The sequence below is a fragment of the Paralichthys olivaceus genome, chromosome 7, assembly GCF_024713975.1.
Source record: "Paralichthys olivaceus isolate ysfri-2021 chromosome 7, ASM2471397v2, whole genome shotgun sequence".
Taxonomy (NCBI): Eukaryota; Metazoa; Chordata; class Actinopteri; order Pleuronectiformes; family Paralichthyidae; genus Paralichthys; species Paralichthys olivaceus.
This window is the reverse complement of record NC_091099.1, coordinates 24,248,301-24,392,479: the sequence shown is the minus strand read 5'-3', so window position 1 is coordinate 24,392,479 and position 144,179 is coordinate 24,248,301. Positions and strand designations below refer to the sequence as shown.

Genomic DNA, 144,179 nt, shown 5'->3' with positions numbered 1-144,179 from the left:
CTGGAAAACCCCTGACTTTCTTTCATTCTCTCTGACTGTGTGGTTGGTCCGTGTTGTTTTGCTTCTTCTCCTTCTTTAGAGAGCAATTCTCAGGATTTATTTCCCCCTCAAAGCCTCAATTTCTTGAAAGATTCATCCTTTTCTCTTTCGGATCCTCATTTACATCACATTTGCATTATAATCGGTTCACATTTCCACAGCGACTGACTTAACGCTGGAAGATGAGTGAGTATAATGAGCTTCAATGAGCAGATGACTGAACGCAGGGAGTTTAAAGGTCACAGACTCTTCTTCTCTATTACCTCTAACTGTAAGCAGCGTCCAAATTTTAAATAGAAATCAGTGTCATTCGCATAGACACAGACGAAGATGTCAAGAGTGCTTGTGGTGATAAGAGCCGACGACGATGTCATGGTGCTGTAAACACGATCACCTGATCTCGGTAACAGAAATAATACACCTCCTGCATCTGTCTGCTGCACGTGGCGGCTCCTCTTGCCTGAATAATGTGGAGGATTTGTTGCTGTTGTGAACATGTGTGAAAAGCAGACTGTGGGTAAACTGGGTAGCCAACTTTCTGGATTTTACCCGGACATGTCTGAAAGCGGCTTTAAAGTCGATGAAGCTTCATTCTTTCTACCTCCATATTTTCCCGTTTGCCCCCCACCCTTCCCTGCCAACCCCACCCGTTCTCCTCATTCAGCAGCTAATCTTGTCCTGCTCCTTGTGTCTTTGCCACCAGCTGCTCGTCTCAGAGAGGGAAATCCTTTGTCCTCAAACAAAGACTCACCACATGCACTAATCAGGTTTGGAGCTAGACCTGTCTGTGCGTGTGTGTGTGTGATACTGAGGAAGTGAGTATGGGTTATCATGGAATTTATTGTGTGAGAACGACAGAGACAGACAGAGGCAGACAATGACAGAGTGTCTGTTGCGAAATATTAAAGTTAGTATGTGCTTGTGCTTGGGAGAGGAACATGGTGTTCATGATGAGCATTGCAAACAATAATAACACACACAAAAAGAAAAGTTAAAGAAAATGATATAATCTTAAAGCTTGGATTTCAATTTTAGGATACAATCCAAAACTCAGAGAATAACAACAAGCATTTAACCGAGAGGTTCTTTTGTGTCCCATTCACACCTGGTATCAAGGTGCAACCAGTAGCGTGTGATATTTATGAGGAAAACCCGGTAGATAGAGAATCTGGCATGAATTCAGATTTTAAAATTGGGTGTAAATTAGATCAATGTGTGCCACACTCCACACAGATCACAAGATGAGACAAAGTTACATGTAAAGCTCCTCTTCCACCAACATCTGGCTTTTGTCTGCAGTTGGAATGGATACAATCAGCATTCACTCCAGGGTCAAATGATTCTGCTGTAGACACAGGCTGTTATCGACTCCAGCTCCAATCAGCAGTGATGGAAACATGACACTTGGGTGAACACACTGATTTCTTCTTCTTCTTTATTTTGGCAGTCTAGACGCTGATGCTGCATCATTTCCAGTGCAACGTTATGACGCACATTGAACTTATAGATGTTGGCAAGTAAACAGCCATGAATGTTTGTGTGCTTATTGTTTTTTGCATCTTTGGGCATCATGCTGCAATGATTTCTCTCTTCAGATCATGCAAGATGCAACTCTGGCCGGACAGCGAGAAGAGTGAGCATCTCAGTTTAAATTGAGAGGAGCAGAGACGTCTCAGGTAGAGCTGCTCAGGCTCCTGCTCACAGATAACGAGCGCATGCTTCCTTCTCTTATCACACTGATCGTATCTGCACAGGGGATGAATGCTCACCAGAGCAACACACACACAAACACAAACTAACGGCTGAACAGCACGCGATGACTAAACCGGATTAAGGCTGCTTTTTTACTGGCTTTTTTTTCATGTCATGGCCCCAGATGTATGTCTTTTCATTCAAATCGGATTTAATTGTCACAACAATCATAATGAGACCTTTATATAGACATTCATAAAGTAGTATAGATTTATAAATCAACATGTAAACTATTCATATTTTTAAAAATTTTTGTGTTACATTTCCATCAGTGTTGAGATGGAAACAAAACAACCCTACTCTACCCAGACTTGTTGGATTAGTTACCTCCACCATGGAGGTAATGTCTTCACTCCTGTCTGTTGTTTATTTTTTTAAAGCAGGATAACACAAAAACAACTTGACAGGTTACCATGAATTTTGGTGAAAGAATTTGGTGCAGGTACAAACATGTTGGTGTGGATCCAGGAGCTTTAACATTGTGATTATTGGCCTTTTTTTAAGAGACTTTAGTCTGCGGCGGTAGACTCTCTGCTGTCCTGATGTCAATGGGGAGCTCGTTCCACCATTCGGGAGCCAGGACAGCAAACAGTCTTGATTTTGTTTCTGACATTCTAGTTCCAAACTTTGCTGCTACCGACGAGGAAAAGGAGAGCAGCTGAAAATACTACAGAAACATGTATCAGTGCAAGCACACAGTGAAAGTTTAAGGGAGCAGCTTTTTGTACCCATCATCATTCAGGCCTTTTCAGCCCTCAGTGAGGTTCTGTCTCTGCTGCTCAGTCAGTTGCCGTCTCCGCCACCCATTCACACACCATTCACATTCAAATCAGCCAGGGTCACAGATACACCTCCACCACCTGGGGGGCTGAGGAGAACTCAGGGGGACACATGCATAAAGACACACATGCAGAGATGCAGCCATAGGTGCTCATGTTTCCTGTCTAGTCCTTGCAATATTTTCCACTTGCTGTGATAAATATGAATATGTCATAATGAAAAATGTATAATACAACATCAGATCCCTTGTTTTGATGTTGGTAATTGTTATAGACGTATGTAAATCTGTTTTATATATATATACACTGCATAAAGAAACTAAGAAGCACACACATGCATACAGACACACACCCACACACACGCATACAGACAAACATACACACAGTTAGAACTCCTCCAGCTGTTTGGTAACAGCTCCAGACACACACACAGACACACACACCCTGGTCTGAGCTCCGTGAAGACAATGGTGGCTCCAGTGTTATCAACAGCTCCATCACTCTGTCTCTGCTCTGCCTCGCCTCACTGCTGTCCTGCCTCAGTGTTTGTGTGTGTGTCTGCGTGTGTGGGACCCATAGAGAGGATTTCCCCTGCACTGAGTGTCCACTTCTTTCTACCTTTGGCCCATTTAGCGTGCAAAACAGGCAGGCTGCCGCTGCTCTCTCTCACTTTGAGACTATATGGTATCTACATGCCAGCTCAGATTAGAGACATGTTTGCTGAAGTTGTGTCTATGAGGAAGTGACAGTGGGCCTATCATCACAGTAATCGGGGTTTAGCAGATGTATACATTTCGTACAGGATGTTGGTTTGTATTATCTTCTTTGAGCCAGAAGCGTTCACTTTCTCAGCAACTTCCGCCTTCGACCAAGTTCACCAGCTTCTAGTGCCAGAAATTACTAACTGGAATGGTAAAAAAAAAAAATAGGAATAGACCCATGAAATAAAAAGAACCAAACCATCTGCATTTCTAATTTTTACTGGAAACACAAGTCATATAAATATCTGCAATAAATGTCTCAATATAGATTCAACATAATAGCTACAGTCAAGTGTGCTAAAAGCAGTTAGAATGTGGTTTTGTGTGTTGAACTTAACAATGAACAACAGAGAATTCATTCTGGAGGATGTCCAAACAACTGGGTCCAGCCTTTCGCCAATGAACAAAGCAGCGGGAGATTCTTCACTCACACGCGTTCACAAAGCACAGAAATCTCAGCAGTGTTTAGGTGGTTCAGCAGGCAGAGGCAGGATGTAACGTATTAATTCTGCTGCGGAGATCACATGTTTTTGTTTACAGAACATCCACGTGTCCACCACGTGTGAAAACACCCCCACTCGTTTAGCAGTGAATCCATTTGTTTTTCGAGTGGTCTGGCAGGAGAAGCTCTGCAGAATGTTTGCGATATAGACCCCGTACACACCTCGTATTAACGTGGTTTTTGTGATCTCAACACGAGAGCTCTAAGTACAGTTGTGAGTGCACTCAGGCCCCGTACACACCTGGTACACAAATCCGTCCTGGGCTTCATATGCAGGACCACCTACTCACATCTCTTTGATTTGTTTGTAACCACAATATCAACACTGACCACCACACAATGATCAATACTTTCCTTAAATTGGTAAGAATCTTTCTTTGCAGCACAGCTGCATGAGATTCATTCAAACTGTCCTGACTCGTCTCTCTACCTCTCTTTCGCTCACACATACAGACACACTGTGACATCCGACACACTTGTGTCCTCAGACTGGGTAAAACAACATAACTTGGTGTTGCATTCGACAATGGCACCAGGGTCTCCCCACAGCAACCAGAGACAAACCATTTGCTTTTCATTTTATTTTTTCATTCTACACTAAACTAAAGGTGTCCAGCAGTAGCCTCCTCAGTGGCAGCTCTGCTGCTGCCTTTTAAACCTGAGGAGTAATGAGCTAACAGCCCTCAGCTGCAGTGATTACTCCTCTGGTACAGGTGGAGGTGCTCTCGGAGCCACTCATGCCCACTCTTGGTCTTTGTGAGCACAAATGACATACGTGTTTGTTTGTACTGAGAGGGGAGGTGAGATCCAATCTGGGATCCGATCACGAGAAGCATGTGGGGCCAAATTTAATGGCAGGTGTGAATACAGGCATTCAAATCACAAAAACAACAAGGTACGACCAGTTGTGTACAGGGCCTTACAACCCCTCAGGACATTAAAATAAAGCAGACACAAAATAAAGCAGATTGTTCTTTAGCCTCAAGGAGATGTAGCATGCAACACATGCAATTGTTGGCTACATCTTCCATTAATCATCTATTAGAGGTGAGATAGAGAGATGTCTTGTCTGAGTTGTGGTATTTTTGGAGAAACATAGGATCATTTTAATCTGCATTCTACTGCGTTTATCACATAATGTCAGACATGTGCTGCGTTAATGTCAGTTTCACCCCACAACATTGGCTGTTGTCCAAAAGTAAACAACAACTGGCACTGAGATCCAGCTTATTTTGGTAACACAAGCGGATCTACTGCTGCGGTCAGTGGGATTCATAGTTAAATAGCAAAGGGAAAAGGATGTTTATGATGAGAATAATGATCTTTGTGATTTATTTAACATCATAAGTATGTTTGAGGAGTGTAGTCTCACATTGTTAAGTGACATTGTATCAATCAGATACAATGTCTGGATTGTGCCTATATCATTTTTAGGGTTTTATAACCAAAATCAATTAACCTTGCCTTGGAGAGGTGAATTTGCATCTGTTGGGATGTTGGGATATACATTACAGCCAACACAGAATGTGTGTATTTTGTAGTAAAATCTTGACAGTTTCAAGCCACGGTGTCTTTCTGCTTTGGGGGGGGGGGGGGGGTTCTAGTTAAGTGGACAGAAAGTGCTGTTTGCCTGCACTTTTGACTCCTGCGGTCCAGTGAAAACAGGAAGTGTCAAGACTGAATGGTGTCCTTCGAGAGCGAGTCCGCAAACAAACAGTGTCGCTGGAAACGGACGAGTGCAAGCATGAGGAAAACAGGAAACAGAGATGGGGGGGAGAGTGCATTTCACTTCTATTATATGTCTATGGTTGTGTGTGTGTGTGTGAATTTGGTGGTATTTCCATTCACTGGTGAAGAAACAAACGGAGCTGGAGGGGAAACAGAGAGCGACACTGCGGGACAATGAGAGACACAGAATGGGAGAGAAACTCTTGAATTGAGTTAGTTTGTCCAAAAAAGGTCATTTCTCCCGCATGAATCCACGCTGTTTTTCTTAGCAAAACATTGCTGACATTCCATGCCGGGCCACTGGAAAAGATGGGCGTGCTTCAACTTCCAAACAGCTGTGCAGACACATGTAAATGTCAGCCAGTGGTCTCAATGAACAGGCATCTGTCAAAACAGCATGTACTGGACATGTACACACAGGCTCTCTCAGGTCACCTATTGGGAGGCTTCTAATGTGAAAGATACACAGGAAGTGACTGAATCCAGTGAGAGTATAATCAACCAAATGTGTTTGATGTGTTTGTGTTTGTTCAGCCACTGTTATTTTGAATTTAGTTTATGACAAAGGCATTTAGCATGAAGAATGGAAATGTTTGCTATTTTGCTTCTGCTAGTGGTTCTCTAAAACTGCATCGGGGACTTTTCACAAATGGATCCCTCCTCACGTAATCAAGACGTATCAGGTTAAACAACGACAACAGCAGATTCTGTTGAATTTCAGCCACACAACATGGGTGTGTCTACTCCCTGTCCACTGCAAACACAACAGGTCATTGTGTCACTTGCATTCGAACAGTAGCATAAACAAGGAAGATTGAGAAACTCATACAACCTAAACCTCCATGTGATGTTTTTCTCATCCCTTCCTGAAAAACATCCAGGAAGAATTATACACAGGAACATAGCAGTGAAATGACATGCTGCCCCAGTCCCACAGAAATCCCCAACATGTTTTCCTGAATTGTTGCACATCATTGTACTCTTTATTTTTATTACTTCCTGTTTGTGTATTAGAAGCGAGCCAAATTAGTTGAAAACAAAAGCTGGTTGTCCTATTACTCCTGTGTAGTGTGTGGTCGCATTTTTTTACCTCAATATTTTGCCAATATTGAAATGATGAGGATTCAAAATGTTACCATCCAGTACAGCAGTGGTAAGCAAATTAGTTTTTGGGGTTTAACATTTTTTCAAGACATTTTTTACCCTTTGCAGAAACACAGATGAACTGTGACAAAATAATGTATTAAAGAGTGAAAACTCGTGGAAAAGAAGCTAATCTGAGAATGTCTGTTAAATGTCTTTATTATTTCTACACCAGCAGCTTAGGCACACCCCTACTCACCTCTCGCTTAAACTGATGATCTATAAGTAATTAACTACTTGGAAAAATAGACCACAAACTATGTGTGATTACAGCAGAAGGAGACTGAGCCTGTTCATTTCTGGCGCCGCGTGGTGCATCCCAGTCTTCTCCCCCCAAAAAACAGAAACCACACATCAGGAAATGAGTCAAGACCTACAAGTCCAGGCAAGACCCCTTGCTCCTCAACAGCTGCTTTAGTCACCCACACACACACACACACACACAGGTATACTTGCAAGGTCTGGCGCAACCAATACAAGTAAGGCTCGAGAATGCGATAAACACTGGGAAAGGAAGGAGGCCCTGAAGCGGAGTGGGTAATGACCCCCCAGAGCCGGGGTTGTTGGGATGGCGAGCAGGATGAGGGCCATTATGTGGTTGTTTGTTGCTGATTTGCTGGATGTTGTGTGACCTTAAGTGAAGAGGCCCCTTTAATTAGGTCGCCGTTGCAGTTATTGTTATGAGTGTCTGGTTGATGGGACAAACCAGACGAGGGAAAACTGCACAAGCACTGACTGATGTTGGGAGTGGATATGTGCATATGTGAAACTAGAAAGAAAGACAGAGTCCTCCAGTTGCATTATGCTGTGCCAAAATATAAACCTTTTTCTTTTCCCTGACACTGATTTTTCCACCAATACATCAAGAACCAGTTCCACATGTTTTCATCAAAAAATCTAGTGTCAGCTCAGCTACACAGAATTGCTGCACAACAAAGTTGGAACCACTTACATCAGCCGCTATGGGAAGGAGTAAAGGTACTTCTCATAATTCTTTAGAAAGATACATTCCGATGTATGTAATGTTCTGATGTTAGCCTTGGAAAGCACCTCAACTTCTACACCATTACATTCTTCCTATCAAACACGAACTGGTGCAGTACTGCCACTAGCTGGTATGGTATGCAAACGTCGTAATGTTTTATACTCAGACTTGTTGAAATAATGCTGGATCACAAAAGGAACAAAGTGTGTTCAAAATGCTTGCTCGGTTTGTTAAGTCAAACTTTACAAATACAACACACATCATCCAGATTGCCCATATTTCTAACTAAGAGAGATATTATTGCTACACCCGGCAATGTTATTATAATGGTGCATCCAACTCTGCCCATAATGGTCCATAAAGAAACGGTTAACTGAGCTTGGAGTGGAGCTCTGTTAAAGGTGCCAATCCAACCCAACTGCAACCCAAGTTTGTGTCTAACTTGTGCCACAGCTCACAACAGATCCATGGATTCACCTATTGGCTGCTATAGGGTCTGACCAGAGATAAGACGAGATCATTCACAGAAGGTCTAAGATCCGGTATCTGTGATGCGTTAATATGGAATTTCCACTCCATACCATTTTCACTACTGTGGTGATAAATCTGAGAAATGTGAGATGTTGACGTAAATACATTTATTGATTGTACAATGTACAAATGGTAACATGCTGTTGTACACCACTCAGCATTGGTAAGGAAGACCTTTAGTGTTGGACTTCACTATGCTCTTGTAGCTGTAACTGACTTTTGCAACATTTCCTTCCCATATTAAACAGACCTGATTAAGAACAGTAGCTCTTTCAAAGATGGGATTTTGCAAACATTTTCACATGATAAAAGTTGTGTTGATTGTTTTTTCACTAATCGACTTGTGTGCCTGCCAGCCGCAGGTGTGTGACATCAAATCAACACACAGAATAGTTTGTTGCAGAATGTCTTGTGCGGGTAATAGCTACCATACAGTATGTATAGCCTTGGGATTCAAAATCAAATGGTTAAAAAGAAAAATTGTGTTGCGTATATGTGTAAATAATATAGAACATGTTCTAACTCTACATTTACTGCTCATGTTGCTCATATTAAATTGATTGGATAGTAAACTCAAATGTATTGTTCTAGCAGATTTATAGTCAGTTAAGTTATAATAAGTTTTCTGTATGTGGTAGCATGGTTGCAGATTTTGTCCCAAAAAAATAAATGAAGACCTGTTTCTCTCTAGCCTCTTTATCCCAGATACTGTATTTAAAGATAGACGATCTATACCGTCTTTCTATGAACAGTCTAATCATAAATCATAAATGATACTCCGGGTGCAGAGATGTGTGATAGACAAGGGTCACGAGTTCGGTAATATTGACAGTCAGGGAATAAGTGGACCTGCACCCTCTAGTGTGTGTGTGTGTGTGTGTGTGTGTGTGTGTGTGTGTGTGTGTGTGTGTGTGTGGGTGTACAGTGAAAGAGAGGGTGCAATGCTTCTGCGAGTTATTTACATTTGCAGTTGCATAACCCAAGTCTTGTGGGTTTTGCATTGCTTCACAATGACTTCTGTTTTGGATCTTCCTTCCAGTGATTTCTCCAACAAAATAAATTATTTCAGCACTTGAATAGTTCAACATTAAATCTGTATAAAACTAATAAATTGTGATATGAATGTGGTTAAAGCAGTGGAGCCACTTTGATTTCTAAAGAAATACATAATATCTGCTTAACAGCTGCTTTGTACTGTAAGACTTCTTTAAATCTATGCAGTCATATAAAGGCAGCAGGATGCATGTTTATTAACCTGCAGTCTCCAATTCAGCTTCGCGTCAATCCTGAGGAGCTGCAACAATTTAACACATGTGCTGGATCAGGATTAAGATTGAAAAAGTATGAGATTAACGTGATCATACAGATGGCTTCATCGAAGTAGTGTGTTCACAATAATGCATGTTATCTTCACGTGCGACCTCCAGGTAGGGAAGTTACAGAAATCAAAACTGAAAAACATACCTTTAACTTTAAACCACGAGGCTTGAGTCATCACAGAGACCGATGAATTTAGACTTCAAGAGAATCTCTGTATCTACATGACTGTATCTGTGTATTTGGCTAACTTTCAGTTCCTCTCTCTACTCCGAGCCATTTCTTTCACATCACATGTTCGGCAAACTCCACAGCGCACTAACCCTCCATTGTGCCCTTGACACGGCTCTCTGGAGAGTTGTGGTTGTAGGGCAAATGTTAGAAAAAAGTAGGGGGTCTGGTCTTTGCAACAAAACAAAAACTGACTCTGCTTGACTTGACCCCACTACACAGTGTAGCTGTGGACCACCCAGCCTGTCACTCACTCACTCGCTCACACACAGACACACACACACACACTCACACACACACACACACACACACACTGAATTGTTCAGATGTCTGGAGTTGGTTCAGGAGAACAGGCCTCGCTCCACTCCATCACCGTTGGAACAATTAGCACAAGGGATGACCTTTGACCGAGTGAGCAGCGGGGAAGAAATGAGCTTTGAGGAACTCTGCAGAGCACAAAGCCAGGAGTCTTACACTCTTCTGAAGATAAATAGCTGGGGTTTTGAAGAGAGTGGTTAATTTGCTTCAACTAAGAGCATGTGGTCTCTGTTGAACTGCTCCAGAGTCGCGATCAAAGACACAAGGTAATCCAACATGCAGTCGGAGTCGCTGAACTTTGAGGAAGTCTCTTTGAAGACTTTTTTCTAAACACTCATTGTGTTTAATGATTTGTTAATTATCTTAAACTTTTTACGGTCCTAATGTTAATACTAGTGGAACAAGCAACATTCATTTTAACCAAACTTCAGTTGACATTGTTTGACCTGTTGTTTTTGAAAATTCCATGTAATGAAGCACATTTCAACTGACTTTATTTATAATCTTGATTAAACACACTTGTTAAAACATCATAAGGATTATTTTATATTGAATTTGTGCCAATAGATCCCTTTCATATAAATCTTACACACTGAACCTTTAAAACAGTATTCTGTGATTATATTAGCAGGGAGTACAAACACAGTGTAGTGCCTAGAGGATGTGTGGATCAGATTTGAGTATTGATGTGGTTGGTAACAAAGATGCTTGGTGTCCAAATCTTCCCCAAACATAGTTGGAACTGTAAAGAATTTGTGTTCTTCCTTATAACATTTACCATTCACTTTACTTAACTACACATTGACTTAAAGGTCCAGTGTGTAAGATTTGGGTGAAAGGGAACTATTTTCAGATATTTAATGTAGAATAATCCTCATGATGTTTTCATTAGTTTGTTTCATCTAAATTGTATGAATTGTAGTTTTCTTTACCCCAGAAAAGACTCTTTATATTTAAATACTTTATATTTACATGGAGGGGACCCTCTCTACGGAGGCCACCATGTTTTTTACATTAGTCCAGACTGGACAAACTAAACACCTTTTGAGTTTTTATGACAACTGAAGCTACCACAGGTTCTTTTTCATGTTTAGAAGAAGAGGGTGAGGTGAGGGGTGTTCACCTGCAACATGCAACTTCAACACTAGATATCACTAAATTCTGCACACTGAACCTTTAAGTGTGTCTCAATTTGTCTATAAATATATTTTTTGAATTCCTTCAGTATACTCTAAACTAACAAAAATTTATGTACAGTCTCATGTCACCTGACCCACACATAACCCTGCTTAGTCACACTGTTATCACTGGAGGCCTACTTTACATATTACCTAGTGAATATGCAGCGAGTTTAAATCCACCAGCAGCAGATTTCAGAGCTTCAGCTGTGACAGTGACACACGCTATTGAGCAGACGACCGCTCTACGCTAAGAGTTGCCAGCCGTTAGCCAAATGTCTGAGATGCAGCGATTACCACTGTCACCACTTTACGACCTGGACCACCAACTGTCACCACACTGAGCCACATCCGATGGGCTGGCACATGAATATGTGAACGCATACAAAATAAAACACAAACACATATATTGAGCTCACTGTGTGCTCAAGCATTCCTTCCACTCCATAAACACTCATACATCATTTTCATCAATCTGAGGGCACACGTGCAATCACCTCCCTTCACACATCTTCTGACACACATATTTTGGTGTTCCCACTGCGGTTCTAATCCTTGGTAGTAGTGCACTATGTCCACCCCCTCCCCTGCCCTGGTGATATCTGGGATTTGAACCACGCAACCATAACTTGCCAGCCGTCCTACTCGTCCACTTCCTCACGTCACTGTCCTCTACCCAAATCCCCGTCCGACCTCACACCCGGCATAGCCAGCACTCGCCAGCTCATACAATCCCATCAGCCCTGCGTAGGGCCAGCTGCCCACAGGTCTCGTGCATGTCTGTGGCGTCTTAAAGGATCTCCCATCCACTAATGCCACTTAAGATCAAAGCACTTCAGCCGAGGAAGGCTCAGTGCTGACGGTGCCTCCCTGAAAATCAATTCAACTCAATCTTATTTATAGCGCCAAATCATAATATATATCATCTAACAGCATTTTGCATAGAAGGTCAAGACTGTAAAACTCATCTTCCTCGACCGGTTGGGGTGAGCAGAGAGAAATGGAGAAGAGAGGGGAGATGGGTGGAAAAGAGGGGAGAGAAGAGAGAGGGAGTGGGAGACCAAGAACATCTATGGATGTAAAGATGTTATTAATAATAGCAGCAACAGTTAATATAATAATAACAATAACAGCAATAGTAATATTTATTACTTACTACTACTACTAATAATTGTTGTTGTATGAATCCTGCAGCTTTTGAGTCAGAGATGCCTGCAAAAAGAGAGAGAGAGAAAGAAAAGACTATGGGATGGAAAAAAATAAAGTTAGTGACATGTATTAAAATAAATCTATGTGAAAACAGAGAAGTAGAGAAGTGCTCAGTGCATGATGGGAGTTCCCCCAGCAGTCTAGACCTATAGCAGCATAACTAAGGGATGGTTCAGGACTCACCTGATCCAGAACTAACTATAGGCTTTATCAAAAAGGAACGTTTTAAGTTTAACTTTAAATGCTGAGATGAGAGTCTGTGTTTTGGGAACAAAGTGATCTATTTGGATAATATGGAGTTATGAGCTCTCTGATATATTTGCACCAACTGGAGGCTTCTTACAGTCTTACTGTGACATCCTGATAATAAAGAGTTACAGTCATCTATCTAGAGCTAACAAATGCCTGAACTAGTTTCTCAGCATCCTTCTGAGACAGGATGTTTCTAATGTTCTTAATATTGCACTGGTAGAAGAAAACTGTCCTAAGTCTTGTTTTATGTGTTGGTCAAATGACATGTCCTGGTCCAACATAACTCCAAGGTTCCTCACAGTGGAGCTGGAGGCCAAACTGACACCATCCAAGGTCACAGTGTTTCTCTGAGAGAATTACAACAACCTCAGAATTTAGGGTCATCCAGGCCTTGTTGTTCTTAGGTAACAATGGAAGTGTACATGGTACTTTCTAATGATGTTGACTATAGGGAGCACATATAAGGGGAAGATTATCTGTCCAAGGACAGAACCGTGTGGAACTGTTTATGGAGGAGTCATTGTTAACATTAACAAATTGAAATCTATCTGTTAAATATGATTAAAACCAGTCTAGTGTTGTTCCTTTAATCCCTACATGTTGTTCCAGTCCCTGTAACAGAATCTTATGATCTATGGTGTCAAATGCTGCACTAAGATCCAGCAGGACGAGTATAGAGACAAGTCTATTATCTGATGCCATGAAAAGGTAAAAAGTGCTCGCTGCCTTTACCTGCTTGGCATACTACAGTAAGCTGCCTGGACAGGAGGGGTGAGGGTTACTGTACCGCAGCCAGAGACAACAGTGTGGGGCGGAGGCTGCCAAGAGACAGCACAGCAGAAGATTGATGGGATGTGATGTAGAGGAGATCAGAAGTTCAGCTGCCGGTGTTCTCATCTACCATTTGATTCTCGACTACTGTGTATAAACTTCTGAGTCAATGGGTTACACATTCAACTTTATCGCTCTGAAGGGAAAAGGAGGGCCTACAAAGGATTTCCTTTTTCATTTATACATTTGTGCAAACAAAGACACTGTCAGAAAATAGCAGAGAACATTTTTTCCTTTTGACTACAAAAGGAGAACAGATGATTGTCAGGGGGTGACAGGGCAAAGCCTGATCCATGCTGCTGGGGATTACCAGGGTCTCCACAACACCCTTCAAGTAAATACACAATCAAAGTTGTGTATGAAAGTCTCCTTAAGACTGATGGAAACAATGGAGGTGTCCCCTTTAGATAGCTTAGAGTTGATCAAAATCAAAAACTGTATTGTAAAAGTATTTGGAAGATGGCTGAGGTAATACAATTGTGATAATGTGTTCTCTTCCCTTAGATCCAGTTAAATTCCAACCGGTTGCAAAATATTAACTCTATAATATGTGTGTGTGGGTGGGTGGGTGTGTGTGAGAAGTTAAAGATAATGTTTTGAGTACGGCTGGGTACTCACAGTACCTCCTGCCCATCCAAGCTGTGGTGTGGTCACTCCAACACTCTTATCATTATTATTTAGTCTGTTTATGTTCTTCAAGTGTACAAGCAGTTCTGCAACTTTCTTCAAAAGTGCAGAATCTTCGGTGTTTATGGGAAAAATTCACTTCCTGCCTTCCTGGCGCCTGATCATGACTTAGCCACAACACAGGCCTCTTTCCCGTTTCCCCCGGCTGTTCAGGAAGAGCGGCTGTTGGGTCATGAAGTCACAGGCTGTTTAGCGGGGGACAGTCCATGGTGAGACATAGCCAGGCACTGCTGGCATCTCAAGCCTGGAGGCTCCTGATGGAACAAGACATATAGTTCATAACTTTGTCTGCAGATAAAACACAGAGAGGAAACTGGGTCTCAATACTTAGTTAACATTTTACCTTGAGACACAACCACAAGCTATTCAAGTAAATTGTATAATATGGCATAGCATGAATTGGTGTCAATTGAAAATTGATTGTGTATGGAGAAATACTGAACATACAACATGGAGAAACGTGTTGGTATTATGCAATTGGTTCTCAAAGACAAAGTCTGCTTCTAGAAAACCAGAATAATCTGGAAACTACAGCTGTCATGGTGCTTGCTTTTTACGGCTACACTGTCTTCAGGCACACACACATTACGTAACTTGCCACTGGCTAAACCGTTTACCCTTTCGGATGATTTTCCTTGTAAAATGTCCAGTGTATTGTGTAACATGTGTTTATTACCCGGTGGGAACATTTCCACACCCTGCCATCCCCACTGGAAAAATCGGATTGAGATGAATAAGACAGCCAGAAGAAAACAAGATATTCCTGGAAATAATATCTCCATGTGGATGACCTGTGGAAGTAAAGGGACAATACGATTGCCTTGGGAATCCCAGAGGAAGAGACCCGATCAAATCAATCAATTCACCGGAGAGGGATTCTCCCTCTTTAGTCACGGTATTGATGGCTTTCCAAATGGGTGAAATCCGCTTTGCGGTATCAGTCGTTGATTGATCTCTGGCCTGGTGGGACCTCTTTGAAGTAAGGAACAAAGAGTTCCTATTGGGTTACACAGGTCAGAATTGATGATGCGTGAAATCAAGGACTCAGAGGGGGAAAACAGTGGAAGATACTTATCTTCCCATGGGAAGATCACTATTTCTCCAAAACATGCCTTTATGTTAAAGTTCTTTGCAAAACTGCAAAGTCTTGCAAACCATCAGATGAATATACATAAGCTTCAGCCTCTGTTTTCTGCTGTCGGTGAAACATGGACCACAGTGACCGGGTATGTTCTTACTTGACAATAAGAATTCCTGTTTATCTATGCAGTAAGCAGATAGGAGCCATTTTTGACAGCTCAGGCTGTCTCATCTGAGGCCATTGGCTGTTCACTTTCTCTTGTCTCTCATCTCCTTCCTCTCTTCCCTCCCCTCTTTCTCCAGTCTGGGGGACAGACACGTTGACAGACGGAGGGTGGAGGGAGCATTGTGAGGCTGGAGGACCTAGAGGGCAGGAAGCCAGAAGACAGGGAACAACAACAGTGGTTGCCAGATACAAAGTGTTTGTCCTTGCAAGCAAAGAAGAGATGTCAGACCCCAGGAACGGAGGATTGATTAAGGGGTAGAAGAAGTGGCCGGAGGGGGGTGGTGCAGGGTTTAGATGGTAGTGGGGGTAGGCCTGAGTTGGCCAACACCTGGTGGGGATTAGGGAGGAGGATAGGTGGTAGTTGAGTAACTCTTTTATTCTGGAGGAAATCTTTTTTTTCTCTCTCTCTGTGTCATGTTGTTATTATAGGCTTGACGTGGATAATGAGGTAGTATAGATTTTACAAAACAGTAATGGTGAAACATTATTGTTTGAGGGATTTAATGTAAATTGTCACTAAAGGATAAAGGTCCAATTTTACCTAAGGAGGTTGTGTTTTTGCTCCTCTCCTTTGGTCGTTTGTTTTCAGCAAGATTGAACAAAACTGTGTATTAGAATTTGATGAAACTTGGTGGAAGATTGGGACATAGGCCAGGAAAGAGATCTTTAAAAAATGTGTTGTTTTTTTTTACATTTTCTGGAGAGTAATAAATGGATCCTGAAGACAAAAACTGAGAGTGCAAATTAAGAGGACTGATATCCAAGAGTGTTGGATATTTGGTGCAGCTTGACTAAATTTAAGTTGGGCCTTGGTGGAGGAGGTATCATTCAACACATTAGAGCAAATGATAAAATATTGTAACAATTCTGTTGGAATACTGAAAATGTCCCTAATAAGAAATGACTTTTCATAACCTTGAACATGGAGGGTATGATTACTTGAATATATAAGTTGATGAATTAAGGTGGCTGTGGCTTTTTTTAAGCGTGTATTCATTTTGTTTGTTTAATTCCTGCATGAGCCTAGTTCTACTGACCACCCAATGGTTTTGTGTCTAACTTTAGCAAAAGCATGGACAGGAGCTTGACGTGGGGAGAAGATGAGGAGGTTGTACAGGTTACAACTGACAGGGATGGGGGGGGGGGGTCAACTCTGCTGTCCTGACATTCAGTGGAAAGGTCAACAAACCGTTGGGGAGATGCGAAGAGGCAAGTTGTGACACCAAAGACTTGCTTACTAAAGCGGACCAATTATGATTTTCATTATTTTCTGTCATGTCTGTATGTAACATACGCTCAGGTGGGAGACTGCTCTGAATTCCATGGTGCAGTGATTCCTCCAATAACAAATTGTCGGTTCAAAGTTGATTTCTACCTTATTTCATCTTGTTTATGTACAGTACCACATCACAGTATAATGGGAGTGAGTAGAGGTGAGAGAAAGGTATATTGAAGGACAATAGTGAAAGTAGTTTATAAACAGCAGAGTGAAGGGGGGGGGGTATCTTGTAAATCCAATTAGTGAAGGTAAAGACGATAGAAGGATAAGAGGGAGTGAAAGAAACAAGGGATCAGGGCACTCTACCGTCACATACTGGAAAGTGGGCTACACCAAGGGTGCATTGTGGGAACTGACCCAGAAGTCCAACAGTGCTGAACAGAAGACTGAGTGTGGTGCTCGAATTAGAAAGGTGAACTACAACATCCATTCACAACTTTAATAAGCTGCAGTGACAACAATACTCGTCTATATATTAAGTATACAAGTGTTATCAGTACTTGATTTTATGTGTACATATAGTAATATTAATATTAATGTCTAAAAGGATTTAATTGAGGATTTGAAATGTTTTTCCCTACTTTAGTCACTTTGTATTTAAAGTACAGAGAAGGTAATTATTGAAGTTAGAATACTTTTTGAAACATGAAATTTGAATTATTAAGATATACATTTGCCATTATTTTTTCATGCTCTATGTGAGGTCATTTCTTCTTATGAACTGGAGCCCCCTTGGTGTTCCCCACAGTCCCTGCAGCTTCACTGTTAAATCCCGTCCGTCATGCTCTGTGTATGAATGAAAGGACAGATGCAAACACATAATTTTCTGCACGTGACTCACACTGACTGGCCGCAGGGATTCTGATTCCTCATCATGGGTAAAGCAGAGGAGTGTGTGCAGACAAACTTAACCTGCTGTGACCAGGATGTACATGATCCCCTGCCTTCGTCACCTCTGAGCACAACCACTTAAGGGCAGGCTGTGACAGCAGGCTTAGAGTAAAAACTATTAACCAGGATCCTCGAGTCAGGAAGCAAACACCTGACTGAGCCGACACATGGAAGCCTGGTGAGAGGGAGGGAGAAAGTCACGGGAGAAAGCAGAGATAAGAGACAGAGGGACGGAGATGATCCTAGTGACACAGTAACTCACATGAGCAGAGAGAGTATCACACTTTCAGGATGCGTCAGTCCGTCTGTCACTCTGAGACTGAGGGCTGTTATTCCAGTTCCAGTAACGAGCACAGACAAACAGCATCAGACTTGTTCATCATCATAAACCACATAAGAAATGTTAGTTTGTCAATGCTACCAGTTGAAATGTTTTTGGAGTTTCATTCTTTCACCAAATCCGTTTTGAAAATTGAATTTGACTTAAACTCTTGTTAATATTTATTAAATGTGATGCTTGGTCTCCATTTAAATGAGAACAAATGTAGATTATTGATTACGATAACATATTTAGCCAAGAAATGCAGCCTTTACTTTTACTTTAAGCTGTTTTTGGATCAAATATCAGAATTTTTCTGGAGAAATACAACTGTAGATATATCTTTCAAGAATTACTGTCCACTTTTCCCCACATGGGCTAAACAATTCAGCAGTGTTAATTGTTTAACTACATATATTAAAGTAATAATTTTTTTAAGGAAGAAGAAGATCAATTGAGTAATTTATGTCAATACAAACAGAAATTGTAATACTTATTGTAACTATTGCAATATTGAATAAAGGACTTTGTCTGGCCAGTAGTTCATTAAAGCTGGTACGTGGAAATCTGCATCCTCCACAGAGCCTGGCATGGTGCCTTCATGCGCCAGCAGGCTGTGTTTTTAAGTTCATTAATGACAAGCTGGTGAGCACGTTAAGCTTCTTATCACATCTGCTAAATGACCTACAGTGAGCCTGGAATTCTTTGAATCACTAGTTCAGAGCTGAGCCTGGTGATTAGTTTCTTTATCATTGAATTCAGGGTAACAGATTAATCAATCAGGTTCATGGAGAAAAATGCCCATCGCAGTGTTCTAGAAATCAAAACAGATGCCATGTTTTGTCTTTAAAGGTATTCAGAGAGTGTCTTCACATAACGAACAGGGATGGGGGACATTTTGCTGGATAAATGATTAATCAATTAGTAAAAATGTTGTTGGTTGATTAATAAATTAATTAAAAAAAAAATTAGTTGCACTTATATGGCACTTACAAGCAAATTGTACTGATACGATTCTTATTGTTTCGGGTTTATACCCACATGGTTGATGCACTTATTGAAAGTTTGGATAAATGTGACAGCTGAATGAAATGTGTAGGTAATGTAAATAAAATAGAAAATAATCTGCTAATGGTAAAAGACAACAGAAAATTATGTGATGTGCTTTATTTGTTTTATTTTCACAAAAGAGGCATTTAAGAATAATCAGCTCTCAGTTTGAGTTAAAAGGTGACGGCCTGGAGAGTGTGTCAGGGGCCTTTAAGAAACTGTAACTTCCTGCATGACCCACTTGTCCAAAGCACAGCACGGAGGTTGAACATGTCGGATAAAGGCAGGTCTAAAACAAAGCCACTCAAGTGAACCAGCTGGTACAGAAAACATTGGCAGATATTACAGACATGCCCTCTCAATGAAAACATAAAATACGAAAATTGTGTTGAGTTATTGTAAAATAAATATGAATACACACCTTGATTTGTATCAGATTTTGGTGCAGTTGAAGTTGAATATTAAACAGTAATTGTACAAACTATAAAATAAAGGACGCCATAGTGGATCATGTGATCAGAAAAGTTCATGTGTGATGAATGCTATGGTGATTGTGCATGTAAATATGCCTGAGCAGTCACCCACAACCAATTACCCGTAATTTGTCTCTCTCTCTCTCGCTCACACGAACAGACACAAACACACACACACACACACACACACACACACACACACACACACACACACACAGTTTACATAATGGTTGACGTGACTTAATGTGTCATACAAAAATGTTTATTTTTCATTTCAGACAGTTTTTAATCTTCGAATGGGAATACAGTATGAATGGAATGAATAAGGCTGTTGATTATAATCAGCTTCCTCTCTCTTGCCATGAAGTGAACATTGGAGGCAGAGAGGAGGAGTCTCACTCAGCAAACAGGTTGTGGTGGGACAGGCAGGAAGGATGTGTGATCCACTGAAGGGACCTTTGACCCATATGGCCCCTGACCAATAACATCCCAGGATGCCAGGACGTCCTCTGCTTCCTTATCAGAGGAGCGGAGGTAGCCTGTTCCCACGTTTTGTTCCTTACTACAGAGAGAAGGGAACCAGATAAAATAACTGAAAACTGGGCCAATGTCAGAAGCCCGGCAGCATTTACAGGAAGGGAGTTGGTTTTTTTTGTTTTCTGGAAAGAAGTCAAAATGTTATGAGACTCAGCTCTGCAGGTCTTTTTAGGCAAGATGCACGTTAACCTGCCTTGAAGGTCTCTGAATGCTGATATAATTCTGATACAGAGCAGCACTGATTTGCAGGTCAGAAGACATCTCGTTTTTAATCCAGGCTAATCTTGAAAGTGAACTCAACAGATTCAATGTTGTCCGATGCTAATCAAGCATTCTCAGGTAGCTTAGATACTTCTGAGCTTCATGTAGCAGCAGTTTCATGGTCAGCAGACATGTTATGCAAACATATTAACCAAAAGTATGCAAGTAGGAAAAGGCATCCGGTGCTTAACACAGTTAATTAGTTTTTCCTAGAAAATGACCACAGCAGCAGGGATCTAATAAAAAGCACTGCATTGTCACCTTGTGTGGCTTATTGGCCTTTAAGACACTTAAGAACATGAGCTGGTTACATGTCAGGGAAGTGAAACTGTTTAGGATTCAGCACACTGTGGGTCCAGGATACAGGAAGTCAGAAGAGAAACAAATAACATTTTATTGTCACACAAAGGAAGGGAGAATGGCGAGCGTGTTGTCAGAGGCCTTGTGTACATGCATCCCTGTTTCCTGCGAGTGAAAGAGAGGAACAGGAAGGCCGAAAGAGCGAGCGAGCGAGCGAGAGATAGAAAATCAACTGGGGGATCAAATGACAACAAACAGATCACACAGGAGCAGAGGTCCCTTTGAACCTTCCCTGTGCGGAAGTCAGCTTTTTTTTCCTGCGCTCGCTCTTTCTTTTCCCTCACTTTTTTTTTAATCCACCGCTCCCCCCCGCCCCCTTCCACCGGAGATAAGCTTTCAACACGCTAAGCCCTGTAAAAACAGGCCACGAGTGTTCAAGCCGACACCAGTCTGCAAAGATGTCCCAGCATGCTGCGGTGCACCGGAGCGCTGCTGCTCAGGACCGCGTGTCCACTAAAAGTTGTTGCCTCTCTTAGCTTGTCCACCTTTAGTCCGCACTGTTTGTTGCTGTTGCATCGATTACAGTGGGACAGTGCACTGATTAAGAGCCTGACATGTTCAGAGGATGTAACTGTGATAAGTTCAGGCTGCATCCTTTGAGTTAATAAAATGTTTTAGAACAATTGGGGTTAGGAGGCATTTCATTATTTGCCAGAGGTAACACATATCTTTAATCAACTTCAAGGGGAACCCTTATTTTGGAAAAACACAGATCAGTTTAATAATTTTCTGTTTTTTTCACTGTATGACTGAATGAGCTTCTTCCACACATGTCAGAGTGAGATGCTCTGGACTCTCTGCAGAGTTTCTCCAGCCAGACCTGTAAAAACTCTACAGAAAGTCCCAATGAGCTCATGTGAGGACACAGCAGCAGATCCACCGCAGGAATCGCTGCGAGCGATTGGGTGTGTTGATGACGTTTCTAACATGAGACGCAAAATTGGAAAAACAAACAAACAAATATCTCAGGATGGAAACACACATAGAAGACATCGACACAGATGTTAAGGGAGCATTGGGTGATAAGAATCGACACCAGTGTCAATGTGCTGGGAAAAAACATTCTGCAGCAGAAGAATTGACATGATATGTCCTGCTCCGTCTACTGCTCCACCCCTCACCTGAACGCTCCAGAGAGAATCTCCTGTTACAGCAAACACCTTCACTTCAACAATTCAATATGAGGCCACGATCAAATATTGATGCCAAATGAACCTGTTGTCTCTGCTATGCCAGATGGTTTAGAGATTAATAGGAACACCAGTGTCTATATTTTTCCTTGTCAAATGTGCATAATTGTTTAAATTATTAAACTCACACATATGCCACGTGTATGATCTGAAAGATTAGTACAGCTGATCTTTTAAATATTTAAATCCTGCATTGTTGTTATTATCATGAAGTCTTCCTTCCCTCACAAGACTTTGTTTTCGCCAGGAGTGGTGGTCGTATGATAAACTGTTGCCGGAGCAATTTGAGGCTGTAATTTCTCTTTTTAGGTGCAATCTTTCCCACAACCCCATACATAGTTCCTACATATCCCAGGATGTTATTCCTCTAGCTTGAATTGACCTATAGTCAATGAATCTGAGCCTTAAAGTACACGTAAATCAACGACAGCAGGAGAAGTTACCAGGATGCATTTAACCAGGAAATGTGAAGGCAAAATCTGAATGATTCGTGGCAAGTGCTTGGATGCTGCACACAGGCCACAGTGAGAAATATCAATCATGCATTTGTTCACTGTTTCTCTTCGCACAGTGAGTCAGTTCTGGGCTCAAGTCAGTATATACTGATTTCCTGTGCATATTTGTCTCCTGGTGGAAAAAGGGATTTTAACCAGATCAGCAGTGACAGGTTTAACTGCCAATCATGTAAAAATGAAGCGTGTTTTTTTTTCACACTTATTTTTTTTATGAGCTCTGGAACGGAAGCAGGTTGTTAAACCCCTCTGGCAAACAGGCAGCATTCTTCCTGACGAGGACAAGTCAAACAGAAACATAGAAAGCAAACAGGGGAGCCACTGGTGGAACAGTGTGCAGGTTTCACTATTTACCTGTTCCCTTCTGCACCTATTTGAACAGGTGTCACGCTTGTATGTGTCTGTGAATGGGCGTGCACATTAGATAAACCACAATCAATTATTGTTAGGGCCAGCGTGAGACTCACTGAAACTCAATAGGCGTGGGCACAGCATCCTCCTCTCCCCCGCCTGTCGTCCTTCCTTCTCTTCTTCTTTCTCTTTCACTCTCTCCTCCTTTTGTCCCTGGAGTCCATTTACCGCCTCATCCCCTGGAGCCTTTGAGGGGAATTTCCGACAAGATAATCCTCTTGTTTTTGAGGGATCGGCAAGAAATAGCAGAAAAAATAAGAGGAGGAAGAGAAGGAGAAGAAGGGGTCTTTCTACTCAGTTGAGGGCAAAAGATAATGTTGACCTTCAATCTAATACCAGCTATGACTTTACTTTATCATGTGAGTAACATTACAGCATCAATAGAGGTGACTTATCTGACAGATTCAACTGGACAGGACAACTTTTAAACCTGCCCTAAGTATTGCTCAGCAGTTAAAGGGTCATTTCATAGTTTTTACTGTAGTGGATGGGCCCATTTAATTTTCTTAGGAAGACTGCAGCTCCACTCAAACCTGGTGACAGTGTAATATGGAGTATATCCAGAGTTATAGGTACATCTGTCCTCATTCACCAACCATTTTTAAGAAGAGATATTTTCTTATAACTCACTTATACTTTTAACGAAGATTCTTACATTCACCAATTCACGAGGATTTGTCCTTCGATAAGAACAAAATCTACGCACACTGAAGAGAACTCTTACACACACTTGACTGCTGAGATGCTTGTGCAATTCGACAGTTGTATCATAGAATGATAATTATAAATTAACATAATAAGTTATCATTCTTAATATTTTGCTTGTATGTAGTTCTTAATAGTTTAAAGTTCATCTCAAGAAAGAAACACATCACTGAAAAAAGAACACGTTTCATTGCATATTTTAAATTTTAAACACTTAATCAGAAAAATAGTTACTAATCTTTAGGGTTGTATACACTGGTGTTCACATATGAAATGTGATTAAATGTTCCCTGGTTTTACAGCTGCAGCTTTTAATTAAAATGTGTCATCCAATTTAGCCTATTACTTCTGAAAAACAAGTTTATTTCTGATTCTGAGATGAGCGATGGAGATGCAACCAGACCAAGTGTTGTGGTTGCAAGGCTTATATCTCAAATTGTGGACAAACAAAACCAAAAGGAGCTTCAGCCAAACAAATCTGAAAGAGATATAAAGACTTTTCCTGCTCATCTTTTGTTTGTTTTACTTTTTCCCCTCTTGAACGTACAGTACATCATGTCAGCAGCAAAGAGCAGCAGATACCTGATAAAAGTTCAATATCAGCTTGAGAAATCAATACACAGCTGTCTAACACGTTGAGACATCAGGACAACGCTTACACAGCCAATCAACCCGAGGACAAGCATATAAATCCACACTCACACAATTCATCAGTAAACTATGACCAACAACCCTGGCTGTGAGAGATCCTTCCTTCATTTCAACAGGAAACCCCTCCTCCAGGACGCTATGAACAGGTTATAGGATCATGTTCACTACACACACACACACACAGTCAGGGGTTTACACCACGCTCACTGTAAAACAAGTCCTGTGTGCACTTAATGAGAGAGAATTGGAAGTGAAGGTGGAAATTGGTCATTTACCCGTTGCACCTGACTCCCTCTCCTGCTTTTGTTCTGAAAAAGCGGCGCTTGACCGTTGCCAAAACAATGTCAGTAAGTGAACGTTGAGTCAGTTCCAAGTTAATTTCCAAAATGTATCATGTGATGAAGACTTTTCACGTTGACCCGATTTACTTTTTTGTGACTTTTGTGAGTGAACATTTAACACAAAAGAAAAATAAAGAAATGACAGATAAATCACTAAAAGCTGTTGAGTTTTTAAAACGTACATTCAGAAAGCCCCTTTTATTAATGACACTGATGGCCATTAAGTGAACTGCATGCTCATAGGTATGAGCCACCAACACTTAGGTTTTTATACACTGTTATTACACCATTACTACATTACAGTAAAGTGTGGTGGGTGTGGTTATTTGAGTTTGGCGAACATAGGTTCTGGTCACAGGGGTGGTTAAGTGTAATATTATCAGCCTGCGAGCTTAAACAACACAGTGACATTGAACTATTCCATTCTCTTTGCATGGTTGTTGAATTGACTACATTTATATGATATATTCGTGTTAGCTCGGTTAAGTCTTTTTCAGACATGACCTGCAGAGTCTGGACTTTCGCCAGAGTTTGTCATCCACAGGCAGGATGCAACTTATCGACACCGGCGTCTGCTCTTATCAACAACAGCTCCTGCATGTTGTCGTCAATTCAAGTTGACATGTTCGTCTTCTACACGTATCGTTCCTGTTTCATCCTCAGATTTTTGTGTGCTTTATGTTTTTCCTGTTTTGCGTCTGTGTAGAAATGTCATCAACTTGCCCACTCTGTCCTGAAGATGACCTCCTGGTGTTTTCTCACTTCATGGGCTCACTCCGTCCTTATCTGGACATTTAACCTTGAGGACTAGCGGAAGAAACTCTAGAGAACGTCTGCAAAAAAACTGCCTAAGACATTTGCGTTCTCGCATACAGCCCCTCTGGAGAATGTCAGGAGATTGTCTGAAGCTCAGTGCATCAGTGCAAGCAGCTTAAGTCTGCTTTAGCAATGGAAGTTTCACCAAGAGGCTCATCTATGTAAGCATAGCTACATTTGCTGGATGTAATTCTAACATTTAGAACACTCTAATTCAGATGAGTTGCCAAACTCAATTATTGACATCACAGCTTCCAATCACAATTTTCATTTCACTAAATTGACACAATGTTTCAGCCTGATAGAATAGGCTGACAGAAAGACCTACTGTTCCAAGAGTATGGGAAACTGGTGTAAGGCAGTCATCAGCATAAATGTCATACTTTGATGATTTTCAAAGAAATTTCATCTTGACTCTGCCTGTTGTCTGTTGTAGGCAACTGTCTCTTTTTTAAGTGATGTTCACACATTAGCAACAAAATGACATGAATATTGATCTTTTTCAAATATTACATTTAACCTGCCCTCCAACTATAGTTCCAACCTGCACATTTTAAACCGTCAATCAGGAGGTTTATGTTCATAATTACAGATTTCAAATGATTCACCAAATAATGGAAATTGAGACATAATTCTGGTCAAGAGGAACTTCTCATTCAAAGGGCAGCTCAATGTGAGGAAGTCAATCAAAAAAGAAAACTCTAAGTGTGCTGTGTAAATTGTTTTCTATCTCTACTTGATGTTTTTTTCTTACTTCACGCCAGGTCTTCCACGAGTCTGACACTGTTCTCATTGCTTGGGATGAACTGGATTTGGTCTCCTCTACTTGGCAGGCCAAACCGCTTCATGTAACTGGAAGAGAGAAAAGATGCAGGAGGAAGAAAACCAGTAAAACCAGAGAGGAAGTGAAGGATGTGGTGGGAAGAGAAAACAGCAGCCAGCGGAGAGCTGGCCCTTTGTGTGGCTTTTTTACTGCTTCCTCCCAACCCAGCAGCATCGCTCACCACATCTTCACCGCTGGGAAAACATAAGCAGCCAAAGTCTCCACGTCGGGTGAGACGCAGCCAAAACATTACAGAGTCACTGGTGGAGACAAAAGTATCATATGAACAAGCTACACCTGATAACATGAGGGTCATGACCGTGGGAAAGGTAACCTGCCAGCAGCTAAATAAAAACAACAGATAAAAAGTGAGGCATGACAGAAATTAAATACTAATGATAATTTCAAATGTAAAGATACTACGGAATATGATAGTCGATCTTATTGATACTGTGTTGTTGAGATTATACTTATTAGGACAGTATCATGTATGATAGTATAGAACATTCTTATAATTCATAACATGTATTACATATTTAATAAAAAGTGCCAGTTTTTATGTTAATCCTTCCCAACTTTTCACAATAGTTTTTTTCTGGCATATTCATTATTAGTCCAAGTGAATCTTTTTGACTGGTATAACCCAACATCATGATAGAGGTCTGAAGTCTGGACAGAAATACAGACGATACTAACAACATCAGTGCAATGCAGTATAACATTTATTCATATAAATTATGTTTGTATGCGGAAGTGTAATTGAGACAGTGTGTAGCACAATGTAGCTTTAAAATCTCATGGCATAATGCAGAGATACAGAGTACAATGAAAAATGTTACAGCAGAAGCAACTGACGGCTAAAATATGCACAAAAACACACACACACACACACACGGAGGTCACACAGCAGACATGCACCGTCTGTTTTCATAGCTGCAGCTGTCCGGTCTGGATGTACCATCCATATCAACACCCACACACACACACACACACACACACACACACACACACACACACCCACGCTCACGCTCGCTCACACACACACACACACACACACACACTAATGGAATGTCTGCTTGGTTGTACAGCTGTATATTCTTCAGAGGCAAAGAAAGACAGAGAAAATATGTTCTTATTCAAGCTAATGTATCAAAAACAAATATGGTTAGTCTGAATGTTGTCCCCAAAGGTGGCCAGAGACACACACAAACACACCGCACTTCCAGTCTTGGTCAAGCAGTGATCAGTCCGTGTTTGTGCTGCAGTCTGAGAGGGGGCGAGGTCATCCTCAAGTGAAATGGACGGATGATCCATCTGTCTCCCTGCTGTCCGTCCTCCGCCTCTCTCCTGATGATCGCACATCCTTGAAAATCTTGGATTGGTGGAGGAGACACTCCTTCAGCTTGTCCTCTGTCAGGGTGAGACGCTCCTCCAGCACTGAAACAGTCTGTTTGAAGTGAGGATGTATATAATTATTATACCACATGTTGATAGATTAATTATAGAATTTGAGAATCAAAGTCTGAGTGAGCGGCAGATGAGGCTTTTGAGTTTTTGTGTCATGGCACAGTGTGTTTTCAGGACAGCAGAGAACAGCAAGTTACGTGACACTGGGATTCAACCCTGCAGTAGAGAGATGATCAACCTTTCCCCATTTGTATGATTTGTATCATGAGATGATTTGGACTTTCACTAATAACTGACCTGTGTGAGTATATCCAACTGTTGAACAATGTGCCTCAGGGTAGAGTCCAGACTTGATTGATGGACTTCCGGTGGCTTAATCTCCTCTCTCTCCTCCTCTTCCTCTCTCCTTCCTCTTCCTCCTCCACCAGCCCCAATCTGGCTTTCCAAAGTTGAACCTGCCCTACGGGTACTTTCCTCCCCCTTCCATCCTTCCTCTCTTAAATTGGCAACACGGAACGCCGGCAACCTGTTGGAGTGGTGTCTGCTGGGGGCGGTCTGCGTGGGCATCAAGCGTGTCTGCCCGTTTAAGAGCTGGAGATGAAAGTGAAAGAGAAAAAGAAACTGGACTTCAGCAGATTGATATTTGTGCGGGTGGTCAAGATCTGCCTTGAGTTTGTATTGCATACCAGATGAAGCCCACATGAAATCTAATCACCTTTGAGATACCCAACAGTTAGTTGAGGACATACCAATGAAACATGCTAATAAAAATAATAATTATCAAATAAATCATAAACCAAACTTCTAAGACAATATATATTCCTGCCAATCCATGTCCCATCCACTAACATGGAGGGGGTGGGGTTTATGAGCTTTAATGCAAAAAAAAATCTACACAGAGCGAGGGGCAAACATTTTCTGAGCGTGTGCACTAAAACTGCAGCTCAAACATTAGACAGAATTTAAAGATTGGGTTGATAAATTGTTTCTGAAAAACCTGTAGCGTAATAAACAGGACCAATCATTTCATTTGGACCAACTGTTATTATAACTGTGATTGGCTGGCCTACCTCACTGTCACTAAAGCTGCTTTCAGAATTGCACTGAACTCCACATCTTCTGTACTTTCGGAAAAGCAGAAATAGAAAAAGCTAGCAGTTGTCAACTAGCAGTTGTCATTCAGTTCATGTTCATGTGTTTTATGGGCGTAGTTTTGACAGGAGGGATGTTGGGAGGCGGTGGGATGTATCAGTTGCAAATGCAGCCTAGCTGTTCCAGCCTTACCAACTCTAAATGTATTAAAAAATTGTAAACAGAGCTCAGAACTGTGGTCGGCCTAATCTGCCTGTTTGAAATGTGCAGGCATCAAAGTGGGAGAGAGTGAAACACATTCATTAGACTAAACTAATAAGCAACAGTGATACTTAATGCTAGGCAGGGTTAGCCAACATCCTTCCTGTCTCTTTGTTGTGTCAGAGTGGGCCTTGAGTGTGTTGTTACTTTGCAGACTGAGGAAGGATGACTCACAGGGCAGACTTTGAAACTGACTTGCTGGCTAAAGATAAGTTCACAAGGTCAGTTGCACTCTGAGACAGTGATAGCTAAAACCGAGGGCCAACACACAGAGAATTTACTTCATTTTGATTTGACCTTTACCTTTGATGGTGTAAGAGTAAAAAAATACAAATTGAGGGAAATTGAAAAATAAGAGCGAGAGCATTATGTTCAGTTTAACCAGGGACGCATTTCCTTTGTTCCTCATCTATCCGGGCCGACACGACACAGCAAGACTTCCTATCTAAATAGTTTCATACCAGCAGCTTTACAATACAGGGTCAGTGTTGGAGTGGTGGCTGCTGAGAAGCTCTTCTAAAGCACCAGGTGTTGAGCAGCAGTTCTCCAGGGCACCTACAGCGCCATTTATTTTGAGTTTGGTTTTCAAACTGGCAACTTTCTTTTCACAAAACTTACAATTCAATGAGCATTCAAAATTAATATGACAAGCAAGGCAAGTCAAAACAAAGTCATCAAACTTGTCTTAAATTTGCATTAAAGTATTGATCTATTGATGAAGTCAGGTCAGAGTCAGCTATCAAAGAGCACATTTTTATACTTGAAGGATCCATTTAGGCTCTTCAGTTAACTCCCTTTTGTCCTTTCACTCTGAATTTAGTAAAACATACTATTGTAGTAAAGCAATGAAACCCTCAAGTGCATTGGCCAAGATGCCTTACACAAGAGTATTAACGGAAAACACAAATGCAAAAGCCACAACAAAAAGAAACACAACAACAACAATGGAAGTGAGCCACTAATGTTAACAATGAAAGGAGCAGAGTTGGTTACTGCAGTCAAGGAAGCTGTCGTTTGTGAAAATTTGGCATTTTTGCGTAATAAAATAAATGATCATATAATCAACTAATCATTTCATCATAATCTGAGCTACCTTCCTTTGCAATAAGTCTGATACACTAATTTACAAACACACGCAATCACACTTTGAGCAACTGCACTCAGATCAGTGTCAAGACTAATAATCTGCAGCAAATCTTTGGGGCAAAATAACAGCAACGTCTTGTTTGAAAGGTGGAAGTGCATGAAGCGAAACAGAGGGGGGAAATAAATGAGTGATGTCTCAAGAGGATGGAGGAAGGAAAAGAAGGGTGAAGAGGAGGAGGGTGTCACACATTCCCAGCCTAATGCATGGAGCAATTGATTCCAGCTCGCTTCCTGAGCGCTGTCCTCACTTCAAAGGCAGCGTGGAGGGAGGTAAGAGAGGAAGGAGGGATGCAGGGAGGAGAGGAGGAGAGTGTGAAGGAAGGAGGACAGAGGGCAGCTCCAGAGTGGAGGTGAACAAAGCTGTCAGTGTGTGGATGGTGTCTCTCTCTCGATATCTATGCTATGATATCACTCTTTGTTTCCTCACTCTTTATCCTTCAGCCCCCTCCTCTGTGGCCACATCTGGCCAACATCTGCTCGGATCCTTTACACTCAGCAGATCCAGACCTCCAATCCATCTGCACCCCCGCAACCCCCCTCCGACAGGAAGTTTGGGTGCAATCAAACGTTTAACACACACACACACACACACACACACACACACACACACACACACACACACACACACACACACACACACACACACACACACACACACATTCAACTAAACTAACAACCCTTGCTGCAGAGCACAGGGCAAATTAAGAGGTGTAACATTGGAAGTGCAACATGATTACATCAAAATATTGAACAGATTCATTACAATAAAACATCTTACAAGATATTCACAAGTTTGGAGCCTGCAGAAGTGGTTGGTATATACAAGAATGTACAGAATCATGATATCATGCAGATCTACCATAATGGAGCCCCATTACATCTGGCAAATTAAACAGACACTGCAAACTACTCAAAAATAAGTGCATATGGAGCTAAACTGCAACACTTTAAACACAGTGCTAAAGCATAACATCCACAATAGGAACCACATAATTATAAGGGTCATTTCTGAGACAAAATCATCCCCGCTCAGGGGTCACAGCTCGCTGTAGCTGCGGTCAACAGTGGCAGGAATGTGGTGATGGCTTGCTGCCAGCCAGGGTTTTCTGTCCGATGGGAGATGAGTGGGTGGTTAGGGCCGGGGTGGCAGAGCATTGCACAAACTAGCTGCTGAGATGCAAGGTGGCCAGAGGGAGTTACATGACAGAGCCCCGGTGCTGGTGCTTCATGGGGACAATGTTCATGTTGTCTCTGCGTGGAAGACTATTGGAGTGCTGTCTTGCAGCATTATGTCCTGTGAGACACGCAGGCTCAGCCCACGATGCTCGTGAAAGGTTACCAGGTCATTAGGGTTGTTGGTGGAATAAAAAGGGAGGGGATGCAATATTCTGGATTCATTATAATGGGAATGTTTTGTGTTGTAAGCCAAGTAAATGTTTCACAGCGTGCACTACAGGATTACAAATTATTTCCAGAGTTTTCCTTTGTTTTGATGGGTTATATCACAGCTGATAATCAGATGTAAAGTAACAGATTTGTTAAACTGACAGTTATGAAGAATTACTCACTGCTATAATTGCTGAGAGCAGTTTCACATGACTGCAGGAGATTCACTTAACATAGCAATGTTGTCGATCAGAATAGCAGCCAATGTTAAAATGTTAACAGCATCTGTGATGTTTACGATCAAACGCATCCTCAAGGGAAAGATCAAAAATAGTCTCCCCTCCATTCCTAAATCAAATCACAGATGTCTGATCAAAACCATGATTAGCATCAGCACCAGAATTAGCTATGCTCTGTCTTTTGGCAGGAGACTTCAGACACTGTGACCCTTACATAAAAAAAAACTGTTTGATCTTAATTGAAGAGCTCCTCTGATGTTGCGCCTCCCTGCACCACCTCCCCGCTCTACCTTTCCTCTTTGAATAACCTGCCTGATGTTTGTTACTGAGCATGAAAATCCTCCTCATGATGTGAGCCGAGGTCCTCCAAAACAGTAGCCTTCACTTATTCTGTCTGATGCTGTTTAAAAATGACAACAGAACAGTGACAACTGTGTATATTCTATATTTTCACAGGAGACTGAGTGCAAACAATGTTTTTATGAAAGTAACTGAATGTCCACAATGCAAATTGTAAATCAGCAGGGAGACCATGTCTCATGAGGTGGTGTGTCACGACGTTCACTAGAGGACACAGATGGGCTCTCAAGCCTTGTGATGTTTATTATTCACACTGAGCTGCCTGCCCTCATCATGCCAAGCACTGGCTGTGTTTACATGGAGACCATAGTTCAACAGATATTTTATAAGTGCTACTTAAGATGAGAGCGTGACCACACAAATTCAATGAAATGACACTTCATCTTAATATATGCGATATCAGGTCTTTTAATATATAATTTTTATTTCAAGGGATATTTTCCAGGGAATTCGGAAAAACAATGTCTGGCTGAACAGTGAAAGAGGAATCATCTTCACTATGATAAATTACAGAAATATAGACTGACTATACAGATGTCACTTACTAAAACTTTAAACAATGAATTTACCTTTTGGCACTTCATCACAATCATGAAAAGTGGCAAAAAGCATACCTTTTTATTTTTTGGAAACTCATTTAAACATTCAAATTAATCAAATTCAAGTATAAAATTAGTTGATTTCAATAATTCCGCACCAAGTTGGTTCTGTTTAAATTTCTGTTTCTGTCATGTTTTCTTACAAAACATAAAGTATTCTGGTCTTTTATAGATTACATAGTATCTATGCTATACAATCTCACAAAGGTAGAAATACACAAGCATCCATCTCTGTTCTGTTCTTTCACAGATAATTAGTATTTGTGAGTCCTTTCAGGTTCAGTATGGCATAAATGCTCCAAACAATGAAATGGTCCTGCAGGTGGTTCATCTAACCTGCTTTCAAACATGCACTGGACTCCGCAGTTCCTCCATATTTTCTACATAGGAGGTGCATGTGTGAACGCAAATGTCCGAGTGAGACGCTCTGCAGTTTCTACAGACTTTATCCTCCTGACCTCCCACTAAAAGGTCTGTAGAAATCCAGGAGAAGCCAATTCTCTGGATTTTACCTGTAGGTCATGTCTGAATACAGCTTTAGTCGCACACAGGAAACAGATTGGACAACTGTCGAGTACTATCTGTAAACCACTGCTTTATTTCTTACCGTCACTTTTTATCCTGTGTGTCATGACTACATGGTTGCGTGGCTTTGCTCTATCTGGGAGGCGATGAGGGGACAGAGCTGAAATTATCTTGAATGTGAGTGAATCGAAAACGAATTCTAAAAAGGCGCCAAAGAAATGCATGTTGTATTTACATGCAACATGATTCATTTTGAAATGATTGTTATGCAACAATTCCAGTGACCTAAGTGTGTTCCCGTCACATCTCCTCTCCCCTTCTTTCCTGTATCAGATGTTCGGTGTGGTGCTGAAATTGAAAAGGAGCGCCTCCTGGTCACAGGATGCCATGTAATGCCATTAATAAAGCAGACTCCATGGAGAGAGGAAATGCTTGTTAAAAATCAAAGCAGGCATTAGCTGGCCCTGACCCTCGGCCCTGGTTTCACTTTCCTAATTTAACAGAGCAACACACACACAAGCAGATTGTTGCCCTCTGGACACGGACACACATGCATGTCGAGCCAACATAAATGGTGTCTTGTACACAGTTGGTTGCCATCTGTACCAAAAGAAGGACACACACACAGACACACACACACACACTTAAATAATTACTCACTCAACAACTGCCATCAGAAACACTCAAACAGCTGGAGTCACTCTCCCGAATTCTTCTCTTGATTAACAGCAGTCAAGGCCGTGCTCTGGTCTCAGCAAACAGTCACACAGAGGAGCCTTCTTGAACTCAGTGAACCTCTACAGCTATGTCCACATTACATGCTGAATGGGCCCAAAGGGATTTTTTTTTTTGCCTCCAAGTGCCTCGCAGAAGTGTTAACAAACCAGATCTGTATTTTATATAGCATCTGCATCACTTGCACACGTGTTTCTAGATCAAATTCATCAAATCAAATTCATATTGTCGTCTCATGTCTCTGTACATGCCCATATTGCATCTCCCAATTATTTTGTAGTGTTGGCACCTAACAGTTAAGTAAAAATAAACAGGGAGGAAAGCAGCCCTGTTTTGTCTTATGTCACAATTAATCCTGCACATGTGCATTTGCACAGCCATGTCATCCGTGTTTACGATTGGACTGTTGCACAAATGCCATTGATGTTACTCTTGTATATATGAACGTCACATTTCAGTTGAAGGCTACTTGGCTACTTTACATTGGTGTGGTTGTTAAGCAATACATCCACCACAAACATGGCGACAGTGGAGGAGGTTGCGATAATGTACCTCTGAAGACAGAGGGAAATGCAACTGTTTATTGCTGCGACCGGGTGAAGTAAGACCATACAGAAAGTTCCCCCAGTGTTGAAATGTCTTCCTCCTGTCTTATGGTCATCTAGTTTGAGCTATTGGCTAAACTGCCCCCTACTATTTCCAGTGGTACTGCTCCATTTTGTCTGTTTGATCGGTACATGCAAACTTTCAAAAGACATGTAGGGATACTCTGCAATACATGCAGAGTATGGTAAGCAGGCTGAGTCCTTTCTGTGTATGTTGAGAATTTCTCTGTCTTTTCCAGGCTGACCAGTGGCCAGTTTGATGACCTGCCTCGACCTCAGTCAGTGCCAGGTCCTGCATCTGATGAGTTTCATTCTCAGCACTGATTGTCTTTCACAACAAGCAAATGTTTCACTCAAGTTCAAATATTTCAACCCAAGAACATGAATTTTGCGTCAAGTGACTGAATGTAATCTTATTGCATGAAAAACGTTCTTCTTATTTGGTGTGAATGCACTGTAACGCCTGTGAGAGAAAACAAAAGAACCCCCCAAAAATACAGCCTCCACATTTATTTGTAAATAACAAATGTCGTGGTGGTGGTGAGACAAAAAAAGTTGAGTTTGTCTCAGCTTTTTCTGTAATGCAACTGTAACTCAGAATGTGCTGTCCAAGAAAATATGTGCAAGCAGATATTTTTGGTAACTTTGTGGCATGAAAGCTTAATGAGAGTGATTAATGAAAGAATAGATGAAATGATTGTTGTATTGATAATTTTAAAGAGTTGTAAACTTCTGTCGGAATCAAATTTGATTTCCTGGACTTCAGTGTCCAACCTAAGGTGACACAATCTCAACACGTCGGGCCCCTGCTTGTTCAAGGTTGTTTTCGTCTGAATGGCCACTTAATAATAGCAACAGTAGTAGCACCACTATTATTAGTAATAGTAGTAGCCGCAACATTAGTATCCAATGTCAAGTCAAATATATCTGTCTTCAAAAAGTAACCTGCTTCCTGTGTGGAAACATACACAATATCGTGTTTCCCTGCGCCACCGACCTTTAACCTTTAACACACAGTCAGCTGGCATCTAAAACTGGCCAGTGATCTGAGTCCACTGCATTGTGTTGGTACTGCCAAGACATCACATCAGAGGATTCATCTGCCATTCATCTCGGTCACACCTAATTGTCAGGTACCCAGGTGCAGTATTCACACCCACACTTCACTATTGTATCTCCTCAAACAAAACACACACTGTAAAGGATGTTCACACCCACACAAACTGACACACCAAAACACATGCACACTAGTAAGACAGGCAAGCACACAGTCACATGAACACACACACACACACAGATAATACAAACAGGTACAAGTCGTGTAACTGTAATTTAGCTGGAACCACTGATCTGATCTGACAGGATCTTTGTCAGAGGTGCAGCAATGTTGTTTATATTTTTACATTTTTTTGGAAAAGGTGGAGCTGAACGCTGAGCTGGAAGAGGTGGATTTTTGTGGCTTTGAGGAAGTGGATACATCCTCTTTACTTCTCAGTCTTCCTCCTCTCTCTTCTATCTGTCTGTCTCTGACATCCGCACAGCAGCCACCCACACACTCAGACGAAAATATCCTGCTTGGCCGCGGATTGCCATTAAATACAGTGTGTTTTCCGGCCGCATCACACACACACACACACACACACACACACACACACACACACACACACACACACACACACACACACACACACACACACACACACACACACACTTGAGTTGGGACAGTAAACAACTTGACCACGGCCAATAAAAAAAAAGAAACAGTACTGTCCTGTCTTGATTCAATGGCAGCTGAATCTGATATTATAGCTCAGTGTACAAAAGCACAAACATACACAAACAATAATCCAAGAATACTGTGCAGTGCTGCAGCCATTCACATGATCCTCACTGAGACTTGATGGAACTAGGGTCCTAGCCGACTTTCCTATGGCACTGAACTGTCTGTGGATTCTATCTCAATGGCAAGATATATTCCTTTGAATGTGTGAATATCCGCAGAGTCAGAGAGACAAAGTGAGATTGAGGTAGGTATAGAAGGTAGTTGAATAGACGGAAACATATGTATAACCCCTATACCCAAGCAAAAGTATGAATACTATTGATGTAGATTAAAAACATGATTTAGATTCTTGGTTTTTCTAACTGCACACCCTGAACACCCTGTACAATACCATGGCAATCAATCTGTCTACATGCACACTGGGACACTTTTACTATGACTAAGAGTGTACTGCAGTAACTAATATTTGACTAATACAAATATGAATAAGGAAAAAGTTATCTTTAATCAATGGGATGATATGGAATAATAATCATCATTTTACTTATATGCATATTGGTGTACTTAAAGTTGTTAATTAACTCTTAACCCAAATTGTAGCTGAGGCTGATTAGAACATCATTTGGTAATTTAACAAAATCTCTGGACAAATTTATACTATTAATGGAGCTAGATGAAAACTTAAGGAACCAAAACCCCCATAAAAAGGTTAATTCAACCAAATCACATGTTTGAGCTTGTCACTCTAATTCTTAGGTTGAGTCCAGACACCCCACAGAGCAAACTCATCTCAGCCACAATCCACAATCCATTATTAATGATCTCATTCTTTTGGCCATCACTCAGTGATCATGAACATAGATGAGGGTCAAAAAGTATACTGACTAAGTCGGAAGCTTTGCCCTTTGGTTCAGCTGCCTCTTCACCGCAACAGTCTAGTACAACGATCCACCTTGTAGCCTGCCGTTATCACATCAATCAAACCACCCCAGTGTGCACCTAATGTCATGATCTGGTGAAACCAACAGAACCACATCATCTGGGACTGTCCTCACTCCAGCTGCGGCTTGAAATGCCGTTGATGAGTAGAACACAGATCTGGGGCAACGGGCCACGTTTTCACAGTCCAACACCCACTGTAAACATGTTCGATTTTGTGCCATGGATATGGAAACAACTTTCACTTTGTGGAGCCACATGTGTCCACTCATTGTGGCTCCTTCAAAAACATTGGAGTCGGGTGTAAATGATACTGTGTCCAGGGAGTGAGAGATGCATATTGAGAAAGAAATTAGCAGGTTGGAGGAATAAGGCAACTCAAAGAGGAAGAGGAGGAACACTTTATATTGGTGTGAAGATGAACTCGGCACTCTGACCCACTTCCGCAGTATGAATGCATGAGCATCTGTCACCCCCCCAGTCCTACCAAAAACGAAGATGACTCATCGCCTGGCGCTGCTTAGCTCACAGAAAGAGTTAGAGAGAGGTAATATAGAGACAGAGAGTCTCATCATCAGTCTTATTGCTCATAACCAAGAGCAAAATATGTATAGAGGAAAGGATGACAAAAAAATCAGAAAATCTAAATCAGAAAATAATGCTCCTAATAATAAGAAAGTGATATGATGTAACTGAAACTGCCGCTCTATCTCAATAACACACAGTTGGCATATGATAAATAAATATGATGTTGCTGCAAAAGTGTGCTCTTTGCCAAAACAATCACTATGTGTACTTAAAACGTTATATTTTAGACATTTTTATTTTATAAAAGCCTAAACAGCCTAAAAACTAATCAATATTTTTAAAACAGGCCAGTATAAAAAAAAAAAGAGATTCTTGTCATGGTGTTAGCATACACTAGCCACCTGCCAACCGCTACAAAGCAAAACAGCAGTAGAGATTATGCAAAGAGTGTTATAGTGACTTTTCACCTTTCCACCGTCAACATTGTATGGATACAATACTATGGCTAATAATCAAAATCTCTATCGAGAAAATGAACATGATTTCTCCTTGTGGAACCACACTGCTGAGCTTTATAAACGGATACGTAAAGGCCAGTGGATCCCAGTGTTTCTACTAATAAACAAAGATCATTCAAAGACAAAACTCTTTGCTTGCATACAATGTTTCATAGCCAGTAGACTGATACAAATACTAAATAATTAAATTGCAAATGTTGCAAATTCCAAATCTGTTAAGCTGTAGACAATGCTTCAGAATTAAACTATGTAGGCGCTTTTAGTCCTGTGTTGCACAGTTGGTAAAACACTTACATTGTGCTAACAAAGGACATAGTAGTAAGAAAATGGGGCTTTGAAAGCATCCTGTAGAAAAGGTTGCCTGATCTTCATCACATATGGAAAAACACTAGCAGAGTTCATCTCATACCCCATAGAATGAGTCACACAAGTTGTGATCTGCACCAGTGCCAGCTGAAGTCCCTGATAATCACCAGTTTGCTTAGAAACAACAGACAACTGTTGATTTGGTCAATTCATGACACAAACTAAAGGGAAGCTTTGTGTTGGCACTTCAAATGACAAAACAACTTGAGGAGACTTATTCATTTGTGTTTCAGTGGCAGTGGCTGGATATCATTATTTGGTAAGATAGGATTCAAATAATGTACTCAAGGGAGTCAAAGGCATGATGTAAACCAGAGACCACACCAGACACCTGCCAACATGTTGACGTTCTAACCCATGAGAACGTGAGTAGACATTACAAAATGATTATATATGGTGCTCAGGGCTCATGAGTTGGACCACACCCATCTTCCAACCCATCTATTGTGACTCAACAACACAAATGTAATGATTTGTGACTGTCTTGCAGGCTCGTGACGCTATTGTGGTGACAATATCTGTCCACACAGACAGACAGACATATTAACACCTGTTAAAGTTCTCAAAACACTTTCTTAGCTCCAGCCACAACAGGTGTTTTAAAGACTACATTTTGCCATGATGACACACACCGACTAAAAAAGTAAAAACAATATTTGTAATGCCGTAAAAAGAACGACAGTTAATAACACACTTGTGATTTGTCTGGAATCATTAATATCATTTTTGATTTCTAAAGGGCATTTGTCACCAGACCATCAATCTATTAGACCATCAGAACATGTGACACAGCCATAAAAATGCTTAAGTTACACTTCCATTGGCCACCAGTCTGTCGGTTAACATATCAAACTAGTTTCAGAACGGATTGAAATCAGTCTGAGTGGAAGGGGGGGCCACATCCATCTGCAAGAGCGACGATACATGAGCTGTGTTTCCAGGCTAATCAGAAGTGACCGAATGTATGAGCAGGTGGTTTTGTGAATCTGTTATCAGATCTCAGTTACTCTCACCCAGGTGAAAATGCATTAGTCCAGCTCACTTGTCTTCATAAAAACGTGTTGGCCCATGATCTGCTGTTTTAAGAGGACACTAAGTCATTGGGATGTGACAGCAGGTTAATCTTCCTGCAGCTCTAATGAAAATTCTCTGTGATGTCATGCTAGGGATGTAACTGAACTAGTATATACTATATACTACGCTATAAACTATACTATACCATCAACTATTACAATGGCATTAGACTATTTAATGGTCAGCAACACAGAGGAACTCTATAGGATACCTTAAACAATTGAAATACTAAAGACAGGCTTTAAACAAATTAACAGTTCATTCATTTACCAAAGGGGAAGAAAATAATTCCTTTTAACAAGCAGTTGAGCAGTTTAGTGTAATTGTGACACTGATTACAACAGAGTCAGATTTCAGCACTGAGAATAAGTCGTCCATGTAACAATGCGGTTAGGCAGGCCGGCTGTGGCGGAAATAAACAAGCATGTGTGGCAGTGTGGCTATAATGCATGAGAGCAGGAAGCTATTAACATGGCATTACCAGACCAACAAGGGGCAGGAAATTAAATTTGTCTGCCTCTGAGAAGGTTATATCCCAACCCTCCCTCATGGGGGATAATTGATTATTATGGCTTTCCACAGCTCTCGTGTACACACACACACACAAATAAAATTATATTGATTACTAAATGTTATGTAGTTCCTGCAAAGGCCCGGCAGTTTTTATCAGCAAGCATGAGTATGGTTGAGGTGGCAGGAGCATGTTTCCCTGACTAGGCTGCCATCCACTCTGCAAACACACACGTAGCAAATACACTCAGTCTTCAGAGAACATGTGCTTTAGAGGCCTTATCCCCATTGGGCTAATACATACAAAATAACTCACAGTCGCACCTGGGACATCGGTATACACACTCAGACATGATCACACCCATGCAAACACACCCACACACACTCCCTTGTCCTGATGTCGTTTATTGTGTTTACCATGAGGTGAACTGTTAACAAAGCCAGTTTATTCACCTTCCCCTCACCTGTTATACTTGGAGCGTATGGAGTTAGTGCCTGGAAGTCTAGATGCTCCATCAGTTTGTTGGCAGAAAATCTAGTAGCAGAGAGCAACATTTACCCTAAATTATAACCCATGTCCTCTTGTGTCAGGGCCCTCACATACCAAGGCCATAAAAACTGATCAATCCAACATTTTTTGTTACTTCTCCTCTTTATCTAAAAGAACCTGGCAGCATCCAGCTGACAAGTATACAATGGATGTCATGTACCTGAATGACATGAGATACTGAGTGTGTTCACAGTCTGAAGGTCCACGTCTCTCACAATAACAAATCTACAATTGTATTGTATTGTGCATGCATGAAAGGCAACCTCGGCAGAAAGCGCGAACCCCAGTTTCTGTACTGTCACGGCTCTTCTTGAGAACTGCTCCCCAGAGAGATCGGCGTTCAGGGTCAGCAGCACAGCAGTACCCGTAGAATAATCTTGAGTTTTTCTCAAGAAAACGTCTGCAGGATGTTTACTGCCACAGGGACTTGAACATGAAACATGTCTCTCCAAGTTCACTTGTGAGTGGACAGATTTATTCCGCGCTGCACATATGGATAAGATTTTAGCGAGTCCTTCCTGCCAAAACGAACCTTACAGAGAGGAGGCACATGCACACATATAATGAAACTTAATGATGACCAACACTTTAGGTAATCCATCCTAACTCTTAGTTCCTTTGTTTCCTTGGCTCTTTTGCAACCTATGAGTCAGTCAGCAACTCTGGTTCCTCCTAATTTCATCACTACCTCATTTTTTTCTCCCTCTCTCCTCAACAATACTTCCTCTTTGTCTTTGGGTATGTCCTACAATAACCCTTGGTTAATTATTCATGTACCGACAACTCTGATTAAATAACTCTGTCACCACTACATATTTAAACAATATTTAGAAAGTTGCACAATCTCTGTGTTGTTATTCATTACATTATACTTCAAGATAAGCAAGTGTCTCAAGCTTTCAAAGGCACCACAAACTGTCAGGTTTTTCATGAAAAAGGAAAACAAAGTGTCTTGTGAAAAGAAACCAGGATTACTCTAATGCTACATGAGGCATTAGCTGAAAAGTAGAGAACAAATATAGGAAAACCACTTTACATTAAAATGATTTGAACAATTTCAATGTTGTTGATTTGTGCATTTTGCTTTGCAGCATTCTTTTAAATGAGCTTTGAAAGGATTGACATCAAACAGCTGAGGTTCCTAAGAAAAGTCTGTTGCAAGAGAGGAAATCAGACCTTTGCTGAGATTTCAGCAACTCATATATGGCCACCAGATTTTTCTCTGGTTTCTTTCCCACCAAAGTCTCAAGCAGAGGTGAATCTTTTCACAGTGAGGAAGTGAATGAGCGTCATTGTGGCTTTGCATGGGATTAGCCCATTTTAAAGCCCCTTAGTAAGATTTACCCACATTATTCACATTTTAACGGACATTCCCACCCACACATACACATGCAGACTACAATCAAAATCTGTGGAAATGAAACAAGGCAGCATGAGGCTTAATAAAAGGAAAATATGTCAAGGTTCATTGACCACAAGTTTAGGTATTGTAGGGATAGAATGAGAGTACACAAATAGGCATTATACCTATTTAGGTGACACATGAACACATGGAAAGTATATAACACATATATTTAACCCCTTAATACAAACATAATTTATGGGACCAGAATCAAAGAGTAAAACTGCAAAAAAATGGAGGTAAGAGTGAGCTAGGTGCACTAGCAGAGCTTTGCATGGTAATGAATGCTAGTATTTAACATTAGGTCCTTGAGATATAATATCTGGTTGGAATATGCAGCAAAATGTGATCCAAGGTTTGATATTAAAGTACAAACAGGAATATACCAAAATACAGAAAATACACTTGACATGCAGAGATTGGGATATAAACCATTGTTGCAAATGATGGCCCTTAAAAGCAATGCCTTTGCAGCTCATATGGGTATGAAAGCAAAAGGCAGTTTTATACATTTACCTATCAGAGAATTGACTCTGATGATCTAGTGTAGAGCAATATCACAGCAAACCAGAAATGTACTGCTGTAGTTTACCCAGTTAAGTCCATTAAGCCATTTTATATGAGTTACATTGATGTGTACTAAAACTTGCACCAGATACAAACCACCAAGCAGCATGATAGACTGCATTTGTTTTGTTGTGTTTTTTAAGAGATGCAGATGCAGTAATATAAATTATATAACCATAGTCCAACACTGACAAAAGGTGCTCCTGGCAACTCTTCTGTTTACCTTTAATTATAACACCCAGCCTTCTAACACAGATGTTCTCCATTAAAGTGCGGGCCATTCTCCTTATGAGTATGGAAACAAGTCTTAGTAAATATAGAATCTGAAATGCTGCTGAAACAAGGGGTAAATACAGCCTAGACTTTAAAACACTTTTACCTGAGTCAGCCTAGTTGACAACATATTAGCAGATGGGGACAGAGACAGCAGGAAATAAATCTTTTCAAAAGATGGTTCTGTTACCTAAGGTAGTGCATAACACTGATGCACTTTATGTTCAAGGCTTTTTCCAGTTAACTTAGATTTTCATGAAGTATTTGATACTGGTACTAGCAATTGGTCGGACAAATATTCTGCCAGGACTTCGACGTAGCATCTCACTCCATGATCACATCTACGCAGATGGTTCACAGGTCACAGTGGGAGAGGCCAAGACTTGGAATTTCTCCGTAGTAAAAGGTTTACATTTAGTGTTATGAAGAAACTTACAGTAGTATTGTGAACAGACAATATCCAGTCCACCTATCAATCATATGAAACTGTTGACCAGTTACAGATGACAAAGCAATGACCATCAATGAATTTATATGCTCTGCAATGATTTGACAAATTAGGTTTGCTCCACTGCTCACACAAGCATTTTTATCAATACTGTGCTGAGAAAGTATCCTGATTTCATTGGTAATCTGTTCTACTTCTACTTCTACTTCTAACACTCTCCAGCCTCCTCAGAAATGCCAATGCTGATTCCGGGCTGCAAGAAAACAAAGAAAGGGTAGCTGATTGGGCTACAGGGGCCCTCAAAGAGGATGCAGCTAGCAGTGTCACCATTGAGCAGCATCACAGCAAGAGAGCATCAGAGAAGCTGGGGGTTGCTGAGCTGCTTGATTGGCAGCTGGTGCCGTGGGGGGTTAGAGGTCATGCTGTGCCTCTGCCCTTCACAGTACAGGCAGCAGAGAGCAGAGACAGCTTCCCCAAGCCCTGGCAACCACAGGTGGGCTATGTGGTCTGTCATCATGGATCCTGTGGCACCAAAATACCCCCTCAGTCCCCGATCAAAGACACAAACAACTAGCAGGCTTTCTAGTCTGCATGTGTGTTCATATATTTCCACGTGTAGGCCTGCAAGTGGCTGTGTGCTTCTTCTCAGCTGTGCTCCTGTGGCTTTTTGTTTTCATTATTAGAAGTTTTTAGAAACTCAAAATGACGATTTAGGCATGTGGATATCCAGAAAATATGTATGTGTGGCAAATATCTGTGTGGCCCTTCACTCTCCTATGTGACTTCAGGCATTCAGCAATTGCTTATTGGCTTTTACATTGGGTTCAAGTTCCATGATGACCAGGAATGTAGCTGTTATGTTCACTCTTTTTTTTTTTTTTACATCTGATTTATAAGCTTAGGTCGCACAGGAACTTGGCCAGGAAGTTGTTTACTGCAATTTGCCGCTTAGTTGTCATGTTATCTCATCTTTGGTGTGTGAACAGTTCTCTAATTTCACTATATTGTGTAGGCTCTTTCATGCAGCCAATTAGAATGTTGTAGGACTCATGATCCCTGTTAATTAGAAAATGGAGGAGAATCTTGCTCTAGTTGAGAAGCGTATTCTGGCCGTACGTCTATTCTGAGCTGCACGACAGGGTTAGGTATCTCACATCTCACATCAAAGAAATTGCCATTTGATGGAGCAGAACGACAGGACACTGTGGGCGCTGTTTGTGGTTGCACATTGTAAGCTTGTTGTTTTCTGTTGTTTAAATGTTTAAAGTGATCACTGCCATGATCACTTCAGTAATCATGTGAATGCCGTTCCTTACAATTTCATTTGAAACAGAGGACATGTCACCCAGACATAAATATGTTCTAGGCAGATTGCCAGAGCAACCCTGGTAATGTAACTTGTTGCTTCTGTTTCAAACCGCCATTTACATTTACATTTACAATTACTGTAGCGGAAATACAATTTTGACATTTAGCTTGTTCTAGTTTTGAGCCTCATCCACTTGAACATCCTTCTCTGATGGCAGCACTGAGGGCTCAGATTAGACACCAGCTGGAGTAGCTAAATTAGGCTGACATCCGCTACTAAGACCTTGCACATCAAACGATGGGAGGTATGAGGACAATGATAGATAGAGAACAGGAGGTTGCACATGGTGTGTGTGTGTGTGTGTACTTGTCTTCTTTAGAGTTGTGAGGGCCATTTTGGTTCAAAACCATCATTTTGAAGACATTTTGATGTTGTGAGGACATATTGGCTGGTCATCACAACTTAAAAGGGCTATCTGAGGGTGTGTATTTTTGTTGTTGTTGTATAGTTGATGCAAATTGCACTTCATTTATGACAAATCAGATACAATGTGAACCATAATTAATTGCTGCAAAACTTTCAGCCCCAACTCTGTTTGAATAAAGCTGGAGGAGTAGTGCAGTGTGAACCAGACTCTGGTTCAAATCATTTTAAGTGGCAATCTTTATGACTTTCATTCTTAAAAATATTTGTTAGGTCATTGTGCTGCTGAATGAGGTTATACAAAGATTATTGAGCTGATGGCCCACAAAAAGTATTGCAATGTTTATATTCATGCAAACCCAGTGTCTGTGGTGACATTCGGTGGGAAAGAAAATGCTGTTTTAAGTTACTGCTAATCTGTTTAAACAGATATCGCCTACGAATGCAAAATGCTAAATCATCATCAGCTGTTAACTGATGGGTTCCAAAGTTGCTGCTAATGCAAACTGAACATTTCTTACTGTTAATGGAGCAATCAGGAGCATCCACAGTGAGCTACTAGATGAAGAGCTGCAGGCGACAGCCTGCACGCCACCAATCTGTCAGGGAGGCAATCAACTCTTTTTACTTTACCTTGCTGTTTGCAGAATCATGTCATGCAGTGTAAAATCAGAAGGGTCAGGTTATTGCTTGACAAATGACAAATAGTTTGTTTTGCCTCCCCCAGAATACTATGACTAATACCAATATTAGGGAGTAAAAATTTCCTATACTGGTCAACATTTATTCTGTAAAATAAAAGTTTTTATATCGGTGCATATCAGCAAATAATATGCTAGTCCTCAACTTCACACACTTTGTGCTCAGTTGAAACTGCAAGACTGTGACATTATAAAGTTACAACTAAGTCCTTTTCTTCTAAAATAGCTTTAGGATTAAATTAGCTGCACTATCAGCAAGTCTGCGGCTCTGGACTGCCGTTTTTTCATGATGTGGCCAAGTTTACCACGCACAAATGCATGTGAACTGTCAGTGGGTGTGAGACTAGAGTAGATTCATTCATTTGCACATATTTACACACCCTCAAATGTTTAAGGACCCTAGTTCTGCATGACCTAGTCCCTCAAGAAAGTGAGAAGACATAAGAAGACAGTGTGCACCCGAATGCAGTTTGAAAACCAATATTGCCAATACTGAGTAGTCTGTGATATATTGTATTCATGTATTATTTCAAGAGGGGAGAAAGAGTACGATAGCTCTATAGAGGACTTTGCAGAGGTAGGACAGGCCCTACTGGACGACTTCTTGAGACCCAATGGAAACATTAGCGAAACCATGAAAACATTTCAAACTGTGGAGCCATTCTTATCATTTTCATTGCACCACCTCCACAAGGGCCAGGGGTTAACGTCAAACAAGCCAAACCTTCAAGCCCACTCTGTCCTGAAGCGGGTGGGTCAACAGACTGTGCAAGTGTTTCCTCCTGGGCACTGCAATGTCTGATGCTATTGTGCTCTACATTGAGTGGCAGGAACCAAAGAAATGTGGTCTATTATCAAGGATGAAAAGTTCCACGGAAGACACGGAACAAATAATATAAACTGTGTGTAGTGTAGGGGTGGCAGTCATGCGATTGCTGGGAAGCAATACTGTAACCAGGGCACTTGTTGTTCAATGTGGTTCTGTCAAAGTTAATTTAAGTAAAATATTCAAATCTTTACCTGCTAATTTTCTGGATGCATTTTTTGGAAAGAGGCAATCAACACTCAAGAAAAGTGTGTGGAAATCAGCATTTGTTTCCGACCCAACCCAGTGAATATTAGCCTCCCTTTAAATTTGACTGGAAGGTTATGTTAGTGTGAGAGTGAGAATAGAAGAAAACAGATGAAGAGAGCAGAATCATGTTTATATACATGATGAAAAGGCACAGAACTTTGTCATTAGCTTGCATGTTTTTCTCGGGTTGAACTTTTTTTTGTTAATTACACAGGGACATATGCACTGCCTAGAAAAAACTCACAACTATTTCAACTGCAACATTAGAATCAGCATGTTTGTTCAGTCATAAAGGTCCAGTGTGTAAGATTTACGCTAAGGGATCTTTTGGCAGAAATTAAATATAAAATAATCCTCATGATGTTTAATGTATTTCATCTAAATTGAACAAATTGTAGTTTTCTTTCCTCTAGATCAGGCCCTTTATATTTAAATACTTTATATTCACATTGAGGGGGTCCTCTCTACAGAGACCGCCATCTTTTTGAACTGGACAAACCAAAACATCTTTTGAGTTTTTATGACAACTGATGGCTTCAACAGGTTCTCTTTATGTTTGGAAGAGGAGGGTGAGATGAGGGGTATTCAGCTTCAACATGCAACTTCACCACTAGATGTCACTAAATTCTACCCACTGAGCCTTTAAGTTGATACAAATGAATACCTTGTTGCAAATGATTTAGCAGTGCAGAATGTTAAGAAAGTGTAAAACTGCCACTATCACCATCTGCTAAACTCTTCACTGAGCAGGAACTACATTCCAACCCAAAGCTGCTCTTCACAGAAAACATACTGAAAGTTTTGTTAAGAACATACATACACTGATCAGCCACTACATTAACACAAGCCACAACATACAATATGGCAATTTAAAGTAATTGGATTCCAGACACTTAATTGAACCAATCCATGTCAAATTAGACATCACTGGGTCACTTGTTACCATACTTCATGTCAATGGCCTTCACATGAGCCATTCTAAACACAGTCCTGTTGTGTGTCACAAGATTACTGTTTATTTCTTAAGAAGGGCCATGGCTGTAAGTTCAAACTGACAACTTTGAAGTGTTGCAACTGATTCATTAGAACAGCAAGGGGACTTTTTAAGAAGAACTAACTGTAGAGAGGGGAATAAATGGGTGACTTCCTTTCATTATACCCACTTAAGTGCTCAAATATAGCTGGTCACAAGGGGGCTTGTGGAAGAGATGGCACGTGGACATATTCTCAAAGAGAAATGTAGTAGGGCAGAGTGAGGCATGTTGATGACATGTTGATGTCTATACGTATTATAAGCTCTTTTAAATACAGCATTCTGTCAGGTTATTCATTGTGCAATGTTAAGATGAACTAAAGGAATCAAGGGTTGGCCGTTTGTTTGTGAAACATGATGGGTACATCTGATTAAAAAAAATAAGAAAGCCACTGTCTGTGGCCCTTACAGAACTGTAAAAAACACAAACACAAACCAAATGAAATGACTGGCTGGCGTACCTGGCTGTCACAAACGGACCCGCCTACCGTCTTCAATATTTAACCAGTAATAACTGAAATCTGTCTCTCTATCCTCCCAATAAGGCCCCTCAATTTCTGGTGAATTAAATACCACAAAAATGGAAAACAACAAAAGTTTAATCAAATTGCAATATCTTCCTACCGCAACTTTCATTAATTTATCCCACTCTTCCCAACAACAATGCATTCATGTGCAAACTGTCGAGCAATGCTGTAGCAACAAGCAGCCAACTGTAACACTGGAAATTTACACCATGTACTGTTTTTCTGAATGACAGTTATATAATCCAGTGCAGCTAGACTGAGAGTTAATACATCAAATACCTGGTGATGTGTAGAATGCCACAAAGAACATGAACATCAAATTAGATTTTTACAAACCGTGGTATTTTTTATGCATCTTTGAAACTCATATTTGTTTGCCTTGAATGCTGTAATCTACTTGCTTGATTATATTGGCGAAAGAAAGAAATGTGGTGACATATGAGGGGTTGAGATGTATGTAGGACAGCAAGAGGTTAGTCTTCCCATGTAATCCTGACACATATCCAAGCATAAGCCTGACTCGTATCCGTTTACCTCAGAGAAAGTCAACATGGAGACAACTGAACAGGCAGAAACTTGAGTGACAGATGTTAGACTGCAGACATTGTGACCAAAAGTGTCACAGAAAAGTTGAAGTTCATTTGCTCCAAATAACCACATGACAGCTAAACTGTAAATGTACAAAAAGTAGAGCAGAAAAAAAACCGATGAAAGCCAACAAAATAAATATTAAATCTACCATTTCAAAGGTCGTGGCTCTCACAGGAAACTGCAAAAACAGGCAGGTGTCCATAAGAGAGATCGGATTGAGCAGCATTGCCACACAAATGCCTGCTAATCAGCTTTAGCACTTAAGCTAATACCAGAAGGACTGCAAAGCACCTGTGGGAAACTCATTTGCCATTCACAATATCCCCACTGCTAATTGTCTTGTTGGAAGAGAATGCAAACAGGCCAACACTGATCCCCCCTCAGACTGTTGGTGACAAAACCTTTCCTAAATTCCCACACGTGCTGGGCTCACAGTCAGCGCAAAACACTAATGCGTCTTTGACCAAGACTCTTAAATCTGAACCTTGACAAACGATCTAAAAAACAACAACAATATTAATGCAACAAAAATATTTAGTACTCAGGATCTAACAATATGAAACTTGTTTTGTATCGAGACCATAATTCCATTTTTGGCATAAAGACTGCAGATTAAGACAAGACCCAGTAAAAGATCAAAAAAGTAAATCACCCAAGTCTGGAAAAAAAAGGCAAACAAATCTGTGTGCACAGTGGCTACTGTGTTCCAATCCTCAACAATTTCATGACGTTAAAAAGGAGACGGAGTGTCCAGCAGCAAAATAAACATGTTTATGCAGAAGAAATGAGGATTTTGCATGTTTGTTAGTTACAGGATACTTTGGGGGGACTGGAGTTCTTATTGTTCTCTCTGCCAAAGATTGTTTTCATTGCTGGGTGTCTGTCTGTTACCAGGATTACACAAAGACTGCTGAGACAATTTTCTTTCACTTTCTTTTACAATGCCATACTTTACTAGTATCTAGTATCTATGAACAGGTAAGATTGTAAGCAGTTTGTAGTGTATATGGTATATGTATTATAATCTAGTACATGTATAAGCAATGTATAATACCGTGCTCAGAGTGCCCTTCTACTTTCACTATGCAACAGAAGACTGTTCCTTTAAATAGTATCTTAAAATCAAATAGTCTCACAGGGACACACCACATATACGACTGGATAGCAGTTGGAAAAATGGAAATCGATGTTTGGAGAGGACTGACTGGCAATCCTGAAACCAAAAACCGAGGGCCAGTAACTGCTGAATCAGAAGTGTCATTATAATACTATATTTGTGAAATGGACATGGCACATCGACACTAAAAATGGAGTAAAAAAGGTATATCCTGAGCAGATAGAGTAGGGATATGAAGAGAGAAGATTTGATTTGGAAAAGTCAGAGGAAGAGAGTGGATACATCAAACAATAAAAGACCATTATAACCATCCATCAGTGGGGCTGTGGTCAGAGGCTGGGGAATCCAGTTATCTCTCTCCTGGGAGCAGAGAGATGAATGACTTCCGAACAGGTGGACTATGAGCTTAACAGGAGGGGGTAGCAGCAAGGGGAGGTGAGCTTTAACCTGGAACCAAGGCAGTATTAGGTTACAGCTGCAGCTCCGGAAAGAAACCGTGACCCTGTGGCTGTCTCAGCTCGAGGAAATGGATTTGTTTTCTTCGCTCTTTCCAAGTAATCCCTGCTTTACAGTTATTCTCTATGTCTGTGTGTGTAGCCACAAGTATAAGCCATTGACATATACATGCAGATACACACACACATCTGCACAAAGATGACACATAAAATATACATATACACAGAAACGGATGTGCTCAAACACATGGTTCCAGAGAGAAAAAAGAAATATAGATAGATAGACTAAGTGTATATAGCCAGAGCAGTAGAATCTACATAAGAACTGTTCCACAAACAGCATGAATACTGATTAAGAAAAAAATTATTCAGTGATAAACTGCCAAAGAAAATGAATATGTTCCACCCACCACCCAGCTAAAAATAGCATACAAAAGTCCATTCCTAAAATTACAGAAAGTACAGTCCAGTCTTAACTAACCTTGCCCCAATCACTTTAGGTCAGCAGGTACTGTACATGCTGCTCAGTGGGAGGTAAAAAAGAAAGCATAATTTTTTCTTTTGAAAAATCAATAATTTGTTTTTCTTCACCTATGAGCTGTACAGAAATAAGCTGGGCCTGCAGCAGAGCCATGAGGCGCCTGATCTTCCTACGCGGTTCATCAGGCACATCCTCTCTGCCTCCGCTCAGGAAGAAAATAGCATCAGATATTAAGGTAGCATGATATTTCCACACATAGCGTCTCCATTAGACTGGTTAGCTGTAGTTGTCCACCACCTTTAGACAAAAATTAAATACACTAGACTTATTTTGCCTGTCCACCTTTAAAACAAACAACAGTTCACTTGTAGACTCTCTATCTATGAATGTCTATTACTTATAATATAACTATTTTAAACAGAACCTGCAGCTTTTAAAATTGGTCTTTTGCCAAAAAGAATAGAACAATAAAAATTACATAATGACATCTTTGACAGACTTTTTGTTTAATTTTGAAGTTCTGGCAAATAAAGCTGAGCCAGCATGAAGGGTCTTTCTTATTTAAAGATTTAATATTTTGAATCATGTTCTCATTTTGAGTTTGAATCATGTTTATTTTAGCAGGAAATGAATATTACAATGAAAACAACATTGTTTTCATTTAACATACATTTTGAATTATTTAGTTTCTCAGTTTCCTTCACTGGATTGTTTTGGGATAAAAATCTCCAAACTCAAAGACCAATCACTCCATGAGATCATAGATTCAACACAACCTAGAAATTACTGGAAAACATGACATGATCACAAGGCAGGGCATCACAAATTGTCTTTTTCTCTAGCCTCACTTGGAAGGAACTAACAAAAAAACAAAAAAACAAAAAAACAAATTAATGTCTGCTCGTCTTTATCTCATCTGAGTTCTGTTTTCATCTTGCATCCCAGTTACCCTCCTTTTCTCCAGGCAGGGATAATGGCAAGCAGGGTGGAAAACACAACACATTTGCCTTTCAGGTGCCCGCAGTACCTGTAATAGACCTGCATGGCTATTTTTAGTCTCCTGCATAGACCGAATGTCAGCAGGAGTAGAAACACCTGCGGATGCATTATGTACCCTTGAGATGGCATATTCAGAACTGAGGGTAGATCAGACGTGGATGGATAGTCTTCCTGAGGGAAACCCTTAGAGTGACAGGAAGGGAAACAAACTGCTCAGAAATAAAATCATATGTTAGGGAAAGGAGGACTGAAGAAAATTGAAATTATGTGATGGTGGGAATCACATATGATCCCATTAATGGATCGGTTCAATTAAGTGTCTGGAATCCGGCACAGGGTAATAGATACTTTCAGATACTGACATTACTTGACCTAAATTTGTTCACTACTTTATTTTCAAAATGTGCCTAAAAGATGGCAAAACAGTCATGTCATGTTTCTAACCTTTACTCTTTATATTTATTCAGAAGAGCAGAGAAGCACAAAGTGTGACGGCATGAGCCTCAGGTAAGCACCTGCTTCCTGTGAGTGAGTGTTGCGTAAGGTTGAGATAAAGAGCCACCAATTAGACGAGGAGAGAAAGGAGAGAGACAGGAAGGGTGAAGAGGGGCAGCCGGGAATCCGAAGAGAGAATCCTCCTGAATTAGTAATAAGGCTTGCCCTCCTCTTCTATTTTTGATGAGGAAGATCAAGTTTTTGGACACTTGCAAGTGCCAAGGAGACCAAAGCTGCTGAGGGGGGGGGGGGATCTCGCAGCACAACGTAACAGAACATGTGTGGTGTCTGGAGACTGGTTTCAGCTTTGACTCTGCTGTCACTGGAGCCATCGGATGGTCAGGAGGCATCGGGGAATCAGAAACTTTCAAGTGCATTTAGCGCTTTTTTCACATTAGAAGGAGAAAGTCACAAGCCCAATTTACTTCATGCTTTTTACCCTGGTTTCCTAACTACAGATGATTTACAGGCAATAAGATTCATTGCAACTTTTTTTGACAGCTCAACATTTGCCACAATTGTCAGATTAGGCCTGTGGGAGAATTTGTGAGTGACTAAAGTGACAGTCAGTGTTGTAGAATATAGTATGAATGAATGTGCCTGATTGTGCATCGGACTGAGTGTGCATGAGTGTGTTTGCCTCACTGTACCAGAGTGTGGTGTTTGCGTTTGGGCATGGATGTGAGTGTGAGGGTGTTATGCAGCCTCTGGGTGCCCATGTCCTAATGGAAAGTGAACCCTCCCCACCCCCCCGGAGCTGTTACTATCTTTAGCTCATTTCCGTCCCGTCTTGTCACTCATGTTCTCCTCTGCAGCACTTAAATCTGGTATCTAAACCTCCAGGCCATCCAATATCCTGTACTTCCCCTGCACAGGAAGCTCCAGAGGGGTGGTGGCGGGGCCATCTGTGTAAATGTAGAACGTACACACAGTGCAATACCACAAACATGTGTGGCCTTAACATATTCAGTTGATGGGTGCACATGAACAGAAGCATTAGAAATTATGGCAAGTCCGACTCAAATATGACCAGGATTATACAATCATTCATAGAGGATGGAAGGACATACACCTACAAAAGGAACACACACACACACACATACACACACACAAGGACACAAGCACACACACAGGCTTGGTAGTAGAGGACACCTTGTCTGGTCAAACTGGCGTCACACCTAACGTCTGCAGGGACACGAGATATGGCGCAAGTAACCAAATCTAACCTTCTGCGATCTAATCACCTCTCAAACACACACACAGAATTATTATTAAACACTTCTTTAACCTTTACCCTTCACACTTAATAGCTAACCTTAACCTTATCCTAACTTTGAATCAAAACTTGTGTTTAACTAAAACTGATGAACAGCAAACCTAAGTTCAAAACAACCTTTGGAGGATTTTTATGAATACACGTGGACACTTTGGTCCTAATAAAGACAGTTACACCACACACACACACCCACACACACACACACACACACACCCACATTAGAACTCTCTGCTTTCTTCATTGGCCTCATTTCACGCTTGCCACTATTCATGTGTTTCACAGCTGACTTGATATCTGTTCAGTGCAATGGACTTGACACCGTCTGTGTTGTTGCATACCCTCTGCTGCCATTCATCTAAAGGAGCAACTGACAACAGACCATACAACGATTTGAGAGACAACCATGCACATAACTCACACAGCTATCGTCAAATAAATGCATTTATCTTTTACTTGTAAAAGAAGGATACATTTTCACTTTCACTACATTTCAATTCATCCTAAACAGTGAATTGAGATAAATGTGTGTTTAGGAAAAATGAAGTGACTATGAGACAAACTGGAATGTCACTAATGAGTAGTGTTCATACCTTCACCAAAGCCAAACAGTCCCCGAATGGAACCACATTTAATTTCACTAGATCCGGATTTGTTAAATAAAATATGAGAAATTAATATTAGTTTAATCACATTTTATGTTGCTCACTCCCATCAAACTTTGTGAACCCCCATAAATGTAATTACATTTAGATGAAAAAGTATCCAACCGCAGGAAACTATTCAGGTGGCAGTTGGAGCCTGTGGAGCCTTGTGATTAGAAAAAAAAACCTCATTTTGCTCCAGTGCAATTTGGATCAATGACCTCTCGGGCTCTGTAAAACCACATTTTGGGCCAATATCATGAAGATCAGAATGTGTCACAATGCAAGCATTAAAACACACATATATATATATAAATATTTATTTAGATATTTTTTTGTTTATATGTGCTCAAAGACTGATCTGTTATGCAGAGTGGATTCCAAGGACAGACGATGAAAGGTTTCAGGGCTCGAGGGACACTGGAATAAATGCGATATGTCATTTAATGGCGACTGGTGTGTCTATCACAGCTCTGTATTGTCAATGGGGAGGAAGGGCACCACCCTGAGCCTCTGTCTGCTCTAGAGTGACGTAGCGTTTGCTGATAACCCGCAATTCAGAAATTCTGAGTCCTGCTGGTGCTGCTAGCTCTCTGCAGAGATTAATGGCTGATACAAAAAGAAAGACAGAAAGGGGAAAAACAAACTTCCTGAACACCTGATGTGTTGTATTTGCTTTTGACAGTGTTTTCCCCAAGTGTGCAATAAAGCATTTTAGTTGGTTGTTTGTATAAAAGTTATATTATTATGAGCTGATTTCTTTCCTTAACATTATTAAAATACAACATTGTAAATTGATAAGTTTAATACAGCTGAAATAACAAAGTGGAGTAGAAAAAAAGTAATTTCATAAGATTAAGGACACAAAGGTGCAGCAGGACCTCGAGTGCAGGGGCCTCCCCATCATACCACCCACGTATCCACCTAAGGTCATTTGCATCTCCCCTAACATCTCTCAGTTTGTCTGTTAGGCTCTCCCACTCCTTCTCTCTCTGTTTCCGCCCACGCTTGGACCCATTAGGGCGATGAAGGGGAAACACAGGCGCAGGGCGGAAGGGAAAGCACTCTGAGGACATCAGCAACAGTGGAAGGAGGAGAAAATGGCCGGAAGGGAAGACGAGAGGATGAGAAGAGGAGGAGGAGGAGAGGAGAGGTTCCCTGTGATGGAAATCAGGTGATGAAAACTGACAGGATGAGTAGCACTGGGGGCTCCCTGCTTTGAACCAATCTAAACAGGAATGACCCTCACACACACACCACACACACATAGAACGTAAACGCACACGGACTAATAGATTTGACTTTGTAAATTCACATAACTGCTGACACATGCACAACTCACTCACTCATTCACTGTCTATAGAAAGTAAATATACATGGGAGAAGACAGTTTTTTTTAATCTTGTATGGTCAGCTTCCTTGAAGACACAGGACCGCACAACGTGCTTTTGAGATTTAGAAGGTGTGCGCATCAGCTCCTCTGCAACCTACGGTTACTCATAACACCCTTTTCTGCATAGGCCTGCGGAGATGATTACGTACATCTTCAGAGGAGGCATAAGTATAGTTAACCACGCACACACACACACACACACACACACACACACACACACACACACATGGACACACAAGCTTACAGAAGGCAAGGAGAAGGGCTAGGTGTGCATGAATGAGTCTGTGTGTGCATGCTTTACATTTTAACACCAACACACTGATATTATCATATTAGCCAATGCACACATCAGTGAGTAAGCATGTACAGGAACCAGTGTTTGTCTTTCTATTTGTGGAGAGGATGAAACGGATGGACATGTATTAACTGTGTGTGACTCCAGAGTGCAGCGAGTTAGTCAGGCAGGCAGAACTCCAGCAAGTCTATTATTAGAGCTGCGGCTACGGCTGCTGCTGTGGCTGCTGCTCCCTGGTTGGGGCCCCCCAGGGGGCCTGGGTATTGGCACGTGGATTCCTGCTATCTCCCGCATCTCTCTGATCTCTATTCCTCCCCAGCTTTATCTCTCACTCTCTCTCACGGGCCTTTCCATTCAGTCACACTTGGGCAATTCATACAGGGAGCAGTGAGAAGCTCCTTTAGCAACACCACGAAGGAAGGAGAACAAGGAGGAAAAGGTGGAAGAAATAGAAAGAACAAGGAAGAGATGGAGCAAAATCTGAGTGAGAGCATGCTTTTGACTACACAGTGATCTTAAGTCAAAAAATATGTTTTTCATATGGTAAAGAAAGAGGGGTTTCACACACAATACACATGGGTTAAGCAGGTTTCAACAAGACTTTTATGAACATAATGATTCAAATTTTAGACCTTTGTCAAGTATGAAAGGAATGAAGGAATATCAGAGGATAACTCATTGAGAAAAATAAATTAAATCAGTTATCAGTTGGTCGTGTTTGTGATATTGCAGCATTCTAATATCGCTATCATTAAGAAAGAACTGAAACATTACATGCAATTCACACCACCAAAATATTTCTCTAAGTGCAACAGCGTTAGGATAATGACAACCTACCTAAATATGTTTAAGACCCAGTATGTTATATTTCAACATATGAGGGCCTTTAATAACAGATTATGTTATTTTAGTACTTTTTTGATTTTTTTAAGACCCTGTGGAAAACATCCAGGAAGTTTGTGCAACAACACACAAACTCTTTGTGGTCGTCGGCAAATGTCTCTGTTGCTAATTTGCCTCCATCGTTTCTGTTTACTTCATGTTCCTTCACTGTCACTGCCTGATATCACGAGCCATCAAAGGATTTACTGTTAAGGAAGCTTTGGTTTTCTGTGGGTGGCGCTACGTTCAAAATCTATTGAGCCATGGTGCATCATTGCTCATGACAAGCAACTACTTCTTCTCCTTTAAATTGAAACTGCTAGACATGTAATATATGTCACTTCCTGTATGTCAGCTCTTCCTGTTTGATATCTAATCTCAAATTCAAAAGTTAAAGCTTTACTTATTCGTATACATATGTTGAATTACTGTGTTACACTTATTTTGTAGATGTTAACTTTAAAATGTCCTTTTTATGACTTTCTAAAATTGTACAATTTACCAGACATTATCTGTTACATTAAACCCTTCCATCTGATAGGCTACTGCAGGAAGGTTAAAATTAGTTCCCTACATTCATCCACACACTTCCATGTTAACATTGGAACAATTCAAGTCATGAACAGCTGTTCTGCAGTCATGGGTTTACTGGACTCTTGAATCCAAACCACTTATCTGACTTGGCCATCCTCACTCTAAATGACTTCTGCTTGGTTGGCTCCATTCATGGCTTTTCTCCCACACAGCAGCCAGCCGCAGGAATGGAGACACTAAGAGAAGCAGGTTGCCACGCTCGAAAGAAATGAGAGGAGGAATAAAATGTTCCTACATTTTTCTTGCAATTAAAAAGCAATAAGGAGACCATTAAAACAAACGCTTTTTGTTGATCAATCTAAGTCTGAAGCTGCTTTTTTAAAGATCATAACCATGATCCTACTCTAGAAAAAGAAAAATGACAATATGTCCAAGAGAAAATGTGCCCAAACTCACAGTCAAGAATTGCGTGCATACTGAGGGCTTGGGTAGAAAATATAAATATCACTATGAATCATTAAATACTACTTTCAACACTCAATGTAAGGTATGGTTTTGATTGTCCATATGAGTAAACAGATGTCTTTTGCTTCTTACAAAGTACAATTTAACAATACTTCACTATGTTTAACACAACACACCATGTAGCTCAAACGCTGAGGGTTGTGGGTATGAGGCATTTGTAACTATGTGTTTAGCCTTGCATTAATCCACTGACTACAAAGCGCACTGATCAACCTGCCCACGTCTGACTAAATGATCCTTTCCATTTCACTATAGAAATCAAATCCACACCGGAAGAGAAAAATGTGCCCAAATCCACATTCACCTGCTTATGAATTTACACAAACACGAGCACACACACCCATGTGCGTACTGAGAGTGTTGACCTAAAATACAAACATTACCATTAATCATTAAGGGCTACCCTCAGTATTTTGGTGAAAGGGTTCTATTGGCAGATATTTAATATAAAATAATCCTAATGATTTTTTCACTAGTGTGTTTCACCTTAATTGTATGAATTGTTGTTTCTTTACCCAAGAATTGGCCCTTTATATTTAAAAACTTTATATTTACATCTGGAGGGGGTCCTCTCCACGGAGGCCGCCATGTTTTTTTTTTATAGTCATCCAAACTGGACAAATTAAACACCTTTTGAGTTTTCATGAAAATTGAAGGCTACCACAGGTATTTTTCATTTTAGGTAGGGGATGGTGAGGTAAGGGGTTTTCAGCTGCAACATTCAAATTCACCACTAAATTCTACACACTGAACCTTTAACATTTAATGCCCTGGTGTTCTTGTTTGCAACAGTAGAGGGCGGTAATTAATTATAACGTCTGTGGGGACAGGCTTCTGATTCCACTCCAACTACTCATGGACCACACCAGGGAACAGCTGCATGTGATGTGACATTTCAAGGATGCCAGACAAGAAATTCAATTTCATGCCAATGATATTCCATAGTAGAAATACACAACAAGTTCTGGTGTAGTTTACAGCAACCATGCGCAAATGAATGAGCTACAATCTTGAGTCTTTCATATATGGCTGTGGTTAAGTTATTACACCACACAAAACCACTCCCCCTCACATAGGACCCCCTTGAAATAAGATGAACATCTCTCAGTAAGTCCATGAACTTCTGTGAGAACATGTTTTTTTTCCCCAATCCTAATTGCATCTGTACAATAAGACCCACCTAAATCAATCGTATGTTTCGACCTGGCTATCCAAAATCTGCATTTGTGAAGTAAGCGGATAGCACTAATTCACACCCAGGATTTTTCTTTGCAACATAATGCAAACTCACTAATCAAGTTCAAGACCTGGTCACGGCCCAGAGCTACAATGAAAGACCCCAGAGAGGAATGATCTGGAAAACACAGAGTGGCATTACAAGTTTGCTGGGTCAAGACAATTACAAGATGGCTTAAAAGAAAGAGAACAATAAAACCTTCTCTGCTGATAAACCAGGTAGGATAAACTTTTCTAACTTCGCTGCGCAACCATTGACTGTTTATAAAAAGGTCTGTACACAACGTCCAGCACACAAACAATTAAAGTGACAGTACTGTTTGAGAATGACAAACTAATGACAAGGAATAATTCTGAAGGGCAATAACACAGGACAAGAGAACAGTACATTGCCAACGGGCACGATTAGAACGGCAGTGTGCTAGTCATGTGAGTTTGTTGTTCCTTGAGGCAGCTTTCAGAGCTGCAGCAAGATGGCGTGACTTAAGACTGACTGGTCTGCACTGCCACCTGGTGGTCATATGAGCCTTTCACCAAATAACCAACGTTTGTGTCCATTAGGTACAAAATAGTAATTTTTGCAGAAAGGCTTTTCATTTCATTTCACTTACAACCATTAGTTGATAATATTGCTTTTCACAATCAGTTGTTTAGTTCAAGCAAATACCTAGGTTATATGTTATAAACTTATTAATTATATCAATGGCCTCCCATTCCATTCCAGAGCTATGGAAGACACAGAAATAAAAGTCCTATCAGCCCATCAGGAGTTGTGTTATTTACAGAACTGTAGACTCTGTGGGCAGAAACATGAACTCTAGAAAATCTCCACAGAATAACCTCCAGACTTTCTCCGAAGGTCGCCTGTCACACATGAACAGCAGAGCAGGAGATTCTCCGCTCAGACTAACGCAATAACACAGAAATCAGAAAGTGTTTAGGTGAGAGGTGGTGCAGCAGGCAGAGGCACATATCACCAAAAGCTCTCTTGACATCTTAGTCGTTGTGTTTTTTTAGTTTTTTTTTAAATTTAAATTTAAATTTTTGCGTCCGTCATGTGTTAGAAATGTCATCGACACACCCACTTGCTCACAGTGAATGCTCCAGGGGAACTCCTGCTGTATTCTCTGGAGTTTTTACAAGGTGACTATTAAGAGTGACTCCACAGAAAGTGAGGAGGCTCTGAGTGCATGTCTGGAAGCAGCTGAAGGTAGGAGTTGAAAATGATGTTTCAGTGGCACTTTCATTTGATGTGGATTTCCACTAAGTCTTTTTGTTTGTCTAAGGAGCTTAACTGTTCTATGTTACATTACATTATAATATAGTGTAACTGCTTTGAGATCTCCAAGTCATTTGTCCTCTTGACATGTTTTTACCGTCAAGAAACAACATTTCTTTTGCCATCCATTGATAATAGATTATGAATAAATATCCATAGTTTGATAAGGAACTTGGCTTGCCTTCTTAAGACTGTGTGTGAGTGTAGATTTAGTAATGCCATCTTACCATGGTGCTGTGAACAGCTTGGCCCAACTCTACGACACGCGGGTCAGCTGACTGTGTGTCTGCCACTGTTTGACTGATCTGTGGAGATAAAGAAATGTCACAGCTACTCCACTGTTAACTGTCAAAGAGCAGCTCTTTCTTTCTCTTCAGCCTAATACTCTGAAGACATGAGAGGAATGTCAAATGAATACGAGATTCTTGTTATCTGTACAGTAGAAGGATGAATAGGTGAAGGGTTTTAAAGGAGACATATGATGCTTTTTTAAGTTTTTCTTCACTCCAGTGTTTTATATAGGGTCAGTTAAAAAGCACAAAGTAAAAGTAAAGAGTGCTCCTCTCTACCACAGCAAACACTGTAACTGCTATAAACCTAACAGTAGTCCAGCTGATATATCTGCATCATCATGATGTCATGTGACATCGCAATGTCCTTCATTTGCATAATGTACACCTAGTGGCTAGTCTGGCCGGCTCCTTAACAAACCCAGGTAAAGTGACAGCAGAGGCTGACAGTTCCTACTTGAGCTGAAAGTAGTTGGCCAATAACAACAGTGTGATTGTGGGCATGATGGCCAACTCATACCTAATCCTTCCCCCCAGGTTCATGGTAATTTGTCCAGTAGCTTTTGGGTAATCTTGCTTAAAATCACACAAATCAACCAACCAACAAACGGACAAGACACTATGAATATGACTTGAATGTGATGTAAAGTCAGGTTGAACTGACCCGAATGGCTGTGGACTGTGGGCGATGAAGGTGGGGTACTTTGGGGTGGATGTCGGACAGGTGGGGTGTGGGATCAGGGGTGGACCTCCGACTGTGTTGTTGCAGGACCTCCTGGTAGGATTTGGTGTCAAAGTTTGTCTTCCACAACAGCACCTGGGAAACCAAGGGAGCAGCATAACTAACATGACCCAGGCTCTCCAAATCTTCCAATTCAGAAAATAAAAGGATGACACAGACTAAGTTTACATGGACACCAGTTTCTGCTATTAACCTGATTAAGTCAGTAGTCTGAATAAGACACTGCCATGTAAACCCTCACCTGAATAATATCATACTCTCTACAATAGATAATATTCAAAGTAAGACGTGGAGTATTCTGATCTTAGTCAGACTATGTTGACATGTAAACAACTTAATTGTATTATAACGTCTTATTGGAGTTTTCACAGCATTTTGTGACATCGACATACAGCAACTACCAGCAAAATGGAAAAATGAATAGGAGATGTAGCTTTAGCAAAAATAAAAAATAAAACACCTATACCAAGGGCTATATACAGTATCGTACATTAAACTATTTTACATTGGGGATTTAAAACAGGGGGAATAACATTGAATGCAATGACATACTCATCATATTGATGTGGAATATTCACTTTGCAACACATATAAACACCATTATCAAAATAATTTCTTATTTAGGTCTAAAGTCTGAATATTGGTGTCCATTTAACGTAGTAAATAAATGTATTTATATTTATAAAGCATTTTTCTAATCTTGCTGACCAGTCAAAATGCTTTACAGTCGCCTTTGCCATTCACACATTCATCTTGGGTTCAGTAGCTTGCCCAAGGGCACTTCGGCATGCAGAAAGGGAAAACTGGGATAGAACCGCCAACATTGGTTAGAGGACAACTGCTCCACCCCCTCAGCCACAGCCACCATAGTCACTGAAGTTAGAAGCTATTGAGGGTATAGAGAACACAGGGTCTTTACTGAGTCATGAAACACCAACCTGACCATCAGCTCCCCCTGACGCAAACTGATCTCCAGTCCTGGAAAAGGCTACTGTGATTACAGCACCCTGCAAAACACAATGTTGGTGATTAACAGAACTTACTAAGGCAAAGAGCATCAAGGACTATGGAAAATATTGGAACAGCTGCTCAGACTGCCTGTAGAGTCTGATAATGTCTGATCGGTGTCTGTGAGTGAACTGAGCTGTGCTGCAGCATCACCTTGTGTCCATGCAGGGTGTAGATGAGGCGTCCCTCCAGCAGGTCCAGAATCTTGACCATGCCATCAGTGGAACCGCTTATCAGGTAGTTGTTGGATGGGTGGAAGGAAAAACTGTTGATTCCTGCACTGTGGACTGATCCCAATGGCAAAATAAAATGTTTTTAGCCACACACACAAACAAGCAAGCAAAACACATTAGTAATATAATAAGTAATTCACCCTTAAAGAAGATATAGTAGAAATACTGTGTCTGAATGCTCTACAGGATAATAGATTAAAATTCCTCCTGGAGAAATTTTGAATGGGTGCCTTGTTCTTGAGAGAGACATTTCATTTAAGAGGAAAGATAGAGACCCTGAGAGAGAGTGAGACAGTGAGAGAGAAAGAAGGTGGAGACGACTACTTATTTTGAAAATCTAGGCTCTTGACAGGTTTCCTGATAACATCCTGTTACTATGGGGGGGGGGGGTGAGAATCCCAAGACTTTGCCGAACGTACAGATATTTTTTTTATTGGTTTGAGTTAAGAAATGTGACCATGGGAGGGAGTTATAAAATGCTGACTGTTCCCTCAGACCTTTTCTTTTCAAAATTAACATGGCATCCAATGGAGAGGTGAAACCGGAAAACTTTTGTCAAAATAATTCTACAAACAAAAGCATTGGTCTGAGAGAGGTCATAGTGACATGTCTGCAAAGCAAACAACCGTATTTTATTTTGATGTAAAAATCATGTCTGACAACCTTCATTTGTGGCTTTGAGAGCAGTTTTAGCACCAAAAGTCACTGAAAAACAGCCGTTTTTTTAACACTCGCTCTAACTGGGCGAAAGACCCTGACTCCCATGCATTTGGGTTTCTGTATTCTTGCGATTTGCGAATGAACCGCTTGACGAATGTGCGCGGTTTGATGCTCTTTGTGTGAATGTACATCAAACATTGTGGGAGGAAAATTTACAGAAGCGATGCATTGCATTGCAGGGGCTTCGCCTAGTGGTGCACTTCCCATAATAATTCCTCAGCTGACAAACAATCAGTCAGGATCTTCTACATTTTACAACTATTTGAAAGAACATTTTAGATAATGACTCAATTTTCCAATCTTGATATATCACCAGTATTCTACTGTAGCTCTGACATTTTGACACACCCTGATAATGCTGAATCAGCTTGTTGGTCCGTAGATCCCAGATTTTTAGTGAACTGTCAGCTCCCGATGATGCAATGCAGGTGCCGCTGGAGTTGAACTCAACAAACGTTGTTGACCTGTGATAATAAAAACAGAGTCAGTGACCTGTAGCAGCTACCAGGAGGTAAATAATACACAGCAGTGCCATCTATGGGAGAAACCGAGCAATGACTAGACCAAATCAGTTACAGTGGTTTTTACATTCTTTTTGTATTTTCTATCATTTGATAGGGACAGTGCTCATCAATCAAAATACATAATACAATTAATGAGAGTTAGCTTTTTAACATCATTTTCATATATTGTCCTTAACCAGTTTTTACAAGGAAAAATAAAATGAACTACCTTCCATAATTGTAAATATCTATGGATAATTTGTGTTCAATTACCATAACTAACTGTGCAGGCGATATACAAAAACCCATCATTCAAAATTTAATGTTTAAATTCTGTTCAGTGATGCTTTAGTCTACAAATCAAAATTCAAATTATGAAACTGAACAATTCTACTGTTTAGAAACAAAAAATATATAATTAAATGAGACTTTGCTAATGATTTTGTGCAATTACACAAACATATTTCATCAAATTCACCCCACAAAAATAGCTGCCACAAAATAAAATAAAATAGCTGAGAAGAATGAAAAGATGCCCATGGAGGTTATTTCTGGGAACTTACCCTCCGTAGTCAGTGAAACAGTTGATGCATTGTTTGCTGGATGTGTCCCAAAGTCGGACTGAGCGGTCGTCCCCACAGGAAGCTATGAGCCGCCCATCTGGAGAGAACCTGCAGCAAGGAAAAGACAAAAACAGTGTAAACACACAATAAATATACTATAGCCACGCCTGACAAATAAGTAGCTTAGGCCTACTTATCATAGATGTTTCATAAGCCGTTTTCAGACATGACTTGTGGAGGAACTCTGGAGAATTGGTCCAGACTTTCTCTGCGGTTGCCTGTCAAATATTCACAACGCAGCAGGAAATTCTCTGTTCAGATACATAAAGTAATAATTATCTAAATTCTTCATCAATTCTTTTTGTTCACATCACATTGTCACCGATGGAGGTTCTCCTGCTGTGTTCTCACATCGTCTCCTCTATACTTTCTGCAAACTTTAGGGAGCCAGGCGTAGAAATTCCAGAGAAACTCAGGAGATTCTACTCCAACATTTGCGTTCACATATAAACCTCTTCTCAGCCAAGCTTAGTGCATGTCTGAAAGTAGCTATAAAGATTCTGCACAGGTAACAATCACAGAAAACAAACTCTGCCACATGTGAAATCAGCTTTAAGACTTTATATAGACAGTTATGTGTCTTTCCTAATAATGTCTCAAATGACTGATTAGGGAAAAATTTGGCTGCAACATTATCCAGTGTGAAAAATTGAAGAGGACTTAATACTTTCTGAATGCATTGCAACATGTTTATGTTTAATATCCATGCACATTCTAATGCTATACTGGGTGCTGACAATCATGCTGTACCTGGCACAGCGCACCCAGTTCGTGTGCTGGTTGAGGGAGTAGATGAAGCACTGTCTATGAACGCTCCACACTTTGACTGACTTGTCATCAGACGCTGTTACCAGTCTCTGGCCATCGTGGGAGAATGCAACACTGCGCACCGAAGCAGTGTGAGCTTTAAACTCTGTTGATTCTCCTTTCCTGTGATACAACACACAAAGAATACACTTACTTTAGTCTGCACCAGATCATTCATTCTATATGACTGTCCATTTATTGTACTTGGTGAATAAAAAAGTCATGGTTAAAGCAGTAACAGTGACTTTGAAAACCTACATGGAAGGCGTCCACAGTCTGACTGTTCGGTCCTTGGACGACGTTGCCACCAGGTTACCTGATGGGGAGAACTGCACCCCAGTGATGACATCTTGGTGGCCGACAAATCGAAAGGCCCTCGTCTTAAGAGCCAGATTCCAGATCATCAGGCTCTTGTCCACTGACCCTGAGGCTGGAGGAAGACAAAAGAAAGACGATTCACTAAATAAACTGCTCAGTAGAATCCGTACAGCTCCCCTGCAGGAGATCAGTCATTGATTTAAATACACATGCTAAATTTAAAAATTTAAAAATGAATTATCTTCTATTCTAAAGTTTATAAAAAAAAAGGGTTTAACCCTCAGGACTCCTTAAAAAATATTTCCTCTCACCTACTTCTCATGTACTTTGGGACAAAAAAGTCCTGCTCTCTATCCATCTATCTATCTATCCATCTATCTATCTATCTATCTATCTACCTATCCATCTATCTATCTATCTATCTATCTATCTATCTATCCATCTATCTATCTATCTATCTATCTACCTATCCATCTATCTATTTATCTATCTATCTATGATTCTCCTTTGTGCTTTGCCCAGCTGTGCCTTTATGTAAAGTGTGCTGTGCATGATGATGGCACAACATTTAAGTCTGGATATTCCCATTTCTACATATACAGTATACACATGTTGTACATGTAGCTCTTGTAAACAGCTGCATGATTATTTCCAAAGATTTTTGTTGTTTTACTACTAAATGTTACAGATTCTGATTCTCTACATTCTTCGATATTTGTAAACATATTATGTGTATCATTGTGTAAAAAGTGTTTTTAAGTTAAAATGAGATTTTTTTGAGAACCAAAAGCATGACATATGATTACAACCAACTATCTTCTGTACATTTCTGAGGCTCAAAGCAGCAGCAGCATGTTTTACCCAGTTGTTTGTTGTTTGGACTGAAGTCTGCACATGTGACAGCATCTTTATGACCCTTGAAGTGTCTCTCCAGGGTGGGATCATCCTGCAGTGACAATTCTCACAATCAGTCAGCAAAACTTGACATTTCCTCTGCAGATTAATGAAAATGTTGTCTGACAAGAAGGTTGAAAGAGTTGTGCTCCGTGGTTAATGTGTTTAAATACTTGTTCAAACACATGGTTTTTTATATTCACTTAACTGTCCGTGGAGTAGCAAAGAATCTCGAACACTCATCGATTTATTGATTATCATATTGTTGTTACATTTGTTTTTATTGCCCAGCCATAGATAGCACAGTAATGAACACACACAGTGTGTACACCAAGGTTATTATAGTTTAGACATTTTCATTAGTTTTTACTTTTATTTAGTTTTTCAGTTTGCTTTTTTATTTCAGTTTAGTTTTAGTTAGTTCAACAAGTGATTTTGTAGTTTTAATTTAGTTTTTATTTTGAGGAATCGACTAGTTTCAGTTTAGTTTTTATTTAGTTTTAGTTTTTCCAGGTATTAAGAGAAAGCCTTGACTTGTAGAAGCTGAAAAAGGATGAAACAATGTGTGACACAAAATATGGTTTATCAAGTCCTTTAATTTTATTCTTTAACCATCACCTGCAGGACAGGCAGTGATCCAGGGTGAAAACTAAACGACAACGAAAACAAAGCTGAATTTATCTGCAATTCAGTTTAGTTTTAGTTAGTTCTGTATTGTTCATTGTAGTTTTTATTTAGTTTTCATTTTTTGTAATTATTTCAGTTAACTAAATTATTTTTTCATTGCTAGTTTTACTCTTAGTTTCCGTTAACTATAATAACCCTGGTGTACACACGCTCATGCACGCCGATACTCATTGACATAATGCATTCCCTAGCCCCTTACCACAACCTTAACCATCACAACTGAATGCAAAACCAAACCTTAACCCTCAAAATGACTATTTTACTTGTGAGGACAAGTCATAATGTCCAGAAACATCCGAATGTCCTCACAATGATGGTTTGGAACCAAAATTGGCACTCATAACTAAAGATAGTTACACACACACACACACACACACACACACGAGGGTGTATATACATTCTCCAGACTTGACTCTGCTGTGTGAGGACACACTGTTGCTATGGTGCAGGGCACTTCCTGTGGGACGCTGCCTTCCTGATCAAGCGCGTTCGAGTTTACAAATATCATTAAAGAGACATTTCCCCGGGACATCGCTTAACCCGGCATCAGCAAAAAGTCTACCACACCGCCAGAGACCCAGCACAGAGGAACCAGGCTGTTCTTCACAGCAGCAAATCCTCTTAGCGCAGACGCAGCTAGCAAACTCGCCGACTCAGCTCCCATTAGCACAAGAGTACGTTATCAGAGTAAAGGCACACTTTTCCTCGTCCGCTTCTCTCCCCGTGATAATGACCCAATGCACTCACCAGGACAGACGCCATTGTGGGCTTCGGCTGTCTTCACGGAGCCGATGGTGTCAGAGGGAAACTTGTTCTTCTTCCATGACTGTCAAACTGTGCGCCTTCAGCAACAGTCCCAGACCTGACCTGTCGAGCCCAGATCCCCCCGCTGTGCCCTGTCCAGCGGTCTCCCGGTGAGATTTACTCTTTCCTCATTGACTATCAATGAAAACTGACTTTTGTTTTTTGCGATAGCGGCAAAATTCGCCGACTGTGTCCTCACCGAGGATCTGTCCACCTGTGGCTCGATGATGCTGCAGCGCAGGGAGTGCTGCTGCATTCAGGAACCTGGCATGGAAAATCAATTACAAATAGATCCGTTGTGAAAGTTGTCAAAGGGAATGCTGACCTACAAAGTTGAACAGCAGCAATATTCAACTCAAATGAAAACATTGAATGTTGTCAGAGTGTTCAATACAAGGAGCTTTTCTAAGGGCTGCCAAAGAGCCAGGAACTCCAGCATTGTAATGATCTAGAGTAGATATGAGGACGCACACAGATTTAGATTTTCTGATAAAAGAGCTGATTTCATGAGGCAATCACTTCATCAATAGATGCAAACATTTAAAAATGAGGCCCTATATCAACAGAAGGAACGAAAAGCATTTATAAAACCTCTTAGATGCATGACGGACAGAAATGCCCTGACACTCTTTTCTTTACTGGATTTGTTTATTGTGCTTGAGTAAGACCCTCCTTTATGCTTCTGCTGTGTTATTGTGTCTACTGTATCAACTCCAGTACTCGCTTGAAAAGTTTCAAAACGCCTTCAATGTTTGGAATCGTTGCCTCTAAAAATCCGAGAATAATTCCGGTTATTACTATTGGACGTGAATGCACCATGTCGTGAAGGTGGAGCGTCCCTCGCTGCCTAGCAACCGGCCGCTGGTATCAAATGAGAGCGTTCTGCGGAGCGAGTATCGGCTGCTCTGATTGGTCCGAGGTGGCGCACCGACGAATCATCAGCGACGTTGTTAAACCGGTAACGGTAATGTTTGGCAGTTCAGTTTGAAAGGATGTCGCTCAAGCAGGGCATCGGCAGTGTGCAGGTAATGTCGGAGAAATAACGCGGCAGAGTGTTTTATCTCCCCGCTGGCTGTCAGAGCTGAATGAGTTGCATGCACCGTGAGCAAAGCGAAGGCTAACTCAGTCAAATGTAGCTGTCCTAGCTAGCTAGCTAGCTAGTTAGTTAGCGGTCCTCGGTACACCTGTAAGAATGTGCACCTTGCTGTGGTCAGTTGCGTTCTTCCGCGCAGATGTTAACAATGTTGTTTGGTTTATAAAGAAACTACTTGTGTGCACGCAGCTGTGGTGAATATCCTCATTGTGCTTTTCTTTCTAGTACATGAAAACAAGAATACCGAGTAACGCTAAGTACCAACACGTCAAGAGCCGCTTGGATACAGGTACAGGTTTCAATGATTTACGTGTCATGCTCACAGGGTTTCTCTGTTCTCATGGGTTTCATTTAAAACATCCCACATCCGGCTCTGGCAGTCAGGACCCCTCAGCTCTGGAACTCACTGCCCAGGATCTGAGACTTCAGTGACCTCCCTGTGAATCACCTCTTACAACATATCTTTGTAATGTGATGAATTCTAGCTCAATGTTTGATCTCCACCATCTGAGTTATTGTTATTCATATTTGTGTTGTTGGTGGTGTTCTTCCCTTTATTCATTATATTCCTCTTTGTTTCTTATCTCTTGTTTTAGTTTTTTTTACAGTTGGGTGGTTTATTTTCTATTTTAATTATCTTTTATTTGCCTTAGTCCAGAAATGAAATCCTTGTTTATTCATGTGAAGCACTTTGTAACTTTGTTTTAAAACTAGCTGCATAGATTAAGTTTATTATTAATTATCACTTTATTTCAAAATGAATAGTCATTGTAAAGCAAAGCAGGTTATAATAATCAAATGAAAACGGAATGATATAGATATAGGGTATTCTACTAAAATGTCCTCATAGACAGGAAAACAGAACCAGATATGAATCTCACTCTCAATTACTCTTAGTTAACACAATCAGCAGAGTATGTCTTCTTCTGGAGCAGCATTGGGATGTTATCTCTGAACTAAATTATACTTCACACAAGGTTAAATATTGTAAACAATAATCATGTATCAAAAACACATTTTTCGCTGTACATGAGGAAAAGAGGCTCAGACTTCGTGGCCTAGGAGTCAGTTAGCAGGTTGAGGAACTTGTGTGCAGTGTTTTCACTTGTCATCTTCCTGCCTGGTACAGTCACTCGCTGCAGAGCTTTCCAGGGATGTCTTAATGACAAGCAAAGTAGTCAGCAAACCCCGAAAGCCCTTGACCCAACTCTTTACTGAAAGGACGAGGAAGAAATTGAGGGAAACTATCTTGGCATATAGCACCCATCCTCTCTTCTGCCAGTTTGAGCTTTTGAGCTCCGGGTGCTACAGACTTCCTCCAGCAACTACAAATATTTCTAAAAAGTCGTTGTTTAAGATTTCTTAATTCCAAAAAGTGGCATCTAATCCACAGAAAGGCTATTACTTATTGCCCATTCTTGTTTTATGTTTGTTTGTTTATTAATCTAATTTTATTCTATTCCATTTGATTCTGCTCTGTTATATTACAAGTAAGCTTTTCTAGAAAAATTCATGACATATCACTCAAATAGAATAAGTATTTCAAGTCATGTATAAGCCAGTGACATCTGAAACAACTCAGCTTTAAATCTTCTACTGCCTCTTCATCACATTGTTGTCATGTTTGGTTTTGCAGGATGCAGCCTTACGAAGTACATGGAAAGACTGGAGGACATTAAAAAAAGTAAGTAACTTGTTTGTAGAGGAGAGGAGATCAGAAAATAAAAAAAGTGTTGACCTGACCTTCAATTTCTTAGGGATAAGACTGGGGTAAGTAGTGTGTAGTATGGATTCATTCATTGCCTGAAGTAGTCGTTACAGCTTGTTAGACCAGTGGTCAGACCTTTTGACTCAGTCCAAAGTCATCATCTTCAGCCATCATGGTCATTCTAAATAAGGTATTTTAAGACTGAGTGTCATCGGGGCTGTGAGGCAACATTTACCTTTCTTATTTTAGTCTTTTATTTCCTTTGTTTTTTTTATTCTCCATTTCCTCAGATTACAGATACCGTGCAGATGAAATATTTAAGCGGTTAAAGGTGACGACATTTGCACAATTGGTAAGAACCTGTTTTTATTTCTTTGCAATACGGCAACGTCCTGCTGGATTTACTATCAAGTGCTTATCTACTTATTTGTTGCCTATATTGTGGAGATGAATAATGTGGTCGTAAAACCTGATCTGTTTACTGTTCTTAATAATTGATAGACTACTTGTGTAAATAGTTCTGCACAGACAGCTCTAACAAACCATTCAGCTCAGTTTGTGACTTCTATTTATGGACTCCAGGATATCATAGTCTTTGCACTTTTACTTCCTAATTGTTTTAGCTGGTTTTCTTGCTGGTATAAGCATTGGTGGTTTCAAACTTGTTCTTCTCACCAGATACTTCAGGTAGCCTCTGTGTCAGACCTGAATGAATGTGAGAATGATGGGGACTCACACTGCCCAGACGGTAAACGTTATTCTTTTGTAGCTTCATACTAATAGGCTGATAAAAATGTTCAAACATATTGAATTAGGGTTCTCGTCCTGGATATACTGTGATGGATTTAAGTCTCTGACAGTGGGTGACAATCTGTTGATTTCACACTCATTTGCAGACGCCCTGTCTGAGATGTCCGATGCAGACCTGGAGAGTTTCAACGAACACACCAACGGCGCCCAACGCACGTCACCACTTTCAGATCCCCATGATGCAGGTGACAAGACGGAGATCTGCTGCTCTGCCAGGTCAACGCTGTTAGGGTAAGAACGGCCTTGCTGAATATCTCACATCCCATATTACTCACTGTTAGGAGGACAACCTTCATCCAACATGCTGTGGAGAACGAGGGCAAGTATTTTTAGCAAGTGTTGCACTTAAAGGCATAGTTCACTCAAAAATGAAACTTCACCACTTCCCCTCACCACTATGCTAATGGGAAAAAAACAAGGTCATTTACATTTTATTTTTAAGCTTAAAAAAGCCCTTGTGGACACTTGGATGACACCACACAAGCAGAATGGAGGCATGTTATGTTTTTATTGTGGTTTTATTACGTCTTGGTCACCAGTTTTGTGGACTCAAACACTTACCCACACCTCCATCGGCATAGTGGTGAGTAGATAACTGGTGAAGTTTCATTTTTGAGTGAACTATCCCTTTAAGGGTTTAAGCTGCAGAGTAGTATATACTGGCTGTAGTGTAGAGTATAAAGCTGTTTTCAGACATGAACTACGGAGAATGTCTGCACAATGGGGTCCAGAGTTTGTCTTTCAAGCATGAACAAAGAATCAGGAGATTCTCTGCTAAGATGTGTTCACAAAAACAAGAACATTTCCCAAGCACTCAGGTGAGGGTTACATCCTGCTGTGGAGATCACATGATTTTGTTCACAGCACATCCACACCAGCATTAGCCTTTATCACCAAAAGCTCTCTTGACACGTTTGTCGGTATCTTCTACATGTTTGACTCCACTTTTGCATCCTGACATATTTGTTTTCGTCATCAACACACCAACTCACTCAGGGTAGATCTCCGGCTGGTTGGAGAAACTCCAGACAAAGTCCAAAACCACTTACTCAGACATTTGCGTCCACAAAAACAGCCCCTCCGGAGAATGTCCGGACTGGTATTCAGTGCATGTCTTAAAGCAGTGTTACATAAACTCCAATACACACAGACTCACCCTCAGTCACACTCATTATCCAACAATCACGGTCCCTAATCGCAAGAAGCCCTGTAATCCTACACCCACCATATCTGTGTCACCGAACGCACTGTCCCTTAAGAGATTCCACCTGTCCTCCAAATCCACCTCCTGTATTATGCACAGTCACCTCCCTCCATCTGTCATCAGCGTCCCCTCTTCTCACCTGCGTCTTTGCACCTTCCAACTGCAACAGAAACCCCAGGAGTGTAACTCAATCTGCAACCTCTCCCGGGGCTGCAGACTGTTTGTAAGGGTAAAGCCGTTGGCTCACATTCACGGTGCAGGAAGGACAGATGGAGAGGAATAGCACTGGGGTAAAACTCACCTTCACATGGGGACATTGTTGTGTGTTTGACTGACTTCCACTGTCAGTTTCAAATCAACTGGTGTGAAAGCTGTCTGATTTGAAGACCTCCCTGCTTTATGAAACACACAACATCAAAATCATGTACTGTAGTGTGTCCTCTCTGATGGTCAGAGGGATTAGCAGATGATGTAGACGTTGTGCTTCCACCATCTTCTGGTTGGTTAGTCAGTTTTTAAGCTTGGATCAGTGCTGCAACTGAAAAAGTCTGATGCAAGAAAAGTAACTGGCAACTATTTTCATAATCATTTCATCATTTCAGTCTTTTTTCTAGTAAACAAACCAATCAAATATCGCAGTAGACTGAATATCTTTGTGGATTTGTCTGTTAATTTGATAAAATAAGACATTTGAAGAAATCTCCATGGAAACTGTTTTTTGAAAGCCATGACAGGCATTTTTGTTAATTTTGCAAATCTCCTAACCTTGTGCCTCTCACAGCGTTGTCAGTGGTGTGGGAGAGCTGAGCCTCGACACGAAGAGTCAGAAGATGGAGCATGATGCTGACAGGCCCTACCCTGACTGCCCCTACCTGCTGCTGGATGTGCGTGACCGCGACCAATACAACTGCTGTCACATCATCAGCGGTAGGTGGCAGGAAAATGATCATCAAGCTCTTTCTGCCAAATAGAATAATGTCAACAACCATATCATTTGTTTATCTTAAAGCTCACAGTTTCCCGATCACCTTGCTGTCTCGAACAATGAACCCCTTCACCAAAGAAGTGCTGGAATATGTATCCTTCAACCCGAACTGGCATTAAAGACTTTTTAGATATGTTTCCATGTCAACAACAACATCAGGGCTTTTTGATTATTGTCTTTACTGAACTTAACCCACACTCTGCTTAGAAAAACGCAACAGGGAAGATCATCATTGTGTATGATGAGGATGAGAGAATAGCCAGCCAGGCAGCCAGCACCATGTGTCAGCGAGGAGTCGAGAATCTGTTTATGTTGTCTGGAGGTAAGTTAGCATTCCACTTAAAGGTTCAGTGTGTAAGATTTAGGTGAAAGGGAACTATTGGCAGAAATTTAATGTAGAATAATCCTCATGATGTTTTCACTAGTTCGTTTCATCTAAATTGAATGAATTGTAGTTTTCTTTACCCCAGAAAAGACCCTTTATATTTAAATACTTTATATTTACATGGAGGGGGTCCTCTCTACGGAGGCCGCCATGTTTTTTACATTAGTCGAGACTGAAACTAAACACCTTTTGAGTTTTAATGACAATTAAAGGTTACCACAGGTTCTTTATCATGTTTGGAAGGAGAGGGAGAGGTGAGGGGTGTTCAGCTGCAACATGCAACTTTAACACTAGATATCACAAAATTCTACACACTGTACCTTTAAGTTGTTCACACTTTCTCTAAATCATAGGGAATATCTTTTACCATTCTGTGGTTGCAGTCTTGAGTGGTGCTGGAGCTTACATTTCTGCGTTTCAATAACTCAGAACATGTATGTAAGGGAATATAAAGAGGTACTACACACTTAAATGTGTAAACTAAATTATATGAGTGCTCATGACTGTAATGAAATACATGAATACTGGTTTTAATATCACTTTAACATCTACGTTTATGAGTTTAACGTGACTCATAACACCACTTCATGTATAAAACCATCTTGGACCTTGCAGGGACAATGCTAACGTAGAGTCAACCGTTTGGGACGTCTCTATGTAATTTATATATATCTGAAAACTCTAACAGGCTCGGGACCACAGCGCTTCTCAGACAGTTTAGCACCAGCCGTCTCAGCCCTCTGAAAAAAGGCATTTTTATTTTTATATTTTATATTAGTCAACCCATGCAACATATGTTTTTTTTTTTTACAAAATTTAAAAAAAAGATGCTTTCCTCTTCCAGGTCTCAAGGTAGTTGCTCAGAAATTTCCAGAGGGGTTGACGACAGGCTCCATCCCGACCGCTTGCCTGTCGTCTCCCACATCGTCAAAGAAGAGTTTTGTGCAGCAGCAGATGCAGGCGGCTGAGATGAGGTGGCGCTTTACATCAGACGAGCTGACCAAGATCCAGGAGCAGCTGGAGGAGATACTCATCCCAAGTTCCAGTAAGACCACACTGTCAGAAACTCAGAACCCCATTTTCCAATTGAAAATGAGATTTTACAGTAGGGTAAGGTACTGTTTTAGGTGTTCCTAATTTTATATTAATTGGCAATTTCTGAGAAGGTTTTGCTGAAAAAAAAAAAGGTAGTTTGGTTCTGAAATAAAATAAAAGTTGGGATATAGTTAAGTGAGTTTTTGTTTGTTTGTATTGTGTGTGTGTGTGTTTGTATTGGTCTGTGGTCTCTCTTTCTCTCGCTCTTTGAATCAAGCTACACAGCAGCAGGCTGCAACTGTAGGGGAGGCCCCCCCTGCCCTTTTTGTTTGCCCATTGTTTTGCCGTTGTCTTTTCTCAGTTAGTTTGTTATTCTATTTTTGAGTTGGAGATGTCCAGTAGTCTAGTTTCCCTGTTTTGGTTTTGATTTAGATTGAGTTCAATAATTGAGGGGGAAGTGCTGGGTATGATGGAATGTATGTTTTGGCAATTTCTTATTTCAGCTATTACAGGGGCTGTGATAGTTCAGAGGGGTTCATCCCTCCTGACTCAGACCTAGAATTTTGCTCAATGATTATGGCTATTATCAGGCAAATTAAACATGATTCAAAACCAAATTTCCATTTGGTAGAAGTAACACTGACAAATGTTTTTAATTCATTTGATTTCATATTCCTCATCAGTGTCTGTGTGTGCATTCTCAGAGAGCTGCATATCCAGCCGCATGTCGACCCTCAGCTCCTACTCCAACACATCCAGCAGCAGGAGGAGTCGACTGAGTTCCTTTGCATCTGGAAGGAATAGCGCCAGGATTCAAAGCAGTCGACCCTGGAAATAACGTTCAACCACACATACACAGAAACAAACATACCTCCGACCAACCAAATCAGCAGCAAATAACTTACAAAAAAAAAAAAGAAACTCACTCTTCATCTTCACTTATCCCCATCACTATGACATTCCTAAAAGAGTTACAGTTTGATTTCTGCAGCGTCAAACATTAAATGTTAACATGAAATGAAGGATGTGCTTGGAATGTCTTTATTGCACCAGTTTGAATGTATGTTGAGATAATGGAAGAGAGAGTGATCCAGGTTTTGCTGTACTTTTGTAATGAGCCTCATGAGGTCTTATTTGAATTTCTTAACTGACGAAGCACAAACAGCCTATATGTGTAACTTCTGCATCCACTTACACACTAATGATACTTTGACTTTCTGTTGCATGTCTGTGTTTATGCGTGCACAGCACATTGTGAACAGATTTAAGTGGAGCCTTCGCACAGATCAACGTGCACATCACAAGTTCCCAGTACAAGAACCAGACTGTACAGGCAGCACTTTGTTTCTTGGCCATGCTTTTGAAAAACAGTATTGATTGGTGGCCTTTGGTTTTGCTGGTGATTTGCTCCGTTGTTTCTTGGCTCCTTACTACACTAATGAAGTGAACTTAATAAAAAATATGGACTTCTCCATTTTTGTGATCATTTTGTGTTTTCAAAATCAAGCCTAACTGGCTCTAACCAGCTGATCCCATCACATGATTTTGTTGATTAATTAATGTGCATGATTAAAGTGTACGATTGTTTGCTGTTAATAGTAATTGTGAAATTGTCATGATTAAAATGAATTCCACTTGGATCACCTCCATTCATTGTTTGTGATCTATGTCCCCACCGCTCCCTTCCTGCTCAGCACATCTGTCTTCAGGTAAAAATAAGAAAATTTGAATTTTAAAATGATTAACACCAACTTATGAGAGAGACCAACCTGGATACTTTAAAGGTTTCTATAATGACACTTTCAGGTGTGCAGCTTCTATGTTCCTTTCCCCAATATGAAATATATTTAGGATTAAAATGGGAGTGATGTGAATAGTGTTTAAAGTATCTCAGAAAGAAGCTGTGGACTGGCTGATAATGCAGTGGTGGTGTAATGCAGATGGGTGAAAAATGCTAAAAAAAAAAGAAAGTGTGCAATGTAATGAATTTGAAATCTTTCCGATCATAGAGACATAAAAGCTGCAGTTTTCCAGAGGTGCTTGTTTATTTATCTGTGGAAATCATCTGGACAGAGTAGGAAGATAATGATGGTGATATTAGTCTTGAAGGTTGCATCTGCCAACAGTGACCACACAGGTTTTTTAGTATGGGTTCTTGAGGGTGTGATCCATGATGGCCATCAGAGCCAGCCAAGTCTCCTGGGCGGTGGGGATGATCTGATTGGCTGGCAGGATGAAACCGTAACGACCTGTGTCCCTCAGCTCAAAGGTGAAGGAGTACTTGATGCCCTGGTTGTAGGTCCAGTCGATGGTGCCTCCACTGGCTTGGTCTGCAGCAGAAACGGGTATCGTTCAGAGGATGATACTTCAGGTGTAAAACTAATTTTGAGGCAGGAATCGTCGCAATGGAAGTCCTGTGCTTTGATTCTAAATATCTTAGGCGGCGTTTTGCAGTTAAAGCAATCTGATGCTCTGCCACGGGGAAAAGAATGAAAAGAGATAGTGTGCAACAACAATGCCTAATTAGCCTAATCACAGTAGTTTGGTCAATTTAAGAATCCAGCGTTTTGCTGAAACTCCTTCAGCTCAAGAGTTAAAGAAGGTTGTCCTCTAACCAACCCCCAAATTGCTCCTGAAATATATATAGTTATATATGTGAGTCATATGTGTGACAGAAATGCTGTATGACTGTGTGTAAGTATTAAACAGTCTGTTATTCTAGCCTCGATGAAAGTATCTCCATTTTTTTTATGCTAAAACACATCTCCAAATTAAAGCCGACTGAATTTGGAGGTGCAAATTTGGTTACAGTATTTTGGTGACTTTATTTTGAAGTTTGTATATTGTCACTGTCTTGCTTGAGGGCACTTCAACACTGATTATGTCCCTGAACACACTAAACGTTTGTTCTGTTTTCTGTGATTTCTAGAATCATATTTTATTAGAGATAAAAAGTTGATCAATTTAAAGTTAAATAATAATGATCACAACAACAACAATAATAATAATAATAATAATAATAATAACACTTGGATATAGGAAAGTGTTGAAACTTACAGATGGTGTTGATGATGCTGCCATATCTGTATCTAGTACCATACAGGGAAGCCAGGTCTGTGATAGCCTTTTTAGCCAGAGCGTGCTGTAGGAAGACATTATCATAATATTATGTGAATATAAAAGTATATATATAAAATTCATTGTTTCTTATACACTATAACATTCAACATCACGGGCAAATCTTTTTTTAAGGACCCAGAGAGGATATCTAAATAAAGAGGTTAAAATAAACAGTCAGTGAGTTTTTTACCAGCTCGTTTTGGTCCTGGACTGGAGTCCTGGTGTAGCCGTAAGGATACAGAAGCATCTGGGAGTAGGCGTGGATGGAGACGAACGCCTTAATGTTTCCATGTTGCTTCACAAAGTCCACAATGGACTTGACCTCGGACTCAGAGTGAGCCCTGGGGCCACGGAAGGTCTCGGAGCAGGGGCTGTTGCTGGCACCAGGTCCTACACATGATGACATCAGACTTAGAGGAAGTGCAAGGAAATATCAGTGTCTATAAACAGCCTCTGAACTGAAATGACTGTGATCACTTAGTGCATTTCAACTGGCCCAGCTCACTTACCATATTTGCTCATGGTACAAAAGTCTCCACAAAGTGCCAAGCACTAAAATATGTGAGTGATTTATTGTGTCTTCTGCTTCCTGGTACGCATTTTGTGGCAAGTCTGAGTAATTGCGGGAGTTTTGGGCCAATACGTTCTCGATGGAAAAACCATAAAAGAAAAACTCAAGCCCCAGGGATGATCCTGTTTAAAATCACTCTATGAAGACTTTGAATATCTGCTACATTGATGCCACCTGGAGGTAGCATTGAGGATGACACTTGCAGATACAAGTATAAATACACCAAACTGCAAAGGTTTATGAGGTGATTATTCAAATAAAGTATAAACATAACCGATTATTATTTGACAGTAGGTTTGTGTTGCTTTAATTTAAAGAATTTTACACAAGGGGAAGACGTTACCTCCAAAACCAGCGTCCCAGTTCCTGTTTGGATCGACACCAACGCAGCTAGAGCCAGGGTTGGGCTTCCTGGTCTTACGCCACATACGGTTCTACAAAGGAAGTCCCCACAGTTTGTGTTTTGTTAATGATCATGAATCGTATTTTATCTTTGTATGTGAGTTCCATTTTCCCATGTGTGCTTATTGTTGACAATCATTATTCATATCTATATAACTGATATTACACTATTATTTGTATGTGTTAAATCTAATCAATCATAAAGACTGAACAGTTTTATTATGAAAAGCTGAATGTGATAGGAATTCATTGGTGGATCAGAAACGTACGCTGTTGTGGGTGTAATAGAAGCCATCAGGGTTTGTCACAATCTCCAGGAAGATGTCCATTTTGTCGAGGATGGCGGTCAGAGCAGGATCACGTCCGTAGGAGGACACAATCTGAGGATGACACGATAGTCAGCGCAGCAGGTCAAAGGTCAGAAGCTGCTGTGACAGAAGAAAAAAGACTGATAATTATCAGAGCACCTTCTTGGCAAACCAGGTGCCGCTGGCCTGAGTGACCCACTCTCTGGAGTGGATTCCAGTGTCGATCCAGATCGCGGGACGGTTGGATCCACCAGTGCTAAACTGCGACAGAAGGACGGAGCAGCAAAAATAAATCAGTAAATATATCTGTATAGAAAATAAATGCTGCAATGTTTTTCTGCTGTCGTAACAAGTGAATTTCTTTGGCTTGGGATGGATATCTTATCTTATCTCTTACCTTATACCTCATATAATGTGTTTTTATCAAATACAACATGGGAAATGGGAAAAAACACTGTATCTGAATTTTTTTTTTTATTCTGAGTCAGATTGTTTACATGTATAATTAGAGTGGGTGTCATAGTTTTTGTATTAATCTTAACTCTCTCACCTTGAGCACATTCAGGGGACGGCCCTGGTAGCTGCTGCCGATCACGATCTTGCTGACCATGCCGGGATTCTCAGCCACCAGCATGTCCTGGAAGCTGTAGATCTTAAAACAGAGACACAGATATCGAGGTCTGAACACAGGACCATCACTTCAAGCTGCAGCACCAATATCTAATCAGAAGAAAAGCACTGGTGATGACTTATATGGTACTTTCCTTTTATCATTCAATCATTCAAAATTAAACTTAATTAATAAGCAACCACTGTAATGGTTTAAATCAGACGTGGAACACATGTTTAGATTTTGTTTCCACTTGAACCTTGATGAAACTGAATGATGTTAGGTAACAGAGTGGGTGCATGTACGCACCTCTTCGATGGTGTGGTATCTGGAGTAGTCAAAGTTGTCAGTGTTTCTGGGCGCAGCCACACGAGCTGCAGAGTCCATCTCCTCCTGCTCCTCATCCAGAATCACCTGAACACCCGTCATATCAAAGTCAGACTGAATGTCGTCTGAGCGACTTTAATCAATCACCGCTGCTCTGTTCGTACCTGCAGGTCTTCAATCATGACGGAGTAATCGATGCCCTGAGACTCCAGGTACATTCTGGTGGACTGCAGGCCATGGGAGGGAACTCTAATGTGCACAGGAGTGTCCACATCAGTCACATCCTTCCAGAAATCCAGCTGAAAAAAAACACATTCTAATGTATCCCTCATGTCCATGGAGCAAAGAAGTTGGTTCTTACTTATATTACTTTCCATTTTTATCTCATTATTGATAATGGCTGATAGATCACCTCCAACTCTATCATGTCCTCCAGATCCTTTATAAGTGAGAGCTGGACCTCATCCTTCGGAACAATGCGAAGCACCTGATCTCTGCAAGAAGAGAACCACAATGTTTTACAACTTTTTACTCCACACAAGTAGAAGGAAGTTGGCTCACATGTGTTGAAGTACGATTTCTCAAGGCTGACTGGTTCTGCTTGTGCAGAATGTGTGCAGTGTTTTGAGGCCAAATTTGCCAACAGTAAAATATGAATTGGTTATAGGAGCCTAAGGTGTTTATTTTAAATGCATGTGTATAAACACACTTTTTACAAACAGCAGCAATAAAACTGTAATAGCCATTTTTCTTCTAACCACCACACTACTACTCGTCTGTATTTTGTATCCACACGTGTCTTTACCAAGATCAGTGTTCTACCACGAACTTCCTAAACATTTTAATTACAGCTATGAAATACACATTTGCAGTTTTCATTTATGTTTTTGTTTTTGAACAAACGTTCAAATCACAACACAAAAATCATGTGTACAGATCAGTCTACCACACATAGCATCCTATCTATTTGTCAATAATCACATTTTAACCTTTTGTTTCACTTTTTAACTGTTCTCGTATCGCATTATGTTGCATTGATAGGTGTTTGTGTCTCCTCAAAATCATCTGATTTTAAAGTTTGGTTTTGTTCACGTGTTTATACATGAAATATTGTATGAAGTGTCATTGGGGGTCTAGACAGGTGTAGTGGAATAATATTTACTATCTGTGAAGATTCTCAGTTATCCAGGCCATGCTGATGGTTTTTACAGGTTGACAAAGATAGTTTTTTTTTTTTAGAAAGAAGTAATCAACCAGCATAAAGTTACAATAACATACTTAAGTAGTTTCAAAAAGCATCAGTGCATCAGTCACACAGCAGTGAGAGTCCTGTGCTGGTACACTTACCCCTCAAATGTCTTCTTGCAGAGAGAGACCACCAAGAGTGTGGCGAGCACGAGCACCAACCTCATCTTGCCCAGCAGTGTGAAACTGGCTGAGCCCAGAAACAAGCTTTTATGGCTCGGCATGCTCCGTCACGTGTCCAAACCACAACCTTGCTTAAGGTGATGGAGGTGTCAGCAGCTGGTCCCTTTCTCACAGCAGTCTGGACATATCAAACCAAACGTCTCATGCAATTGTGTTTGTTATTTTTGTTCTAAGTTTTACTCAGTTGATAAAGAAAAGGCTAACAGTCAGACTGAGACGATGTAAAGAGCAGAAATGTTTAAAGGACTCGTTAGAACACTGTAATCTCCCTGTGTATCATTTTCAGTATTTAAACGAAACTGACTGGCTTCAAATGATAATATCTACCATAGAATGCCTTTAATGTCATCACACAATGACGCATGGTGAAATTACAGCAGCTACCACTGAAAAGTACATTTAGTAAAAAAGAGATAAAATACAACATAAAAATGAACACGTTAAAAACTATACAAAATAGTGCAAAAAGAGGTAGTTGTGGTTGGATAGTAATATTGCACAGCGGATGAGGCTGGATATTCTATAAGAATCACTTCCATCCATCCATTCACTATAATTGATCTAATTGATCTTATCTGGAGCCAATTCCATACATAAACATACAACACAGGAACCGTCTCGCTCTACATGCCAATCTCCCAGTGCCATTAAACTGACTGCTTTTATTTTTGATCATTAACAGCTTAGTTAATGAAATGCTAGCAAACAAGGAAAAATCCTTATTAGATACCCAGTTTCTCAGTGGCCTGAAAATGTTCTTGTTGAATAAAACGAATAATCATATATATATATATATATATATATATATATATATATATATATATATATATATATATAGTCATCATTAAATGCAACTCAGACTTTTAAAATCTTTACATCCATTTTAGTGAAGTGAGCTTTTACTTAGCTTTTTCTCTTTTACATTTTGTTTTTACTCTGAAATGTCAGCAACATAAGGACGTGCAAACCTCTTTGACAGATTCAACCAGCTGTTGTAGCAAATCTAGTTTCGGTTTATTTCTCCCACATAAAAATTCACTTTTTATTATTGTTATCATCATGATTTGATTATTGTGTACATTTAGTTGTAGCCTATGATTTTGTATCATAGTACATCCCTTCTGCAAATGGTAGCACACAGTGAAATACTCCTAAAACACAACAAGGAACAGGTAGTAACAACGGCTGTGTTTTGTTGATCTGCATGTTGTGTCAAGTAAGCAGGACGTACAGATCAACTTTTTGTGTACAATGTCCCTCCACCGTCATCTTCCTCTTTGTTCATGTTGGGGCAGAAACTGTAATCAGGCAGCAGTCGGTTTCGGTGAGCTACATTTAAACCAGCTGTGGGGACCTGTGTGTACCGTGAACTCTACGTTAGTGCAGAAACACTTCCAGACATGACAACGCCCAAAATTAGGAGGTCTGCTTCATAGCAAACGACTTCATCAAAGTACAACTCTGTCACCACTGATGCTGTTTCTGCTCTCTGCCTCTAAAACAATCACATGTATAGTCCTGGAGAATGTCTGATATGAACAAAGGACGTCAACATTTACAAATATTTTCAAAGTGAAATCCAATGATGCCCTCACACAGACACCTTCTTATGTGTATGTGTTGACCACATATATGAGAATTTAATCATTTGAGCTCACTTCACATGGCAGCAGAGTACAGATCCTTGATTGTTACTCACTAATTTGACCTTGTCCCACTGCACATGTCCCAGAATCTGACTTTGCCTTATGCAAGACAGCTGATAAGAAGAAAAGCAAAGAGACAGAAGTGGAGGTGTGAAAAGCACCTGCTGGAGGGTTCCAGGTTCGCAGAGACTCACAGAGTAGCAGACATGCGTAGGTCCATATCTGTGTCCTGCTGAAGTCCCCTCGAGCAAGACGCTGTGCTCCTGCCTCGGGTTAGGATCTCTCAAGGCTTCAAGTAATGCATGAAACACTGTCATGTCAAGAGTTGAACAACGTCACGGTGAAACAGCATTCTGAGTAAATACAACTTCCTTATTTTCTTAGTTTGAAAAATAGTCTTGAAATACTGCTTACATTGAAGCATGACATTTTATGTTCAATATCATGTGCAACATTACTTACATATTACTTACTCCTATTGTCATTGTCATTGGAACTTTCTATTGCCACTTTAGTTTTGTGCTAGTTCACTGTTTCCTACCACTTATTCTATTTCTATTGTCATTTCCACCAGGCCCTGGTTCTGCATAAACTCCATACAGATTTTATATTTTTATTTTCACTCATATTTTTAATACTGCACTGTTACTGTTAAAACTTCCTTTCTGTCTATCTTATCTTAAATTAATTTAATCAGTCCCATTGTTCAATCTGGATAACATATTTGCATGAATGTACATCAGCATTCATATGAGGGCCTGGCTATTGTTTGTAGAAAGGTTTTCAGTGGGCTACAGAGTGACGTGGCTGTAGTATAGTATTTGTTTTGGCTCTGATTGCATGGTCACTCCAACCTCGTTGAAAATTTGACCTCACCCATCTGTAACCTATAAAAGCTGACGCTCCCTCTCTCTCCCTCCTGGACGGCTGGTGAACTCCAGGACCCAGGCTTGGTTTTGTTTGGTTTGCATTTTGTTAAGTTGAGGCCTTTGTTCATGTTATTGATAATCTAGATTCAGCAGTGGGATGTAACAAAGTACATTTACTTTATTACTGTACTTAAGTACTTTTTTAATGTATCAAAGTTTTACTTTTGTAGATATACTTTCAGGTACTTTCCATCCACTGCATATATCAGCAAGGTAGCCCCTGCATCCTGCAGCAGCGGCACTGGCTGGTGACTGAACACCAGACATGGATTCAGAAGCAGCCTGCAGCGACGCTCAGCAATTCTGAATGTTTTTACTATTGTTGTATTAAACAAAACATGCAGCAGACACACAGTTTGTGATGCACTATTGGATTGGATTGGGAATAGACTGCACTCAAAAAAGTTAATATGGTACTTTTACTTTTTCTTGAGTACCTTTCTGTCAATTTATTTGTACTTTTATTCAATTAAAATGTTTGAGTACGTCCTCCACCCCCGTCTAGATTCACATTTAAATTTTCCTCACAGCCAATACTCTCACTTCACAGTGATCACTGCTGTATTATGGTTTGGTTTGCTTGTATTAAGTTGTACCTAATAAATGTCTTTCTTATTTAAACGGACACTGTGTGTGGGCCTCCCTTCTTTCCAATGCTCCTGAACAAACCATGCATAGCAACTCTCATACGCCACAATTGCTGCTGTGTATTTTTAGGCATCGTATCATTGATGTTAATTGCGACACTCCCTAATCTCGAGTGTCTATGGATTCTTCTGTTTGCATGTTCAAGTGACAGTAAAAGCCATATTTTTGAGCCTAACACATACAAAATGCAGAAGAAATGACGACATCACTGCAACTGAGGGGGACGACAGCTGTTTACAGATACGAAAGCACTAAAGGAAATGATGTGTTACAGATGTTCATACCAGAGAGAACAGATCAGGCAGTGTTCTCTGACGCTCAACATGATCTGAGCTGTACAGTGAGTCTGAGTGACAGCAGGTCACACAGGAAGCGGCTGGCCGCTACTGTTTCCTGTTACTCAGGCATTTCACAAACCACAACATGCAGATCAACAAAACACAGCTGTGGTTACTCCCTGCTTCTTTTTGTGTTTCAGGATTATTTCACTGTGTGCTACCATATGCAGAAGGGAGGTTATATGATACAAAATCATAGGCTACAACTAAATGTACACAATAATCAAATCATGATGATAACAATAATAAAAAGTGATTTTTTTTGTAGGAGAAAAAAAACAGAAAAACTAGATTTACTACAACAGCTGGCTGAATCTGTCAAAAGAGGTTTGCACGTCCTTTGTTATAACAAGTGCACGCCCCTGCTGCTCTCTGATTGGTCGTCCTGCGCTTGACTCCCTTCTCTCGCTGTTCCTATTGGCTGAGTAGCAGGTCTATCAAAGCGGAAGTGACCCTAAATCATCAATGAAAAGGAAACGGGACCCCCGGAGTGAAAGGCTGCATCAAGCTGGAGAGAGGACGTAGACAATATAGGGAACTGCTTTCAAAATAAAAGCAAAAGAGACGCAACGACAACTGTCTGCTGTTCAAGATAATCGAATAATCTGACGTTAACATATAATAAATTAATGTAGTGTGGTGGCATCAAACTCTCTAATTCACTGTATATATTTAAGAAAAAGCATTGAAACATGAACCTTTCACAGCAATTACTTGATGTTACAGCTAATAAACGCTGGTACATTACATACAATCTGCCTTTACTCATACGAGTGTGTTGTGTATTTACACTTTGCATCCTTTTCATTTGATTTAGTTTGTGATTTGGTGAGTTATTCACTCTGACTTGCGAACACGGGTTTTGTTTTTAAGGCGTTGACCGGAAGCCCCGTCGCGGGTTGCGCGTTAACTCGACAGCAGTGCGGGGCAGGACCAGGGCAGGAGCTCCGGAGAGAAAGCGGAGAGTGAAGTCCGATTGTCGGGTCATTGATTCTCTGTGTCCGCCTCATCTCGGCGTCTGCTGTCTGACTTCCCCTCCGGCACAGAGGATTCCACTCCGAGAAAACCTGACGCCGACTGACACAAGAATGGAGATAGAGAAGGAAGTGAAGAAGGTAAGCTCTCCCTCCCCCCCCCCCTACGCTCCTCCGTCGGTGTCTGGGAGCGGTAACGCCCTGAGAAGGTGTGCCGAGCAGCGGGCAGGTGGCGGGGGAAGGTCCGGTGTCGGAGGCAGACCCCTGGCTCCAAACCAGGGGTCTGCCATCCATTTCTTCCACCTTTTCAATTGTAAAAGTTAAACAACAGCAGCTCACTTCGCGTGTCCGGTTGATGGATTGGAACATGTATTTGTTACGTGCTTTAAAAAACTGTGTTGTTATCTCGGGTCCCACTTCCTTCACTCTGTTGTCAGTAAAGTTGTGCTCGGCACCACCAACAGAGCCGCAGTTCGACGGCCGACACAATAAGAGTCTTGGATAATGTTCATTTCAGTCATTTCCACTTTGTGCAGCGTTATTGTTTCAGCATCAGTGCGGTGGAAGTCGTCACACAGAGTAATTGCTGCTGTTGGAATCCTGCAGCTGCTCCCCTGTGTGGTCTGTGTGTGTTTAAACCATATGATTATCTTTAATGCACTGGCTGTTGCAGCACGATGATGTCAAATGAAGGGTTCTGATGGACTGTGGGCACGTGATGCATTCATTGGATGACTTGCTGCATGGGCCACAGTGAATAGCCACAGTAAAAACTAATGTTTCGAAAATGTTTCTTTCAAGACTTTGACTGAAAACAGGAGACCATTAGACCACGTATCCATTTTAACTGTTAAAGTTACAGTGTGCAGAATTTAGTGATATCTAGTGTTGAAGTTGCATGTTGCAGCTGAACACCCCTCACCTCACCCTCTGCTTCCAAAGACAGAGAACATGTGGTAGCTTTAATTGTCATAAAAACTCAAAAGCTGTTTAGTTTGTCCAGTCTGGACTAATGTAAAAAACATGGCGGCCTCCGTAGAGAGGGTCCCCTTGATGCAAATATAAAGTATTTGAATATAAAGGGTCTTTTCTGGGGTAAAGAAAACTACAATTCATACAATTTAGAGGAAACGAACTAGTGAAAACATCATTAGGATTATTTTACATTAAATCTCTACCAATAGATCCCTTTCACCTAAATATCATACACGGAACCTTTAAAATAAACATGCTAACCTGCTAAAATCAGCTTCATCACAGTGTTGGAATATTGTGCCAAGTACAGCTTAGTGTCCAGAATGTGTGTACACTGGAGTGAGTACTTCAAAATGTGACTCTGCCTGACTCATGGTTCTTTCTTAGACCTGCAGACAGCTTGCAGCAGTGGAAAGCTAGTAGAGTCTGCTGCAGGGGTAATAAAGTCGCCCTGTGTGATGTGTGCAGACATGACGCTGTTGCATTAGTCACTCAACAAGCTGGAAGTTCAATTTGTCGCCACTTTGGCTTCAGTCAAAGTCCCAAGAAAGTTTCAAATGGAGATCATTTTATATAAGCCAATATCTGCTGACCAAAAAATCAGTGTGTTCACAGCATAATACATGTAAAACACAGGTTTTTGCTGTACAGAGTCAAGCTGTTAGTTACGGTTAGTTAAAGGTCGAGTGTGTAAGATTTAGGTGAAAGGGATCTGTTGGCAAATATTTAATGTAGAATAATCCTCATGATGTTTTCACTAGTTCATTTCATCTAAATTATGTGAATTGTGGTTTTCTTAACCCCAGAAAAGACTCTTTATATTTAAATACTTTATATTTACATCGAGGGGACCCTCTTTACAGAGACCACCATGTTTTTTATATACATATACATACATCATTTCTGGCAATAACTCCTCCATTTCAATTGTCATTTCTATCAGACATTCTCTAATGTATAAATACTTTAAAGATTGACGTGTTCAGCTTCACACTGTCCTGGGAGAGGGATCCCTAACATGTGGCTCTCTCTGAGGTTTCTTCACTGTGAATACGCTGTTTATGGTAGTTTGCCTTACTCTTGTTGAGGGTTAAGGACAGAGGACGTTGCACCTTGTTAAGTCCTATGAGACAAATTGGGATTTGCAGAGCAGGAAAATGAAGTTTTATCATACAGTGCACGTTTACTCTCTGTGTAGTTCTTACACTAGTAGTTCTTGAGGAACAACTAAGTTGCTTTATGAATTTTCCTTCTGAATGAGGTATCAGCTTCTTAGCGATTAACTCTTTCACCAGAAAAAGCAGGTAGCGGCATGGTGTGTGTGTTTCATTAACCCAGATAGGCATACAGCCTGATGAACAAAAAATGATGCTGTATTATACAAATAAATATCTCTATGAATATTAATCTTCAATCCTCCCACCTCCTCAAAAGCAGAAAAATAGTCATTCCATGACATGCCTCATATATACACACTGTAGTTCTGCTTCCAGCCGCAGGCGTTAAGCTGAACCACTTTAGATATAAAATACTGTAGGCCAGGGTCGCCGCCAGGATTATATTTCAAAGTAAGCACTAAAACAGCCTGCTCGTAACATTGGTCTTGACGCAAGCAAATGAAAAAGCGAGAGTGATTGATTATGTGGATTTCTTTTTATTATGGTTTAGCAACTGTGGCAAAACTTCAACTGGTTGTAACATACAATAAAAAGATTCACGGCAAAGGATAAACTCCCACTTTGAATGAACTTACAGTTGAACATACAGTATAAGTCAGAAAAGCAAATAACTGACTCCCTCGTTTGGCATCATCGTCATCATCAGTGAAATCAGATGAAGACAAAAAGATCGGAGGCTAATGACAGCATGCAAAACCAAACCAAGGACCTAAAAAAACTTGTGTTGAGGAAAGAGGACTCTAGAATTCTGTTTGTAGGACTCATTAAATGCAGCCGGAAAAAACCATCGTGCTAAAACACATTGTTATAGAATCTTTTGACATATTCTGCTGCCTCAAAGATTTAACGAACACGATTGTGGAAAAAAACGCGTGTGTGTGTGTGCACGCTCCTAGTGCTCGTGATGCTGACGTGAGACAAAAGTTGATCTTTGTCATGTTTGTTTTGATGCAGAAACAATATGATGTGGTGTGAGGACATATTGCCAGTTGAAATTAACAACACTCCATTGCATCATTCAGCTGCTACTGACCCCGCTGAAACAAAATGGCTCAAGACTGAAGAATATGAGTCATCTGGTCTGAACTACATACTTTGTGTCTGAGTAGCGTCTTTGCAGAGTGTTGTCACCACAATTGAAAGCCTAGTCGTCACATGCAGTCACTGATAAACATCAACTGATAATGCAGATGGTGTGTTCAAAAGAAAAGACACACACACACATTGAGTAGCCTCAGCCAGAAATGTCCAGTCTCCCTCACTATTCCCAGCATATAAATATTTAGACTTCCACAAGTGACCACTTAGCTGAGGACAGATGCAACAGAATGTTATATGTCAGTACAATTATAGGTGTAAATTAAATTTTTTTGGTACCAACAGAAATGTTTCAATATTTCCAATATAGAGTAAATAATTAAATTCAAATAATGATTTCCCTAAAAATTATATTAATTTCAGTACTTTAGGCATAGTTTTGTACGGCTGATATATTCATACAAAATTTTACATTTAGGAGGTTTAGCTCCCTCGTTGAAGCTGGGGTTGGTAATCCTAGAAAAGCTACCAATTTGAAAAAATGCAAACGATACATCCCTCCCATTGGCCGTCTCGTCAAAACTACAGCCCCAGAAATCATAAATGTGCATTGACTGACAACTTTTCTGTGAGTCAGCCGCTAACTGCTATTGGGACGACGATTTCAACAAATAAAATAAAAAGTCTCAGACAAAATGACCAACCCTGGCTTCCTTTAAGTATTGTTCCGCATCAATTTTGTATTGAAACCTGACTACTGTATCGGCACTAGTGTTGAAAAACACACCTCATAGCCCTAACATAATGCAAGAAATTGAATTTTAGGAGAAAAACAATTGGTTGGTCTGGACTTGGTGAGGGCTGAATAATGTTTTGTATTTTTAATGTAAGAATTCACAGAAGGTAAGAACAGTTAACTTACAGTAAGGTATAGCATATTTATTTATATTGTACATTTACAAAGGGAAGGTGCTTAACATAATGCATTAAATAAAATATTGGGTTAGGTAACAAAATAGTTTTTAAATCAAAACGGTATATAAACTGTAAAATAATAGATAGAAGGATAGATAGATAACTCATCCCCTTGGGGAAATTCCGATATCTTTTATCATAATTAGGATAATTTTGTTTTCCAGATTGGAGTCACAATCCCTGTAAAAGGAAAATATGAGCATCGATACCTACAAACTCTATTAATTCTGCCTTTAAAATTGAATTTAGGAGGTTGAGTGTGTGTGCAGCTTAACTGAGATTCATTATGTGTTTGCACTTTTCAGTGTCACCACAAATCATGTTGTTGAATTTGGCTCTTGTGCTCCTCAATGACTCCCAAGGCACTATTGCCTCACACTCCTCTGGAAGATGTGATGAAAGCTACAATATAAGCATCAAGCTTCCAGCTATTAAAAGCTGAAGTCACTGTCTGCATTCCTCAGTATTGAGTTTCTTTCAGGTCAGAAACTTCTCTCTGACATTAGGGATGCCTGCTGGAGGCCGTCAGCAGCATCAGTGAATTATTGACCATATATGGTCATAAACAGTGGGAATGGCTCACGGTGGACATAAGTATCGTTGGACACTGAAGACGGGGAAAAGTGTGCCGTTAAATAGACGAGAGCAATAAAATCCCAAGCCAGGAAGAGTTGGGAGGAAAACTGAAATCTTTATGGCATTTAACAAAGGCAGCTGGGAACTATCTGTGTTGAAATAAAATAAAACAATTTGTGTGGATCTCAAATCATTTGAACCCAAATAAGAGAGTTTGTAAGACTTTGAATATAGTTTATTGCATTTTACTGTCAACAACCATATTCAAATCAAAGAGAAAATGCTATAACGTCCCCCATTGAAGTTTTATTTTTTACTATCAGTTAACAGAGGATTAAACTCTCCTCAGTTTCTGTAGGATACATTAATAATCTTCTTCTCTGCATTGGTCTTCTGACTTTTGTTGCTGCAGTCTAAATGTATTTTCATTTTGCTTCTGGTCTTGTTTTACTCCAGACAGTTACCAAGAGAGATTATTTCCATTGATCATCTATCTCATTCCTCTTATGTGTATTAAAAACAAGCTTGTTCCAGTTCATCCAACCCCCTAATCCATACCTTGTTCTAAGAGCAACTATCTCTGAAAGCTTTAAATTGAATCTGAATGATGTAGCATTAGGGCAAAAAAAAGTTGTAAATTTACATGAATGAAAGTTCTACATAAAGTCCTATTATTAGGAGGATAAAGTTGTAATCTAACGAGAAAAAAGCCAGAATATGAAAGAATTAGGAAAAAAGCCTTCTAGGAAATAAGCAGCAGGAAGAACCTGTGTTTTATGAGAAACTTCTAATCCCTTTAAAAATCTGACAGAAGTAACTAACGATATCCTCGAGGTTGACCACGACATTTTCTCCACCAAATACCCCTCAAGTCTTCCTTCAACATAGACACAATTTCCTGTCCTGTTTTTTATGATAATATAATATTACAACATTATTCTTGTAAACGTACAACTTTTTTCTGGTAATATCCCAACTTTCTTCTTGTATTCAGTATCCTGATTTAAATGTTGTATTTACTTGGTACATCTTGCCCTATTGAAGCTCAGCACTTCCTCTCACTGGTTGAACAGTCAAAACAGAACTGTGATATCATTTGTAACCATGTGCTCTGTTCACAGATGACGCTGGGCCATGAGTTTGGTGCCGGAGCAGCCTGTTTGAAATGCAAGGACAAGTGCGAAGGCTTTGAGCTGCATTTCTGGAGGTTTGTTGACTTTGTTTTCGCTGCGTAGTCCCATCAAAGAAATGAATGTTAACCGTGGATATCCATTTTCAAAGCCCATTTACTTCCTGTGTTTAGAGGAGGGACATATGTGTGTATATATAAGATTAAATCATCAGCCATTCAAAGGAATCCCTTGAACAAAGTGTTGAACCTCGGGTGAAGGTACTTAGATACATAGTGGAGTTATTGGACACTTGCCAGGTACGTTAATATAACACTATGAACCAAGACAGTCTTGATAAAATACATACTTAATTATCACATTGTTCCTGGAATGATAAAAGGAAAACAGAAAACGTGCTTTCATGGGCCCAGACTGGTCAATAAAATCACTTTCCTTTGCTTAATTGAAAATATTCTGATAGCAGCAGGAGTCTGCAGCCTAATAGGAACATGCTGTTCCTGAGAACTGCTGTGCTTTATGTTCACAGAGCTTCACGTCCTGTTGCCTTATTGTTAACGAATTTGATGGCAATGTTGGAACCGCCAGAACAGTGTGTGTCTACAGTGGATGACTTTAGGTCTGATTAGTGCTGAGAGCGGGGGCTATTGAGCCTGAAAGGGGCTTCTGCTCCTATTTCAACAAACCCACTGTAATTGGAAGCATTCAGTGCACACCTCTACATACAGTAGAGCGAAGACACTGTTTTGTCTCTAAATGTGGGATGGTCTTGATTCAGTACTGACACCCCAGGGTTCTCCGTCTTACCCTTGTCTGTCACAATGTGTGCTGTGGACCAGTCATTTCTGAATACACTGTCCTATCTGGACAATTATCCACACTTGGCTAGTTTTCCTGAAGACAACACTAGGTGCCCTCATGCCCACCACAGCACCAGCACAAAGACCCCGCGATGGGTCTGTCAGTCATTTATGTCAGGATTGTTGTGGTAATAAAGCGGCCATGTCTGTGGACGTGACAGGTAGGAGAGAATGAGGGATGAGGTTTAGGGGTTTAGTTTCAATACAGATTGGAAAATAAGCAGGGTTTTTTCAGATTCTCACGCATGAGAGGTTGCTGGTATCAGGGGGCTGCCCACCTCTGATTAGAGGGTGTAAACGTTTACGTCACAAAGGGTTGACCTTACTCAAGCTTTGGCCCTGCAGGATCCAAGACAGTTTGAGTAGTTACGAGACATGTTCCACCCATACGTTTGGAAATAACTGTCATAATGAATGTCAAAAGAACCGGCATATAATTGAGTTAACAGGTAAAAGGAAACGTGTCTTAGTGTGCAATGTCTCTTCATTGTCACCATTTTTAAAAACGAATTTTGTAATAGATAACCTTAAGTTTCTTTTTGAACTTCATAAACTTCCTGTTTTTCTCATCTTTTAGCAAAGAGAAACTAATGCACCATGTGAAAGTGATCGTATCACACAGTTTTAAAAGACATTTCTGATATTTGAATGTTGACATCGATGCTATGTGTTCTCGCATAAACAAATTAAACAGGGTTTTCACTGCTCGACACAGAAGTTGAGGGCACTTCATGCTTAAGGTCTGTACACCTGGTCATGCTGAAACATGCCCTAAGGTGCGTCACAGTTACTCTGCAAATATGAAGCAAGTTGTGTTGAGGCCTGTGAAAAAGACAGATGTGTGAATGCAATTCTGAGCTTGTTGTGTTGGTTTACTATTGTAGCAGATTGTTAAAAATGACTTAACGCAAAACAATCGCTCATCCTAGCCACAAATGCTTTCCTGTTCTTCTCTGCAGGAAAATCTGCCGAAACTGCAAATGTGGCCTCACAGAGCACGATGTGTCGATGAACTCAGAGGACAACAAGAAGGTAGGCAAGTTGTTCGAGGACACCAAATACACTGGCCTCATCGCAAAGCTGAAGACCGACGGAATCCCCAGTTACCAGGGCAACATGGTGACCATCACTCTGCCCAGTGCTTCCACTGCTTACTCTGTACCACCGAGTTCCTCTTCTACCGTTGTTCCTCCCTCTTCCACGGCTGGTGTTGTACGGCCTACTGGAGCCTCTGCAGCTGCAGCACCCAACAGCGGTCAGGCCCAGGCCCAGGTTCAGCCTCAGGTTCAGCCTCAGGTTCAGCCTCAGGTTCAGCCTAAGCCCGCACCAGGAAGTGTCGCACCAGTCAAGGCAAATAAATTGCCGTTCTCTGTCAGCTCCACATCAGCCAATGTGATGCCAGTTCCCAAAGATGTGCCAATGAAGTCTGTCACCTATGAGTGGGCACCGCCAGTAGCTAATAAATATATGGTAAGAGTTAGAAAATACTGCTACTATCACTTATTAAACTGTTATACACTAATAATGTACTTTTTTTAAGCTTCTCTGCTGCTTTTAAATGTTTTAAATTATGCTGGTCCATCCAAAAATATCAGCTCTGAGACCTTGTGTTTGGCTAAAATATGTAATAGACATTATGGATGAAGACAAACACAAGCTGTAGCTCAAGCTCCATCACAAGGATGAGTTAGTGTTGATCAATATTTACTGTATATTAAGTGACAACTAGGATTTTGCTCATAGATCGGAGCTCTTTGTGAGTTTCTAGGAATATAGGTAAGAGAGCAAATATCTGTAGTGTCTGAAACACTTATTAACTGAAATAACTTGTAAACCAGGTTGGTGAATACACATCTAATTGTCTAATGTCCACAACCTCTCTTTGAATGCAGTTTAGAATTTTAGTGATATAAAACCTTGATTAGCAACAGCAAATTATTCTGACTTTTAGTCCGTATATCTTACTTAAAGTTATTTTTTTTAATAGCAGCAGCTCTCACCATCCCACTTGTCTTCTGCCTGGGACTAACTTTCCCAGTCTTTAAAAGTCCTGAATCAGTCTTTGTTTAGTCTTGTGCTTTATCTGTAGGACCCATGTTTTGTTTGACTTCTCACCACAAGACAGGACAGTTTCCCTGTTATTTAATTTCTGATTGGCCCTCAATGTGCTCTTCTCATCTCTGCCCCTCTTACTTTTCTTATCCCATTTGAGCTCAACGATTCCTTTTCATTTTCCCTCTGACATCCAGGCGGTACGTTACATCGAGCTGCTTCCACCAGAGAAGCGTCCGGTGTTCGGTACAGAGGGAGCGGTTTACCGTCGGCAGCAAATGGCCCTACAGCTGCCCGAGCATGACCAGGACCCATCCAAATGCCATGAGCTGAGTCCTGCTGAGGTCAAGCAAATGCAACAGTACGTCCGCAAATACAAGGATGAGGCCCTGGGCGTGGGGGATGTTATGCTGCCTGAAGAGATGGCTCTGGTTCAGGCTGGAGGGCAGGGTGGAGCTGGAGGTGCTGGGACTGGAGGTGCCGGGACTGGAGGTGCCGGGACTGGAGGTGTACCTGGTGCTGGAGGAGCAGGGTCTGGAACACCTGGAGCTGGTGTTGGTGCTGGTGGTGTTGGGGCTGGGTTTAGACCGGGAATTGGGGTTGCTGGAGCTGGCTCAGGGCAAGGGGTTGCAGGCCGAGGGGTCGGGCCGATTTGTGGGCCTGGAGCTGGCACAGGCTTTGGAGTTGAGGCAGGGGTTAACAGAGCTGGAGGTGGTGGTGCTGGATTTGGTGCTGGTGGTGTTGGATTTGGTGCTGGTGGTGCTGGACCACTCTCAGGGCCTGGGACTGGACCATCTGCTGAAGGAGCCATGGGCACTTCTGCCACTGCTGGAGCCATGGGTGTCCCTGGAGCTCAGCACGCTGGACTACCACAACAGAACTTTGTAAGATGTTCATATTAATCTGTTGTATATTGTTGTATATCAGTCTGGCCTCTGTCAGTCCCCGTCACTTTCATTAATATCTATATTACACTGTCATCCACAGCAGCATTGATAGAAAATATTATTTTAATTTAAAAATGTATATAGTCTGTCATATTATGGCAAACGTATGCAAAACAATATTCAAGTATTGACTTTTTCATTACATCCGAAAAATGTCACCAAGTATTTTCTTTACGTGTATATTTTTATTAATTTGAATCACTGCTTTTTAGGAATCAATAATTTGGACAACAACCTTTTTAGTTTAGTTATAGCAATAACACAGCGTGTACAGCGTGTCGTAGAAACCATTAATTGCTTACTATGTTTGAAATTTAAACCCAAATGTGCCACAAAAAAAACAACATAGAAAAAAGCACTAATTAATGCAAACTCTAGTAAGTCCATAGTTTTTGTTAAATTTGTATGTACAAAATGTATATCAGTAGTAACAGTTATGAACATCTGTTAGTCCCACACTGGACACTAGATGGAGCCATAAGACCAAAGTTGACTCAGCCTTCACCAAGATGCACAATGATTCAGTTCTGATTCACACTGGGTCATGTGGCACAAATGAAGTTTTTTTTCTTATCTTATCATCACCATGTGCAGTTAGTTAAGTCTTGCTGCCTAGAGTCTTATGATTTACTCCTGTTTTTCTGGTGTGAGTCATACTGAGTAGGGTTTTAATATAAAATCTAGAAGCAGAAGTGGTTTTGCAAGAGTAGCAGTAAGAAGTGAGAACATAAATCAGCATTAACCGTTTTTTCTATTTTTATTTTCCTCCCATGTTTATCTTTCTCATCTGTTGCAAGCTCCTGGTCTATTTTTCATGTTTCTCTGTTCTTATATTCTTTGTGTCATCCTCCCACTCGATTCTTTCAAGTGTCCATAACACCACATCTCTCCTCTCTCCTGACAGGAGTTACTAAACAACCTATATTTGCCTCGACACCCAAACTGCACCAGCAGGCATGTTATCATAATTAAAAACGCAGAGGTCAGGCCCCAGTAGCTGTGTCGTCTTCCATTCAGAGACGAATGAGATCTGAAGCAGAAACTTCAAATGTTCCCTCATTAAAAGGCCTTTTTGTTACATCAAACGATGAATCACGATGAATGAAACTGAATTGACTTTGATCTGGACTCAAAGAGAATTATGTGGCTGTTTGTGTTTTTGGAACAGGGTGCAATGGACGTTTCTAACCCCAGCAGTACAAATCTTCCCCTTGGGCTCTGTTACCATTGGCACTTTTTAACATTTTATTGTTTCATTGATTAGTTGAATTTGGAAAAAATATAAAATGTTGGTGATAGAAAATTATCACAACTCCACCTTAATACTAACAATCTCTTTCCTTTTTCCAAGTCATGCCACCACTGCCAGCTCCCGATGTGTCTGGGCGAGCCGGCCGTCTACGCCGAGCGGGCTGGTTACGACAAGCTGTGGCACCCAGCATGCTTTGTGTGTTGTACCTGCAGCGAACTACTGGTGGACATGATTTACTTCTGGAAGAAGGGCAAGCTGTACTGTGGACGCCACTATGGAGACAGTGAGAAGCCACGCTGTGGAGGATGTGACGAGGTGAGTAGGAGGCATTTACATAATTTAAAAAACTATAAAACTATTCTGGACGCTGTCAGTAGTTTTATTACCTTTTCTTTTCACAGTATGGTTTAATGGTATGTTTTTCTATGTGCACTTATCTCTTTCTCTGCCATTTTGAGCTTGCTGGCGATATTTAATCCACCGTTTGCTGGGTTTCTGTCCACAGCTGATCTTCAGTAATGAGTACACTCAGGCTGAGGAACAGAACTGGCATCTGAAGCACTTCTGCTGTTTCGACTGTGACTGCATCCTCGCTGGGGAGACGTATGTCATGGAGAATGACAAGCCTGTCTGCAAGCCCTGCTACATGAAGAACTACGCTGTGGTGAGACACACTTCCTTGTTTGTTAAGATAGGTGAAAATAGTTGTATCTTTATTTTGGATGGTGTTATTCAAAACACAATTAAGGTCATTAAGACACTTTTAGTTTGAGAACTGGAACTACTGAGGGCTAAAACCTCAACCTGATGAGGACAACTGCTTCTCTTACCTGCAGAGAATATTTGTACATCCTTATTGCTTGCATATGTTTTCTGTGCTGTTAACTTAATTATATGATTGTTTTTTGATGAAATACATAAATACTGGTTTTAAAATCATTCAACAAATACATGTATAATTTAAAAAGCAGTTGAAACAGCTCAGGACCTTGACTGTCCTAAACTCCTGAGGCAAGAAGCCTCTACTTTATGCAACATTTCTGTTGTAAAAGTGTGTGTGCTGCTACTGGAAACATTGCCCAGACAACCTTGATAAGTTAGCTTTGGTAAACTAATTAATGTGTTGCATGTGAAGACGATGTCTGTGTGTGTGGAGGAGAGAGACACGGGGTGTAGGCAGGTCGTAGCCTTGCCTCCCAGCACTGCGTTCTCAAGGCATTTTGTTTGATACGCATAATGTTGTTTGGTGAATTACAAATGACTTTGGCAATGCCTACTAAAAGTAACAGCTTAACATAAAGAAATACATTTAAGTCAAAACATGATAAATATCGCTCTTTAATTTTGATATATAACTTAGGTTGATATTTCAGTCATTATTATAAAGATAAATTATAAAATCCAAAGTTATCTAAAGAAAAATCTTTATTGAGTCTCGGTCAGAGCATGTGACTGTAGTGCTTATACCAAGTGCACGTTATCCTCCTCTGTTGCCTGTGTTGTGTTTAAAGAGTTTGACCGTCAGTTTGTTTAAAAAGCGTGTTATGCAGATTAAACAACAGACCTCCGCGAAGGACTGATAAAAGAGAACGATTGTAAATGAGCACCAAGAATGTGAAGCACTCGGCATGTGTTTACATGATGTGTCCGACATAATCCTCTGCAAAGCCACAGTTTTTATGTAACGTCACACTTGTCTTCCCTTCTGATGTTGTCATTGTTAAAGAACTAGGGATTCCATTGTGCTACCAAGCAATTTTCTGCCGAATGAATACTTGAAGGTAGGGTTGGCAAGTTCTTACTGAAACAACTTGCTCAAAAGTAAAAAAGTCAGTGTCTGTGACCCTTGCAGATTTTATCAAATGATGAAAAGCATGTCTCACTTTTTTTCACTTTGAATTTGTTTTGGTAATATGCTGAGAAAAGGCAAATGATCGACACACTTAAAATGCAAGGTTTGAATATCAACATGAAAACAGAACGGTCAAAAATGGAAAATATCAAAGTAAAAAGACACGTGTGACCTGACATCATCATATCCTCCTTCATCCCAGAAATGCTCAGCCTGCCAGGATGCGATGGAGCCCGAGGCTCAGAGGGTTTCCTACGGCGAGCACCACTGGCACGCTGAGCCACAGTGCTTCAAGTGCTCCGGTTGTTCCAAGTGCCTGGTCGGCCAACGCTTCATGGCAGTGCAGGGCTTCCTCTTCTGCTCTGTGGAGTGCAAGAAGAAAACCATGGCTTAGAGGGCCAAAGCGGTCTCTTTGGTCTTCTCCACAACCACTTGTGAAACCAGGACAGGTTTGAATAAGACTAGAACCAGAGCAGGGAAGAACAGTAACAGAGTGCCTAAAACCTTTAATATAGAGATGTACGATATTATCAAACAGTGTTGAGAAATCAGTCTAAACTAGGATGACACCCTAACGTATTCTGTCCACTATGTTCTTTGCCTTAAAACCAGCGGTCTCCCTTCAATAAGTAGATTTTTTGTACTGTGTTTTTATACTGATGAGATTAATTTTGTATTGGTTTGAGGTGACAGTCCTTTTAGTTCATGTTAAACCTGTGTTTAAATGTAGCACTGCTCTTCTCCTAAATCTTTGATTTAATGTGTCACATTTGCTTCATACAAGCCTCTGATTCTCACCCTCCTCTATGCAGCGATATGTTGAGCTTTATCAGCCAGGTTTGGTGTTGATTTGCTTCCAGTGCACTGTCTTCCAGATCAAATTTAAAAGTAATAATAATAATGGACAAAGTTAATTCTCTAATCATTATGCAGCATTTTTCAACCCTCCGACTGAAGAATTAAATAAATACATTTGAATATAAGTGAAATAACTGGAAGTAAATAGCCCCGACTCTGACAGCAATAAAGGCTAAAGCAGCCTCCTACTGTGGATGTGTTAGAAACCATCACAATGTAAGCGTAGTAGTATTTTCTAGAGCCTGACCAATACGGAACTCTGGAGGCAGATCTCGATACTGATATTGGGGTTTAAGAAATCTCCCATTCTGATACTTTTGCTGATATTCGGCAAGATGTAATTTTGTAATTGAGACTTGAATTTTACAATTTGTACATAAACTTTATTCTAAATAAAACAAAATAAATAGAACATAAAATATATATATAGAACTTGAAAGAAAATATTCTTTACACAATATAAACGCATAAAAACATAATATCAGCCAGACAGTAAATTGGTCGGGCTCTAGTATGTTCATGTTATCTCAAGGGAACCAAACATGTGATGGTATGTGGTGCTCAGGTATATGAGAGGAGTTTCTAATAATATGGCTAAACAAAATGCGCAAAGATTGTTGCAATACTGTCAGACTGCATTTATTTGTATCTAATACAATTGTGAAACCATGTAATCTAGTTTCCTCTACAACAACAATACCATAAATTGTATCCTCAGAAAAAGCTGTTTCACACCGATCAGACGCAGTTTTAAGGTGGTCTTCACAAATACTCAACTGCTGCATTATGTTTGCATTTATATGCACAGGTGTGTTGTCATTATTTATTCTATATTTGCTTCGTAAGTAGCGTCCACAAGGTGGTCTCCACATTACGTGCTAAATAAAAGGGATAGTTATAGGGATATTAAAAGGATAGTTCACCCAAAAATGAAAACTCACTCATTATCTACTCACCACTATGCCGATGGAGGTGTTTAAGTCTACAGTGGAGTTTCAGGGGTAAACAGCGTTGCAGCCAAATCCAATACAATTGAAGTAAATGGTGACCACTTCAAGTGTAAAAAGAACATAAAAATCTTCCATACTGCTCGTGTGGTATCATTCAAGTGTTTGAAGCCCCTGCATTTAAATTTGACTCGAAATTAGGTAATTGTTTTTAGCCTAAATGTGCACTGACATGCTTCTCCTGACCTGTGTCACAGAGGACATTTAGGCTAAAAACATGGTGTCAATGACCTTGTTCTGAAAAACTTGAATGTCGGGGCTTACAGACACTGGGACGTTTGAAGGAGTCACCATTTACTTCAGTTTAGATTTGGCTGAAAAGCTGTTTACCCGTGAGACTCCAGAAGTGTTTATTGGACTCAAACACTTCACCCACCTCTCCATCGGCATAGTGGTGAGTAGATAATGAGTCAATTTAAATTTTTGGGTGAACTATCCGTTTAAGTATAAACCAAAGGAATGAACAAATCAAAAATGGACTAAAGTAAAATATTTATTCTCCCCCTGCGATTACTTAGGATTTGACAGAGATGTTTTTGTTCAGGTCTGCTCGTATCACTGGCCCCATAATAGATATAAACACTGTAATGCCAGTTGTCACATAGGAGGAATGGCAGCTTTGCCATGGTTCCCAAAGACTTGATGAAATGAGGAAAACACTGTAAACTGTAACATCTAACTTTTTGCCACTTCAGTCCTGTTATGTTTGTGCCATGGATTTTCTGTTCATGCAATAAGCTGCACTTTAAAAACTAAATCCATCAATTGTGTCTCACTTTACTTTTTTATTTGACAGCTATTTAAAACATCTTCACAGCCTCTTTTCACACACACACAACTGTTTTCACTCGACTGGGCTCCAATCAACCTCTTCTCAGGACAGCGTGTGCACAGACCACTCCCCTGACTCCCCTCTCTCTCTTTATATTTAGCTGCCTGATGCTGCAGCCACCCACTGGTTTTTATTGCTCGACCAGACCCAACAGGCTTTATGTAGCCAATGAGGGTAGCAGGAAAACCATTGTTGTAACTAATAACATTAATGATACCTGTGTCCCATTAAATGTCCATCCCACTGAGCTAGTATGTGAAACAACAGGACACTAGTACAGGATCATTATAATGGAATGCAGTAATAATTAATGTTACGAAGTAAATCCTTTCAGTGACAAGTCAGGAGCATGGTGACCTCATACAGTTCCCATTGTGGCTTCAACCTGAGCAGAGCTGAAAGCTCTGTGGATGTGCGGGACCTTAGATAATGAAAATTAAGATATAAATTGTGTCACAATTCCATCCCACATACACATGTCCTGTGCACTAGTTGCCATAGGACACGAATTCTGACTTTTATAACTGTTCGGTATCGGAACAAGAAATGGTTAAACTGCATCTTTAAAATTCTGTTGCTAAGCTAACGGCACAAAAAGGTAGCACAATTCATCATGTCTATTTTTTTCCCTAAAGAGGTTGGTGCTGGTGTATTACCGTTCCATAAGCAGACACCTCCCAGTTCTGTAGGTGAATGACTTTCTCATTAGAAAAAGATTTTTCATTTAAGAGGGGCAGAATTGGCCATTTTGTCTCATACTCAATTAGTATGCAGCTTATTACCAGAGAGTTGGGGTGACAGTCTTATCATAAGAAACAAGGAAATGCATCTTTGCTGCCTCCTCCCCTTCGCACGTGCTAAAGTTGGACTGTCCATCGGGCAAATGGGGACAAGTGGGTCACTGGATTGGTGGATCAGTGGACAGTCCAAAAAAAGTTCTTCATGTTCGACATGACAGCGAGCTGTGTGCATGTTCTGGGACTGCATGGTCTCACTGGCCATTTACAACCAAGTCAAAACCTTCATGTTGAGCTAACATTAGCCTGAATTAATTTAGTCTTTGCAAAATAATGAACAAGGTGCTTATGTGGAATCTGCATGGATTAGAGAGTAATGCTTCCTGGTTTTCTTAACAGTCTGTTGATGTGTTAGACAATGACTTCACGCCCAGTCAAAGACTAAGATGTAGTTGTTGTGGCAGTAGAGGACAATCGATGATGTACAGGAAGTGAGAGGGAGAGCACCTGGAGGAGCAGCACCACCAGCTGACCTTGAGGGATGGGTATGTTAGTTGTAGTGGGTTAGACACACTCCGCCTCCATCCTCTTATCCTGACTGAGGCCAGACTGGACGCTTCAGCGATTCACTGCTACATCATAAAATAATAACATGGGGCAGATTGTGGCTCACTGCTTGGAGAGAGATTAGGTATTGTTTTACATTTTCCTTGATTTCTTAGATAATAAATCATGGAGCTTGATGAAAACAATTACCCATGCTTAAGGGATTGATATCTATGTGTTTGAAATTTGGTTTAGATCCCAAAGAAACTGGATCTAGTGATTTAAATTAGGTTTGATGAGGAGACTGTTGGGCCATTCCACTTTATACTAAAATACTCACATATTACCCCTTTCATTGTGAGTAACTGACTTTCACAGGACCCACACAAGCTCTGAAATAACAGTCGTTACACTCTAATGGAATCTCTACCAGGACGGCCATGATGGAAAAACAACCTCTGAGGATCTCGTGTTTTCATTCACTAAGTGGAAACTGTGCACAATTCAAGGAAGCTCCATCTCTGAGGAGTTCCATTGTCTGAAATGGCAGTCGGCCCAGAGCTGCGCTGCTATTTCCCCTCTTTCAACCACAACTCTACCAGACCTGATGTGACCGAATCGCCTGGGCAGCCCCAGTATCACGCCTTACCATCAACCTCCTTCATCCTTGCTCTCATTTTCTCATTTCAGAAAGTGATTTATTTTCTCCTTGTTCCGCCGCAGGAAGTCAGGGTGTATTTGGTTTAAGACTTGTAGTGCTGGTCGAAGAATGAAAATGTTTGTTTTCTGCAGAAATAAAAAGCAAGTGGTCTTCTGTTATCTTACCTAACAAAGGAGTCCAGTCCACTGAAAGCAGAGTAGAGAGAGGTGGGGTCTTCTTCCTGTAATTGTGAGGCAGTTGGAATTTGCATGTGATTTGTTTCATACTTCAATTTGCATCAACTCTATCACGTCTACTAGAGCCTTCCCATGCTTCTCTCTCAGGCAGGGGAGCTTGTTTTCTCCAGCTCTCACTGTTTGCTGATGGAAAAAGCGGGCTGAGATGCTGAAGTGTTGATTTGCTTGTGGTTTGCCTCATCGGCACAAAGCGCTGATGAATGTTTCTGGTTCTCCCCCGGGGAGTTGGATGATGCTGATATGGAGCAGAGCACTGACAGGCCTGGATGACAAGAGCAGCATCCTCTGCTTTTCATTTATCCTCCTCTGAGTCTCCAGAGTCACTCTAAGCTGATAGTTTTCGAACAAGATAACTCTATGGACGACATGTTAAAGTTAAAAGTAGTCAGTAGTTAGCGGACAATAATGTACTCAGGTAAAAATAAAAGTATGCAACTTAAAGTATGAAGAGTGAAAGTACTTTAAAGTAGAGTGTAGCCAATTCCCTTATGCAACAGTCTATTACACCAACATGGCTGAATCTCAGCCTCCTCTGAATCCATTTTAGATGTTTCTCTACCACTGATGCTGCTGAAGGAGGAGGCGTGGTCTAATGTTACCTGCCTGCTCTGATTGGATCAGTGGATCAATTCTCTTGTTGATAATTTTTTAATTATAAAAAATAATCAATGTCAACATGCAAGGGAATGCATAGAGAACGTGTAGTGGAGTAGAAAGTACAGATATTTGCTGGTATGTTGTGGATTTAAAGTGAAAAGTACAGATAAATAAAAACTTACTTATACAGGAAGTAACAACTTGCTTAAATTGTTGCCAAAAACAAAGTCCAACAACAAAAACCTTGCTGATTTTGAGTTTCATTTGTCATTTTGTATATTAGAGACACATTTGAAGAAGACTTGAAAAGCCATGAGCCAAAGATGAACTAATTTAGTCGGATGCCACCATTTAAAAAACACCTGAACAATAAGCTGTGGTTGCATTTCACTCAATGATCACCAAATATTAATTTTTTTGTTTAATTTAACCTATTTTGTCAGTAGTTTCTCAATTGACATACAATACATATCAATACCTTGTATCAGTATATCTTGTTTGACTTTGTTCTCTCTCCTCTTGCAACGCCTTAAAGGATTTATTATTTCGTTTGACGTCATGTGACTTCTGCTGAAAATCCAGGTGCAAATTAATAATAATATAACCTGCTCAATACTATTTCTGTTGATAGAATTTTACATTGTTTATTTTTAAGCATTGTGACATTTAACCAAGTTTGTCCTTTAAAAATCACACTGTAGTCTGCAGGAATCCAATTTGGTTGCAGGGAGAAATCTCTCCGAGTTGCTTATGTGGAGGACTCTCAAAAATCACTTGCTCTCAGTGTCATAAATAACAGCCATAAATGTTAGAGCAGCATCCACACAAGCTGTATTCAGTGTGCAGGCAGTGCGTCAGAGTCACACGAAGACGAATAAGAGATTAAATCAAGATGATATTTTGTAAGTTATTTGGAATTTAACATTTCGATTTCCGCAGCCTTCAGCTTGGACAGTGTGGAACACCACATGAGACAGACTTAACACAACCAAGCAGAAGCCTGTTTCACGGTTTTATGCTACGGTACATCGTGTACTGTGCTGTACTTAACTCTCAAGAATCTAGTCTATTTTGCTCAGTATGTCTTGTAGAATATTATCTGCAGCCTGGAACAAAGGCCTGTGATAAACCATTCAGTTTATATTCAACCACATTCCCTCAGTAAGGCTGCAGGGTGACGATTACATGGACCCATATCTGAAGTTCATAGTGTGTCACAGCGGAGATACAGATGTGAGTCGGGTTGAGGTAAATAGTTAGTGAATGTTGGAGTTAGATTCATGGGTTGGACTCAAACTTAACTCAACATTAATATTAATGGGCTTTGTCTGCTGGATGTTTACATAATTTGTCTGGTGACATTTGAGCATGTGTCAACTTTAGTTGGTGATAAAGGATATTTCTTGACTACATTCAAGTACAGGTGTGAATGCACCCAAGACAAACTAAGGACGGATTGCGATCCAAACAGCTTAACCACCTCCAGAGGTGGTTTTGACCACATTGAACAAATGTACATGCAATAGTGTTGTCAAGTTACATGCACCAGCTATGTGGGCAGAAATACATGATCACATTTTACTCCAGACCAGCGATGAGGGAGCCACTAGGCAGCCGGCGGCCAAACACGCTCTCCTCAGTCCTCAACACTGGATGTTATTGAAGACACGTGGTCTCAGTAAAAAAACAATAATGGATGTGTGCTTCATGGATGGCTACTATGTTCTCATATTCTTCTTCTATCTTTGTGTTTGTTTAGACACGCACAAACAAGAGGAGGATGCATAGACTGTATATAAAAGAGAATGCGAGGAGAGCTGGACAGAGCGTTCTGATCTATATCAGGTCTCAGTGTGGACACTGGAGACACTAATACCTATCAGATTAATTAATATCTAGGTACAATCTGGATATGTGAGGTGTAAATGGAGTCTTAAGATAAATAGAGATAAATAAAGAGACAAATAGTGATTGAAAACACGTCTGATAAAGCAGAAGTCTGCCCTTGGTGTCCAAATAACTTTCTAGCATTGTTTCTACTTTGCCTCATGGGGCAATAAATAGTATTGGGCTGATTACTGCCTGCTGAGGCTGCAGGGAGGGAACTGTATCAGTACTTTGTGATAAGAGAGCTACAGTTGTGGTGGCAATGAAGGGCCCATTCTACAATCAGACACAAACTTCAGAGGGAGACACGAAGGTGAGATTCTCTGAATACTTTTCTTCCTGATGGCATTTGAAGGTATCTCCACATGTGGATAATTACGCTTCCTCCAATATAGAGCACCACACAGCCGTTGACCCCAAGCGTTTCAATGGGAAGCATCCAGAACTGCCTCTCATGCAGAGCATGAGTCAGACCTAAACAAGGCTCGGTGCAGACACCTGAAGATCGACCCACACCCTGAGTGGATTAGTTATCTGCAGAATCAAAACCAGTCATTATGATTCACTCAATATGCTTCAAAACAGAGACATGAAGTTGCAGCACCCGGATAACATTCCTGTAATGTTAGAAACAAAATGGAGCTGTTCAGGCATGCAAAGCACACAATGGAAACGGTGGGTATTTAATTACTATGATAGGACATTCTAAGCTCTGTGTAAGAATGTGATGCCTCCCTTAAAGTACAGAATAGTGCACTTCAACTTGTGTTTCTCTTCTTTCCCATAAATGTTTGGGGAGAAAGTTTCATCATCTCAAAAGAAACAAGTTATCACTAAGATGAAATGTCAACAGATTCCAGCTGAAGGGCAGGGCTTCATACTGTTCTACATCCATCCAGTTCTGGCTCCTTTATCCCAGGTTAAACACACTTGTACTGTACAGTGGAATGTTAGACGTTTCTCTGAGTGAAGACAAGCAGAAACACCAGGGTTCCCAACACAGCTGGTATAAATGCCAGGTCTCTTAGAGTCCAATAACTCACCACCCACATTCCTGCAGAGAGGGCGGAGGAGGCAGCGAGCAGGAGAGATTCATTTTTATGGAATGCCAGTCTGGAGGAGGCCTGGTACTACAGGCTGTGATCCAGCCACAGGAGCAACCAACGAGTGATGCAGACAAGCTGAGTGCGTCTTTATCATAACTGCTGTACTCTTCATGAGCTGCAAGGTCATCCCGGGAAAATCACATATTAGTTATTTAAAGGTCCAGTGTGTAAGATTTAGGTGAAAGGAATCTATTTGCAGAAATTCAATATAAAAATTCATCTAAATTGTACCATTTGTTGTTTAATTAACCCTAGAATGAGCCCTTTATATTTAAATACTTCAGGATAATTCATTTACATCAGGAGCAGGTCCTCTCTACGGAGGCCGCCATGTTTTTTGCATTAGTCCAGACTGGACGCACTAAACACCTTTTGAGTTTTTATGACAAATGAAGGCACAGGTTCTCTCTCATGTTTAGAAGGGGAGGGTGAGATGTATTCAGCTGCAACATGCAACTTGGTCACTAGATATCACTGAATTCTGCACACTTAAACTTTAGGTTTTGGTTTTATATATACAGATTTTGAAATATGTGTTAACCCTCTGAAAATGGACATCCTGCGGGTGGCCCTCACTGGCTGTTCCATGAATAATACATTGCATGAATAGCATATGGTGTGTTAAGATATTTTATGATAATGTTTATAAATCATTTGGATCAATATGCTTTATCTGCAAAAAACTATTTCTTGATTTTTTTCCATTAAAAACTTTTTTATTATGGTTTATTGAAAAACATAACTTTTAGCCTAGTTGTTACATGGTTTAGAATTATGAAGCATTTGAAGATACATCACATAAAATTGACATCACAATTAGCAACAATACTGGTGTGGCACTGACTGACAGAGTATCTGGATTGTTTACAGACCAAACCAGATCAAACCCAGTTTAACTGCACTGACACTAGAGAGACATGCTGCAGAGTTTTTCAAATGTACATTTCCAATGCTATAAGGCACCTCTTCTCGCTAAACAAAGTGGACATAATCCTTCATCATGTGTGGAGACTAAACAGGATTCACATTTATTAAGTGGATTAACACCAGACTCCAAATTACTTTTAATGTTGATCTGCTCCCAAACATCAGTGAATGCAGCTTTAAAATAGTGCTCCATCACTACACCACTGTCCCACGTTGGACAGTTTAAAAACATTCATGCAGCAGAAAGACAGATTCATAACTTTTATTAGACTCATTGTAGAACTGATGCCAATATTACCCACAAAGCAAATCAACCACACTTCAGTGGAGTCACCCTCTGCTGGTCATTCGAGAAAATACAGGTTTCAGGCCCTTTCGATTTGGCTTCACTTTACAGACTTGGATCAAATGTAACTGTAACCAAAGCAATCTATACATCCCACAAAAATAATGATGCTGTTGGGGAAAAGTAGAATTGACCGAGTAAGTATCTTCCCCTCTCTTTTATATGTAAGTGCAGCCACGCCGTCTTTCAGTCACATCATTTATGACTTGAGGCAGAATGTTATTTTGCATCACACCATTGTTCACCTGGTTTCACGCTGCTGCTACATGATAATTAGTGAAATGCAGCCTGTGCAGGTTCTCAGAGCGGAGTCAGCTCAGGTGACTGTGGAGGACTGTTGACTCTGGTTTCTTATAAAGTTTATTTTATCCTAGTGTAAAAATATTCGAGCAGCAAGCAGTTTCTTGGAACTTCTACTGCCTCTTGCTTATCATAATCCTCATTAAGTTTCATTAAAAAATTTTCTCTCCTTCTCCATCGTCCTGTCTTCGGAGCTGACCACACTCCACCCCTCATTGCCGTGGTTTAAAATCAGTCCTCCTCCATGTTAGAGATGCTCTCCTTCATCCTTTACCTGCTCTTCTCTGTCCATTTCCCCCCTTCATCATCCTCCCTCGTACATCCTGTTGTCATCCTCCCTGTACTCCATGCTTTTTGTCAGAGTACTCCGATGTGAATCACCTGTCCTTGTTTCACTTCACTGGTTTTTTCATCTTTCAGCACCCCTTGTTCTTCCATGAGTAACTTTCCTCTCTGCCTCACTGAGCTCTTTCTCTCTCTCCTCGTCCATGGTGCCCAGTGGTTTGGACAGAAAGTCTGAAAATAAAGGACTGAGGTGCCAGTTCTTGCGTGGACCATATGGAACCCAGATTTTCACTTTCCTGCTCATGTTGAAATTCTCCTAAATAGATCCCAGTTTTGACATAATGGTTTCTTTCTCTCTCCATGCCTGTTTTTATCAAGTTGTAAATATTCTGACACTGCTGCTGCAGATGCAGATGAGGAGACAAAGTGCTGCCTCCAAAATGAAGGATGCAGTTCTATGTAGTCTGAATGAAGAAGTTATGTAAGTCAAAAGCAGTAACATAAGTTTAATAGGTCTTTTTTATCACTAATATAATATATTTAATGTTGACATGAATAAGATTGTAGTCCACATGTGTTTAGTTATTAGGCGCTTTGGTTGTCAACTGTAATTTAATGTTGAAATAACTTCAAAGAAAATCATGAAGGATACAATTGAATTAACCACGGAAAGAAAGACGAACAGAAGGATGGGAACAGAAATAGGAAAAAGGGAAAAGCGCAGACAATATTACTTAAAAACAAATATTTGCTCCCATGGAACTTGTTCAGAAAAAGTCTTAGGATTTACCCTGGTAGAATATTTGATGTATCCAGTAGGAGTCACTCTTCCCTATGGACACGTGGTTTATAAATGAGGGCTTTGGGGTTAAACTAAATGTCTGTATGGAGACTTTGTTGATCAGCTGAGCAGATCTGAACATACTGCTGCTCACTCAAAGCATGTCCCTCTGCTGACAGATGGGTTTCCAGCAATGAGCTGCCTCAGCTGTACCCAGTTTTCACTTTGCCAGAGTTTTCATGCTGGGGTGTCTCAGTTCTCAGCAATCTATTCATTCCTTTGAAAATCTCCTCATATGACTCTTTGGAAATACTGATTAGTATTTGTCAGCATTCATCAATTAGTCAGCGCCCCTGATTGAGGAATCCAAACTGTACAAGTTGCCAGGAAGCTGATGTTGCCATAGCAGCTCAAACAGGCCCAGACATCTTGATTGTGTTTACTCCTTGAAGGGCAGATCTGTGGTTAGAGAACATTCAGTAACCGAAGGATCTTTTTTTTGAAATGCCTGCAGCTGACGTCAAGTCAAGTCACGTTTATTTGCATTTAACCCGATGCCAAATATGATCTATGGGCTCTGCACATCAGCTGCAGCTCACAACCCAGCACAAGCTCCAGCTCTGTAGACGACAGACGAAAAAAGAATAGCTTCAATTCATGACCTCATTTCAGAGTTCAGAGTTCCCCTCAGTGTAAGCTATATTAGCATTTTTAACATAATAGACAAAGAATGCTTTATGTAACCATTATAACGCGCTACACATTACAGGCTAAATTCTCACATACTATTCATAGACTGTATAAAGATGAATGACATGACAGTGACCCAAAAGTGAAGCCAAACCACCTTAATCCCCCTGGTGGCTGGCTGCAGCGTAGGTCATAAGCCCCTCTCCTCCATGTTGGCTGATGGGACCACAACCAAAATAAAAAGTCAATGTGAAATACTGAATATTACACTGTTACACATGTAGTCATCGCCTCAATGTAAAAATCAATAAGGACCATAAGGACACGTGGGTGGGGTCATGAAAATAGACATTAGTGCACTGTGTTTATGTTCCTTGGGAGCAGCAGCTTTCATTTGAGTGAAGTAGAACCTTGTAACAGTGCAGTTGTACATGTCTGGGATAAATTCATCCAAATCAGTTATTCTTGTTGTTGTTTTTGGAGACTATTTGTCTGTCTCTACTGTAAGATTCATATCATCCATGAAAGAACTAAGCTCCATGTTGGGAACACACAGGTCCTTACCAGTTTTATGAGTCTTTTATTGATCGAAATCTACCTCCTTTTGATTCTGCGTCTCCTGGTTACGGGTGCACTTCATGATAAGAGCACCAGCTAATGACTTTGTCTCACAGCTGTCGATATTTGTTTGAGTCAGACATGCTGGCAGAGCCGCAGGCTGTCTTTATAGTCTTATTGTTCCATCAAGCTTTTTATGACTTTGTTTAAAAGACTGAGATAACCTCAGTCACCCAGGCTGCTGCGGAAATGGTTACGACGAATATTGCAACTTTATTCCTGAAATCTCCGATTCTTTTCTTAATACTGTGCCACACCACTTGCATTGTCTATTTGAGCAAATGTGCAAATAAAATAATCCACTGTCCTCACATATTAACACAGTGGCTGCAGCCAAACTTTTCATTGCACGTTTCCCTTTCCTGCCATTGTTAACCACACTCTGGAACCTGGAAAAAGCTCAGACTGAATTCTCACAGAGGTGAACAGAGCTCCAGTCAAGGTAACAGCATGAGCTGATGACATGGTGGTGGTGGATTATTAAAGGGCATACAACAAAATGTTGATTTAAAAATGTTGAATTGTTAAGCACTGTGTATCTTTTATACTCCCACGAGGGCTATATGCAGCCAGTTTATCAGAGTAAAGACTGAATGGAACTTTTAATTTGCTGTTGGAGAACAACAGCAGCAGTCTGAGAACAAAGGGCTAGTATCCGCTCCTGAATGCATCATTATATGTGCATGACTCATTCCAACCATTTACATGTGTTTTTTCCCCTGAATTTTCACTCAGTTCAAAGTAGAAGTTAGCTCAAAACAAAGAGCGGATGAAAACATGTAGCCCTTCTTTCTGTGTCCCCGTAAAATTTGTGGTGTGACTTCGACTCCATAAGCAAAGTGTGAAGAACTTTAAAATGCATTTCTGTTCACGGTGATGCAACAGTGTCTTTTTGTGAGAGAGAACCTTTACTTCTGCTCTGACTTGAGTTAAAGTAGCAGAAGTTCAGAACCTCGACTTTTTCCCACTTGGCTCTGCAGACCCATGATGAAGTAATTCACATATGAGTACATCTGGGTACAGTGCAGCACAGTTTCTTCTGTTAGTGTTTAAAGAATGACATGTGTTTATAATTGTGACCATTGGAGAGGAAAACAACTTATTCCAATGAAATAAATATATGTAATAATATATTTAAGTCATCCATCCAAGCCGTGATGTCACTATAAGTTAATTAATTACCCATTGAGCATTGTCAATAGTGCTCAAACAGCAATCAGATTTCTGAGAGTCCATAGTTCTCCTATGGTGTGAATTTGTTCTATTATATAATAATAGTTTTAGATCAAGGTTTAAACTATTTATTGTAACAGTAAAACATGTGAGTTGGATTTGTGGCTGTGCCTCATTCATTAGTCCACGATAAGCCCCATACAAAAAATAAAAATGTATTTATATGTTTATTGTTTGGCCACATGGGGCAGTATTGCTCTGTTGACATAGGGTTTACCCTAACCCTAACCCCGTAACCCTAACCCCTAGCCCTAACATAACATAATGCTATATTTTACAAAATCAGTTTAATATTTAACAAATCCATCAAACACAGAGCAATATTGACAATTATTAGTGAATGTGTCTATCTATTTGAGAGAGTGAAAAATGTACTCTGTTTTGGTCTCCATCAATTGGTTAATTCAAAAACCTTTGGCTTTTTAGGAGCTGAATGTTTCAGTCTGGTCACCGGCCTGTTTTTGTTGTCTTTCTGCCAGTAGGTGGTTAAAAGGTTAAAAGGCTACAGGGAGCTTTGGAATTGGTATTTCTCCATGTTTTGTTTTTTACTGTGTCATTATCTTTATATTGGTTGTAGTCAGTAAATGCTAATGCAAAAGGCAGCTGGCGAGGGGGATTTGCTGCATGTCGGTGATACAAAGCACTGCTGATAAGCTAATATTTAACTCATCTAACTGGTCTGCAGGGGTTTTTAGTTATTCTGGCTAATTAGATCTCTAAGTTGGGCACATGAACAGTGGCCATTACATGAGGTCAGAGAGGTCAAACTAAAATAGAGACCATTTGGTACTTAATTGACTTATTTGTACTTTTTCTTAAGTAAAATGTTACTTTGTGGAGGAGTACTTCCTCCACCACTGCAGACATCTAATAATTTATGCTAGCATTCCCACCTCAAGAAGGGGAAAGCCCAGGATGAAAAGGGCCCATTGCCAACTACAGTGCATATGTGCTATGGTATGTTGAGAGATATCTCTTATCAGGTACACACTCATTAAACATTTCACATTATATTTCAATGATTCAGCTCATATGTAGTAAACACTAATCCATCAACTGAGCTCTGTGTCAAATATTCCATTTTAATCATGTTCAGTATGTTTGTTCCAACATGACTTTAATGAGGGGATTTAACACACAAGGAACAAGAGACAGAGAGTGAGAGAGAGAGACTGTTATTAGCTTACATGGAACAGCACTCTGATACTGTAGAGGCGTTATAAGTGTGTGTGTGTGTGTGTAGAGATAAAGTGCATCGGAGTTTAAGCTGATATACAAGTGTCTCTCTCTAAACTAACATGGATTAACCTGCTGACCTACATGTGTAAAATCCTGACCTTCTTGACATCATTAAAACCAGCAACAGCAACGTGACTCCTCACAGATAAAGACTGCCTCGTATTCACTCAGGCATTACAGAAAAAATGTTCTCCCTGGATTAAAAAAAAGTTATTTTCATGGTCAGATAATATGTAATTATTATCTGAATAATTATCACAATTTAAAGAAAAAACTGTAAACCCTGGTTCAACAGCATCCACACCACTCCAGAGTTTCAGAGCCACTACAACTGAAGAGTTTGGAAATGCTGCAGGCCGTTTTAGTTTGAAAACTCCAGAAATGTTTTTCAGTGGGGATGGGCAGGAACAGAGATGTTTGGAAACTATGATTGCTGATTGGTCAGACTCCTATCACATGACCCCCTTGTGGAAGTGGGCTTGGTTCAGCACTCATCTGTAGCAGAGAGGAGGTGCAGAGCGAGCTCTGCAGGAGCAGTAACAGCTGAGTGGATTGGCTCAGCTGTATAGAGTTGTCTAAACAAGCTCTCCTTTAAATGCAGAAGCGGCTGCACTGAGGTGAGTCTGACTGAGTAACTGGCAAAGACACACTGAGCAGTCACAAACACCGTAGGTCCACGGAGATCACAGAAAAGCCGGGCAGTGGTGCGATGTCGTTACGATGTAAAGATCTGGGTTTGCAGCTCTGTGTCCGTGTGCTTTGAAGCTGAGAGAACCCATACTGGTAACTGTCAGTGGCCTAACATGGGGCTCTGCACGAGCATGTCTGAGCAGCAGTAGCTTCAGCCAGTGACCGCTGGCAGAGATCGCCACAATGCACTCCCCCTCAAACAACCAGCATCAACCTTGGCTACCAGTATAGGGAACAACACGGCGCTGCTGACCCTGTTGTCTTTACTGACAGCTGTTGTGCAGTTAAATGACATCACAATGATATAACTGCTGACGTGCACAGGAGACAGGCTTTTATTTGTGCAATCTGCGACAATTCCCATGTTCAGCGGAACATGCATGCCTTCCTGTTTACACCAGCAGGTAGTAGTCACATGATATGCTTTGTCAGGTGTGTTAGTGTTGATTACAACCGATCAAAACTCTTGTGTGGATTCAGATCATTTTGTTTTGAAAATGTAGTCGTATGGATGTACAATCTAAGTCGTACTTTATTTCCAAACTCCTAGAACCAAAACGATCTTTTCCAAACCAAATCATCCTCTACTGAATCCTGAGTCAGGCACACACAGTCATTAGGCCCTAAAGAGGAAACACCTCATTCCAGACTTCTCAGTCCCGTACATCTAGTTCACCTCATTTTCCCTCCACCCTTATTTATTCCCATTTACATTCCAATGTTAATGCTCACACAACATGCAGTAAAAAATAATATATAAACGTCTCCTGTTCTGTTATTAGATGAGAATTCCTCCCCTTTGGCAAGCACCAGGAACAGAGTTTAAGAGCCTGAATGTCCGAGGCAGGAGGGCAAGGTTGCCTTGTATGGTCATAAATATTGACTGCTGTTTCTTTTTTTATACTCACGCATGTCTTTTTTTCCCCCTGTGAGGATCAAGGCTGGTTTTAATACACTTTCACAGAAGGGAGGCAGGGAGGAGGAGGTCAAGATAAAGGGGTGGGGAGCTGTTCCCTAACCACTCCCATCAGGGTGTAGAGAAGGGGTTGGTGCAAATGGGAAGTACATTTATATCCTGTCTTAGTTCCTATCACTTTCATGTGACAACTTTGATTTTGCAGTTGACCATCACAGACCTGAAAGATTTCAATTTTTTTTATCTTGACACAGTTTGGCAAACCTTTTCCTGATCAATCAAATTGTATCTGAATTGAGCCAAAAACAAGACTATTTGTCTGAAAGAGCTTTCACTCCAGCTGCTCCATCCAAAGTTTGAAGATGTTAGCCTAAAACAGAGAGCTTTCAAGAAGGGGAACATGCTATGACACTAGCTTTTAATAATGTCACACAACAGAGATATGACAGTCTGCAGTCTCCAGCATTGTGACCTCTATTTGTCCCACTGACATCACAAACCAGAGCATAGGTTATTGGGCTTTATCTTATGAACAAGGCAAAGTGACAACAAGTACGACTCAAATGTCTATGATAGTTTCAGACAAACAGTTATTATTCTTTTTAGTCCTAGGCTACGTCCATACTACCATGATCTCTCTCCACACAAGCAGTTTGACTGTATCGCTTTTGAGCCCTTGTTCCCAGTAACACCTGAAAATGCGTCACCTGATGACTCACACACACTAGGCATGCGTGTACCGGTGTAAACAGGAAGCATTTGGTTGTTTGTTGCCAAAAGAGCTACAAGCGAGAAGCAACAATGGTGAATAATGGCTCATGTCCCACGGCATAAGCAGTTATATCATTGTTCAAATTCAGAATTTACTGACAAATCACTGAAGGTTACATTGTGACCAAATATACCCAACCAGCAAGCGGATGTGAAGGGCAATATAATTGTTTCCAAACATCTCCCTCACTACCAGTCTACAATGCAGCCTCTGAGTTTTCAAACAGGGACAGCAGCATTTCCAAACTTCGCTGCTTTAGCAGCTCTAAAGCGCTGGAGTAGCATTCCCAAATGTCGTATGTATGCAGCCTCAAAATGAGGTGAAATCCAGAACATTGTTGTCCCATTGTTATCTTAAGGCAGGGCAGAGCAACTGCATTTTATTACAACAAAAACCTGGTCTGAAGAACTTTTGATAGTATTTTATCAAGATGGCAATGTGCACCTGCATAGTCTGTGCATAAAGTGTGTACACTGCTTTTTACACATATGTTCCGCTCGTATGCATAGTGAAACCGTTTTCTCAGCAGAGAATTTTTCTCTCTCACTACTTTCTAAATCCACCATTATGTAAACATAAAATAAATATTTCCCTGTCATTTTAGGTAGTTCTTATCACACCCATGTTTATGTACGTTTGGTTTTACTTAGTTATTTGATACTATAAAATCAGACTGAAACAAATATGAGTGACAGCTGAGACTGACTCACGATTGGTCAATTGGTTGTGTTTCACTAAAAAAGCTTTGTACTTACCCCAAATGCACTTGCACTATTTGATTATTACTGCTTTTATTTATTCTTTTTTTGTGCCCCTAATCAGTGCTGAGTCATATCTACTTCCTGGACACAGTTTAAAGACAGCAGTCAAACAGGAACAGGCATGATGCTGCAGAGTTGTTTTGTCACATATTGATCTTGATGTTCTATTTAGGAAAGAGGATGTAAAGGAAATAGTCTGACTAGTCTAGTGATCAGTTGCAGATAAGAAGCAGACCATCAAAAATCATCGTGAGTTCATGTCAGGATATTATATTCTGGTATTAATAAATAGACAACAGACACGATGTATGAGAAGACAAAGGCATTCAACCAGATCACACAATATTTTCTCCATGGCAGTGGAAGAGGGTCCCTCTTCTTTCAGTCCTGCTCATCTGGCTGCACTCGTCTGTACATGTGTTGCTGTAGCTGCATTTTTAAGAGCAGGCACCACAATGGTGTCCTGGCAACAGTAGTAAACACCTGTACTTTGATAAACAAGCAAACACAGCACACACAGCAATAAACACATGTGAAAGCAGACCAAAGGGATTAGAGGAGCGGAGAATCTGGTTTAAATTCAAATAAACACAATGTAAGAAGCTGAGATATACATGACTTATAGATACATTTAGGAACGCAGACACACACACACACACACACGCACACTTTGTCTTCTCTCTGTCAAATACACCTTCACATGCCTCATCAACCCTCCCACAGACCAGTGAGTAGCTGCTTCTGGTCTGAGGCCAAGCCTTTTAACCCTGGTTGTGTGTGTGTGTGTGTGTGTGTGTGTGTGTGTGTGTGTGTGTGTGTGGTAAGCGCTGCAGGCCAGATGGTAAGGTGGGTGTGATGTTTACAGATCTGTCCAAGATCATTGCTCCATAACTCCATAACTCCTCCTTTGCTTTCTCTCCTGCTCTTCTCTCCTCCACCCCCTCTACACACATGAACACACAAACACACCCTCACACACCTATGCACACACGCACATGCACACACCACAAACGGACTCTCTTGCCTTGCTATCCCTATCGGGACTTCACTCTATTCATTTCCTTGGCCTTCACCTGAACCTTAACAATGGCAACTAACCGCTGAACCTGAAGGTTGAGAATTAAATGTGTTTTTGAGCAGAAATCCCAATGGCAACATGTATGTGAGCTTTACAGTGTTAATATATGCATACATGTTTATTGTGTTGATTTCTTTACATCCATATTGCTGAAAGAAATCTTGTGAGCATATTTGGTGAAGTCTCAAGCACCTTTCTGACTTAAATTGTGACTAACTCTAATTGGCACTCTATTGTCCATGTTTAAGCAGCAACTTCAAAGCGGAAGCAATCATATTATCGATAACGTACGGAGAGCCTGTAAAGAATCACTAGGTTGGTTTTATACCTTAAGATAACAGCTTGAAATTATTTTGATGGAACACAAACTTATCAAAGGGAGAATGGCGTGTCTGTCATTGTGACAGCACCCCCTGGAGGCCTGGAACATTACGACTTACAGCATACGTCACACAACAACAACCAGAGCAGGAGCTAGCATATCATATAATAACATAACATATAATAAATAGTAGCTTGTCATTGTCAGTGTGGACATCCTGGCAGAGCCACCAAAGTTTAGTTTTTTATCAGAAGCAGGTAAACTCATTTCAACAGAGGTTTAGCAAGTTAGCAGAAGAATTTGATATGATTCTATGCAGATGTGTTTGTGTACAGCCGTATTACAACAATAACTTACTCATCCCACCTGTGGAGGGGGGGGGGGGGGCCTGAGTATAGCCAAGAGTGAATCTTGCATTGTGTCACTTTAATTAGTTGGAAAACCAATCAGTAGGTATTCTGCTGTTTATCAGGGCATGTATCAGCATGTATTAAAAATGTTATCTTAAAAAAAACTAATACAAGAATTGAATTTTTAGATTTGCAGATTGACTTTTTGTTTTTAACCTGATTATAATGGCAACAGCAGAAAACTCTTCGTACACACAGAGATGATAGTTAAGGGGAATCTTATTGTGGGCTTTCTATTGTCATATAAATATTTATTTTGGAGTGTATGTACATTGTTTGAATGTTTTAGTAATGCCGACTGCAGAGAGTATCAAACTCATTATTATAAAGTGATGAGGCGTGAGGAAGCATGTGTTACACCTTCTTTGCTTTCATTAATCATTCCTCTTATTTGGTTAAGTCATCCTCTGACAGCAGAATCAGAAAGATGACGAACTTCATCCTTCCACACATACTCTCTCACAGATTCCATGAGCAAATGTTTGGTGTTGGCACTGGCCCGCCCCTCACCTTGTAACCCTTGATCCTTGACCACGCCGAACCATCTGAGCCGCTGCTCAGTGCCAAAATCCACACTCCTCTTGTTTGAGTGAATGAACATTTCCATGGACGACCCATTGGCCATGGCATTAGACGCATATCTGCAGGAAAGTCACATACATATGAGTCAAAGAAAACAAATTCACAATAATTCATCCATTCGTCAAGAGTTGGACGATGGAGAGAAATGTAGACACAGACAGGAGGACATAAATTAAACTCTTTCTTACTCAACTGGTGAGGGAGACACTTTAAGCAGTAGTTACTTCATACATCCCTGTGGGCCAGCTCATTTCCTGGCATTGGTGCAGGCTCTAAATTAACGTCTGTCTGTGAGATTTTTCTTTCATAATTACATGACTGCTTACTGAATATCTCGTGGATAGAATCATGAGGTTTGAACCCATTTGTTCGAGAGGCATTATGATCAACTTGCCTCAACAATGCTTATTCTAGTGACGTCAAGCAAACAGCTGGGTCGGACTTGTTCTCTGTGTGACTTTTGGTCCGTACTTGTAGAACAAATGTGTTCATGGGACTGTTGTTATTGCAAACTTTGCCCTCTCTTTCCATAAAACAAAGCCTTGAAACAACAGAAGTCAGTGAGGATTCTTGAACGTTGACCTCAGTAAGTGCTGTAGAAAGGGATGTCATTGCTCATCTTTGACACAAGGATGGTTCTGTGAGACCTTTTGAGTTAATGTGTCTATCTGATATACTGTAATTGATGAAAACGTATTATTTTGAGGGAACATAATGTAATGCTTCATCAGTACCTTAGTAATGACTGTTTAAAATGTAAATTATAATGAGAGAAGAATGATTTCACTCCAAACACTTTGGATATCCTGTCCCCCTGGTCTGTCTCAGTATGTTTTGTTTATATTTCTTTGCCCTGTAGGTTGCATTCTAGCAGTCTTAACCTATATAAATATATTAATGTATGTATATGGTTTTGTAAGGTTGGGCCTATGTTAAGATGATGATTTATTTTTATTATTGTGTCATTCACATTATGTTCACAGCTTTAATACACTTATAAACCATTGTTATAGCTGTAGCAAGTAACTTTCTTCATAAATCATTTCTATACATATATTGTAATTGAGCCTTTTAAGAAAGATCTTCACTCACGTTGGATAGAACACACAAGGCCGTCAGGGGTGATGATAAGCATATGGACAGGGGAGGTAGGTGGCACTGATTCAGATACAAATCAGATTCACTTCCCGACAGAAAATCATCAAGTTGTTAAATATTTGTTTGTGTCTTTTTATATACAATAGTTTGAAAGATATCAGTACCTTTTACCCATTAAGAACTTGTGTCAACTGTATGACTGCAAAGAGATTTGTTCCTAGGGAAAGATGTTTTGAGGATATTAGTGCAGTACCTACCTGTTTGGAATGGGCTGTTTGCTTGGCCTGTGGTAATGCTGGTTGCAGATTTCTTTCTGAAAACTGATCTGCAGTCCACAAAACAATGAAGCTGCCCCAAGAGCTGTTCGGCTGTTGATTCAAAGTTCAGTGAAGCTAAATAGGCAGAACCGAAACTGTGAAGGTGATGTTGCTGTGATTGACATCATCACTTCCGTTAATAAGTCCCAGGCTGGTGACCTGTTTATTCAAAGTTTATTAATATCGAACATATCGCTTGTCCAAATCGCACCAATCTTTAGTTAGCCATTAAACATACACATGCCAAGCACGAAGATAAGATGAGCAGTTCTTGAGCTATGCAAGACATGCAGGCCGAGATGTGAATGAGATTTGGATGAAAAGTTCATAAAATGGTTAAGGGAAGGATATTTTACATTGTTGGGAAAAACAATTGATCAAAGTTTACATTAGAGTAAATAAGGTAACAGTGCACTTAGGAAAATTATGCTAAATTAAAATATATAAAGTAACTTTAACTAAATGTGCAGCAGCTGTTTGCTAATGCTCCATTCTTGAAATGCCTCTTATGATTACAAGGTGTCTTGTAGGGTGTTCTGGGTAAATCTGTCAGATGTAGACCAACCTGCTTGGTACTTGCTCTCTCAGTTCCTCTTGCATAGCTGTCATACTCCACAGATGAAGAAAGTGAGTTAGAGCGAGGTGAAAACAGGGCTTGGCAGTCCATGAGGGTGATGATGTAGCCGAGATTGCCTTTGACCTGTTTCTAAAAGACAAAAATAAAAAAACCCTGCTGTCAGGGAATGAAAGTTGAACAGAGAGTTAATTACCCAGACTGTGCTGAGACTTGGGCAGCTTTGATTTTGCAGACAGTGTTTTTTTGACAGAGATGAGACGTATGAAAAGCTTTCTGTTGGCAATGATTTTGATCCCACCTCTCGTTCTTTGGGAGTGAGGTAATCATCAGGACACATCCAGGCTTGATGGGCAGAGCTGAGCTTGTCTCTTGTTTTCATTTCTGCTACATAACTTCTTCAAGGCGTCGAGAGCATGGTACTTTTCATGGAGAGTATGTTTTAACTACTAGTTTAGTATCAGGGCCATTGTGGAGACAAGTGAAACAGATCATACTTAAGTATATTCTTACCTTAGTGTGAGTGTTTGTGCAGTGTGATCTTCTCCTGTCTCCCTGAACACAACAACCAGGCTGCGTTTTGTATGATCTCAGATCAAACAGAGATTCCCAGCATACTGCGAATATACAGTGTATTACTATGGATTAATAATTAGTGTTTCTATTGTTGCCATTCTTCTATTTATTATATTCATGTAGAAAGGAAAGTCCTGCTGGTTGTTGTTGTTGTTGTTGGAGTTCCTGCACAGTTTGCTAGTTCCAGGATAAAGTTCCTGTGGTTGACGCCTGGCAACCCCAGTGCCTGTGTGTTTGACTGCCATCTTCCTCTACACTCTCTAAGTGGCCGTAACATGGACCCAAATTGTTACAACATTATAAAGTTTGGAATTTTCCTTAATGTGTTTGCTCTCCTTTGTATTTATGTCCTTGATTGCTTAAGCACTTTGCATAAAAAATAAAACGATTTCCTCTTTCTAAATATGTCTCACTCCACTTGACAAATTGCCTCACATGTTGATCTTGAGCCCAGATTGGGGCTGAGGGGACCCTGGTGGACTCCCTGTGCTGACTGGGTCATGTGTCTCCCTCTCCAGACAGACAGACGGAGCTCTGAGGCTTGTTAAATCCCTGTCGTGTCCTTTAAAACAGGCACCTATTGAGCCAGCCAACACACTTTCCACAATGTCATGGACGAGTTCATGTCAAAGTGGGGCTCTCCCTCCATGATTGGACTCAATTAAAGTCACTGAGACGTGACAGCACAGCCCCTGGTGCATGGGAACTTACGCATGTATACCTATGGTGGTGTAGTGTGCGAGCACAGACACAGTCAAAAGCAGCCATTGTAGAATCTTTTGCAGCTTGCTTGGTGAGTAACTGCTGTATTTTGGCTCCATCCTCATGAGACATTTTTTTCTCTTCATTGTCTGTTAACTGAAACACTTGGGTATGGAAAGATTCCTCTGTGATCCCTTAAAAAATTTAGAGGGTACCTTTATTTAAAAGATCCAAACCAGAATATCATCAGTCCCAAAGAATTTCACGCCTTATCATCTCACTGCCCCCCCCACATCCTCCTGTCTCCAGATGGTACTGTATTTTTCCACACCCTGGTTCAGGGATGGTTGGGGCAGATTAGAAATGTATGACATTAGGTGGACAGTTGTGATGATGACGAGACGCAGCTGTTGTTTGACAGTGGGGACGTATGAGCAGCTTTCTCCTTTGTTTTAGCTCTTCTGTCGGAGAATTGTCAATTTTTTAGACTTGAACACTGGGCACATTATATTTGTTGTAAATTATATAGTGTCTTAAGAGAACTAATAGGGAACACAACAGGAAACCTGTTTTTCATTTTAATCAGGTAGCTTTTCTAGTTATGAATTATAGACTGTATATAAAGATGGATGACATGACAGCTCCACAAAATGTCCTCTACATGTGTCCTCCACTTCATTGAAATTGTATTTGTTATTCGATGGGTTCAAACCTCATGATTGACGTGTGATTGGTCCACACCAAGATCAAGAAGTCACCAGTACAAGATGGTCGCACCTGTATGAGTGATATTTTGGCTTAATTTGTGTATAGTTGTGGGAAGTGGGAGGAAGTCGTCCATAGTTCCTGTCATTGGTATGAACCATGTTGTGGACTCAGACTGTGTTTTTCACCCTTGGGACTTGGTAGGGGCATCTTTCAGGGCTGGAATTTGAGTTTGCCATTCACCATCATGTTGTAATTGATAAGTCGAGTAATAACCAAATACTTACGATACCATACCTGTGTCTTAAGTAAATACTATTAACGTAGCCGATCACAGCAGTAGTTGATGCCATAGATTTGTTGACATAAGAAAGGTTATTGGTGAACAAAGCATACAGAGCTGCAGCTGCAGAGAATAGAGAAGGAAGGTGTTAGTTGTGTTAATCTAAACATACCGTTAGTCCGAAAGTTTGGACCATGATCCGAATCAAGGTTCATGTCTTAGTTTACATTTGATGTTGTTAGTTTTGGATTTACATTGTAATTTAGGGAGCGGACCACAGACTTTTGTATGACTGAAGGCTGTGCTAATCAAGTACAATCTGCACAAGAGGTCTAATCAGGGATAATAATGACACACGTGTTGGTGCTCCATGGCCGCATAGATCTGTAGGTCACGGTTCCATACATGATTGTTACTTGTCTCAGTATTTTTAAATTCCTGTATACAGTCTGAGAAACTCAAATACAAAAATGTAGCCTATAACCAGTTGGCACTCTTTGTTTGAAGGTCCCTCACCCTGTGTTTTTCCCACGATGTATTTGTGTGTGTGTGTGTGTGTGTGTGTGTGTGTGTGTGCATTACAGAGAGAGAGATGGGATCGTTGTTAGCTCAACTGTAAAGTTTGTACCATTTTTCTCTTGCAGCAGGACACATGAACAGGAGCCTCAGTGTTTCGAGGCGCTTGGAGAATACCCTTGGCCCATCTGGCTGTAATAAATCGTATCTGCTCACAATGTGCAGCACCATGGAGCCATGGAAGGAATTCATGTTAACATATCTCTTCCTGTCCCGTAGGCCTTGCATGTGTCTGTATGTGGTGTTGAGTAGGTGAAGAATCTGCGTAAGTATGTGTGGCCTCGCATGTAAAGTGTTTGATGAAGGTGTTTGTGTCCTTCAGTTTTTGTATCGTAAATGTGTGCGTGAATGTGTGTAGGCTCATGTGTGTAAATGCTTTGGCCCACTGTCTGGATGTGTGTGAGGAAGTAAAACCAGACAGTGTGTATATATTGTCCTCACACATAACTAAATACCTGACAAGTCCTCAGGAGGTGCTTCCTAGTCCAGCTGGGAACCCTACTTTGTCTGAGTGATCATTTGAAGTGACATTCCTGTTAAAGTCCACTCCAGGATACTGCCTGACCAGAAAGGGTGGATCCCACAATGCATGGTCTTGTCTGGTGTCCTCACAATATAACAAAGACTAGGATGTGTGTGTGTGTGTGTGTGTGTGTGTGTGTGTGTGTGTGTTTTCATGCCATGCCCAGCACACCAGCCTTCCCAGGTGTAAACAGCAGACTGAAGTTGGTAGTCATGTCTTCCATGTTATAATCTCCACTCTATTGTGTCAGCTGTTTACTTTCTGGCATTCCGTGCATTCCAACACATGAGGTTTGTGTCAGGTGCATATACTCATCTGCCATGGAAGGTTAACACCTGCCTGTACAGCAACTAAACCAGGGCGGCCTCCTCACATGTGTGCAACAGTGCCAAACACATACACATACTGTAGGTGACTGGTAGTTTAGTTTTCTGTATTTTCTTTGAGTGCTCCAGCTTCCCCAGAGTCCACAGACAAAACCCAATTTCTGAGTGCAACAAATTTTCCAAAGTTTAGTTTCCGAAATCTTAGTTGGTCTTCATCAGGCTCTCGCACAGTTGAAGCATTGTCATGAGTCGGTTCCCCCAAAATCAGGAAATGTAATTTATGTCTGGATGCAATTCCACAGCAATAAAGAAAAAGGTGGACAAAAATGAAATTTTACAATCAGTTTCTACGTAGTGATCAATTCAAAATATTGTTGCATAGTTTGCTCTCTTTCTGCGAAATAGCCAAACCAAAATGTCCACGTCTTCCAAGACACCTTCCTATACACAAAATACAAACAGTGATACTTTGTGTAGGTGGTTTATGTACAGACAACATTTTTGGATCATCTGTATAAACGGCTGTCATGAATACAGATCAATTAAAAATCCGAAGAATAGTAGTTACAAGAATCAGTTTATAGCGATTAGTTAATTACTGACTCTAAATTGTTTGTAGGGTTGAATGTTAATGAATGCATGTTTCTCTATATGTCAGCTCTCCGTTATCTCCTTGGTGGAGGTAATACCAGGAGTAGCACAGTGTTTCCAGTATACTTCACCAACACTGCAGTATAAGATCAGATTATTTAAGACTATCCTGGCCTGGAAGAGAAAAGAGAAAAGTCTCTTTTTAACTGACTCTTTTACACACACAAGAGACAAGCAGACCAGCAGTGGAAACATTCAAAATAACTTGAGGAGTTTGATCATTAGCTATGGAGGAACATTTAGTGAATGAGCAGGTCATGCAGGGACAGTTGGCCACACATCGATCAGAAGCACAACAATATTAACAGTAAGTGAATTCATTAGAAAGCAAGACTGACCTGGGCCTGGATCCAGCAACCCCACTAACAAGGCAGAGAGGGAGGACCCAGACCACATTTGTGTACATCCACATCCGTGTTTACCAAGGAAAATTAGCAGCTACACCCTGTACAGATAATACAGATAAATATTGACTGCTGCTAGCTGCTCAGTGCCGTACAAACCATATTCAGGCTAGTTTCTTGCAATGATTTTTTCACATGAAAAATCAGAAAATGGTAATCCCTGGTGGATGAACCATGTAGACTTGCGCTGGTGAAACGTCCTAAATCTACAGAACGCTTTGAAAATAAACCCTGTAAGGCTTCAGCTGTGCCATAACAACCACATCTTTTCTTAGCGAGCAATTACACAGCTTCACCAGTCGGCTCAAAGGAGAAAGTACAAAGTGTAGTTCACGCCCTCTGGGATCATTTCCCCCTCAATTTTTTAAAAATATTTTCCCCTCCTGATTAAGTTGTTGAGGAAAAAATCAACTGGGGGATGTCCTTGGCAAGCCCCCTCTACTGTTCCCCCCCTCCTCTCTCTCGAGGTGACAATACACGGAAGCAGCCAGCTGAGGCCTACTCGGGAAACGGGAGAGCACTCCCTGAGGTATCGTTTTCACATGCAGAGCTCCAGCACATTCCGTCATATCCTCCCTGCTACCAGGAGCTATACAATACTCAGAGAGGGGACAATGTGAGCCAGAGGATGAGGGTGTGCGCTTGCATGACTGAGAATGAGGACAGATTTATACACATCAGCCTAAGCCCCATTAGCAGAGGAGTGTTCCACTAACAGGCTGAGGAAATCCCTGCGTGTCCAGTATGCGTCCAAACACAAAATATATTCCACCACACTGCAACACGTGGCCACAGTGGTGTCCTCAGACGTGCTGATGCTCCCATTTGCTAATCGTCTGCATCTATGTGGTCGATTTTTCTTATCTGAGTTTTCCCTCCTTGCATCTGCTCTCGAACATGTGGTGCAGATGACTTCAGTTGTCTAGGTGTACAGAAAGTGTGAGTATGTTAGAGGCTAAGTATGAGGTCTCATGAATGCATTTCAGTATACGTGTGTGTGTGTGTGGTGAGAGGCTTTGGAAAGAATTTAGTGGGATGGTAGGGTTTCCCTGTCAGGCTCTTGACAAACTCCCCTCACATCCTACGGAATTCCCTCATATTTGGCCGACGACGTCGCTACTCTCTCCCGCCTCCTGCTTTTTTTTCCCTTTTGAGGACCTAACTTTGAAATCCTTGTGAATTCTTTTCTCTAGTGTCTTTCAGGGGATCTGACAGATTAGTGACGGAAAAATATTTCTAAATTCTCCTGCCACACACAAATTTGTTGTTCTGTTACAGGTCTAAAATTAAATTGACATCAAGGACTTATTATCCCCTATGTGCCTGGAGGTTCACTGAGGCTGCTTTCACACCTACCTTGTTTGGTCCAGATCCTTGGACTTTTCAGATTAGTCTAAACAAAATTAACAGGAAAGGTGCCCCAGACCAAAATCTTGACCACAAGAAGCGGTAGTTTCAGTCTGGATCAAACTGAGTCATGGATCAGATAATTTGCAGTGTGTAATAATGAAACCAAAACTAACTAGATCAAATGTAAACAATGTAACAAAGACATGAAGCTTGGTTCGGCCCATGGTCCAGACTGTCCTTAGATTGATGGATGGAGCTCTGCTGGTTGTTCATGGCTTGTGATCAGGGTGACAGGTGACAGTCCATCAAGTTTAGGCAGGCAACCTTCTTTCATACAAAAGCTTTGGCAATGTTATAACCTTCAACTGCCTGAGATAAAACTATATGTCTTTGATGATTTAGGTGATTTGATTTTCTCTTTATCATGTGCCGTCCTGTTGCATTAAAGCAACTTTCACTGATTCAAACCAATAGCACTTTGGTCCCTGTAAGACCCCCCCAGTAATTTAATTCTCCAATTTACAAGGGTGCTGCTTTAAAGTACCACAAGTGGCTCTTAAGTCTTAACAGTTATGAGGCAGTGAACTCATTTGAAATCCAAAAATGTGAAATGCACCTCACACTAGCGAGGTGCAGCTTGTTTCACTTTGGTTTACGATCATCTATACCATTTTTCCAACAGGCATATTTCTCATTCTGATAAAAATACTCCTCTGGCCAGTTTGAATCGAGCCTGTGAGCTATAAAACAGTGGCCAGCTTGTCATTTACTCTGTGGAACCTGTTTTTCCTCTGATGTGTTTTTGGACTGAAACTACTCCGCTCTGCTGTGAGTCAGCCATGTTGTCCCAGAGCCCAGTACAGTATCCAAACCCCATCCTGCCTCCAAACCCACAGGACCGGCAGGCGGGGGCGGGGGGGTGCAGTCATTCCCAGAGTTATGTAACTTCTGTACTACTGTTGTCTTGGCAACCAAGTGTTGTCATAGCAACCTGCTGCCAACAAGTTACAACTGGAGGGAAAAAAGGGAGACACCAGTGCTGACAGACACAGAGGGGGAGGTCGTGGCAGAGCGGGACGTGCGTCATCTGCAGATTATTGTGGCTAGCTGCATTGTGGTTCTGCAGTGATTGTACCAGAATGTGTGTCCGTGAGCTTGTGAGTGTGTGTATGTGTGACCTGGTCAGGGTATGTATGCCTCTGTGTGGGGGGGTTACACAAGTTACTCAGTGAGTCAGTTTATTCTTGAGGGGATCAGCATTGACATTGTTGTTTGCATGTGAGCATACATATTTCAGTTTTGTGGGTAGAGAGAATATGCACATAGATATATACACATGTAGATTTGCCAGACTTTGCTTGTGCATGTGTGTAAGTTTTCTTGCCTTGTGGTTTCCTGGATGGCGTGAGGAGCAAGGAAGCTCTGTTGGCATCAGAGAGGCAGGAGATGAGAAGCAGGAGCCAGCGATGGCTGCATGCCTGGTTAAAGGGGCACTCCCATTAACCAACATCACCACAGTCCCCACTGCTCATAGTAAATTAGTTAAATGAATTCTGGTTGCCTCAGGCAGAAACAGGAACCGCCTCACGATGCCTTTTTTCGACTAACAACCAGAACTAAGACGCTGTCTGATTTTGAGCACTTCCAAAACTTTGATTAGCACGACAAAAGTTTGCATGACAAAAGATGAGACAACAATCATTGTCCCAGATACAAGTTTATGCACATGGAAACTTGTAGTTCATAATGAGATTTTCTCTCTCCCTCACACTGCCCTTTGTTCAAGAGGATCTGGTGTTAGCGTGTGCCCCCACACACACTGAAAAAACACATGCACCGCATTGGCTGGTCATGCAGAGAGGAAGAAGGGAACTCTGGTATTCAAGGGCAAGACTGAGTCACTAGAACTGAGTAAGACCACAGAGGGAAGTGGAATTATTCTCTCAGCACAGAGGAGCGCAGGAGAAAGACAGGTTTGGGAAAGAGGTGAAGACACACAAATACTGTCGAGTGGTAATAAAAACACACAGAATGGGAAAGACAGACAGAAAGACCAAAAGTTATTTAAATGGGATGGCAATTCTACACGTTCTCATGTTTTTTTTGTAAAACTTTCTCCATTGACATTCAAGTGTCCTTGAACTGTGAAACTGCTCAGTTGTTCTGCAGCAGTATTACTCCTCCCTCTCGTGTGTCACTCACTCAAATGTGATAATAATCATCGAAACACTACAAAGCACAAAGCATCTACATATCCTACGAACGTCCTTTTGGGCTTCACACTTGGCATGTGTATTGTTTTTAGTGGCCCACAGAAGTCAAGTATGGAATTTGGTGTGATTTGTACTGGAGATACATTCAATATTCATAAAAATAGAATAAACAGCCGACTTGTGTGTGTGTGTCAGAATCGGCCAAATAATTTTTATTGTTTTATCATATTGGACTGACACAGAAAGTCATGGGTGTAGCACACTTGAGCAGTAATAATAATTTCTTACTTATTATTTAAGCGAATAAATGTTCCTACACTCTGTTCTCATAACAGAGACATCCAATGTGTGCATCCTCTGCTTCACTCTGACTGTATGCCTAAATGTGTGTGTGTGTGTGTGTGTGTGTTTTATTATTGTATCCAAGGCAAAGCAGCCGTCTCTAACTTTCCATCCTCCTCCTTCTCCTCCTCCTTCTTTGGAGCGGCAATTTCCTGAACCGTGGCCAGGAAAGTCTGCGTCGGCCGGCTGGGCTGAGAGGCAGAGAGGGATTGTGGGAAGAAGGGGAAGGGGTGGGGGGACAGAGGGATGGTGAGGGGTGAGTGAGGCTTTATATAGACACTTCAGCTACACCTCAGTCTGCTTATGTCAATGAACGAGCACTAACGGGGCATGTAAAGACAGAAAGAGAGATTCTTTTATAAACAAATTAAACGAGAAAGGGAAACAAATAAAGAGTGAGTGAGTGTGACTGTGCTAAAGAAGGAGTGAGGAATGGAGTGAAAGGGTGATGCTGAGATAAAACGGAGAGAGGACAGGGTGAGCAATGAGGCTTAAAATACAGCAAGGAAAAAAACGGCTGCAGAGACGGACAAGTAATAAAGCACAGACTGACAAGCTGCACAAAGAAAAACACGGGGGGCCATTAGTGTCCATCAGCCACCTATGGGTGAATGAGACCACCTGACGCCCATGACCTCAGCAGAGTGGGGAGGGGGCGTCCACATCCTTGTACAGCATGATCCGAAGGGATTTGTCTGACAGATTTAGTTACTTTACAGATGACAGTGTAAACCATGTGTCCCCAGATGTGTTAATGTTGAATGCTTGTATTAGACTGAAAGGATGACGTTAGGAAAATTCTGAATTAACCCTTTAAAAAGCCTCTTGCATTTAAAATGCATCAAAGTTGACTTTTTAAAAATACATGGCTCTCACAGACATGTGATGATGTTATAGAATATGATGTATTACTATGGATTAAGAGACCCATCAGTATATTAAGTGTTCATATGAGCTCAACCTTAAACATCTACATCAGTAAAATACAACAAACACATTAATGCAGCAGTAATATTCATGCAAATCAATATGAAAAACAGCTGACCCGTCACAGCTGCTGTCCCACAGCCTGATCCCTGACCAGAGTTTTCCCTCAGTGATCAATTAAGAACTTGCATCACGTCTCCTCAGACGTAGCAACAGGAGGCCTGAGGGGCTGTGATAACGCCTCTAATTTCATGTTCAGCTGCACAAAGAAAACAAATCTCGCACTTCCTGGTTGTTACTAATTAGCCATATAGCTTAAGTGTTGGTTGTCGAAGATGTTATGTCAGATGTGCGCACACATAAAGTGCATGCACACTCAACCACACACTGCTCCCTCTTCCCATTTGCTCGTTATCTGCTGTACAACACTTCCTGAGTGGAATGTTGTGGAAGGCTTGTCTCGCTCTGGTATGATGTTGACATCCCTGGCACAGAGATGCTCTTTCTGCGTGTGTGTGTGTGTTTGAGAGCGTGATAGAATAAAAGCAAAGAGTTGAGATTCCTGAGGAGTGAGCTCATCTGAGGCTCAGAGTGTTTCAAACTAAACTACCTAAGTGATGTGGAGCAAATGAACTGTAGGTTCGTCACTGTTTGAAGTTGCTGATTTGGAGCTGGATCCGAGCCAGTTCCACAGTGTGAGAGTCAAGACGAACTATTAGAGAGCTACGAGGAAGAAATTTAAATGTCAGGGTGTTGTGCCATTGTGGGAAACTTTAAATCGCTTATGAGGCTGAACAACATAGTATTAGTGTGGATGTGCCCAAATCATGTCACGCATGACAGTGATGTTCTCCCTTATTATATTTTCATGCATTATACTTGTAAAGGAAACAACTGATTGTGGGGAAAGTAAAACGATTCTCAAAATCGTTTCTATCCATTCGGTAAAAATGAATTCAAACTCATCAATGCTTGTTTCTGATTGGCAGGCAGGTTGCTGTTCGACGTGTGAGACGGGACACTTCAAACAAAGATCAGGTCATAATTTTGATCCCACTTCTAAATCAGTGGGAAGGGCATAATGAGCAACAAGGAACCATAGCAACAAGGCCTCTGATGATGATGCTGCTGTTGAGGAAGATGAGATTTTGAATTTGATTGAAAACTGTTGGGCAGCACACCAGTGTAGGGGCTATCACCATTGCCTACCAATTAGCCAAGGCCTTTTCTGTGTGATGGTTCTTTCTGTGCCTTCCTGAGTTTTCTGGGTTGTCTCTATATGTGCCAGCCCTGTGAAAGGCTTTACATATTAATATTTGTGTGTTTTGAGTGATCTTTTTAATCAATTCAGTTTCAATTTTATTTGTATTGCGTCACATCACAAAATACACTATCACATTATCTCATGGCACTTTACAGTAAGACCTTACAATATTATACAGAAACCCAACAGTCTGCACATCGAGCAAGCATAGGCGACTGTGTTAAATATCCCAAGACCCAAATGCAGATGATGCATCCATAAGAACAGGAAGTGCAGGGAAACATTTTCAATCACACAATTAACAGACTAACCTTCAGTAGGCACGCAAAAGGACTCGGGATCCTGAAAGCCATGTAGCAAAACAGAACAGGAGACCTGAAGGGAGAAATTGATTGAGGAGATGAACTGACAGAGGAGACTGTGTCTGAAATCACCCAATCATTCTTTCACCCCTACTTCACTTTATGTGGACTTCTAGAGGACTATATAGTGAGATTATCTGCAAAATCAATAAATGTGGACAATCGGACACTACCCATTTTCTCTTTGCCGGTAATTACGTCTCAGGATTATGATGTACGACAGCACAATACAAACATTTTATTTTACATGATTATTTTACCCTAAGTATTATTACTTTTAGGTCAAAAAAAACATGTTGAATGAGCATTTTTAAATGTAGAAATAAACATTTCCTGCAGGTTGTGCTGTGATGCTCTGCTCTGATCGTATTTACATTTGTCTGAAATGTCGGACTGTTCCAGCTACCCTCTCTCCTCTCTTCTCTCTGCCACGAGTGCAGTGCATTATGGTATAAATTGCTTATTTAGCAACCATCGGTTGCACGCTACTTTTCATTTTGCATTGTGGGAAAAATGAGTCCACTATATAGGGGATAAAAAATATCACTAAACATTTGGACAGCACTAGAGGATTTCTCACTAAAAAGTAAAGTATATTGTGATTAGTGAGTGATTTTGGACCCAGTCTATATAGACAGAGACAGAGTTATTTCAACTCAGGTGGGACATTTTGGAGGAGGTGCAGTGTCAGTCACAATCATACAAGTCCATGCAACAGAAGGGTTCACAAACAAATACAAAGAGTCCTTCAAAAGTTAAAAAAAGAGAGAAACCATCACTGTGGGCAACCATCTCCATCAACTGCAGAGAGAGATGGAGGAGAAAAGAGGGGGGTGGAGAGGGGTAAGAGAATGGGGTGGGGGAGACCAGGAACAGTTGTGTAACCATCTTATTTAAACTTTATCAGACTGGTTGTTATAATGAAAATATACTTACTAACAGATGCAATGATGTTATTAATGATAGCAGTTAATATTAGTTGTAATGGTGATGGTTGATTTGTGTCAAGTCTGGATCCTGCAGATACCTGCAGAATGTGAGAGAGGGAGGGAGAGACAAGGCGAGAGAGAGGGACTTATGAGTTATTATCGTCTGTTTTTCTTTTGGGAGCGATTAAGCACAAAAATAACTTGGTGGTGACAGACCCAAACTATTTTCCAAAAGAGCTCTAAAGTGTGAGAACCAAAAAGTTGTGATGTGTAATGTTAGTGAGAACTAATGTTAGATGCAGAATAGACAGGTGCTTATCCTTTGACCTGAAATGTCTAAAAAGTCATAATTTTACATTAACAGTCTCCAATAAAAGTCTTTGGATGTGTCCCAGAACGTTCTGGTCTGGCCCAGACAATGACAGATTGTGTTTCTTCTCCCAGCTCCATCTGATCCCAGGAGGAGCCTTTAATTTTTCTCTCTGTGCTTTGACCTTTTGGGTTCCAAGTGAAATTTAACTGGAGAAATCTTGTCTAAAAATAACTTTTAATCAAAATAAACATTCTCTCATACACAGTTTGAGGAAGAACGTCAGATTCCATGTCCAACGTTTCATCTGGAGTTAATTTTCAAATGACACAGGCACAAAGAATGTCTGCTATAAAAGGAGATTTAGCTTGCTTGTTAGAATGAAACCATCTTCCTGCATAATGAATGACTCACCAGCTGTTCAACATAACACTGAGTGGAGAGAATTAGAAGAAGAAAAAAAATTGAAAAAAATCTCACAGCAGCCAAATGTAGTACAGTGCCGCTCGCGTCAGGCCAAATGGCTGCATCTAATCAGTTTGACAGTTTCCAAGCGTCAACAACGTTGCACAGTGAGGCAGTGCTGCAGCTGTCAACACTGAAACACTGTCTTCAGGTAAACCACGTAGACGAGCTGTTGGGAGGGAAGCTGTCAGTCGGCTGCTGTGATGAGCAGTTTCCAAACTTTGTCTCTTTTGTTTCAGGGAAAACTTAATTTTTTCCAACAAAACAATAAACATGTACAGATTTGGCAGAGACATTTGTCCAAAGCCATGGACTAGAGAGAGGGAACTAAAAATTATCATTCAGCCCCAGGGGATTTGAACCCAACCCAGGCCAACCCTCACACAAACCATCAGACTACAAAATTTAATTCGACCACCACGTTCATCTGGAAGGATCCTTATTCAGATAAATACAAACATCTGTGACTGACAAACTAATTTGATGGGTGAATTATACTAATGTGAGAATTGCATTTTAACAATTACATGTTTACAGGATAAAGTAAAGGCTACATGTGTACTATGTGTACCGTGCTCTGACTATAGCATGCCCCTGAGACAGTCCAGCAGGGTACAAGATACATGCAAGTACAGTGGCTGCCATATAGAGTAGGGCTGAAAGTCCAAAGGTCAAAATGGAAGACACCTCGGAAGGGTCGTTGAGAATGAGCCGAGATCCTGTGATGACGAACCAACCAGACATCGTGGGGTTTGACAAAAAGCTGTGATAGATGTTTTGATCCCATAAAGAACAATAAAGGAACAACAGAAGCTGGTCAAATACCAAGTGCAAAAAGAAGAGCTAGAGCTAGATTTTCAAAGTGAAGGCAACGGTGGTGCCTATGTCCTGGACTGATTTTTTTGAACTTTTGTTTTAAAGATCTTAATTTTGTGTCTGATTCAAATTTGCATATTGATTCCTTTGCCCCTCAAAAGAGATGCACCTCCTCACTACATATGACTGAAGAGGTCCTACCCTGTTGGTAGCTTGTTCTACCTCCAGGGAACCACAAACTGTGATTGCTTTGTGTGCAGGGAGGGCAGTGCCAGACGATGCTCCTGAAGGACGCAGGGGCTAAGAAGTTGTGCAGCCCCTGGGATTGGGCTGAAATAGATGGGTGCAGGCCCAGAAGTCGCTCTATAGGCAAAAGGTCTTCTCCTTTCACCCAATCACATACACCTCTGAACCTTTTCTCCACTACAGGCGTTCTTTACTGTCCATTCTCTTTAATTCACAACAGCTATACGCTTCTTCAGTAACTTTTCCCCCATGACAACCGGAAATGAGTACTTATTGTTAATTTAATAAAGATTTGACACCCCCCCCAACCCGCAGCAGATGCATGTGTGGTTTTCTGCCATGTATGCAGAGTATGACCACACAGTTTCCATGCTGGACGATGACGTTATTCCAAATCTGTGTTGACCAAGCAAACACCAAGACATTATTAAATGTCAATGGAAATAAATCCTTAACATCACACAACCACTGGATATCTGTCATTAAACGTGCTTGAATTAAAGTTTATTTATTTTGTAGAACTGCTATTATCTACTTGTTCAGCCTGATCAGCCTGTGAAAGTGGTTGTGACAGGCCTTGATGTAAATGACTGAGCCCTCTCTGCCACACCCCAAATTAACTTTACGCTCACTCCCTTCCTTCAGTTTTTGTCAGCACTTTTCTGCCAACTTGTCTGCGCACTCGTGACAAATTACTCATGTCCTTAAGCAATGATTTTTTCCAACCACTGTCATTCCTTCATTCAAAACCTATGAAACATGCCAACACAACAAAGCGGTGAGCCACAGCTCACAGTGAGGCTTTTGTGGGTCAGGAAAACTGCAAAAACTCGTTCTGATGTAACTTTTATTTTCTTTTATAGAACTACTACTACTCAACACTTGTTTTTCCGACCTGAATATTCCAGGCTCTGACAACTGACTTGATTATAGATTTATTCTTATTCCACAGTCATGACAGGTCATAGAATCATTGAGTAGTTTCTTATCACACAGGCTTTTAAACAGACCTTTTTTTTCAGGATTGTGTGATGACTTTTATTCCCAAAATACTGTGGATTCATCTGTCATATAAAGAGAACAAATATCTCAACAGATGTTCTCATCCAATACAAGCATGTATATCTCCATCCTCTAAAAACAGCAGTGGGAGTCATGAGAGAAGCATTTTTACAAACAGATATTTGGTCAAGTGGTGTGTACAAGTGATTTAAGTGATCTACATATATCAACAAATATCAGTGCTTTCAACATAGTGCTACATACATTTTAAAGCATTTACTTACTTATGTTTACTCAAGTAGAAAAGTTTTGTCCATTTATTTGTACTTTTGATAAAGTAAACAGTTTGAGCTCTTCCTCCACACCTGATCACTACACAGGTCATTTACATGCTTTAGTGTTTGTTGAATCTGGCTCTGTCATGTTTATAAGAACTCAACGCACAAACAAATGTAAGACAGATTTGACATAAAATGGATGTGGATGGAAGGATATTTTCACGAGAAGAAATATTATAAACACTAAATAATGGAATAATCATGAAATACCTAGTCAAAATATTATCTTTTGAATAGAATTAGGATATAAGTCAGTTTTTTGCAATGTTATTTCATAATTTGGAATTACTTTAAGTCATACTTAAAAAATTTGATTTTATGGCTAGAATGGGCTTCTATAGATTGTAATCGTATTGTAATAATATTTTGTTTCCATTTGTCTCTTTCTCAGCTCAGTCTCCAGCAACCTTACACACCCAAGACCAACTGCTCCTCTACAGCAAAAGCTTCCTCTCATCCTCGCTGTCTTATTTTCCTACTTTGTGGAGTCACCGGGTGCGGTCTTTGAACTTAGTGCATCCTCCCACCAGCTCCGCAGGTCGCATTCCCTAATGGAGGAAATGTGTGGTCTGATATCAGCAGCTCTCTCTTACACTCCTCTTTTTCCAGGAATGTTCCTCGGATACATACATGTAACAATGAGACCCAAAGGAACAAAGAGCCTTACCCTCAAACACAATGACAGCGAAATGGAACACTGGATTTAACCGGTGCTTGAACCCATGTTAACATGACTGTTGTTGCAGGTATTAATACATAAAAAGGAAAGTTGTATACTTGTTTAAAACAGCATTTTTAATCAAGAAGCGACTTAGTTATCTTCACATTACATGGACGTGTTATTATGAACAGGTGAGCCAAATTAACTGCATGTTTGATACAATGATACAATCACCTGCTTTGTTCATACATGAGGTCACTCGGACATTATTCAGAGGTTTTACCAGGGGGAAGGCAGGAGGAACTCCAGAGAAACACTGCAGGAACTAACTCGGACGTTTGTGGTTTCACATACAGCCCTTCCAGATTTCAGAATATTATCCTGAGTTCAGTGCATGTCTGAAACAGGCTTTACTCTGAAGTGACTTTCATTAAGAGGGCAATCCTAAAAGTGAGATGCAAATTAAATCTGGATGATAGAAGAATCTCTCTGAACATGACACCACCCCACCCTGTTCAGCTCCTCGTCTTGACATCCTGTTGACAAAGAAGACAGAACAAACAGCTGCATTTGGTCATCGGGCACAACTATGCATGCCAGATGAGCCTGTAATGAGTGAGCGAATTGAGCTTTCCTCCTCCAGAAGTGGAGCAGAGGGCTTGTTTGTGGAACAAGGTGGAAAGAAATTGGGGGGGGCAACCCCCTAAAAATATCGTCCAGAAGCTGTTTTGTCCAAGTGGCCAAATGGTGTGTGAGAGAGGAGGGAGCAGGAAAAGAGAGAGCGGAGGTAACAGAGTGCACAGTGTCTGGGTCTGGATAGAGTGGCTGAAGAGAGAGAGTGAGAGGAGAACTGAAAGTGAGTGAGTGAGAAATCAGGCATAATTACAAGCTAACTGCAAGTCAGGACCATTTTAGCAAGGGAACTCCATAGACTGGTGGGGCGGGGGGGTTCTGTGGCTCAGAGAAGGGATGTTTGTTTGACTGGCCCAGCGGTTGCTTCCCAACATGGCAACCGCCTGTTCGCAGCATAGCAACCACTCCTTCCACTCTAGTGCCACAGGGAGATTCCTCCACACAACGTATCATTTGGATTAAATGGAAACCAGATACATGTCCTTATCATCATCATTACCCCGGGCAACAACACTAGGCTTCAAACGCACAATACCTAGAAGATGTAAATACAGTTGATTGCATCCAAAGTATAACCTTTACCAAGCTACTGCACTGTATGTCCTTACAAAACATTAAATTCCAGTGATGCCATTCACCAAACTTTATTGAAAACTAGAATGGCGCTCAGTAGAGTACATACCTCTGCCAAGGCCCAGCATTCCCTTTATGAAACCACATTCAAATTCACAAGATCTGGATTTTTATTTGCATCTGCACCAAATTGCACACACTCATAAATATCAGTCCCCTAAACATGCCTGATTTTCTCATCAAGATCCATGAGATAACAGCAAAATTTGATGTTTTTTTTAATCTGATCCATACTACATCCTTCCACCAAGTTCCATGATAATCCGTCCAGAAGTTTTTACGTACTCACTTTCCATTTCTCTTGAAAAACCACTTCATGATGCTTATCATTGAGGACACATGAACCTAAACAGGATCTAGATATACAGCCAGAGGGAGCCACTTTGAAGGACATTTTAGTCTACTATTTAAATGCAAAAAAAACCAAATTATAATTGTAATTTTATATATTACTGAGCAGCTTTTTTGCATTCATAAAGTGTTTCTCAGGTAATTTATGCCCCAGAGGCCAGAGGTTCCCTTTCACTTCCTTAGGATGTGAAGTGTTGATATTAGGATCAAGACAACTCAAGAGCACAGAGAGGTATTGAATAAATCTTGGCACTAAAGTTTCATAAAGAAATGTCAAAGCCATTCATTCATCTTCAGGTTGTGTTTTTCCCCACAGCAACAAACTGAAGGAAACATAGAACACAAGAAAGTATAAATAGTGTGACCTGCACAGCCCTCTCATATTACAGAGATGTCCCGAAAAGACATTTAATTTCATGTCTTGTATGTCATGAGGTCTATGGAATGAATCTGGGGGCTGGGAGTTTTAATTATAAAAAAATATATAGTTTAAAAGCTACCCAGCCAAACAATTTTCCCATAACAAACTGACAAGAGGTTACAGGTCTATAAGAACCCCTCACCATAACCCAAATCATGCATGTAATGAAAGCTCTGTGAAATGTGTCTCTCGATCAAAGCCACCAAAACAAATTGCTGTACATGTACTGACTAGTTATGTATCAGTACAAACATCTGAGCATCCTACAAGTGAGGTACAAAGGCTAAGTATTTGCAGGCAGTTGGAGACAATGCAGCGCTGTATTTGTGAGAGTGGACCGGGCCACATGCTCTGTCTTGAGGGGGTAAACCCCGTCACAAAGTTCCATCTTTAAAACTAGAGATTTCCCCCCCTTGCCGTGTTAAAAGAAAGCTTTGTGCTGCGTTGAAAGTCGTCCAGCGGTGGCCATTTTGTGTGAAAGCATCATTCACATCCCAGGGTTAGATTTCTGTGGAAAACTACCCGGGAGGCACTGTGCGTGTGTCAGCGAGCCAACATGCCTATTGGCTCATGGCTCCTCAGCTCGCCACACCCTCCATATGTGTGTCAGGTGTGGAAGTACCTCAGGAATGAGAATACCTCAGCTCAGGACTTCACACAGTCAATGAAGCTTTATCAGCACCACTATTGACCAAGTAGGACACTTTACTCCATTTAACAGCAGTGTAGGTTACCACTGCAACAGAAAAAGCCAGCTACGCAAAAAAATATCCTTATCTTAACTTTATATCTCTGCTGCCTGAGAATGATGATGCTTACAAAGACAAACAATAAGCATCTGTAGACATCACTGATCCAGTAAGATCAATCAATCAAATTTTATTTGTATAGCCCATATTCACAAATCACAATTTGTCTCATAGGGTGTGACACCCTGTGCCCTTAACCCTCAACAAGAGTAAGGAAAATTTACCAAAAAACCTTTTAACAGGGAAAAGGAACGTAGAAACATGTGAGGGATCCCTCTCCCAGGACGGGCAGAAGTGCAATAGATGCCACATGTGATGGAGAACGGCAGAAAAATAACAGTAATTACAGCATTGGTTAGAATAAACAGTTTGTAGCATAATGGAAAGTTAATTAATTGAGGAATTATTGTCAGTAATGGTAGAGTATGTGACTGGAAATATTGTATATCAAGTAGTCTTATAATAATAACCCACAAACAGCTGCAACCGCGATCATGATCCACCACCACAATCAGATGCCACCATAATCCACAGTCCATCGTGATCCACTGCCTCTATTATGATCCACTATTATGATCCACAATCAGCTGCCAATACGATCCACAAATTCGATCACGATCCACAATGTGGCCCTAACTGTGGTCCTAGATCCGCAAACGATAAAGCACAAGGACTCCAGGGGAAGAAGTCAAGTCAGTTACATGTGTTGATGAGACATTAATGTCCCTGAACATTCTAGACTTATAGCGGCATAACTAAGAGCAGGTTGAAGACAAATTGGACCAGCTCTAACTATAAGATTTATCATAGAGGAAGGTTTTAAGCCTACTCTTAAATGTAGAGAGGGGGTCTGCCTCCTGAACTGAAACTGGGAGATGATTCCACAGGAGAGATCCTTTTGTTATTGCCTTAGCATAGAATACTTATTTCTTCTGCTATTGTCACAATGACAACTAAGTAGTGGAACTAACTAATCTCTCATTTCATTTCTCATGTCAGAAAAACTCAAGTCAGGGCAGGATGCATTTTTAATAGTTTTTATACTTTTTCCTCCGCTTCGATTTTTTGATTGCCACAAAAAATTGGTGGCAGGATATAGTATGGGTCAGAAAAAAATCCACAAATTTCCAGATCCAGATCAGGAGGTCCAGGATTGTTTTTTTTTTTAACTTTCTTTAATATTGCCAGACAGGGCTTTTTTTTTTTTACATTTTCACATATTTTGGCATATTTATGGGGCCTATATCACAGAGTGTGTGCAGTTTGTTGCAGTTTGATTGAATTTAAGGTTCCTGTTGTGCCTTGGCCTTGGAGGAGCTATGAGTCCGCTGAGCTACGTTTTTTAGAGAAATTGTAATATTTTCTAGCAAGGCTGCAAAATCGGTGCATAAACTGGCTCTTCATTTCACATCTAACAAGCCAGCCCAGTATCCATCGGAATCTCACTCATATTAGACAAATGTTCAGTTAACAATTAATATCTTATGATGCCCAAGGAGGAAGTGCTGTGCCATCTCTGATGTGAAGTTGGACAGTATAGAGCAGGATGAGTTTGTAGCGTGAGACCTGTGTTTGTCTTGTTATTGTTATCTATAATGATCATTTATAACCATGTTTATAAGTATTATAACAGTGATACGTTTCCATTATAGCTGCTGCATCTAAAGTGAATAACCACATTCAAAACTGAGCAGAAAGACAACACATCTATCTTGAAAATGATTGTGATGTGCTTTGTTTGTTCAGAACACAGTTTCACTTATCTTGTTTTTGCCAACTCAAAGCCAAGCCCTAACATTCCTGTGCCTGATGGAGGTTGATGGAGCATGCAGAGCTAAAAAAAGACAGAAAAAAGCTGCAGACATCTTTAAACAGTTATTCAGACCTTCCAGTCAGAGCTGCTGTGGTTTAAGAAATGTGGGCTGGTGCAGACGTGTGTGTGTGTGTGTGTCTTGCGGAGGATGTGCTGATTCTCATGGAGCAGCTGGGTGTGTCAGACCCAGCCCGCATTTGTGTCAGAGTTGAAAGCATGAGTAAGGCGTTATGGTTAGAAGCGATGGAGCTCATATAATCCTTATTCCTGGAAAATCATTTCGAAACATATACTATGTTATTATGCATTTTAAATGTTAGCCATTTCACATTACATGATATTTGAATTTCTTTTTCATTCAAACTGGATATGTATGTGTCCAGATAGAAGATAAACAAGGTTCATATCTGTATTTCCTTCTTGCCACAGTCACACTCCAGGGTGCTTAAAGTCACAACCCTAATCCTGAGGGCATACTCAGACGAGAGTAGCAAGACATGACATTTCTTTAGCCAAAAGTAGGAGGGCACAGCAAAGAAAGGACTCAAACGCTTGCATATTATAACGCAGGCTTTTTACCTCTGAAACTCTGAGGTCATGTTTGTTTTTTTCGTTTACTCATGCTCTACTTGCAAGGGAACACAGAAATAAAGAAGATAAAATATAGTTGCACGGGTGATGATCAATCAGCCGATCAAGCCTTGTTTGTATATCACCCCCAATTCAGAAACTTGAAATAGGCTGACTTTCCTTAAAGAAGTATACAAACTCATTGCCTCCGAAAAAGTCAGTAAACATAAGATTGTAGTCAAACAATGAAACAGATACAAACTAATGTAAAAGACAATATAATAAAGTAGTGAAAGGATAACAACAAGCCAGAGTACCTGAAGAAACCCCACATAGACACGGTGAGAACATGGAAACCCCACACTGGATTCAAACCCGTATCCTTCTTGCTGTGAGGCCGTCCTGTTGAACAGGATGACATATCAAATGTTCTAGGTCAGCTATACCTACCAAGGAGAGCTTTTGTGCTACACAACAACAAAACAGGCAGTGGAGCTTGTGTTGTTTTGTTTGGCAACAGTGGAGTAAATAGTCAGCTGGAACAAGATTGAAGAAACTTTAACCTTTGAGTCCCTGATATTGTGAAAATGAGCAGCTGCACCACACAACGATTTCCAAACAATTTCAACTCTGACTCAATTTGCACAAAAGTTCAACTGTGTTGATGCTTTCTGGAGATGAAGTCTGACATTTAGATGCAAGAAGTGGTTTCTTTTTTTATTAGATTAGAGTTGGAGGTATGAAATTATTATCTGATGAGATTCAATTTGATACAGATGTGCAACTCTAAAGAATTGGGATGTACAGAATGTTAGCATACAAAAATCATACATTAACAAACAAAACCTGCTGTATCAATGATATGATATAATAAAATAAACAGGGGCAGCTGTTTGACT

At 40.6% G+C, this 144,179-nt stretch overlaps 4 protein-coding genes across 7 annotated transcripts; 2 read left to right on the top strand and 2 right to left on the bottom strand.

Moving 5' to 3' along the window:
• Positions 1–26,872: 26,872 nt before the first annotated feature.
• On the bottom strand, positions 26,873–68,460 carry poc1b (POC1 centriolar protein B). The gene is made up of 12 exons (XM_020078692.2): positions 68,321–68,460; positions 66,854–66,938; positions 65,933–66,104; positions 65,618–65,797; positions 64,808–64,915; positions 64,090–64,205; positions 62,942–63,075; positions 62,719–62,787; positions 61,703–61,855; positions 60,976–61,053; positions 27,873–28,166; positions 26,873–27,615 (listed from the first exon to the last, which is right to left on the bottom strand). The coding sequence occupies exons 1-12, from the start codon at positions 68,333–68,335 to the stop codon at positions 27,457–27,459; spliced, it is 1,563 nt and encodes a 520-aa protein (XP_019934251.2). The 5' UTR covers positions 68,336–68,460; the 3' UTR covers positions 26,873–27,456.
• A 5-nt stretch (positions 68,461–68,465) lies between these two features.
• Positions 68,466–77,246, top strand: cep41 (centrosomal protein 41). 3 transcript variants are annotated; one of them, XM_069529272.1, is made up of 11 exons: positions 68,466–68,487; positions 69,696–69,759; positions 71,107–71,154; positions 71,469–71,530; positions 71,857–71,926; positions 72,075–72,219; positions 73,974–74,119; positions 74,202–74,269; positions 74,385–74,499; positions 75,407–75,607; positions 76,302–77,246. In XM_069529272.1, the coding sequence occupies exons 2-11, from the start codon at positions 69,699–69,701 to the stop codon at positions 76,433–76,435; spliced, it is 1,050 nt and encodes a 349-aa protein (XP_069385373.1). In that variant the 5' UTR covers positions 68,466–68,487; positions 69,696–69,698; the 3' UTR covers positions 76,436–77,246. The 3 variants fall into 3 exon arrangements, with proteins under 3 accessions (XP_069385373.1, XP_019933985.2, XP_019933986.2); XM_020078426.2 differs by lacking the exon at positions 68,466–68,487 and adding an exon at positions 69,259–69,402; XM_020078427.2 differs by lacking the exon at positions 68,466–68,487 and adding an exon at positions 69,446–69,586.
• A 377-nt stretch (positions 77,247–77,623) lies between these two features.
• cpa5 (carboxypeptidase A5) lies at positions 77,624–84,379 on the bottom strand. 2 transcript variants are annotated; one of them, XM_069529270.1, is made up of 12 exons: positions 84,171–84,379; positions 82,283–82,481; positions 81,348–81,429; positions 81,100–81,234; positions 80,918–81,022; positions 80,549–80,650; positions 80,158–80,259; positions 79,960–80,070; positions 79,632–79,722; positions 78,908–79,107; positions 78,655–78,739; positions 77,624–77,927 (listed from the first exon to the last, which is right to left on the bottom strand). In XM_069529270.1, exons 2-12 carry the CDS (start codon positions 82,402–82,404, stop codon positions 77,740–77,742), a joined length of 1,323 nt encoding a protein of 440 aa, XP_069385371.1. In that variant the 5' UTR covers positions 82,405–82,481; positions 84,171–84,379; the 3' UTR covers positions 77,624–77,739. The 2 variants fall into 2 exon arrangements, with proteins under 2 accessions (XP_069385371.1, XP_069385372.1); XM_069529271.1 differs by having other exon boundaries at positions 84,204–84,368.
• Positions 84,380–86,688: 2,309 nt separating this feature from the next.
• tes (testis derived transcript (3 LIM domains)) lies at positions 86,689–102,363 on the top strand. The gene is made up of 7 exons (XM_020079144.2): positions 86,689–87,039; positions 92,762–92,847; positions 94,590–95,100; positions 95,880–96,566; positions 97,981–98,196; positions 98,387–98,545; positions 99,936–102,363. The coding sequence occupies exons 1-7, from the start codon at positions 87,013–87,015 to the stop codon at positions 100,125–100,127; spliced, it is 1,878 nt and encodes a 625-aa protein (XP_019934703.2). The 5' UTR covers positions 86,689–87,012; the 3' UTR covers positions 100,128–102,363.
• The last annotated feature ends 41,816 nt before the right edge of the window (positions 102,364–144,179 follow it).

Coding starts and splice junctions, on each gene's coding strand:
- poc1b (XM_020078692.2), bottom strand. Junction 65,798..65,932: donor AGACTGTGGACGCCTTCCAT/GTAGGTTTTCAA, acceptor GTTGTATCACAG/GAAAGGAGAATCAACAGAGT. Junction 62,788..62,941: donor ACACCCTGCATGGACACAAG/GTGATGCTGCAG, acceptor TGTGTTTTGCAG/GGTGCTGTAATCACAGTAGC.
- cep41 (XM_020078426.2), top strand. CDS start 69,370: ATGTCGCTCAAGCAGGGCATCGGCAGTGTGCAG. Junction 71,155..71,468: donor ACTGGAGGACATTAAAAAAA/GTAAGTAACTTG, acceptor CCATTTCCTCAG/ATTACAGATACCGTGCAGAT. Junction 72,220..73,973: donor GCCAGGTCAACGCTGTTAGG/GTAAGAACGGCC, acceptor TGCCTCTCACAG/CGTTGTCAGTGGTGTGGGAG.
- cpa5 (XM_069529270.1), bottom strand. CDS start 82,404: ATGCCGAGCCATAAAAGCTTGTTTCTGGGCTCAGCCAGTTTCACACTG. Junction 81,235..81,347: donor AGGACATGATAGAGTTGGAG/GTGATCTATCAG, acceptor GTTTTTTTTCAG/CTGGATTTCTGGAAGGATGT. Junction 79,723..79,959: donor TCTATTACACCCACAACAGC/GTACGTTTCTGA, acceptor CTTCCTTTGTAG/AACCGTATGTGGCGTAAGAC.
- tes (XM_020079144.2), top strand. CDS start 87,013: ATGGAGATAGAGAAGGAAGTGAAGAAG. Junction 95,101..95,879: donor CAGTAGCTAATAAATATATG/GTAAGAGTTAGA, acceptor TCTGACATCCAG/GCGGTACGTTACATCGAGCT. Junction 96,567..97,980: donor GACTACCACAACAGAACTTT/GTAAGATGTTCA, acceptor CCTTTTTCCAAG/TCATGCCACCACTGCCAGCT.